The sequence below is a fragment of the Trichosurus vulpecula genome, chromosome X (genome assembly GCF_011100635.1).
Source record: "Trichosurus vulpecula isolate mTriVul1 chromosome X, mTriVul1.pri, whole genome shotgun sequence".
NCBI lineage: Eukaryota > Metazoa > Chordata > Mammalia > Diprotodontia > Phalangeridae > Trichosurus > Trichosurus vulpecula.
In genome coordinates this window covers 582,532-717,034 of record NC_050582.1, presented here as the reverse complement: position 1 = coordinate 717,034, position 134,503 = coordinate 582,532, and the positions used below count along the sequence as shown (strand labels likewise).

The 134,503-nt window shown below is 51.5% G+C and overlaps 12 protein-coding genes, 1 long non-coding RNA gene and 1 other non-coding gene across 31 annotated transcripts; 8 read left to right on the top strand and 6 right to left on the bottom strand.

Moving 5' to 3' along the window:
• Positions 1–1,968: 1,968 nt before the first annotated feature.
• On the top strand, positions 1,969–18,803 carry RBM10 (RNA binding motif protein 10). 2 transcript variants are annotated; one of them, XM_036739990.1, is made up of 23 exons: positions 1,969–2,095; positions 3,956–4,145; positions 4,665–4,862; positions 7,682–7,751; positions 9,013–9,086; positions 10,571–10,657; positions 11,604–11,664; positions 11,762–11,938; positions 12,029–12,189; positions 12,293–12,390; positions 12,467–12,554; positions 13,018–13,207; positions 13,288–13,442; positions 13,531–13,654; positions 13,797–13,888; positions 13,971–14,135; positions 14,251–14,400; positions 14,490–14,555; positions 14,639–14,824; positions 14,934–15,008; positions 15,106–15,209; positions 15,320–15,449; positions 15,543–18,803. In XM_036739990.1, the coding sequence occupies exons 1-23, from the start codon at positions 2,079–2,081 to the stop codon at positions 15,666–15,668; spliced, it is 2,784 nt and encodes a 927-aa protein (XP_036595885.1). In that variant the 5' UTR covers positions 1,969–2,078; the 3' UTR covers positions 15,669–18,803. The 2 variants fall into 2 exon arrangements, with proteins under 2 accessions (XP_036595885.1, XP_036595886.1); XM_036739991.1 differs by having other exon boundaries at positions 1,991–2,095; positions 12,029–12,186.
• Positions 18,804–35,197: 16,394 nt separating this feature from the next.
• On the bottom strand, positions 35,198–35,269 carry TRNAE-UUC. The gene has a single exon. It is a non-coding gene; the product is annotated as a tRNA-Glu (tRNA).
• A 2,360-nt stretch (positions 35,270–37,629) lies between these two features.
• Positions 37,630–39,639, bottom strand: LOC118832589 (coiled-coil domain-containing protein 115-like). The gene is made up of 3 exons (XM_036739879.1): positions 39,500–39,639; positions 38,954–39,051; positions 37,630–38,663 (listed from the first exon to the last, which is right to left on the bottom strand). Exons 1-3 carry the CDS (start codon positions 39,514–39,516, stop codon positions 38,464–38,466), a joined length of 315 nt encoding a protein of 104 aa, XP_036595774.1. The 5' UTR covers positions 39,517–39,639; the 3' UTR covers positions 37,630–38,463.
• Positions 39,640–39,951: 312 nt separating this feature from the next.
• On the top strand, positions 39,952–41,995 carry IMP4 (IMP U3 small nucleolar ribonucleoprotein 4). The gene is made up of 9 exons (XM_036739850.1): positions 39,952–40,012; positions 40,244–40,352; positions 40,457–40,540; positions 40,628–40,737; positions 40,825–40,957; positions 41,096–41,250; positions 41,383–41,477; positions 41,566–41,639; positions 41,764–41,995. Exons 1-9 carry the CDS (start codon positions 40,010–40,012, stop codon positions 41,871–41,873), a joined length of 873 nt encoding a protein of 290 aa, XP_036595745.1. The 5' UTR covers positions 39,952–40,009; the 3' UTR covers positions 41,874–41,995.
• Positions 41,996–43,265: 1,270 nt separating this feature from the next.
• Positions 43,266–44,927, bottom strand: LOC118832857 (tyrosine-protein phosphatase non-receptor type 18-like). Its single transcript, XM_036740232.1, has 5 exons — positions 44,876–44,927; positions 43,920–44,184; positions 43,806–43,833; positions 43,554–43,661; positions 43,266–43,461 (listed from the first exon to the last, which is right to left on the bottom strand). Exons 2-5 carry the CDS (start codon positions 44,154–44,156, stop codon positions 43,394–43,396), a joined length of 441 nt encoding a protein of 146 aa, XP_036596127.1. The 5' UTR covers positions 44,157–44,184; positions 44,876–44,927; the 3' UTR covers positions 43,266–43,393.
• Positions 44,928–51,663: 6,736 nt separating this feature from the next.
• On the top strand, positions 51,664–56,247 carry MON1B (MON1 homolog B, secretory trafficking associated). 3 transcript variants are annotated; one of them, XM_036739773.1, is made up of 6 exons: positions 51,664–51,743; positions 51,959–52,164; positions 52,392–52,466; positions 53,454–54,261; positions 54,391–54,538; positions 55,370–56,247. In XM_036739773.1, the coding sequence occupies exons 2-6, from the start codon at positions 51,969–51,971 to the stop codon at positions 55,574–55,576; spliced, it is 1,434 nt and encodes a 477-aa protein (XP_036595668.1). In that variant the 5' UTR covers positions 51,664–51,743; positions 51,959–51,968; the 3' UTR covers positions 55,577–56,247. The 3 variants fall into 3 exon arrangements, with proteins under 3 accessions (XP_036595668.1, XP_036595666.1, XP_036595669.1); XM_036739771.1 differs by having other exon boundaries at positions 52,392–52,718; XM_036739774.1 differs by lacking the exons at positions 51,664–51,743; positions 51,959–52,164; positions 52,392–52,466 and adding exons at positions 52,689–52,718; positions 52,902–53,009.
• A 4,355-nt stretch (positions 56,248–60,602) lies between these two features.
• Positions 60,603–75,293, top strand: LOC118832675 (synaptonemal complex central element protein 1-like). The gene is made up of 12 exons (XM_036740008.1): positions 60,603–60,652; positions 64,036–64,092; positions 64,716–64,790; positions 66,750–66,797; positions 66,943–66,997; positions 68,776–68,865; positions 69,612–69,675; positions 70,120–70,186; positions 70,419–70,554; positions 70,638–70,727; positions 74,956–75,049; positions 75,198–75,293. Exons 1-12 carry the CDS (start codon positions 60,643–60,645, stop codon positions 75,291–75,293), a joined length of 882 nt encoding a protein of 293 aa, XP_036595903.1. The 5' UTR covers positions 60,603–60,642.
• A 6,563-nt stretch (positions 75,294–81,856) lies between these two features.
• On the top strand, positions 81,857–88,784 carry CXXC1 (CXXC finger protein 1). 7 transcript variants are annotated; one of them, XM_036740266.1, is made up of 16 exons: positions 81,956–82,039; positions 82,597–82,677; positions 83,050–83,171; positions 83,588–83,688; positions 83,793–84,028; positions 84,239–84,397; positions 84,493–84,540; positions 84,915–85,070; positions 85,606–85,713; positions 85,793–85,977; positions 86,170–86,377; positions 86,469–86,579; positions 86,964–87,013; positions 87,121–87,217; positions 87,343–87,495; positions 88,262–88,784. In XM_036740266.1, the coding sequence occupies exons 3-16, from the start codon at positions 83,167–83,169 to the stop codon at positions 88,406–88,408; spliced, it is 1,764 nt and encodes a 587-aa protein (XP_036596161.1). In that variant the 5' UTR covers positions 81,956–82,039; positions 82,597–82,677; positions 83,050–83,166; the 3' UTR covers positions 88,409–88,784. The 7 variants fall into 7 exon arrangements, with proteins under 7 accessions (XP_036596155.1, XP_036596156.1, XP_036596159.1 ...); XM_036740260.1 differs by lacking the exon at positions 82,597–82,677 and having other exon boundaries at positions 81,857–82,039; XM_036740261.1 differs by lacking the exon at positions 82,597–82,677 and having other exon boundaries at positions 81,955–82,039; positions 84,242–84,397.
• Positions 88,785–89,619: 835 nt separating this feature from the next.
• LOC118832851 (methyl-CpG-binding domain protein 1-like) lies at positions 89,620–99,682 on the top strand. Of its 8 annotated transcripts, none has more exons than XM_036740222.1 (17): positions 89,630–89,716; positions 91,642–91,804; positions 92,286–92,400; positions 92,491–92,612; positions 92,815–92,897; positions 93,017–93,057; positions 93,162–93,311; positions 93,389–93,517; positions 93,889–93,981; positions 94,534–94,602; positions 96,271–96,336; positions 96,942–97,106; positions 97,187–97,351; positions 97,549–97,686; positions 97,993–98,127; positions 98,479–98,577; positions 98,665–99,682. In XM_036740222.1, the coding sequence occupies exons 2-17, from the start codon at positions 91,695–91,697 to the stop codon at positions 99,136–99,138; spliced, it is 2,154 nt and encodes a 717-aa protein (XP_036596117.1). In that variant the 5' UTR covers positions 89,630–89,716; positions 91,642–91,694; the 3' UTR covers positions 99,139–99,682. The 8 variants fall into 8 exon arrangements, with proteins under 8 accessions (XP_036596120.1, XP_036596117.1, XP_036596116.1 ...); XM_036740221.1 differs by having other exon boundaries at positions 97,546–97,686; XM_036740225.1 differs by lacking the exon at positions 94,534–94,602 and having other exon boundaries at positions 89,620–89,716.
• Positions 99,683–100,384: 702 nt separating this feature from the next.
• On the bottom strand, positions 100,385–101,875 carry LOC118832774 (activator of basal transcription 1-like). Its single transcript, XM_036740122.1, is given in 4 exon segments — positions 100,385–100,959; positions 101,042–101,232; positions 101,564–101,836; positions 101,839–101,875. Coding segments are annotated over 4 exon segments (870 nt in total). The 3' UTR covers positions 100,385–100,590.
• A 2,447-nt stretch (positions 101,876–104,322) lies between these two features.
• Positions 104,323–111,406, top strand: GRM6 (glutamate metabotropic receptor 6). Its single transcript, XM_036740007.1, has 11 exons — positions 104,323–104,410; positions 105,190–105,680; positions 105,801–106,017; positions 106,596–106,731; positions 107,008–107,162; positions 107,623–107,769; positions 107,849–108,049; positions 108,986–109,122; positions 109,639–110,262; positions 110,513–110,824; positions 111,207–111,406. Exons 1-11 carry the CDS (start codon positions 104,323–104,325, stop codon positions 111,396–111,398), a joined length of 2,700 nt encoding a protein of 899 aa, XP_036595902.1. The 3' UTR covers positions 111,399–111,406.
• LOC118832742 (ZW10 interactor-like) lies at positions 111,331–113,080 on the bottom strand. Of its 2 annotated transcripts, none has more exons than XM_036740079.1 (7): positions 113,012–113,080; positions 112,752–112,854; positions 112,469–112,577; positions 112,142–112,365; positions 111,938–112,059; positions 111,750–111,848; positions 111,331–111,413 (listed from the first exon to the last, which is right to left on the bottom strand). In XM_036740079.1, exons 1-6 carry the CDS (start codon positions 113,071–113,073, stop codon positions 111,770–111,772), a joined length of 699 nt encoding a protein of 232 aa, XP_036595974.1. In that variant the 5' UTR covers positions 113,074–113,080; the 3' UTR covers positions 111,331–111,413; positions 111,750–111,769. The 2 variants fall into 2 exon arrangements, with proteins under 2 accessions (XP_036595974.1, XP_036595975.1); XM_036740080.1 differs by having other exon boundaries at positions 112,752–112,836; positions 113,012–113,073.
• Positions 113,081–119,605: 6,525 nt separating this feature from the next.
• On the bottom strand, positions 119,606–122,757 carry LOC118832672. The gene is made up of 3 exons (XM_036740003.1): positions 122,749–122,757; positions 120,399–122,639; positions 119,606–120,070 (listed from the first exon to the last, which is right to left on the bottom strand). Exons 1-2 carry the CDS (start codon positions 122,755–122,757, stop codon positions 121,512–121,514), a joined length of 1,137 nt encoding a protein of 378 aa, XP_036595898.1. The 3' UTR covers positions 119,606–120,070; positions 120,399–121,511.
• Positions 122,758–131,081: 8,324 nt separating this feature from the next.
• Positions 131,082–133,024, top strand: LOC118832768. Its single transcript, XR_005009231.1, has 3 exons — positions 131,082–131,133; positions 131,518–131,928; positions 132,510–133,024. It is a non-coding gene; the product is annotated as an uncharacterized LOC118832768 (long non-coding RNA).
• The last annotated feature ends 1,479 nt before the right edge of the window (positions 133,025–134,503 follow it).

Below are 134,503 nucleotides of genomic sequence, written 5' to 3'. Positions count from 1 at the left end.
TAGAGGCCCAGGCGCCGAGCGGGCGCGGGCCCGAGCGGGCGTGCGCGCTCTGGGCGGCGGCGCGCTCCTCTCCCCCTCCCCGCCACCCTCTCCCTCCTGCCCCCTCCCCTCTCCCACTCTCCCCCCCCCCGTCCCCTCTCCCTCCCCCTCCCCCTCTCCCTCTCCCGTCTCTCCTCTCTCTCAGCCCTCTTCTCCCTCCCCAGAGGCTGCGGTAGGCCTGGGGAGGATCAGATGGATGAATGACAGGAGCAGGCGGCTGGACCTGGCCCAGATCGGGCAGGGCAGCTGGCACGGCCGCTCCTCCGGCCTCCTGGTCCCACCGGCCCCTCCATGTGTCAGGCCCTTGTAGTGAGCCCATCCCCTTTCCCCAAACCCTTGCAAGGGCAGCTGAGTACCTTGGCAGTCTGGCCAGGGCAGAGACCAGGCTGATGGGGGGGGGCACCTTCTGCCTGCCCATGAGAAGAGGCTCCTCACGCCCCCCCAAAGTGGGCTACTACTTGGCCCTGGATGCCCATGGCTGCCTTCTGCCCTCCCTGAACCTTGACTGGCCGGCTTTTGAAAAGGCCCTTTATTAGTCTCACCTGCTCAGGGTAGCAGCCGAGTAGAAGAGGATCCGGGCAGCAAGGCCTTCACTCTGGTCTCTGGGCCCCAGCATCACCTGGGAGCTGCTGCTGACCTGCCTGAATGAGCAGACCTCTCCAACCTTTGCAATCAGGGGACCTGACCCTAAACTTCAGCTTGGCCCTTCTAGCTGGCTGAGCCTTAGTGTTTTCAGAAAAATGGGGCTGATAATATTGTAAGAAAAGTACTTTGTAAACTTGCCAGCTGAGCTCTAGAAACCTGAGGTGTGAGGGCTATTCAGGACATGGGGATTTCCCTTCTCTGGGGACTGAAGGCACAAAGAAAGGCCTCTCCTACCGGCCCTGTTGGCCTTTGCTCACCCCTTTGGGCCACACCTGGCAGATTGAAGGGCCAGGCCTTGGCCCTGTCCTGATAAGAGTTCCTAGAACCCAGTTGGGCTCAGAGTCTAGGGCAGCCTGTTGCAGCTTACAGCCTTCTTAGAATTCTGTCTTTACACAGTAGGAGATGCTAAATTTCAGTTAGGGAAAATAACATGAGCCCCTGCCACCGCCCCCCATCTGGCCATGGAGCCCAAGTTAAAAACCCCTACTCCAGAGGGGACAGGTGCTAGAGTTTAGTGTGATCTGAAGGCTCCCTCCCCACCCCCAACCAGAGGCAGCAGTGATCCCAGTGCTCACTCCAGAACACCAAGAGAGGGGGCATAGGGACTAAGAGCAGAAAAGACAGTTTGGGGCAGACTCTGGGAGCTGAGGAGCTTGAATTCAGTCCGGAAACATTCCCAGGATGTTTGAGGGCTAGAGCTAAAACCAGGGAGGTAGCTGGGCTACTGCACTGGCCTGACGGGATGGCCTTGGAGAAGCACGAAGGAGCCCTGGCCTTGACCTTGGGCTTGGCACTGATGGGGGAGCCAGTCCAAGCTGCTCTTGGCAGCTGGCCCTTCTTCTCTGGCTGTGGAACTGAAAACGATAGATAGCCACCATTTCTCTGGCCATTAACAATTCATTCACATGGATCCATACTTTCTCCCCAGCAGCCTTCTGAGGTATTGAGTGCAAATAACTCTCATCTTCATCTTTTAGGAGAAGATACAGAGATACTTGGACATTCTCAGCCAGGACAGAGTAGCAACCCTGACTCTTCACTCCCCATCCCACTCTCTCTCTCTCCCGTCCATCTCCTTATTTTTTTCTCCTCTCCCTTCCCCCACTTCTCTCTCTCTCCCTCTCTCTCCTTCTCTCTCTCAACTTCCCCATGCTTGAGACAATCCAGATTGGCTGCCATTCTTCCTCTTTTTCTCCCCCGGTACCAAGAGTTGGGCAGCCAGCCCTGCCTGGATGGGCTCGGTCTGCCCCTGACCCCCTCTTTTTCCTTTGTCTCCCCCAGATCCCTCTTGGGAGTTCTCGTGCAGGCTGGCGGAGCATGGTGGCAGTAGCAGGGCTGGTGGCAGCTGGGAAGTAAGGCGGAGCCATCGGCCCAGGAGCAGGCCCCCCCCGGACATGGAGTATGAAAGACGGTGAGACTTGGGAGGGGGGGCTGTCCTGAAGTGAGGATCCTTTGGGACCTGGGTCTTTCCTGAGCTCCCACACAGGGTGGGTGCAGTATGCTGAGAAATGCAAGGTGGCACCCATGGCTGTCTTATATACAGTGAGTAACTCCTGCAGCCAAAGGAAAAGAGATTATTGTACTAGAGACCAGTCTGTACAGCAGAAACAAGGGACATCTTCTGATTTTCCCTAAGGTTGACTTGGTTTTTCGGCGGGGGGGGGGGGGTGGGGGGGTGGGAGGGGTCCAAAAGTGAATGAACGGGGATCATAATGTTTTTCTTGGAGAGAGCTTCAGAGCCCACGTGAGAAGTGAGGTCTGATCATGCCTGCTCCCCATTCCCGAGTCTTGGCCCTGGGCAGTAGCCATCCTTGCTAGAAAGCTGTCTGCACTTAGGCAGCCAGGTCTCTGCCCTGACAAGCAGCCTTGAGACAGTGCCACCATTCCCTTGGGATGCTAGGGCACAGATGGCAGGGCTCTAAGGAGCTGGACCAGGCCTTGAGAGAGAGAGAACAGAGTAGGGGGCAGTGTTACTGTGCGACAGCCTCTCTGGCTGTACCCAGGCTGAGAGGGCGACTTCCTCAGCTGCCTTTGGCCACATGGGCACATGATGGTTCTCTTTAGCGAAGTAGCCAGGAGGAGCAGAGAAGCTTCGATGAGCCCCGCTCAGGAGAGGAGCCGGGGTGGATCTCCTGGCCTGCCCAGGAGCCCAAGGCACTGCCAAGCTTGGGGGGAGGTTGCCAGGATACCTTCCTTGCCTGGGCAGGAAGTCTTGGAGCTGGCAAGGCCTCACACCTTTGCTCTGGGTGGCAGTGGTATTTTCATTCAACAATCCTTGTGCTCAGTAATCGAGAGGCACCAAGTGCAGGACACACAGTCGCACTCTCCCAGAGCTCCCAGTTCAGGACCCAAATGTTTGCCCATTTGTAACCAGGATGAACAGGGTTGAGCAGGCAGTCTGCTAAGGAAGTTGCTTCTAGTTGTCTTTGCTGTGTCTGGTGTCATCATTTGCTGCTCCTTAGCGGGCAGCTCACACAGACGTTGCACAGGGCTGGAGGCCTCTGAACTCTGCACACCAAGAGGGTGTTTCCTCCTCTGGGCTGCCTGGACTAGGCAAGTGCCAGCTGGGGGCCCCTTTCAGGTTTACCGGATGATCATCTCCATCTCATAGACAGTCCAAAGGTAGGGATTGCAGGGCCCACCCAGCTTTGAGGGTCCTCTAGAGGTAGGAGGCAGAGCTCGAACCCTGACCCTAAATCCAATGAGTGTTCTTCTCTCTTTGCTGGTTCCAGCCAGGACCTGGCTTGGAAGCTCTAGGACTGGGCAAGGCACCACCACTCTCTAAGCATTTCTTTTCTCATATGTAAGTTTGGGGTCATTAATACTTGACGTTATCTCTCACCCTCAAGGGGACCTTGTTAGGAAGGCATTTGTCAGTCCTCTGGCTCTGCTCATTTCGGCCCCTACTGAACCTCTAGTTCCACCCTGGCTGCTCCAGGGGCTGTACTGGGCTGCACGGAGTGCTTTAGCTTTCCAGGCTAAGGGCTCCCCCTCACTTCTCTGTCCTTTCCCCAGTGAGCATGCAGGACTGGCCAGCTAGCTGGCTGCCTCTGAGGAAATGTGCTTCCTGTCCCTCCCCTGACCCTTATTTAGGGCCGAGGTATGGGCCCTTGCAGGGATGGGAGCTTTTGTGCTAGAACTGGATTTGGACCTAGGTTTCTGAGCCTGCCTTTGGTCTTCCCTGCCAGTTCTGTTTTAGACATGGGAGATGAGGCCCAGGTCTCAGCCTGGGGGCTTCTTCTACTGACCTGGCACTGTGTTCCCTCTATAGAGGTGGCCGTGGAGACAGGACTGGCCGCTATGGTGCCACTGACCGTGGCCTCCAGGATGATGGGCTGGACAGCCGGAGTCAGAGGGACCATGATTACCGTGACATGGATTACCGCTCCTATCCTCGGGACTTCAGTAGCCAGGAACCCCGCCATGATTATGACGACTCATCTGAGGAGCAGAGCGCAGAGGTCAGTGCAGGGCCTAGCTGAATGACCACCCTCAAGGCCAATGAACTGTCTGCTGACCTCACCCTCTCACCAGAGAGAGTGGCTGGCCCGACCTGGCCTGCGCCACACCATGCCCTTTCTCACTGCCTCTGCCTCTTTTGCCATAGGCAAGGGGCAGCCCCTGAACACAGACACTCACTTCATCAACTTCTCTAACTCTGTCACTGCCCCCAGGGCAGGCAAGTCTGACCTGCCCACCCACCAAGCTAGTCTGACTCTTGAAGGAAATGCAGAGCCAAGTTAGGGTTCAGTACTTCTCCCAGGATGATAGAGTCTGGCATTTGTATGATCAGGAGTGTTGGCTGGGGCAGTTGGGGGGGGCGGTGCAGTGTGTCGTGCAGTGTGAGAGGCCCTGCCTGTCCAAGGCCTGGCTTCACTGAGTTTTCTGGCTTTCAAAGCCGCAGAGAGCAGCACAGCTGGACGGCAGGCCTACGGCAGGCTGACTGCTTGGTCTCTCTCTCATCCCCTTCTGTCACACAGGATTCCTACGAGGCTTCCTCAGGTTCTGAGACACAGCAGCGTAAGCGGGACAGCCCTACTGAGCCCCTGGGCTTCCCCGGAGATGGGGACTACCGGGACCAGGACTATCGGACCGAACAAGGGGAGGAAGAAGAGGAAGAGAAGGCCAGTCACATCATCATGCTGAGGATGCTGCCCCAGGCAGCTGCAGAGAACGACGTACGTGCCTTTGGGGCCATGCTCTGCCCCTCCCGGACCCTGGGTTGGGGGGTGCTCAGCCTAAGTTAAGAGTGAAGTGGCAGGGACAGCAGGCAACTGGCATGAACCTTGAGCCCTAGGCCTCCTGGGAGACAGGGATTCATTCCCATCCTTGGTGCCTCAGTACACTCGATGCCAGGGCCCAGGATCCTCCTAGGGAGCAAATGTTCCCTCATCCCAGCACCACAGAGAACTGAGTCGGACTTGTCTGTGGGCACCCGGCCGGCCCACCCCCACCCCGTGCCTTGGTCTTGCCAGCCCTTGCTGTAGTCCAGTGTCTCTCTTCCACCCTTCCCCCCAAGGCAGCTGTCCTGCTCGGGCCCTGGGCTCGAAGCTTGGGTCACTCCCAAAGGCCAATCAGTTATCACTCAGTGGCCTCATCATGCATGATCTGTCTTGTATCCACCACTCCCTCCCCTCCTCCTCCTCACTGGCTGCTGCCTTCTGCTGGATCTCCTGGCTTTGACTCTCTCCCCTCCAGTCTCCTCTGCCTAGCTAGGCCTGCGGGCATCTTCGCACAACTCAACTTTCAGTAGGTTCTGCCTCTTCCCCAGAGATGGGTCCAGTTAAAGCAGGGTTCCTTTACCTTTTATATGGCATGGCCCCCTTGGGCATCAGTCTGGTGAAGCCTGTGGACCCTTTCTCAGACTCATGTTTTAAAATGCATAAAATAAAATACAGAGAATTACCAAGAAGACCAAAGCGTAGTGAAAATCAAGATGTGATTGTTTTTCCCATCCATGTTCTTGGACCCCGTGGGGGTCCTTGGAGGCCAGGTTGAGAGCCTCTGAGTTGGCATGATAGAGCATCAGTTCCAGGATGAAGTCTCAGGTTCTCACACCTGGCACCCAAGGCCCTCTGGGGCTTACTCTGGCCTCCCCTGGTCTCCCACTGCTTCTCAGAATGACTTTTTTTAGGCCATCAGACTCTTTTCCATTTTCTCTTCTTCCTATATAATGCTGATTTCTTCTCCTTCCCACCCCCCAGCTGTTCCTTGGTTCTAGCAATGGCTCACCATTTTCATTGGCCCTCTGTCCCATGTGGATGCTTCTTGTTGGCCCATTAGAGCAGGAGCTATTGGGAGGCACCCACCCAGTGTAATGCGTGGGGCAGTCAGTAAAGACTCACGTCCCCATGTGCCAGCCCCACTAGCCCCCTCTCCCTCTGAGCCATTTCCTTTCATTTCTCTGTGCCCTGCCGTCTTCCATCCCTTTCTGCTCCCAGGTCATGACTCCCCTCCCAGGATCCTCCTCCAGAGGCTGGAGTATGACCTTTACTTCACCATCCCATCATCCACTTTAATTCTCAAACGATTTAGTGTGCGCTGTGAGTAAGGCCCTTAGAAAAGAATTCCAACATGGATCCCACTGTGAGCTTCCATTCTGTTGGGGGGGGCGGGTCTCCAGCACCTGCAGCTGTGTCACACCAAGGTCTGGGCCCTAGCACTTTGGGGGACAGGAGGCCTTCATGGAGGAGGTGGAGCTTAAAGGAACTTCAGACTAAGATGGGGCAGGGAAGAAGATGAGAGCTGAAGAGGAGACCAAGGCAGGACGAAACCAAAGCAGATACCCAAACAGCAGCTTGAAGGGGAATAGTTTGAGAAAGGACAGGACACGGGTTGGAGTCTGAATGTGGAGGGAATGAACGGGACCATGGAGGTGATCTCTGGGATCTCCCTCATTCTGTAGATGAAGGAAATGAGGCCCCAGAAGGATGAGGCCCAGAAACAGCTGGGGTAGAACTCCTGACTTCGAAAGCCAGTCCTCTCTACCTACTCCACATGCCCCTCACCTAAGAGTCGCAGAATGACTGCAAAGTTGGGAGCCAAGGAGAGAGGAGTAAGGGTGCTGGAAGCATCCTCAGAAGCAGGAAAGGGGGCATGTCTTGTGGGGAGACTGGCAAGAGCTTTTGGTGTTGCTAGGGCATCTGTGAGGAGAAGATCTGGATCTGGGGGTTCTCTGAATAGGGGCCCAGCAGCCCTTTGAGTCTGGGTTCCTGCTGAGACCCTGCTGGGGCAGCCAGCTTCTGGGTGCAGCCACCATCTGTTGCTGTGAGTGGTTTTCTGGGTCATTTGGCATGGAGAGAGTTGAGAAGATGGCATTTCCTGGCTAAGCATCCCAGTGCCCCCAGACTGAGGGTAGTGGGGAGCTCTCTAGGGCTTGGTGATGAGAGGGCCTGCCAGCAGCTAGCTGGGGGATGATTCGGCAAACCCAGGGGCTCCTCATGTAATTTTTTATGCTTTTGGCCCTTCTGGCACTCTCAGGCCACCTTCTCCAAACAATCATGTTTTTAAATGCTTAAGATGGCAGAGAAAACCACTTACATTGAAGTATTGCAATCAAACTACTCAAAGAACGAAGTTCATGGTTCCCAGGTTGAGAACCCCTAAGCCAACGTGTTTTTTAACTCCACTAGAAGGAAAAGGTGGGATGTGAACTGCCTTCTGTCATCCCCCTTTCCCCAGCAAAGCTGTGGCCAAGGAGGTCCTGTCTCAGTGACCTCTGGCTTCTGACCTTTTGTAGCATGAGGTCACCATAAGCCGTTGTTGGACAGTGTTTGGGTTATGGCCCAAGTGGGTCTCTGTAGGCCTTTGTTGGACTCCAGCATGGTCGTGGGCCCCTCCTTCTCTCTTGAGATGCTGTTATTAAGCAGTCACTTTTTATTCGTTGGGGTTTGCTGAGAATGGCCTCTTTCCTTCCCTTTCCCTCTCCATCTTTGTGGCCCAGAGGCCTGTGTCCCAGCTCACCTTCTAACACCTCTGTTCTGTGCCCTCCCCACAGATCCGAGCACAACTACAGTCCCACGGGATCCAGGCTCGGGAAGTGCGGCTGATGCGGAACAAGTCATCAGGTGAGCTTTTCGTTCCCCGTGGCCCTGCTCCTTGCTGCTCTTGGCCAATGCATCTCTTCCTTCCTGCCCCTTCCCCTTCCCTTCCCACCTGTCCATTGAAGCTGAGATCACCGGCTGCTTTTCTTCTTTCCTTCCCTCCTTCCCCGAAGCTCCAGCACTGGGGCATCCCGGAAGTTGGTGCTGGCCTGGTGGGGGAGGAGATGACTGGGGGGGCCGAGCTCAGCCTGGGGACTGACCCTAAGCATCTGAGATGGCGATTTTCTCCCCTCTTCCATGCCTACCGTGCCCACCATCCCCTTCCTCCACTGATAGCCTGTGTCTTGAAGTCCAGATGAGATGGCACCGCTTGCCCGTCCTGGGAAAGGCGTGGGGGAATGGGAGTGGCGTGCAGCTCCACTGAAGGGCTGTGCCTTGCTGGCCCCAGCCCTTTACTGCAGGCTGGAGGTTTGGATGAAAGATGTCAGGACCAGCGGCTGAGGCCCTGAGGCACCATGGGGATCGCTCAGCCTGGTGGTTCCTTTTTTCCTTTCTCGGCTTTTTCTCTCTTTCTCTCTGCCACCATCCCCCTTTCCTTCTCACCTGCTGGTTCTAGTCCTTCCTGAGACACAGCTCTCCCCATTGACCTTTTTTGAAGGGTGGGGAGCCTTATCAAGGCCTCTCTTCCCATGTCCCCTCCTTCAAGGCACGGAGCCATTGTCGGTCAGTTCACGCCTTAGCCTGGACAAATTGGGACGTGGGGAAGCTAAGTCCCCAGCTAACCCTTTCGCCTTCAATCGCACCCCTGGCCCTCACCTCACATGGACTTGGGTACTGGGGCTTCATCTGCCACTGATTCCCCCTCCTTGACTAGAGCCATCTTGGTTATTTCCATTCCCAATTCCCCTCCTCCTTCCCCCCCCCCAAGACCTGACCATAGCCTTCCTGGGAGCATCTGTTGGGGCTTTGAGGTGAAGTATTTGTTCCTTTGTTCTCTGGCCTCTGTTCTGAGCCACCCGGCAAAACTTGGCCCCCGGGGGTGGGGGATCTGGAAGCCAGGGGCCGGCTGCTTCCTCCACAGAGAGGATTGGTTTGCTTTGGCTCCCACTTTTCCCTTAGCCCGAGCTGGCAGTGCCCTGAGCCCCTGTGGGCAGTTCCAGCCGGTGCCCTGGCCCTGCCCCCTCCTCCCTCCCCTGCCCCGCCAGCCCCGCCCCTGGGAACGCCCGGCCCGTTGTCTCCAGCTGTTGACTAACCCACTGCGTCTGTATCTGAATGCTGTCTCCAGGTCAGAGCCGGGGCTTCGCCTTCGTCGAGTTTAGTCACTTGCAGGACGCTGCACGATGGATGGAAGCCAATCAGGTTGCTTTGCTGCACTTGGAACCCTGCCCCCCCCCCCACGCACACACCAGCACCACCTGGCGCACGCCCGAGGGCGCCGGCCGCCCACCCAGGGTTGGCCCCCTGCCTGCCCCCTCTCTTCCTGCCCTCCTCAGTCCCGGCTTCCCCTTTCCTCCAGAGGAATCCTCGCCCACCTCCCTGCCCCCACCTTCCCCAGTTGCTGAGTGGAAGGTGTGGCCAGGGATGTTTGGGAGTGAGGGTCGCCCTCTCCTTTGTCATTTCCCCACCCCCTCCTTGGAGCTGGGGCTGGGCTTACAGGAGCAGGGTCCCCTTCTCCCTTCGGCCCCTTCCATCCCAGCCAGGGATTAGCTGTGCCTGGTACTAGGAGGGTGGCTCCAAGGGACCACCTCCTTTCTGCTCAAGAGCCATGAGCCACTGGCCTGAGGTATCCTGCCCCCTCTTCTCCCAGTGGCCTTGGGGGTCTTCCAGAGGTTTTTGTTGGCAAGAGCTTGGTCTCCTTTCTGTGTGTGCACACAACTCAGGCAGATGAGGAAGGGCCCGGGGTTGGGGCCCCAGGAACCATTACCATGGCAAGATTGGTCTGTATAGGGCTGGGCACAGGTTCCTCGCGTGGCAGGCTGCTGCCAAAGGGACCCAGCTTAGGCAGGGCCAGGCTGACATGTGTCTCTCTTCTCCCCCACCCCAGTTTTTTCTACCTCAGGCCTAGGAGTTGCCCCTTTTCCCCCAGGAAAGTGTGAGGGACCCAGGGTCCCCTCCTAGCCCATTGAGTTGGCAGCCATTTGCCATATGGACAGGGTGCTGAGGAGAGGCTGGCATGGCAGGGTAGGACGAGTGTGGTGGAACGTGGCTCCTGGCAAGGGGCGTCCTTGTCTGGGCCTCGGTGGCAGGAGGTAGCTGTGGAGGCCGGGGCCTGTGGGGCCAGTAGGCTAGTGTGGTTGATGGGCCGTGGGGGTGAAGGCCTCTCGGCAGGAGGTGAAGTCTTGGATTGTGGCTGTTTTCTCTCTCTCTCTCTCTCTCTCTCTCTCTCTCTCTCTCTCTCTCTCTCTCTCTCTCTCTCTCTCTCTCTCTTCCTCTCCATGTTTCTGTTTCTCTCTATATCCTCCCCTCCCCCTCTTCCCCTCTCCCCCTCTCCCTCTCTCCCTCTCCTTCTCCCTCTCTCTCTCATATCCCTGAGTGTAGCTTGGGTAGCACAGGGCTCCCAGTGTGGCCTGTGTCAGGGCCCATCGGTGTTGGTTAGACAGTGCGTGCCTGCTGGTGTGTGTCCACGCGTGTGCGTGCGCGTGCTTGTGTCCGGAGAAGCTGCAGCAGTGCCCGGGGGCCACACCCTGCGGCCGTGGCCTCCCTCCCTCCCTCCCTCCACTCCCTGTTGTCCTTCATCCATTCAGCTGAAGGGCTGGCTCACTCTCTCTCCTCCTGTGCTGAGGTGTGTGCCAGGCGCTGGCCCCCTGGGCTTGGGCCTCACAGCCTTCTGCTTTTCCCTACAGCACTCCCTCAGCATCCTGGGCCAGAAGGTCTCCATGCACTACAGTGATCCCAAACCCAAAATTAATGAGGATTGGCTTTGCAACAAGGTGAGGAGGAAAGGAGGGGGTGAGTCAGGATGGGCCCCTGTGGGGCTGGCACGGAGTCATGCCCTTGTCCCTATACTGAAGCCGAGCAGCCCCCCTCCCCCCCCACCCAGAACGCCCAGGCCTTTATGTGGACACCTCTGGTGAAATGGCCTCATGGCCTCTTGAGGCACATCCAGTTCTCCAGGCCCACGCTGCTTGAAAGTGTTGGGTTACGCTGACCCCAAATCCTCCTTGCTGCTCCTGGCTTTGACCTCTGGGGCCTTCTTCCATCCAGCTTGCTTAGCTAGCAGGGTCCCCACTGGCACCCCACTTGTTCATTTGACACTCCTGAGACCAGCTCTGTTATTCCATAGGGCGAAAGAATCTAGGGTAAGGGCCCAGGAGGCTTCTGCTTTGGGACCCTGGGCAAATGATGCCCTTTCCCTAAGCTTGTTTCCTTCTCTGAAAAACAAGCTGATGCCACTGGACTGTTGGGATGACCACAGCAGAGGAAGTGCCAGAGTGCTTTTATTAGTGTCTGTGTGGCAGGTGAACCCCCAGCTGCCCTCAGCAGGGCAGAACGGAGACTTCCATGAAGGCCTTCTCAGGGAAGGGCTACCAGGGGCTGGGGTGGCCATCACAGAGAGATAACTTAAACCAGTCAAGATGCACAAATGTGAGCGACCAAGCGAGGGGTGGGCCAGGGCTTGGGCCGTGAGAGACCCTGGAGGGGCCTTGAATCCAGCCTGGTCTCAGTCAGGCTGCTCCCTCTCAGGAACTTTTGAAAGAAATGGGAACCAGGGAAGGACATGTTCAGGCTGAGCTTCTTTGGAGGAGAGGGAGGGGCACGAATAGGCTGAAGTGGGGTAGGCGGGAGCACAGAGAGTGAACAGTGAAACCTCAGGATTGGAGGCCTGATGTGCCTGTTTCCGCCTCATGCCTGGCCTGGCCTCTGCTTCCTTTGCAGTGTGGAGTCCAGAATTTCAAACGTCGAGAGAAGTGCTTCAAGTGTGGTGTGCCCAAGTCAGGTGAGCTGGGCCCAGGAAAGGTGGTCCTGGAGGTCGTGAGTGAGGCCTCTCTCAGTGGTCCCAGGGTCCATTGGCCTCTCCTCTTTTTCTCTTCTAGAGGCAGAACAGAAGCTGCCACTGGGCGCACGCCTGGACCCTCAGCTGATGCCTCTGGGTAGCCGGGAACTGAGCCAGGGCCTGCTTCCACTACCCCAGCCTTACCCAGCCCAGGGGCTCTTGGCCCCCCAGGCCCTGTCCCAGGGCTCTGAGCCCACTTCGGAGAACGCCAATGATAGTGAGTCCTGCCTGGGGCTCCAAGGAATGGTGGGTGATGGGAGAGTCATAGCTGACCTTCACCCTGATACCCTTCTTTGTTGTCTCAAAGCCATCATCCTGCGTAACCTGAACCCCCATAGCACTATGGACTCAATCCTGGGAGCCCTGGCCCCCTACGCTGTGCTGTCCTCCTCCAACGTCCGGGTCATCAAGGACAAACAGACCCAGCTGAATCGAGGCTTTGCCTTCATCCAGCTCTCCACCATCGTGGTGAGGGCGACAGAGGGGGGCCCCGGGGGCCCCCAGAACTGGCGGGAATGGGGCGACAGAACCCAGCCCTGGCCCATGGCCTGACTCTGCCTTTTCTCTGTAGGAGGCTGCTCAATTACTGCAGATTCTCCAAGCTCTCCACCCTCCCCTCACCATCGATGGCAAGACCATTAATGTGGAGTTTGCTAAGGGCTCCAAGAGGTGAGGACCACCCCCTCCAGTCCCTGCTCCTGCCCTCCTGGGCCTATGTGACCCCTGTTCGCCCCCTCTTCCACAGGGACATGGCTTCCAATGACGGCAACCGTATCAATGCTGCTTCTGTCGCCAGTACGGCGATCGCTGCTGCCCAGTGGGCCATCTCCCAGGTACTGTTCCCACCTCAGACCTAGGACTAGAAATCCAATGTCTCCATCTGCCCCCTTGTCTTGCTTCTCTGGGAATTCCAGAGGCCACTTTGCTGGGTACATAGGCAGATAGCTTTCTGAGCCCAACAGGGTTAATTACTAAAGGGAGGCCCATTTCCTTTCTCCACCTGAGAGTTCCTCTGGGGGAGCTATGGATTTGGCATCTGAGGCCCTGGGTTGAAATCCTAGCTTGTGTGACCTTAGGTAAAGCACTTGACCTCTAAACCTCCATTTTCTCTTCTGCCTACTTCATGAGGCGCCACTAAAGAAATGGGAGGTAGCATCACTGTTGTGGCTCTCTGAGTCTGCCATGCTTATCCCCCGATCTGCAGTGGCAGGTACTGGCCTCCCTTTTGTAGAGGCCTAGGGCTCTGCCTGGTGGCCAGCCCCTCACCCGATTATCCCCCACTTGATTATCTTACAGGCTTCCCAGGGTGGGGAGGGGAGCTGGGCAGCACCTGAAGAGCCAGCAGCAGACTACAACTACTACCACCAAGATGAGGCTTACTGTGGCCCAAGCAATGAGGCCACACTCTATGGCCACAGTGGCTACCTGAAAGGTGCCACCAAGGCCCTAGGTGTGGCTGGCAGCAAGGGAGACCCTGCTGGAGCAGGTGAGATCCTTGCATGAGTGTTGTCAAAGTTGGGGGCAGGGAGCAAGACTCAGCCCTAACCCTGTGTAACCCCTTGCCAGGCACTGAAACCACCTTGGAAACTTGTGTACCTGGTGTTGATGCTGTGCCCCTGATCCAGGCCTTTCCCCATGCCCAAGCCAGTGCCATGCCTGGCATCTATCAGCAGCCAGGGGCTGAGGGGGCCAATGCGCAGGGAATGGTGTCTAACACCCAGGTATGCCATTGTGGAGGGAGGGGTGGAGCATGACACTTTTAGGCACAGACGTGGAGCTGTCCTACCCTGTTTTCCCATCTCCCCCCAGGCCCAGCCCTACACAATTGTGTCCCCTGCGGTTTTGAAGGCTGAGCTTCTCAGCCCAGCCCAGCCCAGTTCCGCACCCCCACCTACTACCAGTCCAGCTGCCCAGGACTCCTATGGCCAGTACCGTGAGTACCTGCTGGGGCTGGGCTAGGATTTCCTTTGGGCTGCCTCCTCCCCGTGGGCCCTTCAACACCCGCTGCCCCCCCCCAGGCTCCAAACTCTCTAGGGAAAGCAGCCTGGCATGTTCCTCTCTCCCTTGTCCCACAGCGATCCCTGATGTCTCTACCTACCAATACGATGAGACATCAGGCTACTACTACGACCCGCAGACAGGCCTCTACTATGACCCAAACTCTCAGGTGAGTAATAGAAAAGGGCATGAAGGGCTGGCATGCGGCCTGGGGAGGTCACACCAACCCGGCCTCTCTCCTCCCATGTCAGTACTACTACAACTCCCAGAGCCAGCAGTACCTCTACTGGGATGGGGAGCGGCGCACCTACGTCCCTGCCCTGGAGCAGGTGACCGACGGGCACAAGGAGACAGGGGGGAGCTTGAAGGAGGGTAAAGAGAAGAAGGAGAAACACAAGACCAAGACGGCCCAGCAGGTATGAGGAGCTAGGCAGAGCAAGATCATGGATGGGTGGTCTGGCCTGAGGCCTCAGAACCAGGCAGGAACTAGAGCTTGACCTGGGGCCTGTTCGTTCTCTCCACTCCCTGCAGATAGCCAAGGACATGGAACGCTGGGCCCGAAGCCTCAACAAACAGAAGGAGAACTTCAAAAACAGTTTCCAGCCCATCAGCTCTCTGCGGGAGGATGAGCGGCGGGAGTCAGCCACAGCTGATGCAGGCTACGCCATCCTGGAGAAGAAGGTGCTCTTCTTCCCCTTCCCCAGCCCCCTTTGCGTGTTCCCAGTTCCCAGGCTGACAATGACCCCTATCTGTCCTGTCCCCTCTCTCAGGGGACACTGGCTGAGAGACAGCATACCGCCATGGACCTGCCGAAGCTGACAAGTGATGACCGCCTGGTGAGGAGGTCCCCGGTTGGGATGGGCATTTTCCTTGTTTGGGCCCCCTCAGTGGCACTGAGCTACCCCCTCTGCCTTCGCAGAGTCCGCCCCGGGGGCTGGTTGCTGCCTACAGTGGTGAGAGTGACAGCGAAGAGGAGCCTGAGCGAAGCGCTGAGAGGGAGGAGAGGCTGACCGACTGGCAGAAGCTGGCTTGCCTACTCTGCCGACGCCAATTCCCTAGCAAAGAAGCCCTGATCCGCCACCAGCAGCTTTCTGGGTTACACAAGGTATGAGCATCAGGAGGGCCTGGGATGAGGCCAGGACAGCTTGGGGAAGGGTGGGGGGTGGAGGGGTAGGAACCAAGACACCAGACTCATTCTGTTCCCCCTTCTCTAGCAAAACCTGGAGATTCACCGGCGAGCTCACTTGTCTGAAAATGAGCTGGAGGCCCTGGAGAAGAGCGACATGGAGGTGAGGCCTCTCTCCCGGCTGCCTTTCCATCATCCCTCCCTGCCCCCATTCCTGCCCTGCCCCCTGCCCTGACTGGGGGCTTTTCCCTCTGCCTCAGATGAAGTACAGGGACCGGGCAGCAGAGCGTCGGGAGAAGTATGGCATCCCAGAGCCCCCAGAGCCCAAGAAGAGGAAATCTGGGGCTGTGACAGCTGCCACTGTGTGAGTGCTCTGTTTAGGGCCAGGCATGGCTTGGGGGAGGGGGATGAGGGGAGCTCAAGCCTGTCGGAGCCACCTCTCCTCATTCTCTCCCCCTTTCCTCTTCCTTGCAGGGACTTTGAACAGCCCACCCGAGATGGGCTGGGCAGTGACAACATCGGCAGCCGCATGCTACAGGCCATGGGCTGGAAGGAGGGCAGCGGGCTAGGTCGGAAGAAGCAAGGCATTATCACTCCCATCGAGGTGCGCCTGCCCCCCCCCACTCCCTCCCTGCTGGCCAGGGCCCCAGAGCAGCTGGCCATGTCCCCCCTCACCACTGGCCCTCTGTCTTCTTAGGCCCAGACTCGTGTCCGTGGCTCAGGACTGGGGGCCCGGGGCAGCTCCTATGGCATCACCGCATCCGAGTCCTACAAGGAGAGCCTGCACAAGACCATGATGACTCGCTTCAACGAGGCAGAGTAAACCCTGGTCCGGGCCTCAGCCCCCATCTGGGACATCCCCTCCAGCCTCTTTGTTTCTTTTCTTGGGAAGCCATGGCCCCTGCCCACTTACCTGCCCCCTGGCCAACTCTCCTCTTCTTTTTTCTAATAAAACCAGAAAAGCCCCAGACTTTGAGCCTGTGGGGTTGGTGGGGTCAGGTCTTGTCCTGGGTGCCACTCATGTCGGCATCCTTGCCTCCAGGGCTCGGGAAATAGCTAGCCTGGGAGTGATGCCCATGACCTTCTGAAGCTCTTCCAACTCCAGCTGGGTAATCTGCTGGGGAGCATTTATCCCATGATGCCCATGGAACTAGCGTTGGCTTTAGACAAAAAGCACCTTAGGGGTCATTAAGTCCAAAAGGAGGAAATAGGTCCGAGGCCACCCGAGCGGTCAGCGCCTCAGCGCCCTGTGAGGTCCATGAGCAGGTGCCACACAAACAAAAGGAAGGCAGGACCAAAACGTCCCTGGCAGCATCCGATACTGTTGGACAAGTCTCTTAACCTGGGCCTCAGTTTCCTCTGTAGAATGTTGTCATCCCTTCTAGCGTCGGAGCCCCCAATCCCTCACGCTCACCATGGCTAGGAGGAGGGGATGGGGTAGGGTGAGAGAGAAGAGACAAGGCCAAGCAAGGCAAAAGCCAATCAGTTTGCAAGCATTTATTGAGCACTTACTGTGTGTGAGGCATTGTGCTTGCTGAGCACTGGGAATAAAAGGAAAGACCCAACCGAAATTCCAGGTTCAGTGATTCTGCTAGAACATGTTAGAGGCCCTCTAGAGTGGCAAACACCCATCCTGGGGTCAGCACTCACTCGGGACTCCTCACTCCATGAACATCAGCTTGATCTCTGAAGCATCTGTTCCCAAAATGTGGGAAAGGCCTATATAGCTCTCAACTGAGACTTCCAGGGCACAGGCTTTCTCTAGCACTTTGAAGGGTTCCAGAGCACTGAAGAGAGATTCATTGGATTCTAGCACCAGCCCTGGGAGGTGAGGAGCAGAGAACAAGAGCTGGAAGGGCTGCTTTAAGTCATGTTTTCGTATTTCAAAATGGCTGATGTCAATTATGGGCATTCCCTTGTTACATAGCCTGTCCACATTTATGAACCTCTCTGTAGCTTATTCAACCAATCCTGTTCTTTGCCCTCACCAAGCCGTCTGGTTGTTCCCTGCCTCAGTATTTAACCAGGCCATGAACCCTGCACTGGCTGCACTCTTCCCCCCTTCCCCATCTTGACCCCTCGGTCACTGTCCTCTTGAATCTCTTGCCACATTATCCCAGCCCTGAACTTGCTCTGCCAAGCCTCAGTCTTGGCCTGTTCTGCCCCTGCGCGCTTGCTGTTGAACCCAACCATACTGCACTATGAATCACTAACGCTGTCAGTCTCAATGGCAGTCTCGCCACGGTGAGGCAATCATTTTCTAGCTCTCTTCTTGATGCACTTCCAAACCTGCCACCCTATTAGCTGAGAGTCAGGGAGAGCTTCCTTTCCTCCCCCGCCTTACCTCACATCACTTATTCCTGTCACAGCCATCTCCTGGACCCCATTTCATGTGAAGAGCTGACCTGGCCAGGCCCTCTACATGAACGAGTGATCCCATTCCATCCTGGCTTCTCTGGCAGATCCCAATCCCTCTATCATCCCACTGTCACTGCTCTGCAGTCTCCTGTCTGCATTAGGGGAGATACACCCATGTCTCTCCTATCCTGAAAAAAACCCTCCCTTGATCTATCCTTGCTAATTCTTCTCCCATCTTTCCTCACTTCCGTGGCTAAACTATAAAAGACTGTATACGTGATGGACAGATGCTTCCACATCCTTCCTTGTGTCTCTTTCTGCAGTGTGGCCTTCTACTTCACTGAAATGGAATTACTCTCTCCCAAGTTAACAATGATCTCTTAATTGCCAGATCTGATGGCCTTTTTTCTCAGTCCCTGTTCTTCAGGATCTCTCTGCTGCCGTCGCCACTCTACATCAACTCCCTTTCCTTAGACCCCCCTCCTGTCTGTCTGCTCTAGCTCAATCTCCTTGGCTGGATCTTCATCTAGGTCACAGCCACTAAACATGAGTGGCCCCCAAGGCTCTGTCATCAACTCCCATGGTTCAGTTTTCATCTTTTTCACCAATTCCTGATGCAGGGCCAATCAGATCAGTCATGGCCAGTCATTTCCAGCGTGTCACAAGTTGGGTCAAGTTAGGCCCAGTTGCTGACACTGCTAACAAAACACTGGGCCACCCCTCTGAGTGGGCTCCCTTACTCCCACTATCACCTTAGCCTCAGTGACTTCCCATGTGGGGGTCACCTCTTCCCTTGGACTGGTCCCAGGCTGCTGAAGATTGCCAGATCTAACCAGTCCTAATGCTCGCCCTGCGGTCTCACATCTCCACCTGGATGTCCTGTAGACCAGTGATGTCAGACTCCAATAAAAACTGGTCCCTGTGGACTACCTTGACTTCAAAAACCACAAAATCCCATGACGTTGTCTTTTTATTTTGTTAAACGTTCCCCAGTTCTGTTCTGCTCTGCTTTGGGCTACACTTGGGAATTTGGCAGTATGGAGCTTAAACTTGATGTGTTCAGAACAGAGCTTCACCTCTCACCTCCCTTCCAGATTCCCCTGACACCATCGAGGTCAGGCTCAAAACCTAAGTGGCATCTTCACTCCCAGTAGCCAATCAGTGATCAGGTCTTATCCTGTTTGCCGTCTCCTTGACACCATTCCACGTGAAGAGCCAACCTGGCTGGTGATCCCATTCCATCCTGGCTTCTCTGACTCTGCTGCCACTCTCATCTGGGGACTGTTGTCATACCTGCCTCAAGTCACTTCTCATCCCATCTTCTACTCATCTGTCAAATTCTTCTTAAAGTACAAGTTGGCACATATTCCCCCCCCCCCATTCAGTCAATTCCAGTGACTCCCTAGTACCCCCAGGCTCAAATACCAAGTCCTCTGTTTGGCTTAGGAAGCTTCCTTCAACCTTACTCCCCCATCCCCACCGCAAACTCTCCATCTGACTGCACTGTTTCCCCCACTCCCTCCTCATCTGCACCACCTGGCCTTGGCTGTCCTCAACTCCTAGCCAGGGTTCCACCTTCTACAGGAAGCCTTGCCTGACCCCTTTCCATTCCCAGTGCCTTCCTTCTACTGAGCTTCCAACTGAGAGATAGTATGTGCACCTTGAGTTGGCATGTTGTTAGCCATACTTGACTGAGCTCTTTGAGAGCAGGGACTGGGTTGGCCTTCCTTTGTATCTCCACCCCTTAGGACAGTCCCTGGCACAGAGGAGGTGCTTTGAAAATGCTTCTTGACTGCCGTAAGCACCCAGAGGGCCTGCATGATACACTGGAAGCTGTCTGTACCCAGTCACTGCCTGGCGCTCAGTGTAGGATCCAATACTGATCCCCTAATCTTAGTCCTTTTTTCTGACCACATGTGGCAAGATCTCACAGTGTAGCCTCAAAGAGGGCTTGGAGATTATAATGCAGCCACACCATATTGCCGTTGATTAATCTTGAGTGCACATTCCACTAATACTCTACTCCTGCCCCCTCTCATTCTCGTGAAGATTTTTTGACACCCAAATGTACCACCTTTTTGTCCCTATTAAATTTCATTTTATTAGACTGAGCCTGTCAAGATCTTTGGGGGTCTCAGCTATTGTCCAGAACATTTGCTACCTTTTCCAGCTTGACGTCTGCTGATTGGATAAGCCTTCAGTCAGGCAACAAGCACGAGAGCAATTTGCTAAATGTCTGCAAGGTGTTGAGCTCTAGTGAGTGTGATAGATGGACAAAGAAGGAAAGAATCCAAAATCTTGAGGACCTTTTGCACTAATATCTATCTCAGTTGTACAGAAGAGGTTAATTTTTAATCCCTGAATAAATAGGGGAAAATGGTTGGAGACTAAATAGAGGGATTTTTATCAAATTAAGAAGGAGTTTCTGCATAATGAAAAGTAGTGCACCCCAAATTGAAAGAGAAGAATCCTTTTTAAATTATTTTTACTTTTCAACATTCGCTTCCATAAGATTTTGAGTTCCACATTTTCTCCCCTTCTCTCCCCTCTCCCCACCTCAAGACAGCATGTAATTTGATATGGGCTCTATATATACATTCATATTGAATCTATTTTCACATTAGTCATGTAAAGTTAGAACCAGTGGGAGAAACCATGAGAAAGAAGAAACAAACAAAAAAGAAAAAGAAGAGCAAATCGTCTGCTTCTCTCTGCGTTCAGACTCCATGGTTCCTCTTCTGGATATGGATGGCATTTTCCGTCATGAGTCCTTTGGAGTTGTCTTGGACCTTACCATTGCTAAGAAGAGACAAGTCTATCAAAGTTAGTTATTGCGCATTGTGGCTGTTCCTGTGTACAATGTTCTGGTTCTGCTCACTTCGCTCAGCATCAGTTCATTCAAGTCTTTCCAGGTTTTTCTGCAGTCTGCCTGCTCCTCATTTCTTATAGCACAGTAGTATTCCATTACATTCATATACCACGACTTATTCAGCCGCTCCCCAACTGATGGGCATCCCCTCGATTTTCAATTCTTTGCCACCACAAAAAGAGCTGCTATAAATATTTTTGTACCTGTGGGTCCTTTTCCCATTTGTATGATCTCTTTGGAATACAGACCTAGAAGTGGTATTACTGGGTCAAAGGGTATGCACAATTTTATAGCCATTTGGGCATAGTTCCAAATTGCTCTCCAAAATGGTTGGATTAGTTCACAACTCCACCAACAATGCATTAGTGTTGCAGTTTTCCCACATCTTCTCCAGCATTTATCATTTTCCTGTTTATTATGTTAGCCAATCTGACAGGAGAGATGTGGTATCTAAGAGTTGTTTTGATTTGCATTTCTCTGATCAATAGTGATTTAGAGCATTTTTTTCATATGACTATAGATAAGTTTAATTTCTTCCCCTGAAAACTGCCTGTTCATATTCTTTGACCATTTATCAGTTGGGGAATGACTCGTATTCTTATAAATCTTACTCAGTTCTCTGTATATTTTAGAAATGAGGCCTTTATCAGAGACACTGGTTGTAAAAATTCCCAGTTTTCTGCTTCCCTCCTAATCTTGGTTGCATTGGCTTTGTTTGTGCAAAAACTTTTCAATTTAATGTAATCAAAATTATCCATTTTGCATTTCATAATGTTCTCTATCTCTTGTTTGGTCATAAATTCTTCTGTTCTCCATAGATCTGGCAGGTAAACTGTTCCTTGCTCTCCCAGTTTGCTTATGGTATCACCCTTTATATCTAAATTGTGTACCCATTTTGATTATTTTGGTATACAGTGTAAGATGCTGGTCTATACCTAGTTTCTGCCATACTAGTTTCCAGTTTTCCCAGCAGTTTTTGTCAAATAGTGACTTCTTATCCCAGAAACTGGAGTCTTTGGGTTTATCAAACAGTAGATTACTGTATGTCATTGACTACTGTGTCTTGTGTACCTAACCTATTCCACTGATCCACGGCTCTGTTTCTTAGCCAGTACCAAGTAGTTTAATATCTGGCATGGCTAGGCCACTTTCCCTAGCATTTCTTTTCATTAATTCCCTTGATATTCTGGACCTTTTGTTCTGGGGAAGAATCTTTGTCATGTATTTTTGCTAAAAGGAAAAAAAAAGTGACATTCTCACACTATAAGAAATTGATCCAAGGAAGCAAAGTTGCTGAGAACCTGGCCCACTCCATACTCAAGCAAAGAAGCAAAGCCTCCTCGTGCTTTTTCCATGTGAAGAGATAGCTAGCTACAAATGATAACGGGGGTAGAGTGTTCTACTGGGGCCCAAAACTGCACACCAAGGAGCCATCCTCAAGCCTCCCAGCTCGTGTTGTCCCCAAGTGTGATCCCTTCTCCAACAACACCCCCAGTACCTCGGAGCTTATGGCTTCTAACCAGATGTTTCCGCTCCCTAACTGCCACTTAGAAACGTGAGGGACATAGAAAGTGATGTAGATGGAAGAAATGGAATCCCACTGGACACTGACTACAGGCAGAAAACATAACCCTTCAAAATGCACAGTACAAACACCAGAAGAGGATGCAAAGGCCAACAGGACATTTTGGTTATTGTTTTGTCCACACTTAGCCATCATTGGTCCAGAAGTGGACATGGGGCCTGCAAAGGCCAAGGGCCATGTAAACTGCTATTTTGGAATCACGGATGCGAGGGAACAGAGCAGGGAGAGCTCTAGCTCAGACACCCCAGTCATGCTGCATTGGTTCTTCAGGGCATGGGAAGTTTAAAGGCCACAAGAGAGTTAGGCCTTTCTCTTCTCTCAAGGTCAAACAATAACTGCCAAAAAGCAGAGCACATGCCCCATTAGGGGAGGGTGCAGCTGCCCCCATTCCTCTCAGGTGAAGTCTCCACCTCATCCTTATGAAGGTCATTCTTTTCCTCTTCCTCTTCTACTTGTCTGAGAAGTAGAGAAGAGAGAAGAAATGCCCTGGCTGGCATATGCTATGAGACTTGAACAATGGAACACCCACATGCTACAGCCTCTGGGTACCCTCAGGCACTGGAGAAGCCCTTCAGCCACATGGAGGCATATGGAGAGGACCTTTCTGTCATGGTTCCAGCTACAAGGGTGGGAGGAGTCTTCAGCTATAAGGGCACAGTAACCCTGTTGGAATGACTGCAGTCACTGTGGCGACTGAGCAGCTGTCTGAGAAACAGAACCAGCCCCCCCCCCCCCCACTGAACTACAGCTTTAAGGAAAAAAAAGACAAGCAAGAGAAAAGAGTCATTGGAAGAAATAGAAGTCAATTCTCAGCCCAGGACTTACGGAGCAGGCTAAGGTGATGCCCACATGTGAGGCTCAGCTCCAAGGTGACCAGTCACTGGGATGCTAGTAAGGGAGCCCACCTGGAGGGGTGGCCCAGCCTTTTGTTAGCAACATCAGCAACTGGACCTACCTTGATCTGCTTTGTGGCATGCCTGAAACGCCTGGCCTGATGGCCCAGTGCCAGGAATTGGTGAAAAACAAAGACACCTTGGCTGATGACTCCCGGAGAGACATTCCTCCAGGGTTCTAGTCTGAGATGGCAGTAAGATTCCAGGGGCTACCCTCTCTGAGTTCTAGGAGTGAGCCTTCAGGCCTCTAGCTTTCGAGTACTCTCTGTTCTTAGTGAAAGAGACTGACCTCTGCAAGGTTGTAGCTACCACAACAAAGGCAGATCTGCCCATTTTCTTTTTGTTGTCCTGATTTTGAAAATAAGAAACAGAGTGGAGACTTCAATCTCTATGCCAGTCAGTCCAGAAGCATCTTAAGGGCTCACTAGGTGCCAGGCACTCCATTCCAGTTAGAGAGAGAAATGTACAAATCACTATGTACTCCAAGAGACAGACTGTGTAAACAGAATGTAAATGAGGGGCAAATGGGGAGCACCAGTGTCTCTAACCAGATGAAAATTCTAGAATATAAAGGGCTAGTTAACAAACATCTACAAAAGGGGGCAGTGATTCCAAAGAGGTTTGGATGAGAACCGGTCCTCCAGGCTAGCACTAGATTGCTAAGTTACGGGGAACGCCTAAATCTGACACCATGAGTGTGACTCAGTGCATTTAGAACTAGTGGGATAGCCAAACCCAATGCAGGGGCCTCCTATCTGTGCTGGGCCTTGGCCTCTGTTCCCCCTTATAAATCCACGACTGTGTTATTGCTGGCCAACTTCCTACTGGGGAAGACGAGGGAGCTTTGGGCATCACTGGGAGCAATGGAAGTTACAAGATGCTGATTTCGGCTGGGGCTTAAGGCAAACTGGTTCATGATGTGGACTCTTGCAATTACTGGAGGGAGAATAGGTCAGGTGGCCTAGACCTGAACTTGGCCTGTTTCTTAGATCCAGATGTGCTCCTGTGTCAGGAACCAGGGCTTACTGTCTGCAGGGGTCTCACATGGGGAGCTGGTTGTGGATGTGCATTATGTGGAAGGGTCCCACACACTGTGAGAAATCAAGGGATTTATTTCACTTGACAGTTTCCAAACATCAAGATAATGGAGTATCTATGGTGGGCCTTAACCACTCTGTAACACTAAGCTAGTGGGGGCTCACTGATCCTGCAGGAATGTTCTGAATATGGCTGTTGCTGTGTGTTGTCTGTGTCTGTGTCTGTGTGTATGGATGGGGTGGGGGAGCTACTGGGCCTCCTGCTATCTCTCATTGCAGAATAGAGATCTGGGCCTTGCTACCTCTCCCCACCCGAGGACTAAGAATAGCCCCAGGCATCAATATGATGTCCATCTGCTATGTGAGCTCTGCCTCCTGGGTTCCCTGGCTTGAAGTCCTTCTATAGAAAGCCTTTTCTGATCCTCCTTAATGCTGGTGCCTGTCCTCTGAAACTTCCTGATTTATCTTGGCAGTAGCTTGTTTGTACATATCTGTTTGCATGTCATCTTCCCCATTACACTGAGAGCAGAGACTGCTTTTTGCCTCTTTGTATCCCCAGTCCTCAGCACAGTTCTTGGCACACAGTAGGCACTTAATAAATGCTTGTTGGTATGATAATGTCCCCCTCCCCCTGAGTCTCAATATGCTCCCACTCCCAGTCCTACCCAAATGATGTCTCTGGTCCGAATGCCACTCGCCAGCCTCCTGGCAGCCACATGGGCTACACAGAGTAAGGGTGTACTGCTCTTTTGGAATCACAGGATAAAAGACTTAGGCCTGGGATTATGATTATTAAAAATACTCTTGTCCATCTCCATCATCTGAAGAATGGAGAAAGTGAGGTAACATAAGGCAAAAATCCAGAGCCCTACAATGACTTTCCAGAAGGGTCCAGCCTCAACAGACTCTCTCTTCCTCTCCCTAAATCAATCAGTTGGTCAGTCAGTGACCAACAAGCACTTGGTAAGCCTTACTGTGTGCCAGGCACAGGGGATAGAAAGGCCAATGTCAGACCTGGCCCTTGAGGAGATATGTACAAGGGTGAGTTGGAGGTAATCTTGGATGATGGGGTAGGGGGGTGCGGCTGGAGTATGGGCCCTAGCTGTGTACTGAGCAAGGAACAAGTTCTGGGAAGCAAACAGCAGCTGTGGGACTCTGATCCCCAGAGTGAGCTCAGCATCCCAGACCAAAGGGGAGTCAGCAGTTCAATTGCTCTGAACCCACAGAGCCTCCCAGCCTCCCAGTGACTGAGTCCAGCAGCATTCTACAGAAACTCTCAACCACACACAGGCCAACAGATCCAAACCTGGGTCAGGCACTTGCAGAGTTCAGATGAGGAAGTCGGTGAACATGCCTCCCCACAGATCTCACCACTGTGGGAGCACTGAAAACTTGCAGTTCCCTAGCCAGAGCTGTGAAAGCAGCAGAAGGATGTAAGAGGACAGAAACTCAAGCCAGACATCCCCACTCCCCAACCCCCAAGAAGTATGGCAAGGCCTGGCACTAACATTAAGCTCAAAGTCAAGAAGTAGGTTGGAAGAATGAGCAAACAAAAGAAGGACTCTACCATAAAAAGTTATTATGGTGATGAGAAACTGAAACACACACACACACAAAGACAATGACTTGAAAACATCTATAAGCAAAGTCTCAAAGAAAAATGTGGATTGAACACAAGCCCAACCTGAATTTCTAAAAGAGTTAAGAGTTTTGTAAAAGGAGTAAAAAAATGTTTTAAACTACATGACAGCTATGGAAGAAAGCTATGAAAAGAGAATAAGCAGTTGGGGAAAAGAGGCCCAAAACCTTAATGAAGAAAATGACTCCTTGAAAATCATAATTGGCCAAATGGAAGCCAATGAAACAACAAATGATATGGAAAACAGATCTAGGAGGGATAAATTAAAAATCACTGGACTATCAGAAAGCCATAAGCAGAAAAAAAGGCCTAGGCATTCTTATTTCAAGAAGTCATAAAAGAAAACTGCCTAGAGCTCAAACCAGAGGACAAAGTAGAAATTGAAAGAATCTGCTGGTCACATCCTGAAAGAAACTCCAAGATGAAAACTCCCAGAAATCTAAAAGCCAAAACCAGAGCTCCCAGGTCAATGAAAAGAAATGTAAGCAGCCAGAATAGATATTTTTTGTACATACCATAGTTTTTTGCATGTTGTCTCTCCATTAAACTGTAAACTTGAAAAAGATGGAGGAAAGGAAGGCTATAAGCATGTGTGTGTGTGTAAAACTCTTACTGTGTGCCAGGCACTGAGCTAAGCACTTTACAAACACGATCCCACTGGATCCTCCCAATGAGTTTTTGAGGCAGATTTGACAGCTGAGGAAACTGAAGCCAACAGAGTTGAGATGACTTGACCAAGGTCCCACAGCCACTGGCTACCTTCTCTTGTGCTCATTCCTTCCCTCCTATCCCCCCACTTCCACATCACGGAGCATCCCTCTACCACCAGGCCTGAGTGACCTTTTCTCTTTGCTCGTCATCTGGTCATCTCCAATTTGGAATTGGCTTTCTTACTTAGATTCTAGTGTTTCTCCCATCCTCTGCCATTGTCCTCAGGAACTTCAACTGGACTACACAATTCTTCACTTTACTCAAAGAAAAAACCATAGAAACGATCAAGTGCATTAAAGAGAATGGAAACAAAGAGACAAAAATACCCAAATTTGGGGAGGGAGAGATACTTAGGGGAAAACCTATATCTCTGAGAACTTTCATCAGTAAAAGAGAAGTAACAAATGAATTGAGCACGTGACTAAAAAAACTTGAAAACAAAAAAAATGTGTAAAACCAACCAAAATAGAAATCCTGAAAATCAGAAGAGATTAACAAAATTGGAGGTAAAGCGAAACCAAACAAAACAGATAAGCCATTAGACCATTTGATTTTTCAGAAAGGAAGAGAACCAAATGACCTTGTGGCTGGGAGGCCCACCCTTTGATTGGCTGGGCAGCATCTTTACACAGTGGCTCTTTTTTCTGAGGCGCCTAAAAGGTAAAGCTCACCAATCCTTCCCACCAGCCCGCTAGTTTCTAGTTTGTGTCCCACCAGCCAAGTTTCAGCCCAGGGACCTTAGAGCCAGGATTCCAGGCAGGACCTGGCATTGGGCCAACAGGGCAAGGAAGCCCAGAGAAGCCAGTAAGCCTGAGACTCAGATACAGAGGAGGTTTTGGCCTTGGAACTTAGGGCTGGGCTCCAGAGGAGCCCAGGTAAACCTTAAACCTAATTCTCAGCCCCTCCCCAAGGACTGAGGTGGAACCAGGGGACAGGATTAAGCCCCACATGTTGGGAGAGGAAGTTTCCACATTTGTGATTACACTTTTGAAGCACATATTTCTTGTAAAAGTTCATCAGTGGGAGCTGGAGGCATTTGCAAAGAGCCCAGATACCCCCAAACTCCTTTAAAAGTACTGAAGAAACCTGGGGGAAAGGTGAGATATAACATATCTGGTCCTCAGGCAATGGGCCCAAGGTAGAGTGAGAGTGAGTGTCAGAGCCAGAGCCAGAGTGAGAAAGACAGATAGCAAGACAGAGAGAGGGGGAGAGAGAGACAGAGAGACAGATAGAAAGACAGAGAGAGACAGATAGAAAGACAGAGAGAGGGTGGTGGGGGGAGACAAGGGCAGACACAGAGACAAAACGGAGACAGAGAGACAGAGAAAGAGAGAGCTGGAGGTGGGGAGAACTTGAAAATCAAATCAAATCAAATTTCCAAAATAGTGGTTTACATTTATATGGAGCAAAGTGCTTTGGCCCTGAATTGTCTCATTTGACTGTCACATTATCTCTGCAAGGTAAATGCTATTTTCACCCTCATTCTACACTTAAATAAACTGAGGCCAAACAGCTTGCCTAGCATTGCACAGCTCCTGTAGCACTGCTGAGGGAAGATTTGAACCCAGGTCTCCTTGATTCTCTTCACTGGCAAGTATCCACCATGACCCCTATATCCAAACTTGGCCCCTTGATTTACCCGGTTCATGCATCATCGGAAGCAGCTATCAGGCCCTAAATGTTCTGCTCCCTGCCCCTAAATCCCTGCTCGGCCTCCCCTCTCCCTTCTCTTTCCAAGCTGCTGGAAGATGTTCCACACCCACTGCATGACAGGCTTCTGAGCCTTCTTTTTCTCTCCTATATCCTAGAGAGCCACCATTGTATGGCCAGTGCCTTGGGCTCTGACTCTGGGAATACTGAGATTCAAATCTGGTGTCTTCCAAATGGGAGCATCTTGGAGGCCATTGGGGCCAACCTGTGCCTGGACAAGGACCCTGTCTCCAACATGTCAGAAAGGGGAACCTCCTGACTCCTGGGGGGTGGCGCATTCCTGTTCCTGTCACGGCAAGCCCAACTACATCTGCCCACATCGTTCCTAGTTCCTCTCTGAGTCTAAGCAGAACAACATGATGTGTGTTCCCTGCGACAGGCCTGCTGCCATTTTTGCTTTGAAGACTATTTTCTCCAGACTAGAAGTAGTCCGTTCCCTTAATAGAACCTCCTATAGCCCTTTGCCCTCCTGGTCGTTCTTCTTTAGGGCTTAACAGCTTCTCAATTTCTTTCTGAAACTCTGAGGTCAGATGTGTGGCACGAGCAGGGCATGAAGCTCCCCCAGCTCTTCAGTCCAGCCCCAAAGCTTGCCAACAGGAAGGGGATAGAATGGCCAGAGACAGCAGAGCGATGCCTGAGCCTGACGGTGGCACCCTGGAGCCACAAAGTTGGCATTGGGGGTGAATAGGAAAGCCAATGACAAGGAAGAGCAGATGGCCTGAGGGGCATAAGGTGAGAATGCCAACCTCCTCGGCCTCAGCCACTAGACCACCTACCCACCTCCCAAATAATCTCCATCCCCGTCCACCTTCCTCAGTGACAGGCACGTGGATGGTCAGTGTTAGAACTCAAAGGAATCTTAGAAAGAAGAGGTCGGAGCACCTGCTTGGCCGCCCCCCCCCCCACTCAAGACCATGGGACCTTTACTTCCATCGGACTTGCGACCAGAACCTTCCCGGACTGTTGTCTCCCCCTAGAATGGGAGCTCCTCGAGGGCAGGGACCGGCTGACTCTTCTGTTTGGAGCCACAGGGCTTGGCACACAGTAAGTGCTTAATAAATGTTTCATCCATCTTTCTGAGGAGGCGAACTAGGTTTAATGGGGAAAGGTCAGGATTGGGAGTCTGTAGGTGCTTAATAAATGCTTCATTCATTCATTCATTCAAAAATGGATATTCAACTATCTGCTAAGGTGAGATATGGAGGGAAAATCCTCCCTTCCTCCCCACCCCCACCCCCTGTAGCCGATGGAGCTCAGCCCCAGCAGCCAAAGAGCGCTAAGGGGCTGCCCCTGACTGGCAAGCCTCCACTGCCGTCGCCTAGGCAACAGGCCAGCCCCCCCCCCCGGAGCCCCGCCCCTCGCCTTTCCTGCGCCGACGTCCATTGGTAGGAGGGCGTGTCCGTCAGGGCGCGGCTCCCTGCGGAAACGTCCCCAAGGCCTTTAGGCGAGACCCTCCCCCCCCCCCCGTGTTTGTTACTTCCCTTTGCACCCCAGAGAAATCGGGAGGAAGCCGGGGGGATGCCGGAGAGGGGAGCCTCACTGTCTCCAGAAGGGCCCGAGCAAAGCGGGGTCTTTTTGTGTTTGTGACGTTCTGGCCAGCCTCCGGGTGCAGAGGGAGAGAGGGGGGGGTCGGAGGCTGTCCGCGGAGACAGCCGAAGCTGTGGCCCCAGGAGGCGCCCCCCTCCTCCCCCTCCCTCTCTCCTCTCCATCCCTCTGTCCCTCCCTCCCTTTCTCCCCCCTCCCTCCCTCTCTCCTCTCCATCCCTCTGTCCCTCCCTCCCTTTCTCCCCCCTCCCTCCCTCTCTCCTCTCCATCCCTCTGTCCCTCCCTCCCTTTCTCCCCCCTCCCTCCCTCTCTCCTCTCCATCCCTCTGTCCCTCCCTCCCTTTCTCCCCCCTCCCTCCCTCTCTCCTCTCCATCCCTCTGTCCCTCCCTCCCTTTCTCCCCCCTCTCTCCCTCTCTCCCTCCATCCCTCTCTCCTCCTCCATCCTTTTCTCTCTCCCCCTGGGGAAAGACAGATTTATTGTTTCAGGGGCAGGGAAGAAGGTGATTTCACCAACTAGACAATGAACAGAGCCTCTCCGGTGAGGTCCAGAAGGGGAGGAAGTGGAGAGGGGACCAGGGGCTTGCAGTGGGAGCTGTTCTCTCCATCTTGTTTGAATTAGAGAGCAAATGGTTCCAAAATAAGTAAAACCTCATTTTAAGACCTTTGTGTTTTTCGGTGAACAACTCAATGGAATTTAATTGCTGAGGTAAATTAGAAGCAAAGTCACGTAAAGGAAATTAGAATAGATGGGCTATTTGCAAACTTAAAAAACCAAATTGGAAAAAAGGTTTTCCTGATGATATGAGAAGCTATCTATAAACCTCAAATTTTCCATTTTGACCAGGGAAAAGTCGAGGTTTTGCAGTCGATTGAAGCTGTATAATGAAACTTGACATAAGTCATGAGAAAAGCCAAAAATGGGAAGTATTGCAGAAAAGTTTACATGAAGTCATATATCTTATTTAGAATATTCGAGGTAAGTGAATAGGAAGATTTCCATGCCCTGAAAAATCATTCTATTTGGAGAAGTATTTGCTTCTTCCTCAGATAGTTAAAGTAAATTGTGAGATTTCTTATGATCTCCAAGCTTTGCTTCACCAATTTTTGGTTATTCTTGTTTGTGTATAAAAAGAAGCTGGAGTCATGTACCAAAATTTAAAATCAAGCAATTTACCATTTAGATTTACACTGGGCTTTGATAAATTCATGATGGAAAATGATCATTCACAGCACCATAGCTCTGTGTTTTGACACCACCCTTGTAACTAAGAGCGCTTCGGTTCTAATTCCTCTACGCTGGTCTCTGAATACAACTAGTATGCTGGGTAAAAGATGAAATGACTTTGGGAGCAAAGGCTCGAGCTTCCAAGCGTATCCATTTATTAAACAGTGCACACCAACTGCCCAACAGCAGGACCAGACCTCCTCAGCTTTGGCACTGGATCCCAAATACAGGGGAAGACAGACTTTTATGTATTGAAAGAAAACAATTAACAGGATATAAACCAGGATAGGGCAGCTAGGTGGCACAGTGTTCTTATCCAGCCTCAGATACTAGCTGTGTGATCCTGGGCCAATCACTTAACCTCCATTTGCCTTAATCCACTGGAAAAAGAAATGGGAAACCACTCTTTGCCAAGGAAATTCCAAACGGGATAACAGAGGACTGAAGACGACTGAACAATACAAGCAGGATACAAGATTAGGTAATTGGAGAAAAGATGAGGGGAGTTGGGAGGGGGAGAGCTAACAGAGAGAAGTGTCCCACTCCTCCTAGGTGTCAGGATTCAATCGAAGCAACAACGAAACAGAAAGGTTGACCAATATGGGGCCAGTTTTCAGAGAAGACACAGGGGTTGCTTGAGAAATAATTGTGAGAAAACTCCTTGCAGCAATCTTTGGATCTGGTCAGTGTAGCTGAGGCCCTTGGTTTAGGGTCTCCAAGCAATAGTTCGGGGTGGTCCACCTGCCCAGCCAGGCAGGGCCAGGTTTAAACAATGCAATAAGGTTTTCTCCCAGTTCCCATAATTGAATAAAGTTTTCTAACAAGACAGAAATCAGACTAGACCCATGATAAATAGAAAGGGAACAGTTGGATCTAGAGTTGAGTCACAAGATGGACTAGGTATGGCGTACTCAATTCCTACAATTCTCTCACTAGTAAAGAATGGTACAATTGAAAGATGGACGGAAATATATTCTAGGTAAGATTAGTTTAAAATGTTTTCAACTGAATCAATGTCATTCGGCTGGCAAGAATTTGTTTTCGTTTTCAGTGCATAATATTGTTTCTCTGCTATTATGCGATTTGGGGAAACTATCATAGAAAAAATGCTGTTAATTTGCCAAATGTTCCCAAAACCCCAGACCTTGTAGAGTCTCATCATCTATAAAGTTCTTTGAAGATTTGCCAGGTCCTCAGGATCATCAGCCTTGTTGAGGTCATTAAATCTTGTCAGGTCCATGAAAGAATGTGTGTGATGAATGAGAATCTCATCTTAGGATTTTGTTTTCTACCAGGATGTGTTTAAACTGGAAAAGAAAAGCAAGAAGTCTCATGAACTTGGATGTACGTGCTTAGTAAGTGCCGAGAACAAATGCTCGGTTTTCTCGGTATTTCTTGTTAACTGTTACTGCAGCCAAAAGTGATCGGAACCATGCCTTGTCCTGACACAGACTTCGGGAGGCAAAATCTCTTGGGACACAATCTTATTGGTTCTGAGTTTTGGATTCAAGCGTAACTGTTTTGAATGCAGTAGCCAATGGTGACCTGGTGAGCCACTCCAAGGGAGTTGGATCTGTATATGGCACAGGTAGATGTAGGTACCTGGGATGGTGCTTCTGGATGTCATGGCAGGATCCTCTCGATCGGATCACCTTTCTGAACAGGAATATTGCCTACCTGGTCAGTCCAAGTCTCTGTGAAGAATGTGGAACTCTTTTGTGTGACTGGCTGTTCCAAAAGGTTTTTCTGACTTCTGAAGTCAAACAGAGCTAAGGGAATTCTTGTCCTGGTCTATCTGTGACTTTAGGCGTAAGCCTGAGAAAACAGTGCTGGTAAGGCCTCCATAGTGGCCTTCCTGTTTTCTTGGCAAATTTCTCTGACCACGACAGAACCGTCAATGTTTTCTAATAGATCCAACTGTTACGATCACCAAGCATCTCTGAACTGCTGTAGAAAGGACACTCTTACTTCCCAATCATCCTCTTCTGGATTTGTGACCAGTACTTGTTTCAGCTTTCTGGCCTGGACAAGTAAGCCAAGTCGCTCTGAGGCTCCTTGGTTTACTAGTTTGTGAAGATTATTGCCACCCAGTATCATAGGGCAACTGAATGATGACAGAGATGGAAACGGCTCTTCAATGGTTAATGGATGAGGGAACTGCCCTTTGGGAAAAGCAACACTGGGAGACTTTCCATTCGAGAAGCAAGATGGGTTTTCAAACATTTTCCATTGGCTAAAATAATATACTTCAAGGATTTGAGAAAGTTGTAATCATATCAGCAGCCTTAGAGCTTTACCTGTCAGACAATTGGAAAAGGCCCTGGAAAGATAAGCAGCTGAAATGCCCGCTCCTCCATTTTTACTGGGGTTAATAGGTAACTACTTAATGCTGTTCAGGTACATTTGAATATCCACAGGCACCTATTCATAGAAATGACAGGTATTGACATGGGCTTTGGATATGTTTTAGTAGCCCTTTGTAGTGATTGGTTATAAGGCCTCGAGTTGGATTGAGGATTTCATGTATAGAATTGTTTTCATTGTCCAGGAACTGTTAAAGCATGATTTTGTAAAATGAGAAGAATTAAAGAAGAAATGAATGCTCCCCACCTCCTCCACAGAAAAATTGAAACTGCTGTTCCAGGACGTACACATTGTTTGGAAAAGGGAAGGGAACAATCAGGTCCTTGGGCTGACCAGAAAGCGAGGGCCTCCTCAAGAACGTTTCAGTGACAATTTTAAAGCATTAACTTGACACTCGGGAAAACAAAGGCTGGCTCTGTAAAATACCATCATTCTCTCTGAGGAATGGACTTTTAGAGTTTTACAAATCCAGGAGCGCACCTGTCCAAGGACAGCAGATTTCAATATTCCATTACTCAGTAGAAACCTCCCCTTTTGTACATGTGCTCCTAAGTGTTTTCTGAATTTGTTGAAGTCTGTAAATTAAATGGATGGGATGTTGAAAGCATTTCACTGTGTGCAAGATGATTCAATGTATATAAAAGTAAAAAGAATGTTATGTAAATATTATATTTATTTATAATATATGTATAATATTATGAATCATTATACTAATTCTAAGCTATGTATATAAAATAAATATATAATATGTGATTTATGAATATCAGAGGGAAAGATATAAAACAATAATATACAATACATATAGATATTTATTATAATATAATATATTTATAATAAAGATTATATAAATATGAAAATAAATGCTATATAAGATTAAAAGGCAGTGCGATCTAATTGTTTGGTTTAAAAGTCAGTTATCATATTAGGACAATACTGGAGAGTTATTACTTTTTGTGACTCTGGATTTTTTTGGGCAAAGATACTAGAGTGGTGTGTCATTTCCTTCTCCAGCCCATTTTACAGATGAGGAAACTGAGGCAAACAAGGTTAAGCGACTTGCCCAGGGTGACACAGCTAAGTACAGTTGGATTTGAACTCAGGTCTTCCTGACCCTAGAGCAGGCAATGCTCTCTGCCCTCTGCTTCAACTGGTCACCTCCCTGGCCTTTTCCAAGTCCTGCCTCACACTGCCCCCCATCCTCCTTCTCCAGTAGGTAGAGTGCCAGGCCTGGAGTCAGGAAGACTCTTCTCAGACCGTGAGAAAGTCACTTCACCCTGTTTGCCTCAGTTTCCTTATCTATGAAATGAGTTGCAGAAGGAAATGGCAAACCAGGCCAGCATCTGTGCCAAGAAAACCCTCAGACAGGACTGGACAACTTAGCTCGTTACTCATACTGCATCGCCAGTGAGCTCCCAGAGGCCAGGCCTGCCTTTGGCCTCTTTCAGCGCTTAGCAGGCTGCTTAATCAATGTGGATTGATCGATTGACTTTGCTCAGGCCACAGAGCGCTCTGAACTGGGGCTTCCTGAGGCCAGGCCTAGTGCACAGTGGCCTGGGGCACCTCCACTAGGGAGGCATGGGGTTGTGGGGGCCTGGGGGTGCGGAGGAGAGAGGCCGGAGGGCAGGGAGGCTTGGCTGAGGCTTGGCCTGCGGCTGCAGCTACGGCTCCGGCAGGAAGCGGTACTGAGCCCGGGCTAAGGCTCGGCCTACCATTACAACTCCAGTAGAAGGTGCTGCTGAGCCTGAGGTCTATGAGCTTTACACGGAGAGAGAGCCGAACAGGCCTTGGCTGAGTCTCCCATATGGTCTAGCAGTTAGGATTCCTGCTTTTCACCCAGGTGGCCCGGGTTCGACTCCTGGTATGGGAAGTAGGGAGTTTCTGCTTTTTCGCTGCTGGTGGGAGGGGAGGACCTTTGGAGGTTGAGGGGTGCCGAGTAGGGCAATGGGGGGGGGGGGGGAGACGGGACATCGAGGACTGTGCGCCTCCTTTCCGGCCGCCAACGCTTTCGAAGCTGGGTCGCAACGGTGGACCCGTTTTTTCCGCTCTTTACAACAACCCTAGGAGGAGGCTGCTCTCAACGGTGGCCCATTTTACAGATGAGGAAACTCGAAGGAGGTCTGCCTGACTGCAGCATTCTATGGCCTTGGTCACTTCTTCTTCCGCCTGGTTCAATTCCCAGCATAAGCCTAGCATGGTCTCCTCTTCCCGCCACCCCTTTTTTCTCCCCAGCCTGCAGTCCGGCTCCCAAAGGCAACGCAGTTAGTTCCCCTTCCTCCACGAAGTTCCCACCACACTTCACCTTTCCCTTCCTCCACGAAGTTCCCGCCACACTTCACCTTTTCGCTTGGCCGCAAGCGCCACTGAGCCTCCAGCACACCTTCAGCTATTGGGCCGAACTCTAGGCAAAATGGAAGACTTTCCCATACCGGGAGTCGAACCCGGGCCGCCTGGGTGAAAACCAGGAATCCTAACCGCTAGACCATATGGGAAACCTTCATAGAGCGGCCCCTGGAGTGTATGTAGGCTTTTCGGCAGCTTGTTGTAGCTCCGAACTCCCCCTAGTGACCCCTGGGTGCACTGCCGCTGAGTTCCTCCGCCTACACTGATTCTTCCCCCTCTCCCTCGGAAAGCCCAAGCCAAACCGCTGGGACCCAACTCTGGCCTTTGCCAGGAGCACCCACTGACAGATTCGCCAGGCCGCAATCTCCTGCCTTTCCAGCCGGGGCTCATCCCGAAACTGCTCTACGCTGCCCGAGGTAGGGAGACCTGACACCTAAATGAGGAAGCAGGTATGCATAAACACCTACTATGTGCTGAGCGTTTTACAAATGTGATCTCATTGACCGCTCACTGAACAACCCTGGGAGGTAGATGCTATGTTATTACCCGCATTTTACACATGAGGAAATTGAGGCGAACTCGCTTGCCCAGGGTGGCAGTTGGAATTGAGGTCTTCCTGACTCCAGGCCAGCAACTCTGTGTACTGTGGGGTCTCCTAGGCACCTCATGGAGGGAGAGGTGGGGAGATTCCATGCTGGGCTTGGAGTGACAAAGACCTGGGTGCAAATCCCTCTTCAGATTTGTCCTGTGACACTGGAGGAGCACCTGCTCCCTCCCTGCTTGGCTATCACCATGAGCTGTCCTTACCAGCTCTGACTAGATGATGCTGTAGCTCCTGGAGGTTGAGGTAGATTTCTTCTTTGGCTTTGAATCCACAGTGCACAGGCACACAGTAGGCATTTCACAAATGCTTACTGCACTTTTTCCTTCATGCATCGAACTTTGTGCATTCATCCACTCTTCTTTTCAATGATTGCCCTCCACCACCTGGCTCCAGCCTACCTTTGAGATTTATTCAGCCCCTGCACTCTCCAGGCAAGCTGGACCACAACTCCTTCTTCCTCCTGTTCAGTCTCCCATTCTCACCCTTCAACAGGGCACCGACAGTAGCAAGACAAAAGTCAAGATGGCCAGGGATGTCGCAGACCAGCTTGGCATCTTCCATGTCCCACTTAGCTCTAAGCGCTCCACAGCTCCTGCTTCAGCTGCCTTCGTGGCGGGTGGAACAAATTGTTCTCATCCACCCTTTCTACCAGGGGAAGTCTTCACATGCTTGGGGCAGGCATCCTCCTGACTTACCCATGGGTTTGACACCTGTCCCCTACCCTCAGCCTGGTTTGGCCCATCTAATTGGATAGTATACCAGGGTGTGGCTGCTGCACATGCTCCAGCTGCTTGGAGCCACAGGAGAGAGTTGGGACAGCACCAAAGGTGGATGAGCAACTCTGAAAAGGGCTGGGCAAGTTGTGACTTCAGAGGCGCCAGTCCCCCTGAAACATCCCATCTGCCACCTTCGGTCAGCAAGGTCTCCTGCCCCTCTGTGACTCCTAGGATCCAAATTTCTCACCTGATTCAGGTGGCAGTATCTTCCTCTTCCAGGGCGCTCCTTCCTTCCTCCCCAAAGACTCCCAATTTCATACTAGGGGTCTTCACCACACAAGCTGACCCACAATGCACCAGCTCCCCAATCCACTTTAGCCCAGAATTCAAGCCTCTCTGATCATACTCTTTCATTTTGTCAACCTTCTTAGTTATCTCATGTGGAACCCTCTCCAAACCATTTTGAACCCCCAAGACCTGAGAAAGGCCTAATACCCAGATTGGCCAATCAAGAGAGACATTTTGGCCCACTCTGAGCTTAACCCACCAGGTTCTGCGTGCTCTAGTATAACAGACATGCTTTGCTCTGCTGAGTGAACCCAAAATGCCCCTTCCTGTGTCAGCAACTACAAGACCAGACGAAGCCAACCGGGGCATTCTGTTTGTGACAGCCAAGGACAAGGCACCTGGAACCAGACATCATCTTGAATAATGGGACTTTTCTTATCTTGGTATTTTATGGACACATTATGTTATATTCTGTCATGTTAATGACAGAAGAAACACAGCCATCCTGAATGCATAATTTCAACTGACACTTTGACATTCTCTCATCATATTGTGTTTATAACCTAGCCACTTAAGAAATTCCTTTCTCATATCATGGTTAACACATCTGGAAACCATAATTTTGGCTGCCATAGGCATCCTTTGCCAGGAAGGGAGGTAGGGGGGAGGGGGACTTGCTCTGAAGATACCAAACCCCCTTTGTCTGTCCAGCCTTCGGTTCCTCAGCTGCGATGAGCTCCCATGTACGTCTCCATATGCAAGCTTTGAGAAAAATAAATACACGCAGCCTAATTTTGTCTTTCTTGGAATGAACTCAGTACCCTCAGACCCAAAGTCAATGGTAGCCAAGTTAAGTGTCTCCTTACTAGTTTAAATTCACTCCAAGCTTCACAACTTTCAATTCCCTGTTCCTGCCCAGATTTATTCAAACTGTAAATAGTTGAGGAGCATCTCCAGGTCGCCTCGGGGCCCTAAGGCCTAGGCCACTACCAGACACCAAAGGCTGAGAGTCTCGGCCAGCCCTAGGCCCAGTGCTCAAAGACCTCAGCTGGTTGGGATAAATTAGAGATGAGGCTGAAAATGGCTGTCTGGGCCAGAGGCCAAGAGAATCAAACCAAGAAGGGGACACAGATAAGAGTGAAGGACTTTCGGACAGGGAGAACTTTGGACCTTTCTTTCTATAGTACTCTATTTTACTTAAGAATTCTCTCCTTCAGTGACAATCTCAAAAGGCCCATTCAGCCTCTAAGGAGGCAATCTTTTGTTATTTAGGTCATAAAGTCATTCAGGGTTTCAAGGAGGCAAAGCCCACTGGTCTGAGCCCAATGCTACCAGTGTTTTCTAGTTCTCCCAACACTTTTTCTATTAGCTGGGGGCTCTTCCCTCACAACCCAACTTGGTGTTTTGTGGCTTAACACTGGAATATGTCTGTTTCCTTCAGGGATCTTGCTCTAGCAATCTATTGTTCATGTTACTTACAAGTAGTTTTCGTGACTTTTAGAAGCACGATGTTTCCTTGTGACAGAACTTTGCCACCCCTTTGGGCTATCGTTTCTCTTGAGGTCTTACACCTATTGCCACCCCCGCCCACCTTGTGATTTTGTCTGGTTCTATAACTACTGTGATTTCTTTTTTTTTGGCATAGCTTTGAATGTCAGAAAGAAGGAACGGAGCTTCATAACCTAGGCAATTCCCAAAGGTGGGGGGGGGGGACAGGATAAGGAACAGCCAAGGTCTAGGAAGGACCTAATGGCAGAGGCCAGAAAGGCATCAAACAAAAAACCAAATCATTGATTTGGACTCCCAATGTCAGAGAATGTGCTCCAGCCATCTTCAGCTGACCAGTTTGTTTCTCCGGGTGTACGGCTTGAATCTGGGCTCTTCCGGACTGGACTCGGCTCTGGAGCCCTGAAGTCTCCCCAGCCATCAGCAGAGCTAGACCGGGGGTTGGGGGGGTCGGTGGAAGGGAAAGAAGGATAGCTAGCAAGCAGCACTTCGTGATGCCTGATCCCAACACACGCCCTTAGAAACAAAGGAAAACTAAGCCGGGAGGCAAAAAAGTTGGAGAGCATATGGGAAACTCCGTGAGCCTTTCACACTCCACCACAGAGAAAGGTACCTAGCCCTAACCAAAGACAGATCTAGGAAAAAACGCTCCCCTTTTGGGCTCCCTCCAAATAAATAGACAATCTGTTAAGTTTGGGTGCTCCCTTAAGGGGGCTCACCTGCCCGGATACTTCCTTGGGCCTGTCGCAGACTCTGGGGCACCAAGATCCCAAACCAGGTCAGGGGATCCCGCTCGGGAGATGCCACGGGTGCACAGCTGCAAAGGGGTACCCTGAGGTTGTGGCCGCCACCGCAGCACTGGAGGAAACAAAGACTTGGCCCCTGACTCGGCAGAACCAATCACACCTAGAGCTTCCTTGGGTGGCAGGTCCCCCTGGGCCTGGGTCTAGTGAAATTCACTTGGAACTCGGGCCGCCCAGGTTCGGGCTCAGTGAAGGAGGAGCTTCAGGGTCGAGTCAGGCCCCGCCCTTGTCCCTCCGAGGGCGCCCCGACTTTCTCGGCTTACCTGGTGCAGACCCAGAGGAAGGGAGCTCACAGCGAGTCTCGAAAAAGGGGGCCGGGATCAGGGTTAGAGTTAGGGCCAAGGCCCACAGCGCCCCTCCTCTCCCCGCCCAGTTCCTGCCCCTCCCCTCCCTCCCGCCCCTTCTCTCCCTCCTCTCTCCGCTCCCCCCGCCTCGGTCTCTCTCTCGCGGCTTGCCCCGAACCTCTTCCACTCGGCCATTCCGTGCCGCCCGCTGTCCTTCCAGCTGCACGAGACGCGCGCATCGAGCTGGATGCCCAGGACCTTTGCCGGACCCCTGTAGGCGCCTTGGCTCCGGAAGCCGCCGAGACTTCCTCTGACCGCCCCGCCCCTTCCCCTAAAGCCAGCCAATCAGCGTGCGCCCGTCAGTCACCTCGCGACGACCTGGAGCGCCGTCTAGAATGAGGGCGTAAGAACCAAGCCGGCGGTCCCGGCCGCTCAGAGCGGAAGTCGGCGCAGGGGGGGCGGGCCGAAGCGACAGGAAGGGGGCCGGAACTCGCTGACTCTCGCGAGGCCTTCCCTCCTTCGGCCCGGCCTCCCACCGCTTGGCCAAGATGGGGGTGATTGGTCCTCTAGCGTACGGCCTGGCCACGCCCCCTGCCCGCGAAGGGAGGGCGGGGTCGCGCAAGCGCACTGGGCTTCGGTCGCTACACGAGGAGCTTCGCCTAAGTGGAAGCGGCGGCTGGCTGCAGGCATGGTCGGAGCTGGGGATAGGCGGGGTGGGCGCGGAGCCGGCGGCGCCTGGGGTTGGAGGGCACCCCTAGGCCGGAGAGCCTCTGGCTGCGGGGGGAAGGGGGGGAAGGAGAATGAAGGGAGGGATTAGGTAGACGGCGGCATGGAGAGAGGGGCCCGGGGAGGGGGGTGCCTCACTGGAGCTTGTCGGGCCCCTGAAGCCTCGATTTCCCCCCTCTCCTCAATCTCTTGGCAGCTCCGACGCGAGGCCCGCCTACGCCGGGAGTATTTGTATCGCAAGGCCCAGGAGCAAAAGCAGCATCTTCTGGAAGAAAAGAAACTGAGGCTGAAGAGAGCCCTCGATGGTAGGGCCAGGCCAGGGCCCGGCCCCCCCCCCCCCCCATCTTCCGCCTTTCCCTCCCCTTCAGGTCTTTCTTTTCTTCTCACTGGCTCTTTCTCTTTCCTCCAGACAATCAGCCGATCCCGACGGAGCTCCGAAGGGAAGCTCTGACTCTGCAGAGAGCATTGGAGTTTGATGATGCTGGAGGTGAAGGTGAGAGAAGGCTCCAGGAGCGGGGCCACCTTCTCCTAGGATCTCTAAGAAGCTATCCCTGATCACTTCTGTTGCTTCTTATCAAAGGTGTCTTGAGCCACCAGGATGATGAATACCGATGGGCAGGTGTAGAAGACCCCAGAATCATGATAACCACATCTCGAGACCCCAGCTCTCGGCTCAAGATGTTTGCCAAGGTTTGTGAGTCAGGGTAGGTGGCCAGGGAAATGTTATTTTGAGATCCATCTGAATTCCTTTCCTCTTGTCCTTGGCCATTCATACAGGAGCTGAAGCTGATATTCCCTGGTGCTCAGAGAATGAACCGGGGTCGACATGAACTGGGTGCACTTGTTCGTGCTTGTAAAGCTAACGGAGTCACAGATCTGCTGCTGGTGCATGAGCACCGAGGGACACCAGGTAAGCACAAGGGATGGGCCCAAGTGGCCGGTGGAGGGAGTGTGCCTGGCTTTTGGAGGCTAGGTGACTTTTTTTCCTTTTATTTTTTTGGTCCCTGAGTATATCCCATACTTACCATATCCTTGTCTTTCCCAACAGTCAGCCTCATTGTGAGTCACCTGCCCTTTGGGCCCACTGCATATTTCACACTGTGTAATGTGGTGATGAGGCACGATATTCCTGACCTTGGCACTGCCTCAGAGGCTTTTCCCCACCTTATCTTTCATGGTTTCTCTTCCCGCCTTGGACAGCGAGTAAGTTCTGGGGCTGGAGAACTGTTACCTCAAGAAACAGTTGATAGTCAAGGGGATGGTCTCTAGGGAAGAAGAGAAAACATACTGTTCTTCAGGTCAGGACACTTACTATAGCATGTTGTCCTTCCCCAGGTCTCAAATATCCTCCGATACCTTTTCCCAGTACCCAAGGATGATAGCCACCGAGTCATTACCTTTGCCAACCAGGATGACTACATTTCTTTTCGGTACATTTGAGCCTGTCTCTGGAGGGCAAAAGGGAGGTAGACATGCCCCCAAAGGCCAGAGTTATCTACATCTCTTCTGTCCTTCTAGGCATCATGTATACCGGAAACCAGATCACAGCACAGTGGAGTTGACGGAGGTGGGGCCCAGATTTGAGATGAAATGTGAGTACAAGGAGGACTGGGGAAAACATGCCAGGGAACTGACCCTTTGGGTCCAAAGTTGGGCAAGACGAAGCATGACTCGGCCTGGGGCCCAAGCACACGACTCTTCTCTCTGGTTTTGCAGTGTACATGATACGCCTGGGCACGCTAGAGCACGAAGCTACAGCAGATGTGGAGTGGCGTTGGCACCCATATACCCACACAGCCCGAAAGAGGACTTTCCTCAGTGTCTAGGAAAGGCTTTATGAAACTAGCACAAGAGCATGCACTGGACCACAGACCAAACCTGAGGAAACCTGCCTTGCCTGGGGAGAGGCCAACTCTATTGCTGTGATTAAAGTTGCTCATCTCCTGTACCTCTCTGTTTCTGGGACCTTATACTCATGGCACTATGGGGGTGAGCTTTACAGTTGGCTGGTGCCAAAGGCTTTTGGATTTACTGTGGTGGATGCTGAAAACTCTGGTGCACTCTGGTTGGGACACAGACAAGGCTTCTCTGAATTGAGAACAGAAGCCAGGGGACACTGGCTTTTGAGTCAGGGAGCCCCAAGGAACCATTCTTTGGGTCACACCCCAGTCCCCAAAGCTGTTCACAGGGTCAGGCTGGATGGAAACAAGGGAACCCAGGCTATGGAGCCATTGTCTGGTGTCTTCTGGGTCCAGGATCAATCTTGGGGAGCTGGGGCCCAAGTTGGGGAGCTCTGCCATGTTTTCTGGGGCAGTGATGAAAGCCTGCCATTGCTTGGGAGAGGGGAGAGTAGAGAGCTACCTGGCTTGGAGGGTTGTTTCTTTTTAGTATGGCCATTTAGTGTAACCCACGTTAGCTTGAGTCTCTCTAATAAGGGTTGTTACCCCGACTCTCCAAGGCACCCTATTCCACTTAGACTCTTTACCCTTAAGAAGACTTTTCTCCCATTAAACCTCAATTTGTGCTCTTCAGTGCTTCAGATTCATCTCTTCAAGGCCAAGCAGAAGAGATCTGGTTCTTCTGTAGCATTTCCTCCCAGTCTTCTTCTAGTTAAATATCCTCCCTTCAACTTCTTGGGAAGTTGAGTTGAGGCCTTCTCCAGCCTGCTTGCCTCCTGTGCACCCTCCCCACTTTAGCAAAGTCACTAGAACCAGCCTTGCAGCTGAATATAGTACTCTTGCCCCGACTTGACAAGGCCAGAGGGGCTCCTAAGGAGGAGGTCCTGGAAGCTCAGCCCAACATGAAGGGAGTACTCATGCAGACTCTTTCATCAGTTTTCAGACAAGCTGCTTATCTAAACCTGATTTTTTCCATTTTGTGCTAACTTGACAAACATGCCCTTTATTTTTTTTTGTCTAAGTCGGATATACTAGCTAGCCACAGGCCAAGCACAGACACCAGGAAATTGTTCTGGACCAAAGCCTTGGAGCTGTTGAATTGGGAGGTGGTGTGGAGGTTGGGACAGGCCTAGTGCCTAGGCAGGAGGAAGAGGAACAGCCCCTGCCAGAGCCACACACAATCAAAACTACATTTCCTTAGAGGTCAGGCCAGAATAGCATGGGGGTGACCCGGGATATGTCCACCCCACAAGGTTACCTCAAGGCACAAGCATTCGTGTATACCCCTAGGCCCAGGACCCAAAAGCAGCAGAAGGGCTATAAGAACACCTCATCCAGGATGGGGAAAACTTTATTGTAAAAAGCGAATTTGGTTGCCCACCTGCCACCCTCTGTTTGCCTTGATGGGCCTGCGCTGCAGGCAGAAAGGCAGGAATCTCACAGCTTTCCTACATTCGAGTCCATTCAGCTGGGGGATCTCGGGGACCTTTCGGTTTCCCAATTCGAATGTTGAAGCCTGTGGAAAGAGGGAATGGTTGAGACTGGAGAAAGGTTTGGGAGGGTGGGAGAAGTGGCAGAGGAAAACATGTGATCTGTGGTTGAACTCACCAAGAGTGCTGCTGGGCTGGAAGCCACTGGGGCCCAGGCCTGAACCTCCAATGTCTGTTACATCCTCATAGGCCTCTGGCCCAGGACAGTTCCTGGAGTGGATGCTAGCTGTTGGCAAGATCCCATGGAAGCCTAGTTCAAAACTCCGAGGCTCCTGGGGAACTGCCCACTCCCCAACACCCCCCCCACCCCAAATCAGGCTTCAATTGGTCTCCATCTCCAGCCAACTCCACGTTCTGGTCCCACACTTACCTTTCCTTGCAGTGCTGGGGGCCATGACCTAGGAAGAAGGGAGGCAGCTGTTTGGAGGGGACCTGGGAAACTGTCCTGCTCAGCATGACCCTGCCTCCCAGCTTTGCCACTTACCGGAGACAGTAAGGGTCTCCCAGAACCTGGCGAGGAACATGCTGGGCTTTCCAAGGCTGCTGAGCTGGGGAAGACCACTGGAGTGTATTCCATGGGGGGATGGGACCCACTCCGAAGGGCCCTGGGCTTGACAGTGCTATACACAGCCTTCTCAAGCTCTGCTTCTGCAGGCTCATGGGTTGCTGCTGGGCCTGGAGTGTGACCTCGCTTCTGCACCGAGGCATATGTTGCAGCCATGACCAATTTGGCTGGCACTGCTAAGTCCCTGAAAGAAAAGTTAAGAGTGGGGACCTGAAAGCACCCTCTTCTGTCCTCTGCCACTGGTGGAGAGGCAGGCAAAGGACCCCGACCCCTAGGGGAGGATCGGTGCTGAGAGCCAGGCAGATGGTTCTTCCCTTGTCTCCCACTGAGAGCTCAGACATCATCTAGCCAACTCTCCTTTGAGAGAGGGAAAGGATGCTAGTGAAAAGGGAAGGCATGTGCCCAGTGCCAAGCTGGCACCAGGCTTAGTCCTCTTGTCCTGTCTCAGGAATTGGGGGGGGGGAGAGTCAGGGAAACAGGACCTTCCTGCCTCAAAGTGTAAATGAAAGGGAACTGGGAAGTTGGGCCTCCCCAGGGACCCTAGGGTTGGGGATATAGAAGATGAAGCCCCTCTCTTCAGTACCTCCCAAGGGACCCTAGAAATGGGGGGGGGGGCAGAGTAGTAGTTTAGAGACATCTCCCTTGCCTCTGTGGAGCCAGGCCTGGGGGCTAAGCACTGAAGGAAATGAGGCCTCCCTCTCCCTCAGATCTAGTTGTAACCTTCAGGAGGAAGAGAAAGTGCCTGGTGCCATGGTAGGCAGAGAGGGCAGGGATTGGTGGGAGAAAAAGGTACTAAGTTCCCCCAGAAGCTGCTGTTTCCCACCTGTCACGATCTGAAACAGGACAGAAGGATAGCCAGGGAAGGGAAGCTGTACCTGGTAACACCGAGAAGCTGGGAGGGAGAGTGAGACTCCTGGGCCCCTGAGCTTCCTCTCAGGAAGTGGTGCCTAGCCAAGCCCAGCCCAGGGTATGACGTGAGGCTGGCCCACTGTGAGGAGGCCTCAGCATTCCTGCCTTTGCTGGGGCAGCTTCGCTACAGATGGCTGAGATCCTCAAAGTGGGACCATGAGGGGCCCAGGGGAAGGCCTGGCCTGGGAAAGTTGAGGACTTTGTTGAAGGAGGAACAAACCTTTATTCCGAGCCTCACTCTCTGCGCTTTACAAACGTCTTCCTAAACCACCATGGCCAAGACCTAGAACATGGCCTGGTCCAGTCAGATCCTGGAACTGAAGCCCATCCCCCAAGGCATGCACTCACGGGCCCAGATTAGGTTTCCCATACCGATGGATAGGACTCTCACCTTCCTAGCCTAAAACTTGACCACTAATGAGCTCCACCTGTTGGTAAGCTCCACCTCCCACCCTGAGCTCCCAGACCAGGGGCCCTTAATGGCCACCGTAAATGTCCAAACTAGAGATGGGGAACCTTCGCCTCAAGGCCACAGGTGGCCTTCTAGGTCCTCAAGTGTGGCCCTTTGAGTCAAGTTTTACAGAACGAAGCCTTTTATTAAGGAGATTTGTTCTGTGAAGTTTGGATTTAGTCAAGGGCCCACACCTGAGGACCTAGAAGGCCACCTGTGGCCTTGAGGTGAAGGTTCCCCATCTCTGGTCCAAACTATGGGGCCCAAAATGAGCAGCTCATTGGTAATTCCTTGTGGGAGGTTTTGTTCCTTATTTTATAGAGTTATAATAGGCAGCATGCGGTAGACAGAATTCTGGCCTGAGTGGCAGCAAGGTCAGACGTTTGGACACTTAGTAGACAGACAAATATAAGGTAACTTGGGAAGTGACAGAGTGCCAACGGCCTGGAAGGCTTCATGGAGGAGGTGGCATCTGAGCTAAGCCTTAAAGCAAGGGTCCACAAACTTGTTTTTTAGAAAATATTTTGACAGGCACTTCAATAGAATTGGTTTCTTTTGTAGTGCCACGGATGGGATTTTGTGCACTCGAAAATTTTTCTAACAAAAGGTCCATATGTTTCACCAGACTGCCAGAGGGGTTTGTGACACCAAAAAAGGTACAGAATGATTGGCTTAAACTGGAAGCCAGGGATTCCAGGAAGCAAATACATGGAGGCAAGAGATGAATTTCGAGTCTGGGGAACATTCTGTGGTCCAATTTAGATGGAACAGACATCGAAATAAATCTGAAAATGGTCAGAGGCAGTTTGCAAAGGAATGAATTCAAGCTGTCAGTTGCTATATAAACACGGTACAAATAACTAATAATTAGAAAAAGAAAAATGAAAGTAATTCTGAGGTTTCGTGTGACTCTAAATCAGCAAAGGTGAGAAAGAGGGAAAAGGCCAAGTGTCTGGAGCTGGAGGAAAACGGGCATGGAGGTTTTCTTTTGTTGGAGCTATGAATTAATCCAGCCATTCTAGCTGTGGTGCTTTGGTTGTTTTTAAAAGTCAGTTCATGATTTATTTAGTAGTTGGCACTTGAATTAGTTGCATTGTGGTACACATAGATATTTTTGTAAATTGAGAAAGGAATAGAATTTTCATATTAATCGATATGATGTGTGTAATGAATATACTACTAATTTCGTTTTCTCAAGAGCTGCCTTTTCTGGCTTGTGAGTAAGACTCAATCCAGCTTGAATTGATCAATCAAACCTTGACAAGGCTCACAATTGCTGGCATCCTTCTGCCTGTGTACCTGAAATGAAGCAAATCAAAGATTCTAGAACCTGTTCCGGTCACAGAACTCTGGTTCTGTACTTTAGAGGAGGTGGTCACAACCCCCAAAGACTTATGGGTTTCTCGTGGGAAACCACTAAGTGATTGTTTACTGTTTACATTTTACATTCCTACATGGGAAGATTATCATCTTGGAACTCCCAAGAATTTTATCATTACTAGGGCAGTTAGAAGGAGTATACATAGAGGGCATGAGCATGAGTTGACTATTAAAACATTTTAAATAAGAAGTAATGTCTAAATATGTTTAACATGATTGCACATGTATAACCTATGTCAGATTGCTTGCCATTTTGGGAGGGGGGAGGGAAGGCAGCAGAAAAATTTGGAACTCAAATTCTTATAAAAATGAATGTTGAAAATTATCTTTACGTGTAATTAGAAAAAATAAAATACTATTAAAAAAATTAAAAATCTAAAAACAAGGAGTGAGAAAAAAGGATGCACTGGGAAAACGGGGAAGAGAGAGGTAGAATGGGGGGGGAATTATCTCACACAAAAGAGGCCCAAAAGGAAGTGCTTTTCCAGTCAAGATGGGGGCATGGCAGGAAATGCTTGAATGCTCTCATTGGAATTGGCTCAACAAGGGGATGACACATGCACTCGGGTATAGACATCGATCTTACTCTACCAGCAGGTAGAAGGGAAAAGAAATAAGAGAAGAGGGGATGAAAGAAAAAAGGGTGGGTTGGAGGAGGCTGTGGTGAAAAGCAAAAGACTTTTGAGGAGGGACAGAGTGAAAGGAGAGAGAGAGAAGGATAAACAGGGGAAAAGTAGGATAGAGAGAAATACACCATTGATCATCATAACTGTGAATATGAATGGGATGAACTTACCCACAAAACAGAAGAGGACAGGAGAATGGATTACATCATTTAACATAAAGGGTAACACCATAAGCAAAGTTTACCTGTCACATGGATGGAAAAGGCAAGAATGTATGACTAAACAAGAGACAGAGACCATTAGGGAATAGAAAATTGATAATTGTGCTTATATTAAGTTAAAAAGGTTTTGCACAAACAAAACCAAAGATTAGAAGAAAATTGAGAAAAAAACTTTTACAGCAAGTGTCTCTGATAAAGGCCTCATTTCTCAAACATATAGAGAACTGAGTCAAATTCATAAGAATACCAGTCATTCCCCAAATTGATAAATGGTCAAAGGATATGAACAGGCAGTTTTCAGAGGAAGAAATGAAAGCTAACTATAGTCATAAGAGAAAATGCTCTTAATCGCTATTGATTAGAGAAATGCAAATTAAAACAACTCAGAGGTACCGAATCATACCTATGAGAATGGCTAACAAGACAAAATAGGAAAATGATAAATGTTGGAGAAGATGTGGGAAAATTGGGATACCAATGCACTGTGGGTGGAGCTGTGAACTGATGCAACCATTCTGGAGAGCAATTTGCAACTATGCCCAAAGGACTATAAAACTGTGCATATCCTTTGACCTAACAGTATCTCTACTAGGTCTGTATTCCAAAGAGATTTTTTAAAAAGGAAAAAGGGAAAGAACCTATGTGTACACAAATATTTATAGCAGCTCTTTTTGTGGTGGCAAAGAACTGGAAATTAAGGGGATGCCCATCAGATGGGGAATGGCTGAACAAGTTGTGGTATATGATTGTGATGGAATATTATTGTGCTTTAAGAAATGACAAGCAGGCTGGTTTCAGAAAAATCTGTACTTACATGAATTGATGCTGTGTGAAGTGAGCAGAACCAGGAGAACATTGGGTAGAGTAACAAATACTGTTTGATGATCAGCTGTCAATGACTTAGCTATTCCCAGCAATACAATGATCCAAGACAACTCTGAAGGATTTATGAAAATGCTATTCACCTCAAGAAAAAAAAATTGTTAGAGTCTGAATGCAGAGTCACCAATCAAAAGATTTTTTTCTGTTAAAAAGCATTATTTTCTATCCCACGTCAACCCCCCCTCCCAAAAAATATTTACAAGACAAATAATATCAAATGAGACAATATTTGCAAATATCATCCTATTTGAGACTCACAACAACCCTACAAGGTAAGGGCTATTCTGGAAGGCTGAAGACTGAGTGTGCTTCCTGGCAAGAAGGTGTTTGGAGCATAAGAGTAGTTTGGTGAGACCTGTGACTTTGGGAAATGTTTTGGTATCTATATGGAAATGGATAGGCTGCTAAGACTGAATTATGTGGCTAGTAAGGGTGACAAATAATGAGGCCCTGAACTAGGAGGGTGGCAAGCAAGGGATAGATCTGACAGATGATGTGCTAAATCTTGGCAACTGAATAAATTTTGTGGTGTTAGAGAGAGGGAAAAGCTGAGAACAATTCTGAAGTCTAGAATCTGGGAGACTGGAATTATGGTTGAAGAATTGTTTCCAGAAATTTGTCACTGTTGTAGTCACTTGACCCTGTTTGCCTCAGTTTCCTTTTATTTAAAATGAGTTGGAGAAGGAAATGGCAACCCACTTGAGGGTCTTTGCCAAAAACCCCAAATGGGGTCATGGAGTCATGTCAATCACGGGCATGACTGAAAAACAACTGGACCATAACAAAAGTAAGGATTTGGAGGGTTTTTTGGGGGGGGAGTTGGCTATGTTCTATTTTAGACATGTTGAATTGTAGATGGCACTGAAAGTGGATTTGGGGGAGAACATAATTTACTCCATTATGTCTTCTATTTGCCATTTTATTAGGTAATGCCTCTTCACATACCTCAGGGAAAGGTAAAGGAAGCAAGGTGGTGAAGTGGTTAGATCCTGGAGTCCTGAATACCTAATCTGACCTCAGATCTTACTAGCAGTGTGGCCCTGGACAAGTCACTTAACTTCTGTTTACCTATTTCATTGACTGTAAAATGAAGACAATAATAGCCCTTACCTTGTAGGGTTGTTGTGAGTCTCGAATGAGATGATATTTGCAAATAATTATCGTTTAATATTATTTGACTTGTAAATATGTTGTCATCTTTGGAACTGTGAGCCACACATGTCCATCACCCACTGGGGATGTGTGCCATATTCTGTAAATTTCCTTGTCTGTCCATATCCTGTGGTGGCTTATTTTGGACAGCAGCTAGTAAGGATCCTGAAAATTCTCCCACCACCAAGTAGAATGGAAAGTCTTGGAGTAGGGATCATTTGCTTTTTGGCTTCTGGAATATCAGCAGCAAACAATTCACTTCTCTCCTGATGCCTTCCCCCCTACCCCAAGTCCTGGTGTTTCTGGAGGACTCCTTGGGGGCTGGAGCTCTCCACTTCAGGCTCTTGCCTTCAGGCAGCCTGGTCTTTGCCTTTTCTAGGATCTTGGAAGGAAGGGCCCAGGTGTCCTGAAACAGGCTTGAGAAGAGCTAGAGCTCTGGGGCCATTCAGGGAGAGGACTGGAAAAATAAGGTGATGGAGAAAGAGCCAAAGACAGAGTGAGATCAAACGATCATGGGAGGCATTCAGCCAATCCCCAAGTATTTGTTCAGTGTTCACTATGTGCCACTTTGCTTGCTGCTGTTTGTCCTTCCTTCTCGAAGAGGACCCTGATGGGAGGAAGAGGATACCATCACGTGCAAATGAATTGGATTTCAGTGAGGTGGGCTGTGCAGAGACACCAGCCTCACTTTCTCCTCCAGAGCCAGAGGCCAGATATAGATCAGGATGAGGGGAGATAGCCCAGGATGCAGTGGGGGACCTTGGCCTTTTCAAGCTAAGGTCTTTAACAGGTCTCAGTTTGACTGAGGCAGCAGTCAAAACTTAATTAAGAATTGAGGCAGAGAATGGCATCTTTAAAAAAAAAAAAGATAGATTTGGGAGGGCTAGACCCTCAGGATTTCTGGCCAAAACAGAAACAGTTGCTATTTGCACTCGCTCTGAGCCACCAGGGCCCGAACAAGGACCAAGTGACACTTGGGCTGGGACCTGTGATTGGCCAATCAAGGAGAACCAGAGTGATTTGGGTTTAAGGCTGGTCTTTAAGAAGAAAAACAAAAACTTTCAGAGATTAAAATTTACATTCCCTTTGGGCAGAGAGCCCGAAGGTAAGTGTGGTAGCCTACGTGGGTCCCTGTGCGCCAGCACTCCCTTTGCTAAGGATGGGGGTTACAAAGAAAGGTCAAAGGTTCTGGGAGACGGAGCGAGGCAGACCGGCCCTCACGCAGGAGAGATAGGGCCGGAGACAACACACTGCAAGGAAGAACGCGAGGGATTGACTAGCAGGAAAGCGAAGGTGCCGGAAGGTGGCCGCGGAAGGGGCTCGGAAGTCCAACGGTTCCAAGTCGCGCACGCGCGCGCATGCGCGCGTGCACCGCCCAGCCGCGCCTCCCGGGTCGGACAGCCCAGAGAACGTCCTCAGGTCGGAGGCCAATGGTAGCCCGCGGCTCCAGGCCAGGCGGAGAGGACCCGCCCCTTGCGGCCCCAGTTCCTAGGAGCGGGAGAGGGAGGGGCTAGCGGATGCTGTCCTGGCGCTCGGAGCTCTCTCATTGGCCCGCGAGAGGTTTCTGGAAGGCAGACCCGAAGGGGGGCAGGATCGGCCTAGGCGGGCCCAGGAAATAGAAGACGGAACGGAACGGGCGTTCCCAGCCTGCCCATTGGCCCACGGTACTACGCGCCGGGCCGAGTGCCAGGCTGGCGAAGTAGGCCCAGGCAGCCCTGAGCGGGAGGGAGGTGGCTGGGCTGCGGAACCGAGGCCAGCTCTTTTTGTACCCGACAGGTCCTGTGGGCCACAGGAGGCGTCCGTCAGATCCCGGGGCGGGACGGACCGCAGTCCAGGCGCCGTATTGGCCGAAAGGACGTCTGGGGCACGTAATCCCACCCCCGGAGCTCGAGGATTGGAGACCGCGGATCTTCACCCCGGGGCTGGAGGAGGGAGGGGGGAGGGGCGGGGGGCGGGGGGCGGGGCTCGGAGCCTACGAACTCAGGCCCCGGCCCCGCCCTCAGCCCCGGCCCCGCCCTCGGCCCCGGCCCCGGCCCCGGCCCCGCCCTCGGCCCCGGCCGGGCCCGGGCCCAGGCGCCCTGCACCTGCCCTCTTCCCCCTGACAGCGGCCCTGAGGCCCAGGGTGAGTCCTGAGCGCCGAGGCCAGAGCCGGGACCGGGGCCAAGGCCAGGGTCCGGGCGGGGAGTGGGGAGGGCTGTGATGACGGGGGGTGGGTCGGGCGGGGAGTGGCCATTCCTGGCCCCATTTGTCTTCATCGGATCAGGGGGTCAGTGGAAGGCAGGCAGGCAGGCTGGAGGAACCTCCAAGCGCTTAAGCTTTGGGTTCTGCCCAAACCAGGGCTGCGGAGATGGAGGCCAGAGGAGGCGGTTGCAGCGGCTCCGCCCCGGAAGCCCCCAGCGAGCCAGCGAGGTCTTTCGAGTTTGCCAGTGACGAGGAGCCTTTGGGAGGCCCCGGCAGCCAGGAGTCTTGTGGACCTTCCAGGGCTGATGAGGAGGTTCAGGGGGCCCTCGCTGGGCCCGAGCAAGATGTCCCCGCCCACCTAGGTGAGCCTGGTCACCCACGCCAGCCGAAGCTGTGGGCCCCACGAAGAGGGCATTAGGTTTAGTTTGAGAGGGCTGGGTGCTAGCCCCAAACAGCTTAGGAGAACTTATCAGGGACTACAGCAAACCCAGAAAGGCTTCTTGGAGGAGGGGGGCTGAACCGATGCTCTGTGCCTGGAAAATGGACAAGGACAGTCAACAGGAGACTCACGGAAGGCCTTTTATTTCAGGTGTGCATGAGCTTTCAGGCCAGACCTCCTTGGACAGGAAGGATAACAAAGGAACCAGGGACTCAGGAAAGCCAGGTAAAATGCCTGGCAGTGGTGACACCAGCCAAAGAGGGGAATTGTCGACTCCTGGACCTCGAGATGAGGAGGATGTGACAGCCGAGGGCTGGCGCAGCAGGCGAAAGCATGTGTTCGTGCTGAGTGAGGCTGGAAAGCCCATCTATTCCCGATATGGCAATGAGGAGGCCCTGTCTGCCACCATGGGTGTGATGATGGCCCTGGTATCATTCATTCAAAGTGGGGACAATGCCATCCGTTCTATCTACTCAGGTAGGGACCACCTTATCCTGTTTCCCCAAACACAGTTACACACACACCTGTTACCTCACCCAAGCCCTTCCTATCTTCCTAGCAAAGCCCAGAGAGGCCCAAGGTGGTCTCATCCAGGGTTGTGGAATCATAACTGGAAGGGATTTGTAAAAAGTCCTTTGCTCTCACTCTTTCCTTCTGAAGCATAGATTTCAAGCTGGAAAGACATCATGGACCATCTAGGCCAAACCCTTCATTTGACTGATGAAAAAGACTCCAAGAAGTATGAAAGATGTGCCCCAGGTCACACAGGTAGTAAGCAGCTGAACTGGGGACAGATTTGAACCCCAATACACTGGCCTCCAGTCCAGTGCTTTTTCTATCATGCTAGGCTGTCTCCTAAAGCTACTCTGAATCCCATTTCCATAAGAGACTCATCTTAGAGCAGGATCTGAGCTCATAAGTATAGTAGAGACTTCCAACTCAGAAAACCATATATCAGACCCTAAATGCACTTAAAGATCATCCCCACATCTTTCCAACTAGGCAGCAGGCCCAGTGAGAAGAATGAACTTGCCCATGGTCACGCAGTGAGTCACTGACAGAGCCACCCCAATTTTTTCCCTTGGAGGTTTGAATGTCAGGAACTGGCACAGGGTAAACTTGCTGGGGAGAGAGTGAAGAGGCTTACATGTTTGCCCTGGTGAGAACCTATCCCCTCATCTTCTTCATTTGCTTCTCCTTCCTCCATGACAGATGATCGAACATTGGTCTTCTTGCAGCAGGGCCCACTAGTGCTGGTTGCAGTGTCCAGGACCCCACAATCAGCAGCACAGCTTCGGCGTGAGCTTCTAGGAGTGCATGCCCAGATTGTGAGTGTGCTAACCCGGGCTGGTGTGGCCCGAGTATTTGAGCGCCAGAGGAGCTATGACTTGCGAAGGCTACTGGCTGGCTCGGAGCGAATCCTTGACAGCCTGCTGGACGGGGCTGAGCGGGAACCAGGCTTCCTGCTGGGTGCTGTTCGATGCCTGCCCCTGCCTGCCCCATTCCGGGACAGCCTAGGTACCCTCCTGCAGCGGGCCACAGCACCCAGCCTGGCCTTCTCCATCTTGGCTGCCGGCCGCCACCTGGTCACCGCGGCACAAGAGAGGGCTGTCCTGGAAGACTGCCGCCTCGACCCAGCTGATCTCCACCTGCTCTTGAACTTGGTGGGAGCATCTTCTGCTTTCCGGGCTGGGGAGGTCTGGGCTCCCGTCTGCCTGCCCCGCTTCAACCCCGATGGCTTTTTTTATGCTTATGTCAGCTACCTGGGTGACAACACTGACTATGCTATCTGCCTTGTGCTCCTCTCGACTGACCGAGAGGCCTTCCATGCTCTGGCTGGCTGTAAGCGGATAGTTGAAGAGGGCCTGCAGGCCCTGGGGGCCTCCCGGGTTCTGGCTGGTGGAGGAGTAGGATTGCCCTCCTATGGGGTCAGTGCAGTTGGTGCCCCCGACCTACGGCACTTCCTCTACAAGCCTTTTGACATCCCTGACAACTATCGACAGCTGCCACAGTTCACCAGGTGACTGTCAGATCATCAGTTCTGGGAGGGCTTCCTGGAGGGAAGGAAGGAGGGAGGTGAGGGAGGGAAGAGGAAAAAGGGGAGAAGGATTCCTTTTGACTGTCCCTTCTAACCCCCATCTCCCTCCAGCCCAGAGATGGAGGGCCCATATGCCAGTGAGTGTGAACGCCAGAGGCTCTTCGACCTCTACTACCACCTGCACGGGCGGCTGCATTCCCCATCAAGGCCGCTTCGGCTCATTTACCACGTGGCTGAGAAGGAGACCCTGCTTGCTTGGGTGAGCCAGAATACTGACAAGTTTCAGAGCAAGTTTGGAAGAGCCAGAACCCCCTGAAAAGGAGGTTTCCCTAACCTCTGACTTTCTGGGGTTTACAGCATTCAAATTAAGCAAACACCAAGCTTTGATGGTATCCAGGGCCTTTTGCACAGACTGCTCTGGGGGAGGGAGATAGAAAGCATTCACCACACTATTACAGGCCTGTTGCTCAGGGCACTGGAGAGGGTTAGTTAGCCAATGATCTAGTAGGAGGACTCAGAGCTGGGAGGGTGTTTAGTAACAAGATACCATCCCTTCACTTTCTAATGTGAGTCACATTTTAAAGTCAAATTGAAAGTCCCCAAACTTTATGTCCAATGAAGTGCTCCATTTGCTGCCCAGGGAAAGCTCAGCCACTCAGAATAGCTGGTGTTAAAGAGGGGCAGGGCCTTAGCCAGGTCATTTAGTCAAGACTTACTAGATGAAGCTAGTGAGGCGAGCTGCTCAGGAAATGAGAGCTGACCAATCTGGGCCTTCGAAGAGAGCGAGATGGGGGTGGCGGCTGGGCTAACACAGAGTCCAGCTTCTTACCAGCAGGGGAGCCCAGAGGTGACAAAGGAAATAGGCCTGGAGCTGGAAGGAACATTTGAGGTCACTGAATCTGACCGAGGGCCAAGGTGAGGGGTCACACAGCTCCAGAGTATCTCAGTCTTCCTGGTTCCATACCAAAGTCACTCTGTCAAAGGGCTTCTCTCCAACAAGGTTGGGGCTAGATGATGGGGGAGCTTTTACCAGCAGCCCAGGAAGGGCATTCAGGACCATCACAATGTGATTCTTGATCTCTCCTCCCAGGTGACACCCAAATTCGAGCTCTACGCCTGCTTTAACCCACTGGTGACCAAGTCAGGCGCTATCCACGCTGTGACTAAGCTCCTTCGTTGGGTGAAGAAGGAGGAGGACCGCCTCTTCATCCGCTATCCTCCAAAGTACTCAACTGCCCCTGGCCCAGCCCGCCACGGGCCCAACAGGACCGACTCTGCCCTGGACAATGGCCTTTGAGACTCTGCTGAATGTCCGTGCCCCTATTTGCACCTTAGTCTGCTGGCCCAGGGAATGAGAAAGTGTGATCCCTTCCCTGGCTTGTTTTGTGGGGTGGCTACCAGGCACATGAGAAGGGCCCCATTCCCTGCCCAGGGTGTAGAGGAGGGAGGCTTCTCCCTTACTGTCGCTACCTGAAGGCCAAGTGGCCAGGTATCCTCAGGAAGCTGTGAGGGCTTGTCTGTTTATGTCCGTAAGAGGCAGTGGGGGGAGGGGGGTGTTTTTGTCCATGTGTCAGCGACTTTAAGTGTGTGTTGGGGAGGTGGGGGAGGATCAAGCTTTTTATGGGTTGCTATGAGGCTGTGGCTCTGGGAGTAGCCAGGAAAGTCCTTTGGTTGGCTATGCCGGGCTGTCTCTGGGTAGGCCCGTCTCTCAGCACGCTGTTCTATTTGACTGGATTTGTCTTCAGTTTGTGTGTGAGTCACTGAGAGGCATCATCTGCCTCTTTCCCCTTGGGCTCAGCCAGGAATGGCTTCCATGTTCTGAATAGTTCCTCTTGGCCTTGGGGTCCACCATTGGACCCTCCCCACCCCCAACCCCCCTCTGCCTAGCCTTTGACAAGGGGTATTCTCTTGGCCACCTTCAGGCACTGACTTTAACATGTGTGGAAATAATAAACGTTTTAAAAAGAAGACTGGCCCCTTCCTTCGCTCTGCCCCACCCTCCTTCCTGCTCTCCACACAGGACTGAGGAGTGAGAGATGCCCCGGAATTGTCACCCACTGGGAGAGATGAGGGCAGCCCTGGCCTCCAGCTACTCCCAGGCATCTCCCATTTTAGCAGGGAAGCAGTGACAAGTAGCCATGGCACTTTGATGGACTTGGGGGATGCCAGCCTTGGAAGGACTTGGGACTGGCAATCCAACAAATAAGATACAACATATACACAGGAAATAGAGGAAAGGCAAAGCAGCTGGATTGGGGTGCTAAGATCCCAGCTGTTCCTGGACAGTCTTGGAACACGGCCATCTCCCAGTTCACCTCCTACCAGCCTGTTGTTCATCCATGTCTCTCCCGCCGCCCTAGGCTTTTCCCCCAGAATCTGACCTGGGCCTTTGGGCACAACTCCCTCCCTCCTGTCTCTTGATGACTTTTGACAAACCTTGGGTTGGATAGGAGGCAGCTGGGGCAGAGAAAGTGTGGGATTCATGGTCAGAGTACCTGGGTTGGAATCCTGGCCTTCCTTCTCAACATTCATGGGGCTACTCAGGTGTTTGGGGCTGAGGCCTTGGCACTAAAAGACACAGATGTAGGCCATGGAACAATTAACAAAAAGGTGATTTCCTTAGCCTGGCAGCAGACTGTTCAGGCACTATGTGCACCAACACCGAATCCATTTGCCCCTGTTGGGCCTTCCTAGGGAGTCCTGCCTGTAGACTCTGTCTTCTCTCTAACAAGCCCTTTATGCCCAGGGCTTTCTCCAGTGTCCTAGGGGACATTTCTGGACCAGACCCACTTCCCACTGCCACCCAGGCCATACCTGTGACTGCTCAGAGGCAAGAATTTGAACTTCCTGAATGTATCTCCAGCCACAGATCCTTTGAACTCATTCCTCAAGGGGTTAGCAGCTTCTCCTCCACCTCATCTCCTCTCCCCATCCCAGTGAGTCTGAACCCCCAACCACAAACTCCCATTTTCCATCCCCAACTGTCTTTACTGCCCCTCAGTCCCTAACCCTCCCCCCACTCCATGTCCCATGTCAAATCTGCCCACATCTTCATAATGAACCTTTTCTCCCTCCTGCTTTTGGTTGCACTTTCCCTGACTCAAGAATTCCTGAGCTCCCCGTTGCCACATCCTGGCCTTCCCTCTGCCAACGTCACTCACCAGCCTCTCCTCCTTTAAGGTATACACAATTGAAATTGATCATGGAATCCAGATCTTCCTGCTCATTCTCCCTCCCCTCCTCCCCAAACATTCCACTTCCTCAAAGAGGTCAGGGTCAGACTCACTCTTCTTTCTCAACTCCTGCCCTCCTCCTTCTGGTTTGTTGGGTCATCCTAGTTGTGTCTGACATTTTGTGACCCCACTTGGGGTTTTCTTGGCAGAGATCCTGGACTAGTTTGCCATTTCCTTCTCCAGCTCATTTTACAGATGAGGAAACTGAGGCACACAGGGTCACACAGCTCAGAAGTGTCTGAGGCCAGATTTGAACTCGGGTCTTCCTGACTGATGGAGCACGGCTCTCTATCCACTTTGCCACCTCATACCCTCATACTACAGAATGCCCATTACACTCCGGCAAACACTAACTTCCATCTATATTGCATTTAGCACCTTGCAAATATCATCTCATTAGATCCTCATAACCCTGGGAGGTAGATCCTATTATGATTCCCCTTTTTACAACTCAAGAAACTGAGGCAGAGGTTAAGTGACTTACCCAAGGTCACACAGCTAGGACGTGTCTGAGTAAGATTTGAATCCAGAACTTGACTCTAGGTCCAGTACCTCTTCCCCCCCCACCCCACCCTTGCTGTCTGCTGGACAGCGCATCTACTGCCTCCGCACCCGTGGCCAGAATCTTTGACGCTCACCCTCTCGTCTTGGAACCCTCAATAGTCCGGCCTGTCCTGCTCTCCCTCCAGGGCTTGTGCTGCAGCATCGCCACCTACTCTAGAGTGGGAGGTCCAGCATGATCCCTTCTTCGAGCCCCTGGCACCCACCCATCGGGCAGGTAAGAGGCACTGGCGCAGGCAGAAGTTGAACCCAGCTCTAGGGCCGACCCTCTTACTATGCTTGTCTGCGGGGCATAAACAAGGAGCTCCATAAATGCTTAAATACTTGATGATTTAGAGGAGCAAGGGTAGAGAGAAATTGGGAGGGGGTGGGGCAAAGAGCAGAGGAGGGAAGGGAAGGGAGGGGAGGGGCTTGGCCACTCCGCCCCACGGGGCCCCGAGAGCGCATGCGCACCTTCGGCTGTGGCACTCCCGGCTTCTTCCTGCCAGGAGGCGGCGGGGGGGGGGGTGGGAGAAGCGGGCTCTGCCTAGCTCTGCCTCTGCGCATGCGTCCTCGGCCCGAGGAGAAAGGGCGGGAAAGAAGGCTTGTGAGGCCAGGTCCGAGAGCGCGCGAGGAGCGGAGCCACGGCTTCCGCAAGGCCAGTCGGGCCTTCGCTGTCACGGGCTCCAGCTCGGGTGAGCGCCCCGCGCCGCCCCCACGGAGGCCAGAGGGCCGGCCTGGCCGAATCCGCGCCCCTTCCTCCCTGCTTTGTTTTCCAAAGGTTTTCCCTTGGGGGGGTCCCTAAATATTCTTATTGATAACCTCTTAAAACCAGTTCTTGGGGTTCACCCCACTTCTTATTGCGTCACCAGGAGCCTCCCTTACGATTCTCCTGTCTTCCAGAAGCATCCCGAAGCATGCCTTAATCATTTATAGCCGCAGTTTCTAAATTGTTGTCTCTCCCTGACCCCATTTGGGGTTTTCTTGGCAGAGATGCTGGAGTGGTTCGCCATTTCCTTCTCCAGCTCATTTTACAGATGAGGAAACTGAGGCAGAAGGGGCAAAAAGACTTGCCCAGGGTCACACAGCTAGGCAGTGGCTGAGGCCAGATTGGAACTCAGGTCTCCCTGACTCCAGGCCCAGCACTCAAGCCACTGCTGCGCCACCTAGCTGCCCCTAGCAAGCGGTCCATGAACCACACTTTGCAGGATGCTGCAGGTTCAAAGAACCAAGGCAATGCCCACTGAGCTCACCTCCCAGGGCGCTGCCTCTGCTTCCCATTAAACCCCCAGGAGAAACCTTCTCCTAGACTCACAAAATGTGAGATCCAACTCCTTCATTGCACAGAGGAAGAAAAAGAGACTCAGAGAAAGGGGCTGTGACTTGTCCAAGGTCATACAGGGGAAGTGGATGAGCAGTTTTTTGGTTTATCCATGTTGGGTGTCCACCCGATTCACTCAGCTCTCGCCTGTGGCTCCTAGAAGCTGTAGCAGGCGCGGCAGCCACACGGGCTAGACCAGGTTGAGGGTAACAGGCAGACCTCCGATTCATTGGTGAGTTAGAAGGCTGTCTACCCCAAGCATGTGGAGACATCCGTCGGAAGAACAGGCGGATGAGAACGATCTGTTCCAACGTCCGCGAAGGCAGCCGAAGCAGGCGCCGTGGAGCGCTGAGAGCTTGGTCGGACTCTGAGGACGCCAAGGTCATCCCCTGCATCCCGAGCCATCCCCACTCCTCCCGATTCTGGTCCTGGACTTCAATGGCTTGGGAAGAGAGAGTGAAGCTGAAGATTTTGTGCAGCTCAGCCTCAGATCAACACATCACTTCTGATGTCATTGGCCCTCTTCTAAATGAAGGACGACAATGATGATGACATCATCCTGACTCTAGGCCTGGCACTATCTGCTAAGCCACCTAGCTGCCCCCAGTAGGCATTTAATAAATGCTTATTGACTTGGCCCTTAGGCATCACTAGCCCCCATCCCAATGTATATTTCCTTTCAAAGGTTTGTTGTTGAATTACGACTTGAATATCCCCCTCCAAGTCTCCATTACTCTGGTATATATTTTTTAAAATTCATTTTGTGGTTATTTTTAAAAGGAGTATGTGTTCAAAATACCAGTAAGATGGCTCTTATGTTCTTGAATCCTATTGATTGTACAGTGACTCGTTTCCATTCCCTTACATACCAGGTCCCTGAAAAACCCTCCTATGTCCCAGCACCACCAATTTCCCTTCCCTTGGACAGCCAACTGTGGTGGAGCTCAGGAAAATTTGTGACCGGATTCAAATCTACCTCCAAAGTTGTCCTTGACCTGAGGTTCATAAATCTTAACATGGAAGGAAACTACTTTCTTTGGGGCTCTGGGCCCCTAGATAGGGGTAGGTGGTTAAGAAACCCATTTGCAAGAGAAAAACAAATCTCTGCCCAGAATTTAAATTCTGCATCCTACCTGGCAGACCTTCTTCTAACTATGAGGGAATTGAGATTTGAGCCTCGCTTTTCCATAACTCTACTTTGTTTCTCCTTAGGAAGCACGACCCAAGCATTTGGTGATCACAGAAGACCTGCCCTGCCCAGTCAACAGGATGCAGACAGGTAATGTGTTCTTTCATTTGTTGTATAGCTTGGTCCCAGGCTGCTGACCCTGAGTGACCCCTCTCTGGGCCCCCCTTCCCTTGAGTCCAAGGCCAAGCTTGTTGAGCTTCAGGAACCTCACCGTCTTCCAAAGACTACTTGCTTTGACAAAGATTCCAACAGCCCTATTAAGGTACATGGGGGAGGAAGGGAAAGTTTGCAACTCAGGACCTTTCTAAAAAGGGAACGATCAGTGACAGATCTTGACATATGAGCCCTGAATGACCATCAAAGGGTTCACATCATGCGGGCTTCTAAGTCCAAAGGAACTATAGATCTTCAGGCTGTTAAAGGGGAAGCCTGGCCATAAGAGCAGTGGGAGCAGAGAACCTCAGTTAAGCAGGATGTGAGGCTGACTCCCTTTCTATATGAGGGGAGCATGATGGAAGTAGGGAGATTTCTAGACCTGAGTGACCTGGTTTCTATTACCTCAGATACCAGGCAGGAGTCATTTAGTTCCTCTGAATCTTCATTTCCTTGCCTATAAAAAGAGACTGATAATAAATAGAACCTGCTTTTTTGGGTGGGGGGCAAGGCAATCAGGGTTAAGTGACTTGCCCAGGGTCACACAGCTAGTCATGTCCAGTGTCTGAGGCCAGCTTCAAACTCAGGTCCTCCTGACTCCAGGGCTGGTGCTCTATGTACTGTACTACCTAGCTGCCACCCCCTTTTTTTAATTGAGGCAAGGATTGGGAATAAAGAGGAGATTTAACAGGGATAGTAACTAATTTTTTTTGGAGGGGGAAGGGGGAGGCAATCAGGGTTAAGTGACTTGCCCAAGGTCACGCAGCTAGTAAGTGTCAAGTGTCTTAGGCTGCATTTGAACTCAGGACTTCTTGACTCCAGGGCCAGCACTGTATTCACTCCACCACCTAGCAGTGCTAGTGGTTGTTGTGAGAATAAAATGAGATAATATATGGAAAGCTCTAGAATTAAAGGCAATATAAAAATGTGAACTACTATCATCAGCTGAAGGAAGCACAATTTTATAGGACTTCCGAGTTGTTGTTCACTTGTGTCCAACTCTTGGTGACCCCACGGACCCCAGCACAGCAGGCCCTTCTACCCTCCCCTGTCTCCCAAAGTCTGTCCAAGCTCATTGCTTCTGTGACACTCCCTTCAGCTTCGGTATTTGGCCTTCTAGCGAATAGTCTGAATTGATTTCTCTAAGTATTGACTGACTCGATCTCCTCGCTGTCCGAGGCACTCTCCAAAGTCCTCTCCAGCGCCACAATTCCAAAGCGTCAATTCTGTGGCTCAGCTTTCCTTAAAGTCCAGCTCTCGCAGCCGTACGTTGCTACTGGGAAAGCCGTAGCTTTGAACATATGGACCTTTGTGAGCAAGGTGAGGTCTCCGCCTTTTAGTCCGCTGGATTGGCCAGAGCTTTCCTTCCAAGGAGCAAGCGTCTCTTAATTCATGGCTGCAGTCACCGTCTGCCGTGATCTTTGAGCCCAAGAATATCAAATCTGCCACTGCTTCCATTTCTTCTCTCTCTCTTTGCCAGGAAGTGATGGGGCCAGTTGCCGTGATCTTCATTTTTTTGATGTTAAGTTTTAAGCCAGCTTTTACACTCTCCTGTTTCAGCCTCATCCAGAGGCTTCTTCATTCCTCTTCACTTTCTGCCTCAGAGTGGGATCATCTGCCTAGCTGAGATTATTGATGTTTCTCCTGGTAACCTTAATTCCAGCTTTTGATTCATCCAGCCTGGCATTTTGCATGATGTACTTTGCATTTAAATTAAATAAATAAGGTGACAACATACTGCTTTATCACACTCCTTTTCCAATCTTAAACCAATCAGTTGTTCCATGTTTGGTTCCAACTGTTGCGTCTTGACCTACATACAGGTTCCTCAGGAGACAAGTAAGATGTTAGAAATCCCTAAAGCCAACTTCCTCATTTTACAGGTAGGAAAACTGAGGCCTACAGGTATACTTATCAGAAAAAAATCCTCAAAAATTAACCCAAGAATGTTGAAAACTAAAAAGAAATAAATTAGTTATAAAAATTTTTTAAAAATCAACCCAAGCCCCTGAGGAATTAGTACTGTCTTGTGAGTGACCTTAAAGTTCCGAGGAGTTCTTCCTAAAATGGAGACTGATGTGCTCAAGGTCATAAGGAACCATAGGGTCTTACAGCTGAGTTGGACCCAAAAGAGCTTATGATCCAATCACTCCCATTTAACAGACAGAACCAGTATCAATTTCTGGGGGCAGGGGCTTACAGACTCCAAGGCTTTTAGAGCTCCAAGGGTCCAATGATGGTTTTCATTTTGCTCATGTTTATTTTACAAGGAAGGAAACCAACAAGTCCGTGGTGATTTTTGGATGGTCACAGGGAATGAGCAACTAGGTAGAGAGCAATGGATAGAGCGCTTGGGATCAGGAAGGCCTGAGTTCAAATGTGACCTCAGACATTTACTAGCTTTGTGACCCTGGGCAAATCACTTAACCTTGTTTGTCTCAGTTTCCTCATCTGTAAAATATACTGGAGAAGGAAATTGGAAACCCTTCCAGTATGTCTGCCAAGAAAACCCAAATTGGGTGACAAAGAGTTGGACACAATTGAAAAAAAATGACTAACAACAACAACAACAGGGAATCAAGAGGTTACAGCTCAGCAGTCCGAGGGTCCTTAACCTTCTTTGTGTCACAGACCCCTTTGGCAATCTGGTGAAACCTATGCACTGCTTCTCAGAAGGTTTTTAAATGCATAAAATCAAATATACAGAATGAAAAAGGGAACTGATGATATTGAAATAAAGCATTTAAAAGCCAAGTTCACAGACCCTCAGGTTAAGAACCTCTGATATACTCCAACACCTGTTTACTTGTGGGCCAGCCAGTGCTAGCTGCCCATGGACTGCATGTAACATCACTCTGTTATCATGGAGCTAACAAGAAACTAGGCAGATTGCATGGAAGCAGCAAAAGCATTTATTGGAACAAAAAGAGGGAAAGGGAAAAATCAAGGCATTCTTATCAGCCATTTGCCTAATGAATATGTCTTCACCATTCTTCAGTGACAGCTTCTGAGACCTAGGATTTAAGCCCAGGTCTTCTGACTCCAAGACCCATACACAACACTGATGAGCATTGGAGTTTGTTTATTTTTGATAGTATTGTCAGGAAAATTCATCTCCCTGAGATCAAATCAGGCCTATGGAACCCTAGGCAAATCACTTTACTTGTCCCTCCTCAGTTTCTGTAAAATGGCAGTTTTAAAAATAGCACCGATCTCCTAGGGTTGTTGTGAGGACCCATTGAGGTAGCAAACCCTAAGGCTCTACATACATGTTCACTGTGATTAACCCTAACGCTAACTTTTCTCTCCTCCCACAACAGAGAACCATAATCCCAGAACTGAAGAAATGGTCAGTGTAATTATTGAACTGCAACAAGGTGAGCTAAGGAGCAAGGAAGGTCCAAATCTTCAACCTTCAGGGAGCTCAGGCTGCCAAGTAGAACTATCAGTTCCCTGTAGAAGTGTGGTCCTCCACCCCGATATTCTTTCTACCCTGCCTCCTCTCTCTTCTGTCAGAGGAGATTGAAATCTGGTCAGTCTAGGATAGCTGAGGAAAACGTCCCAGGGGAGATCACACTGGAGCTGGGCCTTAAAGGGTGGCCGAAGAGGACGGAAGAGAAGGCACTCTAGGGCCTATGAAAACATTTTTTTTTGTTTCTTTTGGGGGCAGGGCAGGGCAATCGGGGTTAAGTGATTTGCCCAAGGTCACATAGCTAGTCCATGTGTCAAGTGTCTGAGGCCACATTTGAACTCAGGTCCTCCTGACTCCAGGGCCGGTGCTCTACTCACTGCACCACCTAGCTGCCCCTGAAAACATTTCTTAACCTTAGCTCTTGCAGTACTCATTTGCTCGGTGATCTTGAGAAGGTCCCTTCCTCTTACTGAGTCTTGATGGCCTCCTCTGTAAAATGAGTGGTCTTAGCATCCCCCAACCATTTGAGGGCAGTCTAGGCTAGGACCTCCACTCATAAATCTCTTCCTTGGTCTCTGTTTTCTCTAGCCCACAAAATTGCAAATGAGCAGCTTCAGAAAAGCCAGGCTGAAAGGGAAGCATTGAAGAAAGAACTAGACAAATGTAGGTCTTCCCCTTCTGTGGTCCCAGAATTGCCCCATCTCCAGAGGCATTTGAAGCTCTCCACCATTCCTGTTGGCAGGACCAGTGAAACGCTGAGAATTATCATATACTTCAAAGAACTGAGCTCAGCAAAAAGGGATAGTATGTCTTCTCTGCTCTATGCTAGGTAGTGTTAATCCTGAAAGTTGGGTTAAAGGAGACAAAAAGAGTAAGTGATAGAAAAATTTCTATTACTTAGGCATTTATGCATTTATTCCTTTAAGCTTAGCAGACAGACATACATGCATGGGATTGAGCCAGACAGAGTCTGACTGCCTGAACAAAGAAATGAGAAAACTTATATATATATTTTTCCTAGTCCCAACACAGCAGTCTGCATTACATCACTTGTGTGACCCCCATGTATGTTTAACCATGATACAAGACAAGGATTTTCCTTAATGGAATAGGTTGTAAATACAATAAATCAAGATAGTTGACGAAGTGTCAATTGGAAATTACAACCCAGGATCTCTGTGTTTAATTTGCCATTAACATTCCATAACATAGTATATGCCCATAGAATATTAAGCGAGGTAGTTTGTCGGGATTAGGGTCTCATCTTTTAATGGTTAACAGGCGAAAGAATATTCTTAGGTCAGCCCGATATGGCCTTGTTGATAGAGCAAACTTCAGAAAACAAAGAAACCCAGGTCCAGGCTCTTCTTCCAGTTGATCATTAATTCAGGCTCTGGGTCTTATTGAAATTACAAAAATTATATAAAATGGTATTAAATGATCCACATTAGTGTGGCAAATGATTTCATCGAAGCCCTATTTTATTCCGATCAGTATTATTCAGTTCAGTGGGATTCCATAGGGATAGTGATTATTTCTCTTATACCTGTCTATTAATGTACATTTAGTCATGTACATTTGGCCCATTGGCCAAGTGCCAAAGCCGTTTCCCCAAGTTGGGCAGTAGAGAGGGATGATGAAGGCCAGACAAAAAGAAACTGGGGGACTTTCCATGTTGTTAGGCCATCTCAGCCATGCCAGGCTTGGTCACTTACTCATCAAGCCTTTAAAAAGGGGTAGATGTCCTCTAGTTGGCTTCCTGAGGTTAAGCAATTGAATTTACAACTCACAGTTCAAAGCTCTGAGACCTAATATAACCAGAACTTTAAACTATGGTTTACAAGCCCACTTCTTTCTTATAAAAAAGAATCTGTCTAACCTTATCTAATTATCCCTAAATATGTAAAATATGTACTAATATTAATTGACTAAATGTATAATAGGCAAGTGTACCAGCAATAATCACTACCCTTATGGAATCACACTAAACTGAATAATAGTGATTGGAATAAAATAGGGTTTAAATGAAGCATTTGACATGGTGGTGAGGCGAGGTGGCCCACAAATCACCATAATAGAATCACAGAGTAGTGAAGCTGGAAAGGCTTTTTAATTCAATCCTGTGCCCATCAGGTGGTGAATCACCCTCTCCACTATGAAATCTAGCTTAGAACAAGAATTAAAGAAAGAAAACTTTGGAAGTGTAATCCCTATTCATTTACCTTTTTCTCTTCATAGACCCAGAGAATGTCAGAGCTAGAAGAGCCTTTGGAGATCATCTAGTATAACTTTTTTTCTTCCTTATTTTTTTTTAATTAATGGGGGAAACTGAAATCCAGAGAAGGTTTGGGACCTACTTAAGGTCCCAAAGGTCCAAACCCAAAGGTCCCTACACTGCAAGGCAATGCTAGAGTTGTAAACTAGAACTCCTCTTTACAATGCATGGCACATAGTAGGTGCTTAATAAATGTTTATTGACTGAAACTACCTCAGGCAACTACTCCCTTTTCCCTTTCTGGCTCTCAATTTCCCCTATAAATTGAAGAGCTCACTGCCACCTCATAGAATGTAGGCTGTACAAAATGGAGGTCAGGAAGACAGTCAAATTTCTGCCCCTTGCAGTAAACACGGAAAAGACTCATCTGGAGGAAATCTTAAGCATGAAGCAGGGTAAGTCTCCCGTGATGGGGAACTTCTTCCCTTGTAGGGGAGCTGTTTTCATTGTCTGGAAGCTCTGTTGAGGCTGAGCCATATCATACAGGTGCCTTTTTGAATGTTGCCTTAGCCTCCCATTGACCTCTGTCTCTCATCATAGAAACCCTGAACACCCTTCAACAGCACTACAAAGAACAGGAAAACAAAATCCAGAGGTAAGAGGTTTGTGTTCTTTCAGAAAGAGCCAAGAAGCAAGGATTAGTTCTGGCTTCTGGTGAGGTGGTGCTAAGTCATGGGGCCTCCCACTGTCCTCCACTGGACCCGACATTCTCCATTAGCCATTTTATGGACGTTAAATCCTAGAAGAGGGCTTTTGAGTTTTTTAACTAAATTTTTTAAATACGTTGATAAAAATCTGTTTTTTGTCACTCTCACATCCCCTGTTGAAAAATAAAGAAAAACAAAACCCTCATTATAAATATGTTTGGTCAAGTAAAACAAATGTCTCCATTGGCCATATAAAAAATATGTCTCAATCTGGACTTGAGTCTCTGTCAGGAGATGGGGAATGGGCTTCATCATCACACCTCTGGAATCGTGGTTGGTCACTGCATGGATCATTCCAAGTCCTTTGCCTCTACAGTGCTGTTACTATCTACATTGTTCTCCTGGTTCTCCTGAGTTCTCTCTGAATCAGTTCATATGTGTCTTCCCAGAATTCTCTGAAAGCATTCCCTTCATCATTTCCTATACCATTGCCTGTTCAGCCATTCCCCAGTTGATGGGCATTGCCTCAGTTTCTGATTCTTTGCCAATGCAAATGGAGCTGCTTGAAATATTTTTGTACATGTGGGATCTTTTGCTCTGTCTTTGATCTCATTGGGGCATAACCCTAGCAGCAGTACTGTTGGCTTAGGGGATGCAGGTTAAGAGCTTTTTGGCATCGTTCCAAATTGCTTCCAGAATAGCTGGACTAGAGAATAGGGGTTCTTAATCCAGACCCCATGGATAGATTCCAGGGGTCTGTGAACTTGAATGGGGAAAAGTGATATCTTTACTTTCACTAACTTCTAACTGAGATGTAACATTAGAATTTAATTATTTTAAAACATTCTGAGGTATCCATAGGCTTCATCTGACAGCTCAAGGGGTACATGAGTAAAAACAATGAAGAATTCCAGTTCTAAAAATCCCATCATGTCCCTTGAGGGGGTCACAGTGTGTGGGAGCCAGCGGGTTACTTCAGAGGCATCACCTCCAATCCCCTGGTTGGGTGATGAATTCTCCCTCTCATATATGACAGAATCTGGAGCGGGACTCAAGACATAAACTCCTAAATATAAGTGTTCCTTTCTACTTCTGCTTACTGACCTGCAACAGCTCACAATCAGGCAGGCAGTAAGCATTTGTTAAGCACCTACTATGTGCCACTCACTGTGATAAGCACTGGGGATTCAAAAAGAGATGAAAGAGACAGTCCTCTCCCTCAGGAAGCTTACAATCTAATGAGGGAGACAACATGGAAATATATATGTGCAAACAAGTTATAGACAGGCTGAACAGAAATAACTGAAAGAGAGAAGGCACTAGAATTAAGAAGGTTTGGGGAAGGCTTCCTTTAGAAGGTAGGATTTCTGTAGAACATGGAATTCACAGATTCCTGGAGTCTTGAGGCCGAAATGGGGCTTAGAGAACGTTGAACCCTGAATGTCCAATAGCAGAGGAATTCTCTTCTCTAATACGAGGCACAATTCAGAACAAGTTTGACAGGGACACAAAATCCCTCTGGAAATTTAGAGGCTCACAGCAGGTTAGAGCTGGAAGGGGTGGGATGGGGTGTGTGTTTGTTTGTACGTGTGTGTGTGTGTGTGTGTGTGTGTATGTATGTATGTATGTATGTGTGTGCGTAAAAATACATCTCAGGCTAAGCCCAAGAGGCGAAGTCTGGGTTGAATTGTCTTCTCCCCACCTGCCCCCTTCTTTCTCCTCCAAGACAACAGGCTATGTCTCAGGACTGCATCCAGAGGATAACCGATCTGAATTCTAAGATTCAGGAAGAGAAACTGAGAAGGAGGAAGCAGAGGTAAGCCCTCCTATTTCAGTTTTGTACTGGCATTCAATACCCTCTGAATTCAGTTGCAAATTGGATTTGAAACCCCAGAATCTTAGAGCTAGAAGGGTGTCCATGCCACCAAATAGGCAATCAAGTCCAGCCCCCTAACCAACAGGTCCTGCATAACCTTACATGAGTCCCCGCATGGAATGAGAAATAGCCAAATCTGCCCCTTCTCTCTGAGGGATCTGGAGCTAGAAGGGATCTCAGAGTTCATCTGCCCCAGACTCCTTATTTTCTATTTGAGGAGTCTGAGCTGTTGGGAAGGGAAGGAATGAGAGGGGAGGGACTCACATAAGGTTACACTGACTCCAGGGCACTCCCCACTGTACTATGTGGCCACTCATCTTGAATAGTTCACACCAAGGCTCAGAGTGCTATAGACATTGCACAGAGGGACTGAAGATGCAAGAGACCTGAGGTCTTGTCCTGGTTCTGCCACTGACTCATGAAGCCTTAAGAGAATCCTTTCCCTTTGCTTTCCTGGACTTCAGTTTCCCTAACTATAAATTAACAGGGTTGAACAATTGCTGGCTAAGTACTCTTTCAGTCCTAAAATTTAGTGACACAGTAAATGATCAATTGTGAATTCAGTATATGGTAAGGATCTGAGAAGAGGTGGGGTTTAGAACTGGGCCTCAGAAGGCCACAAAGACTGTTGGGAAAAGTAGGTTTGGAGGGTGACCTGGGCAAATTCTCTGCTTTTCTCTTCCCAGAATGGAGTTTGAACAGCAGCTAGAGGAACTGATAGAGAAGCACAAGGCTCTATGGGAATTACACGTGAGGGAGATTCAAGGGTTGAAAGCAGCAGACAATGGGGTGGAAAGCATTCCAGGTCATGGTGGGTATGGGAACATGAGAGCAAAGGTACAGAGGCAGAAACCAAGGTGATTGGGGAGGGGCAGGGGTGGCTAGGAAGGCCTACTCCAGCTGGAGCAGCAGATGAATGGGCACAGGAGAAAGAGATCACATGGAGTCACTAAGTGAAGCAGGTAGCCCATCCAATGAAGCCATAGCCTAGATGCATTTCTGATAAGGAAATATGCCTCTTTTACTGGAAGTTATGAAGTGGAGACTGGTTTGCAGAAGGGATTCTTATTTAGGTATTGGTAGAATAAGATGGCATCTGAGTTCCCTTCCAATTCTGAGATTCTATAATCTGAGTTGGTGGAAATTTCAGAGGAAGAAGGTAACCTTAGACCCAGCTGCCCTCTCTTCCACTAGACACCAGAGACGCTGGCTCAAGAAATCAACAGTATGGCCAGTAGCAAGGAGCAGCTCCTGAAGGAGGGTAAGGGGCCTTGGGTGAGAGGACAGAGGGAGTGAACCAGGAATGGGTGAATGGAGTCCCCTTGTGAATTAGGGAGCTCCTTATCCCTGGGGACATTCAAGCCTGAGGTTGGGTGGCCACCTATTCAGAGAGACTAAGAGGGGAAGCTGGCTGTTAGCCAAAGATCAAATGGAGAGAGGGGGATCCTTGAAATCTGTGAGGAGATACCTGAAATTCATTTCCTGGTAAACAGAAAACCTAATTCAGGAGAAATTGGATGCCATCGAGAAACAACTGCTTGGGCTGCCTCACCCCAGGGCTAGGGCCCAGGCTCTGGCTGTCAACAGCGTGGGTGCCTTCCTTCGAAGTGAGGAAGCTGCTGCTGCTATGTGAGGCCGGGGCAAGATTGATTGGGGCTGGGCAAGTCAGGAAAGGTCCAGGATGGTGCTGAGGGTAGGGCCACCTTTCCCAGGCACCTGTTTGAGGAGGAAAACAAGAAGGCCATGCAGTTCCTGGAGGCAGCCTCTCAGCATTACCACCAGCTGCAGCAGAGTTTGGACAAGTCCCCTAGGCAGCCTGAGAGGTCTGTCTTTTGCCTTCTCTCCCTCTTCCTCTCTCTATTGCCCTCTGCTTCTTTTGTCTTTTGGGGGGTTGCATTTTCTCTCTGCTGCTGTTTTTTTAGTCATTTTCTTTGTTTCTCTATGTTCCTCTCTATTTCTCTCTGTCTGTCTGTGTCTGTCTGTCTGTCTCTGTCTGTCTCTGACTCCCTGTCTTTGTTTCTCTGTCTCTCTCTGTTTTGCTCTCTTGCTCTCTGTAAGTCTCTGTCTCCCTCTTCCTCTTCTGTGTGTCTCCGTCTCTAGGTTTGAGTCCCCTCCATATGTGTGATTCTCTATCCCTTAGTGTCTGTGTGTGCGTCTCCTCCATTAATCCTGCGTTTGTGTCTCCAGCTATGTTTCTTTAGCTGATCCTATGTGTGTGACTCTCCCTCTAAACCTTTCTCTCTTCCTGTGTGATTGACTCTCTGGATTCAGGTTCCTCTCCCCAGCCCTCTGTGACTCTCAGTGTGTGTTTTCCTATCTAAACCTGTCTGACTGAGTGTTCTCTCTTGAACCCTGTTCCTCTATTTGTCTGTCTGTGGATATTTTTCCTTGTGTGGATGTTTGTCTCTCTCGATCTGTATGGCTTGCTTTATGTAACTGTCTCTTTCTTCTACACATCGTTATCAAAGGCACCCTGCTTTTGTGTGCTTCCTTCTAAATTTTCTTTGGCTCTTTGCTATGCACTGTTTATTTTTTTCTCCCTCCCTCCCCACTCTGCCTTAGAAAATGCTACCATTAGACACGTAACACCATGTTATGTGTACTTCCATTTATCAGTTCTTTCTCTGGAGGTAGATAGCATCTTCCTTCATAGGCCTTTGTAGTTGATTGGAGTATCTCTGATACTCAAAATGACTTAGTCACTTACAGTCATTCTTGGAACAACACTGCTGTCACTGTGTACAGCGTCGTCCTGGTTCTGCTCACTGCACTCTGCATTATTTCATGTGAGTCTTTCCATGGTTTTCTAAAATCAACCGGCTCAATATTTCTTTTTTTTCTTTTAAATAATATTTTATTTTTTCCAATTACATTTATTTTTTAATAAAATTTTGATTTCCAAATTTCCTCCCTCCCTCACTTCTTAGACAGTAAGCAATTTGATATAGGTTACATATGTGCGATCATGTAAAATATATTTCCATATTAGTCATATTGTATAAGAAGAAACAGATCAAAAGAAAAGAACCACGAAAAAAAAAAGTGAACATAATCTGCTTTGATCTGCATTCGGACTCCATCAGTTCTTTCTCTGGGGATGGATAGCGTTTTCCGTCATAAATAAGTCTTTTGGAATTGTCTTGGATCGTTGTATTGCCTAGAAGGGCTAAGTCAATCATAGTCTATCATCTCACAATGTCGGCTCATTATTTCTTATAGCACAGTAGTATTTCATTACAATCATATACCATACCTTGTCTGGCCATTCCCCAATCAATGGGCATCCCCTCAATTTCCATTTATTTGTCGTCACAAAGAAAGCTGCTATCAATATCTTAGAACATATAGGTTCTTTTCTTTCTCACCTTGGAAAAACAGGCCTAATAGTGGTATTGCTGGGTCAAAGGGTATAGACAGTTTTATAACTCTTTGGGCATAATTCCAGATTGCTCTCCAAAATGGTCGGACTAGTTCACAGTTCCACCAGCAGTGAATTAGTGTCCCAATTTTTCCACATCCCCTCCAACATTTTTGCTTTCTCCTTCTATCATTTTAGCCCGTCCAATAGGTATAAAATATCTCAAGGTTTTTAACTTGCATTTCTCTGATCAATAATGATTTTAAAGCATTTTTCATATTACTATACACAGTTTTAATTTCTTCAACAAAAAACTGCCCGTTTCAATTTGTTGTTGTATCTGTCCTTCGTTTTTGAAGAGGACCATGACATCACATGACTTGCAGTTGACTTTCATGTGAGTGAGGGAGGGCAGTGGATAGGCCTCTTTAACAAGTGAGTCAAGGAATGGCCCCTTTAATTAGGAAAAAAAAGAGAAAAAAATCAAGCTGGGAGGGGAAAACCCTGAGGGTTGCTGGTCCAAGGAGAAACAGTTACCATTGACATTCACTCTAAGGCAGGAGGGTCCAAAGAACAGCCATTAAAGGGAGCTTGGGCAGGGACCTATTGTGGTCCAATAATCTAGCCAGTAAACCCCGAGTTAAGTGGGCAGGTTCTGGCCATCAATATTTACCTTCCTCCAGTTTTCCTGATGAATATCTGGTCACTGGATCCAGATGACTCTGGAGGAGAAAGTGAGGCTGGTGACCTTGAACAGCCCTCCCTCACTCAGATCAAAGTCATCTCCAAGTCATGTCATCATTTCCCTGATGTCATGGTCCTCTTTGAAAACGAAAGACAAACACAACCTGCGAGTAGACTGAGCTGCCTGAAAGGGGACCGAGCTAGTTGGGTAACTCAGCTCATCCTCTCTCCCTCTCTCTCCGTCTCCTTCTCCTTCTCCTCTTCAAAGGAAGGTAAATTCTGTTTCAATTTAGAACTATGACCAAAGGGCTATAAAACTGTGCATACCCTTTGACCCACCCACAGCACTATTAGGTCTGTATCCCAAATAGATCATAAAAAAGGAAAAAGGACCCACATGTGCAAAAATTTTTATAGCAGCTCTTTTTGTGGTGACAAAGAATTGGAAATTGAGGGGATGCCTATCACTTGAGGAATGGCTGAACAAGCTGTGGTATATGAATGTAATGGAATACTGTTGTTCCATAAGAAATGATGAGCAGGGAGACTTCAGAAAAACCTGGAAAGACTTACATGAACTGATACAGTAAAGTGAGCAGAACCAGGAGAACACTGTACACAGTAACACCAACATTGTGTGATGATCAACTTTGACAGACTTAGCTCTTCTCAGCAATACAATGATTCAAGACAATTCCAAAAGATTCATGATGGAAAATGCCATCCACATCCAGAGAAAGAACTATGGAGTCTGAATGCAGATCGAAGCTATTTGCCGTCTTTTCTCTTGTGGTTCTTCCCATTGGTTCTAATTTTTTCTTACATTATGACTAATGTGAAAATGTTTAATATGAATATGTATATGTATGGCCTATATCAGATTGCATGCTGTCTTGGGGAAGGAGGAGGGGAGAGAAGGGGAGAAAATTTAGAACTCAAAATCTTATGGAAGTAAATGTTGAAAACTAAAAATAAATTAATTTTAAAAAAAGAAAAGAAAAACTGCTTGTTCACATTCTTTGACCATTTATTAATTAGGTAATGATTCATGTTCTTATAAATTTGACAAAATATTTGAGATATGAGACTTTTATCTGAGAAACTGTCTATAAACATTTTCCCCTAATTTTTTGCTTTTGTTCTGACCTTGGCTACATTGGTTTTGTTTGTACAAAACCTTTTTAATTTAATTAAAAATATCCATTTTATAGATCACAATGCTCTCTATCCCTTGTTTATTCATAAATTGTTCTCCTATCCATAAGTCTGATAGGTAATGTGTTCCATGTTCTTCTAATTTTCTTATGACATCTCCCTTTATGTCTAGGTCATATATTCATTTTGACCTTATCTTGGTAAATGATGTAAATCTGTAAGATATTGGTCTATGCCCAATTTCTGCCAGACTGCTTTCCAGCTTTCCCAATAATTTTTGCTAAATAATGAATTCTTATCCTGAAAACTTAAGTCTTTACACTTGTCAAATACTGGGTTACTATATTCGCTTGCTGCTGTAGATTGTATGTCTTCTCTGTTCCACTGATCTTTCTATTTCTTAGCCAGGACAGAGAGTTTGGATAATTATTGCCTTATGATACAGTTTCAGATCCAGTACTGCTAAGCCTCCTTCCTTTACGTTATTTTCATTAGTCCCTTTGATATTCTGACATGTGTTTTGCTTGGGCGCCTCTCCCCCTCCCAGTGTCTGGCTTTCTTCTTTACGTTGGTGCATATCTCTCTTTTGGGGTCTGTGTATCTCTTCATTTTGGCATGTGCTCGTCTTTGTCTCTCTTATTCTCAGAGTTGGTCTCTGTTTTCCTGTCTTTCTCTGGGTCAGCTTCTGTGCCTGTGTATATCTTTCTGTGTTAGTGTGTATGTGTGCATGTGCATGTGTGCATGTGCACGTGTGTGCTTGGGTCTGTCTCTGGCCCAGCCTCCTGAGGTCCCTCCCACCCTGACCTAGACCCTTCTAACATCTCCCCTGCCAGGCTGAAGATGGAACTGGAAGCTGGTGGTCAAGGTGATATCAGAGGGCCCAAGGGGAGCATTGCAGAGGCAGCTGCTGAGGGGGCCCTAGCAGAGGTAAGGACCCCAGAGAAGCCAGGATTGGGGGATTTTCTTCCCGGGCTACTCTGAGGATCAGAAAAGAGAAAGGAAGGGTGACAGCAGTGGGCAGGGCTATTACTAGAAGGTTGTTCCAAGGGGGTCCTTATTCAGTTTTTGTTTTTAGCCTGTTGTAGAGCCCCCAAAGGCCTGGGAGAAGGAGCCGAATATTGACAGCAGCACAGGGAAACATCCTACTGGGCAAGCCTCAGCTTCATCCTAGAGCTTCACAGGGAGTTCACCCATTTGGCCAGGAGGGAGCTGCAGCCTTGTCTGAACCAGCCTGGAAAGACAGTGTTTGGCCCTTTGGCCCCATCTCAACCATTGGGGACCCTCTGGTATGCTCTTTTGAATAAAGAACTCTGTTCTCTTCCCCTGCTCTGGCTGGATTTCTACACTCCACTCCCCAGCTTGTCCTAATGACTTTCTTTTCTTCTTAGGTAGGGTCTGACCCCTCTCTGGGCCCCCACATCCCAGGCTTATAGATTTATAAGTTTATAGCTTATAGTTCCTGGAGCCTCCTTGGTCCATGCCTCCTATATAGCAGGTCTGAACTCATCTTATTTCACAGTGCCTGTTTTAACAATCTGGCTAGCAGCTTCTGTGGGGGTATAAGATTCACCCACAGCCAGCACCCAGAAAGCTGCCAACAGCACAGGTTCTTCTGATGAAGGTGAAGGGGTTGACAAGCTTACTTTTAATTCAGCATTCAAATATCATTCAGTTAGTTCAGGGGGAAAAGCCAGCACCCTGAACTTCAAAACAAAATGCAAACAAATTACAAACATCAACAGACTTTGTCTGATTCAAATCCCAACACATGGTTACCAGAGTTCAACAAAGTCTCAGCATCCAGGTTTACAAGCTGGAGGGCTCCTTGGCTACAGCTGCCCAGAGCCTCCTCATCAACACCATCTCCAGAGCCCTGCACAAATGGCTCTGTCCTCCCTTCTTTTAGGGCTTCAGACATCATCAAACATCATCTAAATCACCAGAGCTCAGGCTCTGGTGATTGGTTCTTGAGTTGGCCCCTCCCCTTAGGACCCTGGGATGTTCACATCCACATGGATTACGTTAACACCTAATGGGGTTTGGGCCTGGGGCTTAGCACCTAGTAAAGCTCACTGAGATAAATTGAGTCACTCAAAGAAAACAAAGGCCATTCTGGTTACAGTGCCTCACACTAGGACCCTGATCTCTGGTCTAGGACTCTCACCCCTTCCCTCCTGTACTGTGGCTCTGGCCTCTTCTTGTGGAGTTTGTCAAGGAAGGCCTCTTTTTGCCTGTAGATTGAAGAAACAGTTCTTGGAGCTATCTCTTAATCTGGCTCACCTTGTTCTAACCCAGGGTCTACTATGTGAAAACCAGCATCTGATTTGTGCCTTCATCCAGGGTTTTCCACAGGAATAATAGAACTTCTGCTCCCATGTAAGCACTCGGGGTAACAGGACACTGAATATAGGATAGTTTCTACTAAATCTGAGAAAAATGAAAAGGATTTGAATTGGTGGCCATAAATGAACAAGACAACTAAATCTCCTTCAATCACCTGAGCCTGTACATTCCTCTAGACTTACAGTGTAAACCTCGGTCCTACTCCCAAAGGGGAAAGGCCTCAAGATTGCTTGAGAATCAGGCAGCCCTACCCTTTTAAAGTAGGGCTCACTTTTCCGGTTCCATGTGCAACCTCAGTGATCTCCAACTGTGAATTTCTATTTTGTGATAAGCTCTGGTCTTTCCATCTATCCTTCTGCTTCATTCCTCCTCTATGTATATTAATTCTCACCACACATCCAGTGCCTCTGTTCTCCCAGTCCATCACCCTTGCTCTAGCCTCATTTAGTTCTCTTCTCTGTTTTGATCTTATAGTTCACCAGTTTGAATCCCACATTCTCTGGTAGTTCCAACTGTCTGCTTTCCACTCCCAAACTTCTAGGCATAACTAGAGAAGGTCATGAAAATGTGAAAACTGGGTCCACTCTAAAACCATGCCAACAGAACTGGACTGGGCCATCTCCAATGGATGGAAAGCCTTTTTTTTCTTGGATTAATTCCCTGTTATCTGCCCTAGAGAAACTGTTTCAAATCACTTCTTTGCTCAAGTCTTCAATGCCATTCCTATCCAATTATACATTCTCTTCTACTCTCAAATTTCTTACCCACTTGATCAGTCACAATCTACCAACCCCAGCCCTGGATTATGCCTACCACCTGCCTCCTTCATTGCTACTCACATGCTGCTGAATGGAGCTGGAGAAAATCCCAACACCACGCTTACTGGCCACACTGCAGCAAGATGGTCCTTTGACCCTCTCTAATTGATTTGCTATCCCACTAAGCACAGAGTTTTCATTTTGGAGTTTCTTTCAGGAGATGACCAGTGGATTCTTTCTGTCTCCTCCTTTGATTCTAAGGGGTCAAGGCAGTTTTATGATTTCTTGAATTATGTCTAGGCTTTCTTTTGGTCATGGCTTTCAGGTAGTCAAGTGATTGTGTAAGAACAATGCTGCTAGCAGCTGCTGTGGGGGTGTAAGACCAATAACACCAGCAGAAGGGCTGCCAGCACAGATTCTTTGATCTGCTTTACTAAGGAAAGCAACTTTAAGGGGTTAACAATCTTACTTTAATCAAACATACATGTATCATTCACTTAGTTCAGGAGGAAAGCCAGCACCCTGAACTTCAGAGGCAATACAAACTGAAATTACAAATAGAGACAATATAAACAGAGCAAACCCATGAAGTTATCAATGGACAGGCCTCTAGCTGTCTGACCAAAGAATTACATAGTTACCAGAGAGAGAGGCACCAACATCTGGGTTTTCAAAACCGGGGGCCTCCAGCAACTACTCAGAGTCTCGTCTGGTCAAATCACATGACACTATTCCAGTGAGTGAGAGCCTGAAACAAAACACTAACCTCTGAGTTTATATACCCTGTTCAGGGTCAAAGGGCATCACGACCACACAACTAAAAACCATGTGATGCTTCTTCAGGTGTCACAACCATGTACTCAAACCTAGGCTTTCTTGTTTCTTAAGCAGGTCAAAGGCTCAAAGGATCAAAGAAACAAAAGCCAGACTCATCAAAGGCATTTGATTACTTCAGCGCTCCAAAAGGGAAAACAGTAAAAAAAAAAAGTCCTACCCTAATTACCACTACAGATTGTTTAATAATCTCTCCTTGATCTGTTTTCTAGGTCACTTGTTTTTGCTAGACTTCACAGAACTCACTCAAAAGGCCACACTTGAGGACCTAGAGGACCACATGGGGCCTGGAGGCCACAGATTCCCCACCCGTGCATCAGAAAATGATACCTGAATTGAAAACTCAAAACAATATCAGTTATAGAACCAAGAGCTTTTATCTCAAATAGCCAATTTACTAATCACAACTTAAGGCTAGAGACAATTATTTTGACTTTCAAGGAGTTGCAATAAGCAATAAAAGTTTACCAAGACTTACACACACATAAGAGATTTCACTCAACATTCTTCACTTCTTCTTCTTCTTCTCCTTCACTTCTTCTCCTCCTCCTCCTCCTTCTCCTTCTTCTTCTTCTTAACTTTAAACTCATCCTGGTGGAAAGCTCAAGCATTAGACATCACTTCTATATTATAAGCAAACATGTCAATCCCTAGTAATCCCAGTCCTTGTCTCCTAGGCCTGATGACTTTGCCCACACAGATGGTTTCCAGGGACCTGGCAAGTTAACAGAATAAGGGGAGTCTTTTTGTACCTTTTCCTCACACAGTAATTACCATTTTTTTTCTTTTTTCCCCATCACTCTTCCAGTTCTTACAGAGTCTCATCACCATGGACTTAACTGGGAGGATTTTTCCCTAAGCTATTGCAGCCGTCTATCTTGGAATTCTCAGCAGGGTTCAGGGCTTGCCCCCCCCCCCCCCCCCCCCCCCCCCCGCCTCGTTGGAAAGTAAACAGTTGGGAAACTTTTGAAAGAAAAAGTTGGCTATCACTTGAAAGCTCTAGCAGCAAAGGGCCCATGTAACCTCTTCCTCCTCAGTTGTCTGACTCCTGCCCCCCTCACTGTTTCTGGACTGAGAGCCCCTGAAGCTGCTGCTGCTATGCCGCATGTGGCAGTGTCACAAACTTCTTTTCAGTTTTCTTAGGCTGAAGAAGATCTCACCTCGACCTTTTGTTGGCTCTGCCACTCCCAAATTTGATTTGAGGCATTATTTTAAAGTTGTTTGGAGGGGAATGTTGGGAGAGTTCAGCTGGGTTGCTGCTTGTACTCCTCCATCTTGGCTCCATCCCCCTATTCTTTCCCAAGGTGATTTACTAAAGTGAAAGTTTGTGTGTTTACTCTCTCCCACCCACCTAATAAACTCCAATGGGTCCCTATGGCCTCCAATATGAAATCTAAATCCTTCAGAGTCTTTCAGACATTCCAGTCTTCACTCATTTTACTCCCCTCCATACATTTGCCTATTTGCTGTTCCTCCCATATTCCATTCCTGTGGACTTGATGGCCTTCATGCTTGAGATGCCCTCTCACCTTCATCTCTTGGTTTCCCTGGCTTCCTTCAAAATTCACCTCAAATCCCACCTTCTGCCCGAGGCCTTTCTCTTCACTACTCCCACCATGTGTTCCCATACAGATTACTTGCCATCTACTCTGTATACGCAGCTCATAGTAAGAGTTTAATAAACTGAGGGAGTGTATGTAACACATGGTCTACACACCAAAGTAATTCACTTAGTGAGAATACTTGATCACCTCATCCTGACCAATGCCTGGGATCACTCTTGTTAAATAGCAGAATGCAGCTATCTAGTCAACCATCCCAACATCAGCACCTCTAACATGATCCCCAAAGGTTCTGCTAAGTGTGTCTCCTCCGAGTGTGAGCGTGGGAAACTGCCCTGTCCTAGGCCTGATCCAGGCAGTGCTGGCACCTGGGGGGGGTGGGGGATGGGGTTAGGGTCCTGGCTAAGGGTGTTCACAAGTGAGACCCAAGTTCTGATTGGCCATATTTCCTCACCTCATTAGTAAGTGTTTATCAGTGGTTTAAGGACACACAGGTCATCACCAAACTCTACTCAATCTTTTTATTGGGAAACAACTTACATAACAACTGCTTAATCAGAACAGGGCCTAAGACCAAAAGGAGTCTCTCCAAAGTTGCCATTCTCATTTGCACCATTATAGGAATGCATTGAATATGCATTGAAACTCCAATCCCATGATCTTTTCTCTGGCAGGTAGGGGGTGCCACAGTGCCCCAGGCCTAGTGGCATTAGTGATTCCTCAACGTTTAGAGAACAAAACACAAACTTTCTGATTTTGGCTCGAGTCTCTTCTATCACCCTTGTGCATTTCCTGACATCCCGATGGGGACTCTTCTCTATCCTATTTCTGTCTCAGCCTTGCCTCCCAATGTACTTTTGCTCTTTGTCCCTCCATGCCTGGAGTAGAACTTTTATAACAATTCTTGTAAAAATGGAACCCAATGCTTTGGGTACTGGTGGCTGCTCTTTCCTTGGATCCTCTTAGAGCCTGGTAGTGGAAGGGATTTTTGTTCATGTATGGGCTGATCAAGAAGTTATCAGTGTGGCAGCTACAGGGTGCCGCAGGTGGACCTGGAGTCAGAAAGACCTGACTTCAAATGTGGCCTTGGCCACTTCCTAGCTATGTGACCCTGGGCAAGTCACTTTGAAGAGGTAAAAGGTTGAGGGGTGATCGACACCCCGAAATATTGACGCACCGGGTCCTGCCGAAAGAATTCGACTCAAGCCTTCTTAGTCAAAGAAAAGAGACCAGCTTTTATTAGAGACCAGCTACAGTGGCCAGATCCTCCAGCAGCCCCGCCATAGGCTAGACTCCTAAAGAATCTGAGCGCCTTTTGCAAGCCCGATGGGATTTAAATACAGATTGATTGAGGGGTCTTCTGGGGTGACTAGAGGAGGGGTTTAGGGAGGGTCTTCAGGAGGAGTCCAAGGAGGGCAAGGTGAGGTAATGGGATTAAGGGTGGGAAGTAGCCGAAGGCATGAATATGGATAGTATCAAGGGTGGGAAGGTTTCGGTAGAGATTTGGGCCTAATGATAATGCGAGGCTATAGCCTTAGACCAAAACCGAATCAAACTGGGAAGAGTCAAGGAGAGTTCAAGGTAGAGGTTTCTTCCAGGGCCTAAAGACAAATGGGCCTTTTAGGGTTTAGGAAAAAGGTCTCCGTTTGGGGCCTGTACCCCATCAACTTCACCCTGTTTGCCTCAGTTTCCTCATCTGTAAAATGAGCTGGAGAAGGAAATGGTAAACCACTCCAGCATCTGCCAAGAAAACCTCCAATGGGATCACGGAGCGCAGGACACGACTGAACCACAAAAACAACAGCATGGGTTGAGCAGGAGGGCCATGAAGGCTGTTTGGACTGACTGTGTGGATGAATTCCTGCCCTTCCTTCCCACTTCCCCATCATTTCGGTCTCGAGGCCCTCTCCTTCATGAAGCCCCACGGAATGTCTTTCACTTTCGCGGCCCACTTTCCCGGAAGATACTGATTGGGCGCGCTTTGGCCTCAAGGACCTCGTGTGCCCGGGAAGGGACTGGACTCGGAGGTGGCAGGAGCACGATGGGAGGTGGGATCATGGGCCCTAGAGCAGGAAAGGCTTCGAGAAGTCAAAAAGCCGAGCCAAGCTTCCGGCCCCGCCCCCGGGGCCCCGCGGCGGCCAATGCGCCTGCGCCCCTGCGCGACCGCCGCCCGGCTCCCAGTCCGCCCCAGAACCCGGAACCCTGGCTCAGTCCCGCCTCCCGCCTCGTTCCTAAGCAGTGCGCCTGCGCGCCGCCAGGGCCGCCGAGGTGAGGCCTCATTGAGTCTGCGCACGCACGGCTACCGAGGGCCTGGGAGGCCTGGAAGGAACCGGAAGCGGAAGTGAGTTCGAGGACAACTCTCGTTCGGAGAGGCTCCCGTTGTTGTCTCGAAGGAGTCTCGAGATCCCGGCGCCGCCATGGTGAGAACGAGGGGCGGAGCCGGCCCGGGGCAATCCCGGGGGGCGGCCCGGGGGAGGAGGCTGAGCGGGTCCGGGACGAGCCCGGGGGCCTTCCTACAGGACGAGGTGGCTGGGGGGCCCCACTTGGGTGGCTTTGGGCGCCGTCCGGGGAGGAGGGGTACCCGGGGGAGGAGGGAGGGGGAGGGGGCGCCACCCGGAGGGGGGCGGGGCGGCGCGAGGGCCAGGCCGGGCCGGGGGTAGGGAAGGACAGGGGGGTGGGCGTGGAGGGCGCTGCCGCCATCGCCATTGCAAGCGCCGCCGCCATCGCCGCCGCCGCCCGCAGCAGCAGCAGCAGCAGCAGCCGCAGCCGCAGCAGCCCCGGCCCCGCGATCGCCGCCGCCGCTCCCCCCACCCCCCCCAGCAGAGAGGCTAGGAGAGGCCCCCAGCGGAAGGTCGTAGAGTTTAGGAGCGAAGGCCCCAGGGGAGGCGGGCCTGGAGGCCTCCCTGGAGGAGGAGGAAGGAAGAGGCAGTGACTGAGAGAAGCCTAGGGACAGGACACCCTATCGGGCTTCCCGCAGGAAGAAGAGGTTGGGGGGCAGCAGTTAAAGTCATCCCGAAGGGTTTCCCATCGGTAGAAGAGGAAGAAGCTGAAGGGGAAGGTCTGAGGTCATCCCTGGGGGACTCCCGGGAGGAGGTGGCTGGATTGCTGGGAGGTTTCTCTCAGGGAGCCGCTTAGAGGAGGCAGGGGCGGGGAAGAGATTTCCGGAGGAAAATGGTAGACCTGGGGAGGTTTGAGGTAGGAACCGGTTCAGACTGGGGAGGAGGAGTCCTAGAGGAAAAGAGAACCCAGGAGGGAACACTGAGTCAGGGCCGAGCCTGGGGGTGGGGGAGGCATTTCCTGGAGGAAGGAATAAGGCTGGGGTATGGAGTAAGGTTCATTGGAAGACTTTGAGGAGAAGGAAGAAGGGAAGGGGTCTGGGAAATGGGGGGAGAAGAGTTGAGTGATTCCCTCTACTTTCACGACCTTACAGGAGAGTGAGTTTTCAGACCCAGAGCCTGGGGCTGCTGGAGGGGAAGAATCCAAGTCTGAAAACGGGGAGAATGCACCCATTTACTGTGTTTGCCGCAAGCCTGATATCAACTGCTTCATGATGTGAGAACAGATGGATGTGGGTGGGTGAGAGGGAGCTTAGTTGGGCTGAGTCTGGGCTATCAGGTGTTCTCTGGAGGAAGAGCCAGGTTTTATTAGAGCTGAGGTCCTGGAGTCATCAAGAACGGAGATGGGGCTCAGAATGGGTCCGGGCTCCTCAAAAGAAGATGGCTGACTCAGAGCTGGAGTTCTGGGCTTGTCTTATTGGGCTGGGGGTGGGGTGAGGAGGAGAAGCACTCAGGCAGATCTTCCTTTGGGGAGCAGGTCTTGGGTTCCCATGTATTCTTCCAAGGAGGAAAGGGGACAGAACCAGACTTACCTTCAGGAGAAGTCTTGAAGCTGAATGCACTGGAAAGGGGGCTCCCTGCTTTCCAAGCCTCAAACATCTCAGCCTCAGTTTCCTTCTGTCCCTTGTGCAGCGGCTGTGACAATTGCAATGAGTGGTTCCATGGTGACTGCATCAAGATCACGGAGAAGATGGCGAAGGCCATCCGCGAGTGGTACTGCCTGCAGTGCCGGGGTGGGTCTTGGGGGGTTGGAGCCTGGGGGTGATGGGGGCCAATTTAGGGGTGATCTTGGCTGGCACCAGAGAGGTCCCTCAATCTGTGCCCATTTCCTGGACAGAAAAGGACCCAAAGCTGGAGATTCGATACCGACACAAAAAACCATGCCGAGAGCGTGATGGGGAGCATGAGGCTGAGCCCAGGGACGATGCGGCCACCCCACGTAGGAAGGTTGCCTCAGATCTCCTTGTAGAGCCTGTGGGAAGTGGGCCCATGACCATTCCCAAGGGCTTCACCTCTCCCCACAAGGCCCCACCTCCTTCAGCACCCGGGCCTGTCCGAGAGGTGTCCAACCAGGTGAGACCCAGAGAGAAGCTTGGCACTCATAAATAGAGCTAGGGTTTGTACCAGGAGGAGGGCACTTTGAGTTGAAAAATAATGTCAGGGCCCAGGGTATTTTCTTCTTTCTGGGGTATGTGTGATGATAAAGAGCTTCTTTGAACATTGCTAATCCTAGGAGTATCTCTCCCCCATCTTCTGTCCTCCCCTACTCCATCCCCGCAATAGCAGATCAAACGGTCAGCTCGGATGTGTGGGGAGTGTGAGGCCTGCCGACGGACTGAGGATTGTGGCCATTGTGACTTCTGCCGTGACATGAAGAAATTTGGGGGCCCCAACAAAATCCGCCAGAAGTGCCGTCTGCGACAGTGCCAGCTCCGAGCCCGGGTGAGAGAGTATGAGGTAGCTCTGGAATGTGTTGGCCTGGCTGGCCCCCACCTATCCCTTTACCTCCTGTACTCTTCTGTTTTTTCTGTCTCTAGGAATCCTATAAGTATTTCCCTTCTTCGGTGAGTCTGGCATCAGCTGTGGTGAGTGTTGGGGTTAGGACTGGAACACATTCAGCTTCTTTAGGGTACTGCCCTTATGATAGCCCCAAGTCCTGGAAACGTGATGGGGGAGGGGCACCTTGGCCAGTGGGGGGGGGTGGGGCAGTTGCTCAAATGGAGATACTATTGCTAATTCCTCCGAACCAGTCTCTTGTCCCCTGTTTGCTTCCCTCTCCCCCACAGTTTGTTGGAAGGACCCCTGGGAGAATATCACAGGAACTTCAGGTTTTTCACAGTGTGGTCTGTGACCAGGCCTTTCCCCTGCCTCCTGTTAAGGGTGTTGATCCTAGGGATTGTCTCCTGCTTCTGTGATCCATTGTTCTGTTCACCTGCTGTACCCGTTACTTCCTCCACAGCAGAAACTTCTTCGGGCACGGGAAGAACATTTCCAGATGCTAAAGGAGCCACCAGAGGCTGTGGCCACACCTGAGGCGCTCTCTGATGAGGATCTGCCTCTGGACCCTGAGCTTTATCAGGACTTCTGTGCTGGAGCCTTTGATGACCATACCTTGGTGAGGGACCAGCTCCCTGTTCCTTCTTATGCTGGGTGAGATTGTACTGGGCCTCTGGAAAGCCTCCTTGGGCCTCGTGGTTCCCAGTTAGGTCCTTTATTTGCTTTCTCTGCTCTGAGCCCTTGACTGTCTTCTCTAGTATGAGTGCTGGGGAGAAGAGGTGGCATGAGCCCATGAATGGCGCTAGGTTCGGGGTCGAAGGATATGGGTCAGAATCTGGGCTACGCTGCTCACCACCTGGGGGTCTTTGGGCAAGTTATTTCACCTGCGTGTATTGCCTCCCCCCCCCAAATGATAAGGTTGGATCTATACAGCCTCGAAGGTCTTTTCCAACTCTAAATCTAGAATTTTATACATTCAAGGGGAGAAGAAGAGGATGCTCTTTTTCGTGGCTTAGAGCCTATAGTAGTTAAGACAGTCTTAATGTCAGTGGTGGGAAGGGGCAGGCAGTGTCTTTCTACTGGTTCCTCCTTCTTGACCTGGTTGGAACAGAGGGGTGATGGGGGCTCAGTGGCCTCTGCCTTCCTGCTCCCAGCCATGGTTGAGTGACCCTGAAGATGCACCTTTCCTGGACCCAGTACTTCGGAAACGTGCAGTGAAAGTGAAACATGTCAAGCGGCGGGAGAAGAAGTCAGAGAAGAAGGTGAGTAGCAGGACAGGTGGTAGTGCTGGGCAGTGGGGAGCTGGCCCCAAGGCTCACTGGCTTCCCCCTCCCGCCCCAGAAGGAAGAGAAGTACAAGCGTCACCGGCAGAAGCAGAGGCACAAGGATAAGTGGAAACACATTGAACGGCCAGATGCCAAAGACCCGGCCTCCTTGCCCCAGTGCCTGGGCCCCAGCTGTGTCCAGGCTGCCCAGCCAGGCTCCAAGTACTGCTCTGATGACTGTGGCATGAAGCTGGCTGCTAAGTGAGGATGCCATCTACCCCGCCCCCCACCCCGCCCCCCATCTCTTGCCCACATCCTTCCACCATTTTGTCCCACTCCTGCTCTTCCACTGGAAGAAAGCTATAGCTGGTGTGGCCCCCTGGGAGGGAGTCCAGAAACCGAATGCCATCTGGGGTCCCTTGCCATGCGCATCTTGCCCTCTTACCCTGGCAGTCGCATCTATGAGATCCTACCCCAGCGAATCCAGCAGTGGCAGCAAAGCCCATGTATTGCGGAAGAACATGGGAAGAAGCTTCTGGAGCGGATCCGAAGGGAGCAGCAGGGGGCTCGGATGCGCCTGCAGGATATGGAACGTCGCTTTCATGAGCTGGAGGCTGTCATCCTCAGGGCCAAGCAACAGGTGGTGCGGGAAGATGAGGAGGTGAGAGAAAGCCAGCCAGTGGGGGACCCTGGGAAGGGGGGGTGGGGTTTCTTGGTCTCACTGTGGGACAACTCTGGCTCCTTGTTCATAGAGCAATGAGGGAGACAGCGAGGACACGGACCTGCAGATCTTCTGTGTCTCCTGCGGCCATCCTATCAACCCCAAGGTGGCATTGAGACACATGGAGCGTTGCTATGCCAAGGTGCCTGGCCCCTCAGCAATTTGGGGATGTGCTGGGGAAGATGGGTGGCAGTCCTTCTTGGCCTTAGGAGTGCAGGCATCAGCTGGGAGTGGGGCAGGAGAGAAGGGGTGATCCTTGGGGACTCAACTGTCTTCTATCCTTTGGAGGGCAAGGTCCACATTGGTTTGGCTTGAGGAACCAGGGAGCAACTGACCTGTATTACCCATGGGCTGTGGGGGGTGGATAATTGCTGCCCTCAGAACAATGGGGATTGGACAGACTGTCCTTGGCAAAGTGGGTGCCAGCTAAAGAGACTGTCGGGGAACAAGTACCTGCTGACGAGGGCCCTGGCTCTGTGAAAGGCGCATCCAGGCCACTGTGGGCTCTTAACTTTGTTTTCCACAGTATGAGAGCCAGACATCCTTCGGGTCGATGTACCCTACCAGAATCGAAGGGTGAGAGAGGGCACTTTGGGGTAGGGGAGGCCAGGGGAGAGCTGAACCATCTTTTCAGATTTCTGATAATCATACGGTTCCCTTGCTCCTCACCCTCACCCCACCAGGGCCACTCGACTCTTCTGTGACGTCTACAACCCACAAAGCAAAACATACTGCAAGCGCCTGCAGGTTCTGTGTCCTGAGCATTCCAGAGACCCCAAGGTGAGTAAATAGGCTGGTGACACTGTGGTGTTGGAAGTAAGTCCTGGGGACGTGATGTTTGCCATCATTTCTTGTGCATCTCTGATGGCTCATTTGGCTTGTGTGCCTGTTTGGGGGAGGGGCAGGTGCCAGCGGATGAAGTGTGTGGCTGCCCTCTTGTACGAGATGTGTTTGAGCTGACTGGAGACTTCTGTCGCCTGCCCAAACGACAGTGCAATCGGCACTATTGCTGGGAGAAGCTGCGGAGGGCTGAGGTGGATCTGGAGCGTGTGCGAGTGGTAAGGCTTGTCGCCTTTGCCCATGTGGACTTCAGACAGAAAGGAGGCTCCATTCAGCCAGCTCTAGGGGTGCCCTGTCACTTGCCATGGATAAGGGTTAGGAGCCCAGGCAGCGGGAAAAGGAATGAAATGAGGTTGGGCTAGTGAGGCGGCCTGCCCTCGGAGATGGGGGAAAGGCTGGATTTGGTTCCTAGGGAATGGGGAGGTCACCAGACTAGATGCTCAGACTGAGATCAGTCACCAAGCACCCATTATGTGGCTGGCACTGAGCTGAGCTCTGGGAATACAGAGAAAGCCCAAGACACCCTATCCTTCAGGAGCTTGAAGCCCCGTGGGTGACACAGCATGCAAACAGCTCCGTGCAGATAACTAGGCAGGATCCGTTGGGTGCATCTCTGAGGAAGGGTGCTAAGGGGATCAGGAAAAAGGGTTCCTGCACAAGGTAGGCCTTTAGCTGAGACTTGAAAGGAGCCATGGAACCAAGCAGGTGGAGCTGCAGAGGGAGAGTGTGCCAGGCATGAGGGACAGCCAAACACTCCAAAAGAGGAGACCATTTTTCTGGGGGACAGAATTGGGACTGAGGCCAGGTAATGCATGGGTGGGTGAAAGATGGTGGGAGGGAGGAACAGTATGCAGATTTTCTATACAAATTCCTCCCACCGCCATAGCAACCAGACCAAACTTCTCAGAGAGAGCCAGCAGGGTTGTGGGAGCTGGGCCTGCCCCCACTCAGCTGCGTGGCCTAACTTGCCCTCTGTTCTCACAGTGGTACAAGTTGGATGAGCTGTTTGAGCAGGAGAGGAACGTTCGCACGGCCATGACTAATCGGGCTGGCTTGTTGGCCCTAATGCTGCACCAGACCATCCAGCATGACCCCCTTACCACAGACCTGCGCACCAATGCAGACCGCTGAGCCAGCGCCTGAGGAGACGGCCCTTGTGGCTCCACCCCTCACTCTGGCCTCCATCTCTCCAAGTGTGGCCAGATCCCTTTCTTTGCCTGTGGCGGACTTGCCATTCTATTCCCCATCTCCCCATGTCCTTGTTTGCTTCCTTTCTGTGTCTGCCCCGGCCCTCCCTCCTCCCTGACCCTTTGGGTCAAGTGGAGGCCTGTCCACTTTAGCCACCCCTTCCTAACATCAGGAGGCCACACTGCTCTCATGGGGAGATGAAGGCCTCAAAGGAGAATCAAGGGAGAATTGGTGTGTGTGTGGGGGGGTGAGGAATGGGGGTTGAGACTGCAGACCTGAAGTTTGTTCACAATAAACTTTGGAAGAAATAGGCTAGTGACTTTCTCTTGCCTCAGCTGTTGTGTTTGACTCTGATCCCCACAGCGGGTGGGGTGGGGTAGAGTTGGGGTTTAACATGGCACACATCCTGGGGTGGCCAATGAGAGGTCACTGCAGTCTAAGGAGGGGAGGGCTCTAAACTGCCTTGCTTTGCTGCTGCTTCCTCTGAGTCCGGGACCTAGCAGGGGTCTTACGTTGGCAGCTCCCTTGCTCTCAGTTCTCACTATCACCCTGGCATGGAGCTGCTGCTGTTGCCTCCCATTTTGCAGAGGAGGAAGCTGCCTGAAGGAGGATAGGGCCACATTGTCAGTGACCGAGTTAGGATTTGACCTTAGAAGTGGGCAAGAAAACCCCAAATGGGATCCTGAAGAAGTAGGCCTGAGCCCAAGGCCTCTGAGCATCTAGGGTTAGGGCTAGCTTGCGATGAAGGCTGGGAGGTGCTTGGTGGTCTTTATGGAGACTGGGAGGCAGAGGAAAGGCCAGGACCCCAGGTCTTCGCGGGCTAATACCCCTGAACGCAGGCTTCATCCCCATGCGCAGGGACCACTGCCAAGGGCCTGGCATAGGCCACCTGGGGCAGCTCGATCCATGGACTGGCATGGAGGCTGTCTCCCACCCTCCTTTCCAGGGAGTCGCGGGACGTGCAGGGCAAGGGACACCTCCCAGGGCCAAGCCACTCTACTGGGGCCGAGGGCTTGAGCCTGAGGCTGGGGGGCCTTGGTATACCTCCTGGCCCCGCCCCTCGGTTGGCAGGCCCCGCCCCTCGCCCAGCAGGCCTGGCTTGCTTTTGCTTCCCCGGAGCTGGGACTGCATTCGAGTGGGGGCGGGGCGGGGCCGGATTTCCGGTTCCGGGTTCAACGGACAGTGGGCTAGAAGCCGGGGCGGACAAGCATTCTAGAACTGGGGACGGGTAGGGCGGAGGGAGCCGAGCAGGTAGGAGGGAGGTGGGACTCGGGATGAGCACTGGGTGAGCTGGAGGGGCCGGGGCGTGGGCACGGGGGACGGAGGAAGCTGGGGATTCCTCCAGGGAGGAGGGGGACGGACCTCTCCCCCCAGGCCACTGCGGGCAAAGGCACGGAGGCGGGCGAAAGAGCGAGTGTTAGAAAAAGGCCTGCCTGGGTGCCGGGCTGATGGCGATGGGGCAGGGGAAGGGAGGGAAAGGGCTAGTTCCCGGGCTCCGGAGGGGGAGCAGGCCTGGAGCGACCCAGCGTGCCCTGGGGCCCGCCTCCTCCTCCTCCCCCTCCCCCCTCCTCCTCCCCCTTCTCCCCCTTCTCCTCCTTCCCCTTCTCCCCCTTCTCCTCCTTCCCCCCTCCTTTCCCTTCTCCTTCCCCCCTCCTCTCCCTCTCTCTCCCTCCTCCCTCCCCCCTTCCCTCCCTCCTCCTCCTCCTTCTCCCCCTCCCCCCCTCCACTCCTCCTCTCTCCCCCCTCTCCTCCTTCCCCCCTCCTTTCCCTTCTCCTTCCCCCCTCCTCTCCCTCTCTCTCCCTCCTCCCTTCCCTCCCTCCTCCTCCTCCTTCTCCCCCTCCCCCCCTCCACTCCTCCTCTCTCCCCCCTCTCCTTCTTCCCCCCTCCTCTCCCTCTCTCTCCCTCCTCCTTCCCCCTCACCCTCCCAGAGGTGACTTCAGGCTGGCCAAGACAGCCAGCTTCAAGTGGTGGGTTAACCTCGTTCTGCCTCATTAGCAGTAATGGGCACCATTCACCAAGGGGCAGCTTTCATCTGGCTCTGAGGAAAAAGAGCTGAGAAATCCAAGCTGGGCAAAGAGGGAGATAGTTGGGGCTCCCTGGAGATGGCAGCAGACATCACTGGTTAAGTCCTTCAGTCATTTGGGGCCTCAGTCCTCTTCGCTTCAGTTGTCTAGGACTTGATGAGCAGACGGAAGAAGGGGGACACTGAGGAGGAAGGGGCGGGAGGAGGGGCGCTGTTCCCATGGGGCCTTTGCTTCCTCTGACCAGCAGGCAGGGAGGGTTTGGCACCTGTTGGGCCATGAACCAGTTTTGGGTTCAAGGGTCACACAGGAAGGGGGAGCTCATATCTCCACTGTTACCTCCTCTGGTTGGGCACAGCTCCTGCTGTGCTCTTGGCCAGTCACGTCTGACTAACCTTTGCTGGATCTAAAGTGTTGACCATCAGGGATGAGAAGTTCCAGAGCAGGGGCTTAGCTGCAGGTGAAGACAAGGAGGGAGGGGAGGAGACCTTCCCCCAGGTGGCCCAGAGGCAGATCCACATTAGAAGGTCCGAGCTTGCTGGGCACCCCCTGTGCCAGCCCCCAACTGCCAGGGCCCACTAAGCTCAAGGGGTGTCAGTGGTGGCAGCAGCGTCTTCTCACCCCTGAGCAAGATTGGGCTGGACCCGGCACCTCTTGGACCTCCTTTCCTCTCTCCATCAGCCTGCCATCCTGGCACTTTTTTGTTTGGCTGCAAGGCAGCCATTTTACCTCTGGTTCCAAAGAGTAGCAGCCCCCATCTTAGGTCTCCTCTCCTGGACCAAGTGCCCTTGGGACAATCACCCCCATTCTCTATTGAGCACTTGGTGTTGTGGCTTGAGAGTCACACGTAGGTTTTCTCCAACTTCTGGACTATGTTCTTTAATCTCCAGCTACTCCCTTCCCCTCCTTTGGCCTCAGTTTCTCCACTCATATGTAACTCTGACTAAGATTGTGACTCTAGGCAAGATGCATTTGCCTTCCATCCATCAGGTCCTTCTCCTAGGAAGGTCCCAGTCTTTACTTCAGGGCTGGGCTGAGGACCTGAGGGGTTGGGCAGGTTTGCCCCTTTCCCTTCTGAGCTGGAGCCTTGGCCTGCCGTCCTGCCCTTCTTGGGCTCCTTGAATCCACTGACCTGCCCCCCCCCCCCCCCACAGGCGGCCACCTCTGGTGCCCACCACTCTCTCCCCTCCCCTGACCCTGGTCCTCCATGGCGGAAGACTGGCTGGATTGCCCCGTGTTGGGCCCTGGCTGGAAGCGCCGGGAATCTTTCCGAAAGTCTGGAGCCACTTGTGGTCGTTCGGATACCTACTACCAGAGGTAGGCAGGACCCAAGGTCTTGATGGGGAGGTGGAGGAAGGGATTGAGAGCTTTGAGCTTCAGATAGTTGTGGGGAGGTGTGAATGGAGCAGTACCCTGGGTGGGGTGGGAATGACTGGGTCTGGCCTTGCAGCCCTCCCCGAAACTCTCATGGAAAGTGGAAGGGGAGGAAAGGGAGGAGGGAATCAACATGTGCCTCTGCCAAGCACTTTACACATAATTTTCCCTGGGAGGTAGATGTCATTGTGATCCTCATGTTACGGCGGGGGGAAGTGGCTCACCTGGGGCCACACAGCCAGTAAGTGTCTGAGGCAAAGTTGGAGCCAAGGGAGGGGGCAGATGTGGCCACAGTGGGCCTTGCAGTGGGGGTGGGGCTTGGGAGGAGCTGCTGAGTTCTCTGCCCTTCCCTTCTGGGCCTGGGCCAGGAACGTTCAAGGAATCGACACCCCCCACCCCCCCCACCCCCGTCTTCCCACCACAGCCCTACTGGAGAGAGGATCCGGAGTAAGGTCGAGCTCACTCGCTTCTTGGGGCCTGACTGTGATCTCACTTGTTTCGATTTTAAACGGGGTGTTCTCCAACATTTGCCGACCAAGGTAGCTTTTACTGCTGGGGTGAGGGAAGAGGCCAGAAAGACTGTCTGGGACACTTAGGGCCCTTCTGGAGTCCTCCTCTTGTACCTCCAGGCACCGTCCTCTCAAAAGAAGAAGAAACGAGTTTGGCCCAGGAAGGCAGTGCCTTCCATCAAAGAGGAGCAGCCTCCGGAGCCCCAACTTGGCTCACCTGCCCCCCAGCACCCTCTGGCTATGTGAGTGGGAGGCCTGCTGGCCACTCTGGGGGCTCAGCTCAGGCTCCGAACTGTCCTCCTGGTCTTTGGGGCTGTTGACAGCACCCTTGGGAGGGGAAGGGGGGAGATTCGGGAGTGAATCAGTCATTGGTGTCCTTCTTAGCCCCCAAACTCGGTGACTTGCCCCAGGGGGTTCACTGGCTAGGCTCCCCTTCTTCCTCAGATGGTGTGAAAACTGTGGTGCCAACATCTTGGGGGACAGCGCTGGGCGTCAGCGACTGCGGTCTCTATGTAAAACCTGCCGAGGTAGGTCTGGGCCAAGCCCCTGGCTGTGGCTTCTCTTTAGGAATTTTAGCATTGGGGCTGGAATGTGGAGAAGGGGCTGTTCTCAGCTCTTCGGACAGCCTCATCCTTTTCTCCTTCAGCCCAGAGAAATGCCTTCAACCGGGAACAAAGAACATTCAAGGTACTTGTTACTTACTGTTCGAGCTCCCCATTTGGGGCTGATGGTCAGTCTAGGGGAGACTGTGGGATGTGACCTAGGCCTTGGGATCTCCTGTTTCCTGGCAGCGAGTGGGCTGTGGTGACTGCGCAGCCTGCCAGATGACTGAGGACTGTGGCATCTGCACCGCCTGTGTTGTGCAGCTTCCCCAGCCTGGCACTCCCCGGCTCCCCCAAAGCCAGTGTGCCCAGCGCCGCTGCCTCAAGATCATTAATAAGGTGAGTGGGGTTCTTGGGGCCAGGCTGGGCTTGGGGCTGGGCCCTCATGGTGTTAATTAGTATCCCCTGCTCCCCAGAGCTTCAGCTGTGGTCTCTGTTCTGGCTGTCAAACCAAGGAGGATTGTGGGGCCTGCCGGATTTGTGAGCGCAAAGGGAAACCGGGCCTCAAAAGGCACTGGAAATGCCTTCAGCGGCGCTGTCTCAAGGTCAGTGACCCCAGTGGATCCAATTGGCACCTTATGCCATGGGCAGGTCAGTGAGCTGGAGGTAACAGAATGGACCTGGGCTCATCAAGGCTGGCCTCACCTCCTTTTTTAAAAAATCATTTCTTTTTTAATGATAAAACCTAGTTTTCTTTATTGTTGCAAAAATCCAGCTTTCTCATGTGAGACATGAGGAAAGTGAGGCGCAGGCTTCCACAGCTTCTTTCCCACAAAATGGCCCCACTGAGCCTAAGGCCAGGGAGCTATCAGACTGCCCTAGTGTTCTTCCTCTCCGCCGCTTCCCTCTCTCCACTTGAGCCCCTAGTATTCTGGTCTGGCACTTCCCCGGGGCTCACAGTCCCCTTGTCTCCCAGAAGCGGATAATGAAGAGACCTCGAGGGTTGGCTGCTCAGAAGATCCCAGGCAGGTGGCCAGCTCAAGTCGTCGGCCCTTCCGGCACTGCCAAGGTGGGGAATGTGGCAGCGTGGGTGCTTGGATGAGTGTGGGAAGAGCCACGTCCTTGTTGATCCTCCTCCACCCCTTCCTTTCTGTCCTCCCCCTCACTTCCCTCTGCTGTCCAGGCCAAGGGAGCTACTTGGCTGCTTCCTGGGGGCTTCTGGGGCCTTCTTTGTTGCAGAAGGATTGGGCATCTTGAGCCCTGCTTTGGTTACTGAGGGCTTGGAACCTTGGGAACCTGGGAGGGGGGTTACGGGCGCCCTGAGGTCTGGACTCTAGCTTTTCTCCCATTGTCCTGGGGGTGGGGGCGTGGGGCACAGCACCCACCAGCTTCTTGCTTGTTCTCTCCTCCCTCCCCAAGGGGGCTTGCTCACTCTTCCCAACCTGCCATCACTCCCTGATGCCATGCCTCTGCCTGCCCCTGCACGTCTCTAGGGTCTCACCAATGTTACCCCAAAATGCATGGAGCTCTTGGGGGTCCTGCTCCTCCACAGGCTCAGTCTCTGCCTTTGCTCTCTTGTTTTTTCCATCAATCCCCTTGGGCCCCCTCCTGCCCTGCTCAGGACAGGCCACCTTCAAAGCTACCCAGGAGCCAGGTTCGATGTCTGATGAGGCTCCCCACAGTGGTGACAGTGAGTGGGACCTCAGGGTGAGGGTATGCATGGTGCATGTGGGGATAGGACCGAGCCAGTCAGTGTGACTCAGCTGCTTCCTTCTTCCTACCCACCCCTGGGTCTGGGCTACCCTACTGAGCTTATAGCTCCATCTTCCCCTAATCCAGGTCTGTCTGTCTGTCTGCCCTAGTGGGTGGGAGGCCTTTAAAGCCTAGGAGTGGGCCCTCTGCCTGTTGAGGCCTGCCTACCTACCCACCTGCCCGCCCGCCTGCCTGCCCGCCCACCTGCCTGCCTGCCCAGCCTGCCAACCCCAGGTTCCAAGCCCCAATGGGAGCCTTGTGATGCCATCACTTTGTGGTTGGATATGGCCTGATTTCAAGGAAGGGAATGGAGGGCTGAGGGGAGGAGGAGAGAAGGCAGGAAGGCCTCTAGAAGTTCATCTCTTTCCCTGCTTTTCCTCATCATCCTTCCTCTCCCTTCCTTGCCTCCCTCCCCCCTTCCCAATCTGATATGATCCTCTGTCCCCTCCCTCCCCTGGCCTGGCCTGGCTGCCTGGAGGCCACTCCTTCGAAGGCATGGGGGTGGCAGAGGAGCCACTGTGGCAGCTACAGCAGTGAGTGGATTTTAAACTCAATGTCTGCTTTGAAAGCTGGGGGCAGTGTCCTCCTGGCCCAAGGGGGGGCCCTGCCCTGCCCCATCCCGTCCTGCCTCCCCACACGTAAGTGAATCCTCCTCTTGTATTTCTTGAAGACCAATCCCATCTCCTCCTTCGTTCGGGGCCACAGAGAGAGCGCACGGGCGCTCGTGTGTGTGTGTGTGTGTGTGTGTGTGTGTGTGTGTGTACCTTCACTTCCTTTGTTCTGACTTTTGCTGGCTGTGTGGTTTGTCCATCCTGTGTTTGCAATCACCCCACCACCACCACTTTTGGGGGAAAGCATGCATTTGTTCCCTTTGAAGGAGTGGGGGGGGGAGTGGACACCACAGTGGGAAGGCTTTGGGCTCTGAATGGAAGATCCTTGGCCCTGCTCCCCACTTTGGCTTGTATCCCCAGTGGGGTGGGGGGCTGGGATGCCTTGCCTTCTCCCTGTTTCTGACAAATGAAGACGCAAACCCCAGCTCTGGGAAGGGGAAAGAAGAGAACAGGCCCTCACTCAGCTCCTTTGGGCGCTTTTTCCTACACCTGCCTGCCAGTCTCTAGTTCCTTCTGCTCTTTCTGTCTCTCCCCACCATTGATGTGAGCATTTTAGGGTTAATGCCTCTGACTTACCCTAAATGCTAGCTCGTATGGGGGCGTGTGCACATGCACACATGCATGCTCGCATGTTATGTCCCAGATGGGGAAGGGAAACATTTGGACTCCTTGGGAATAGTTCATCAGACTAGCTTCTAGGAGGTTCATGGGATTGGAAGTGGGTTTCTGGGCAGATCTTGCCCTCCAGGGGTCCCCAGCAGAGAGCCCAGTCCGAGCCAAGATTTCCCAACTTCCTACCCATGGGCCCCATCCCCAGAGCTAGGACCTTGATTCTTCCTGCCCCCCACCCCCGAAATGGAAGTTGCCTCTGGGGCCTGGCAGGTGTTCATACCCATGCATGTCAGGCCGTCCCATCACTTTGCAGGGAGAGGGAGGGTGTGGAATTGGAATTGCCTCGTTCACCAGCTTGTTCCCCCCTCCCCCCATCCTTGCAGCGCAACATTGGTTGTAAGACCAAAGAGCCAAAGTGGGGCCAGGGCTCCCCCGCACCTTCCAAACTGGTAAGGCCCTGGCTAGGCCATGGGGGTACTGGGTAGGCTGGGCCTTGTTTGGAATTGGGGATTCCCTGTAAATGCAGAGGGATGATGTGAGAGCAAAGGCTTGGAGCATCAGAGCTGGGCTGCCAGGGAACCCTCCCCTTCCTCTATGTCCCTACTGCATGTTTACTTGCAATTGGCTATGGTCCCTGCTCTCTTCTCCAAGGACTTTCTGTATTACTGTGTAGGCTCTAATGGCCACCGTGAGCCCCACTGGCTATTCAGCTGCTCCCAGGCTGCAAGTTTCCCCTCAGCTGTCACCCTCCTGGTGCTAGCTTGCCGGCCCTCCCCCTTCCTACCAGGCCCCCTGCCCAGTGTGTGTGGTAGAGACAGGAAGAGTTCCATGCCCAGAGGTTTTCCTGGAGACTCCTGGGGGCCAGTAGAAGTTTGAGAGGCTGGCCAGGGACATGTGCTCAAGGCAGCTTCCTGTCGGAGAGATGGCCAAGGTAGTTAAGGAATGGCTTTGCACATGTTGGTGTGAAGAGTAGTTAGAAGGCCCCACTGCCCCGGTGCTCCCGGCTGGAGTGCTGGCAGCCCAGGTGACCTTGTCTCTCTCACCTGCTGCCCAGCGCTACTCCAGCCGCCGGCAGAGCCGCAGATGTGGGGCCTGTGCAGCGTGCCAGCGCTGTGTGGACTGTGGCCAGTGCGACTTCTGCCAGGACAAGCCCAAATTTGGGGGCTGTAACCAGAAGCGCCAGAAGTGCCGGTGGAGGCAGTGCCTGCATTTTGCCATGGTGGGTGTGGCGGCTGGCTCTGGGGAGGTTCTGGGTAGGCAGTGGCTCGTTAAGGTGCTCAGCCAAGTGTCTGCCTACAGAAACGTCTGCTGCCTACAGCCAGGTGGGACAGCCCTGCTGTAGAGGGGGCAGCTCTGCCTCGGTACCGGTCACGCCGTAGGAAGGGGGCCTTGGTTAAGCAGGCCAAATCTGGGGGCCTCCAGGGCCAGAGGCTGGTCACTGAGGCACTCAGCAGTGGGCTTGAGGTAACCCTAACTCCCTATGGCTCCCCTCCCTCCCTCCCCTCCCCAGGATTCTGAGCTGGACCCACCCCCCGCATGGCGGCTTTGGCAGTGTCGCCACCTTCCTCTCATTTCCTGGGTACCCTGGGCCCTTGGAGGCCAGTCTAGCCATTCCCTGTTGTACTTGCTTATGCTGACCCCAGCCCATCCTTCCTTAGCAGAAGGGGCTCCCTGTACTGACGGAGGAGCTTGGTCCTGGTTTTATGCTGCCCCCGGAGACTGACCTGGTCATCCTGCAGGAGCAGGAGGGGGGTGAGGGCATCCCTGTGCTCCGTGCCCCAGCCTGCATCCTCCTCCAGGTGAGCAATGGTTGCTGGGCCCAGGTTCCCCAGCTTCCCTTTCCTTGCCTCCCTGCTGTTTAACTTGCTGAAGGGGTGATAGGCCAAAGTTGGCCTGACTTAGAATAGGGGCCATTCAACTCCTAATGGTAATCTTGGGGAAGTGTGGCATAGGAGCTAGGCCTTGGAGGGGCCCACTAGGCCTTTTGCTCTGGGAATGCAGGCCCAGTTGGGTGGTGTGGGAGGAAAGCCAGAGTGGCCTTGTGCTGGCCTCTTGGCCAGGTGACTAGAGTCTGCTGTGACCTTTCTCTTGGGCCATCCCTGCAGGAGTATGAGTGTCCAGGCCTTGGGGTGTTTATCGCATCCCCCTCAGTGAAGCAGGAGGTTGAGAGTTATGGGGACCAAACTCCTGGAGCTGCCTCCCCACTCCCTGCAGGCTTCTCCTCTGGCCTGTGCAACAAGGTAACCCGGTGATGGGGCTGGGGGGATGGGCACCTCTGCCACCATGCAGGCCTGGCTCCCATGTACAAGGCTACTTGATGTTCTTGCTGCTTCTTGGATCCAAGTTTGAATTCTGGCTCCTTGGGCAAGGAAACCTTTACTTTGCCGCCTTTCCAGGGCTGGCTCACTTTGTGTGTAAGACACAGGATTCTGACCTGGCCTGGCTCTCAGAGCGTGTTGTTCATATCCCCAGACTGCTCCCTGAGACCTCAGTCTCCTCCAGTCCCAGCCAGCCCACTCAACTTGATGCTGCTTTTTCACTTGTGATGGGTTCTTTTTTATTGTTGGCTTTGGTTTTGTTTTTTTCTTTAGGGAGCTAATAGGGGCCAGCTACAGAATCCTGTGAAACAAGAGGAAAGCTTTGGAAATGGGGAGGAGGAAGAGGAGGCAGCCAAGGCAACCACTCCTGTGGTGAGTGACTGAGGGCCGGGCCTTGGGCACCTGGGAGGGAGGGATTGAACTGCAGCTGGGGAGTAGCAATTGGACTTTTCCCTCCAGATCATGGAGATTTACAGTCTGAGCGGTGCCACCCCAACACCAGTGGGGCCCTATGTAGGCCTGGACAGCGTCCTCCAAGAGTTTCTGGCGGAGCTGAATGAGCTGCCACTGCCAGCCCACTGGGAGGTCCTGCCACCGAGGGGGCCTGACCTGTGCATCATCCAACGTTCCCCCTTGTCCACCATGGCTGCTGCAGTCATCCACATCCAGCCAGGCCTCTATTTCCATGTGGTGGTGCAAGATGTCCCTGTCCCACCCAGCCACGAGCTCTACTTGGCCCACCCATTGCGACTCACCACTGTGGATGAGGTGGTGGAACTCATCTGCAACCTGGAGGCTTACCATCTGTGCCCTGGCTGGCCTGGCCGCTGGGAGCAGGGCTCACGTTCTCCAGACTGTGACGTCCTAGTGTATGAGGGGCGCTGCCAGGCCTGCTGCCTAGAGCCTTACCCCTCAGGGAGCAGCAGTAACTGAACACCTCCCTTTTCCCTGGGTCCCTGTGCACTGAGCTGGCCAGTGGGGTCCCTTTCCCCCAGTTTTCCCTACTACACTGTGTACAAGTCAGTCGACACTGGAAAGGCTGAGGGCAGGATGGATGTCCTCTCCCCCTGCCTCCACACAAAAGCCAGCATTTACCCACCTCCCACCATGGACTACTCCCACTTTTCTGGCCTGCCCTGGCCCTCCATGTAGTTTTCAAGAGAACTGTCACAATCCATGTCTCCATCATACCCCTGTCCCCCAAGGCACACACACACTCACCCTGACCTCAAGGACACGGGCTGGGCCCATGTAGAGGAGAGGAGGGGCATGGGAGCCACTAGGGAGGGGCATCTGCAGGGCCAAAAGGCTAGCCTTCCTGTGCTGTGCCCCCTACACTCCCTTCCCCCCAGAAAAGCAAAAGAAAATCTATTGTTTTTATGTGCTCTAGTGGCCTGCTTAGCTGGCCAGCCAGGCCCTGGTCTTTCTTTGCCTTTACCTTTATTTTTCTAAATAAACTATGGTGACAGTGCTCTGACTGAGGGAGATGGATCCTCTTGGGCACACACTAATGCTAGCCTGTTCATACACAAAGGTCTTTAGGCCTGGGATGGGGCTATTATACTCCTATCCCAGAAAGATTCTCTACTTGCTATAAGCACCCTTCAGTGCCACTGAAGGGTGCTGGAAATGTGGTAGGGACCCACCCAACTCCAGGAACTTCTAGTCTTGATGGTTTCATCCGTTAGTGACTTAATTCTTCAGGGTTTCGTCAGAAAATAAGGACTTGAAGGCACAAAGCACAGGGAGCATCCTGAAAGGTCAAAGTGTGGTCTCCCTTAGCGTGCTCACCAGCATTTCTAGGGAGTCTCCTATCTGGACAGAAGCTGAGTTCTTCAGACTCAATCCTCCCTGTTTCTGATCCCACCAGCAACAGAGCTAGTGTGCACTGCCCTGTAGCCTTTCTGGCCACGGGACGATCCCAATGGCACACACTGCCCCTTGGATCCAGCTTGGTTCTAGTCAGATTCATCTCTACACCTTATCCCTTTTCCCCCAGTTCTGGAATGCTCTCCCTGTCTCCCCCAGGAAACCTTATATGATCACTCCTCTTCAGAGATGGAGCAGGGAGATATGAAAACTGATGCTGCCCAGGGTTGGGCCCAAAGGCCCATACACATCCAGACACATTTTTGGCAATACGTTCTTTAAATCATAGGATTGCAAAGAAAAAAGGCAGTCCCTACTGTAACACTTTATTGTTACTTGAAAGTTAAGGCCGTATCCTGAATTTATCAAGCCAAACCCGTTGCTGGGAAGCTTTGATTGGGCTTCCAATCCAATGAATCCAGAACAGAACAAGATTTCCACATCCCTGTCAGGCCCTTCTGCACAATGCTGGCCATGCTGAGATGCTGAGGTCATTAAAGTCAGTTTCACAGACACTTAGGCCCCAGGGTGGAAAATTTTGGTCAGCAAAGGCTCATTTGGCTGGGCCTTCTCAGCAAACTCGTGCATCTGGGCTTGTAGTTCCTTGCCCTGGCTGGCCTGAATCTCTTTGTGCTTTCTGATCTCCAGCTCTGTGGGGTGCTGGAAGAAGCCCCAGCTCTTCTCTTGGACTACTGATCCCTCCCCACAAGCAGCCAACGCAGCTTCTGCCTTCTTCAGGAAATGTTTGCTTTTCTCCACACTCTGCAGATAAAAGTCTGTTTCCCGCTTGGCCTGAGAGATCTCTGCCCAAACACGCTGCTGCCGGACCTGCCTTTCATAGGCCAGGCGCTCGCTCAGATGGCACCACTTGAATCGGTGCAGGTACTGGGAAGGAAGGCCACCAGCAGGTCAGCGACGCTGCCCAGCCCGGCCCTCTCTGTCCTGCCCACCATGTGCCCGGCCTCACCTTCAGGTTCCAGAGGTCATAGCGGAAGGGGCTTCGGCGCTGGGAGCCCATGGGGGTGTTGTGCAGGCTGGCCACCACCAGCTTGGCCACCCGCTTGTCCCGGAACTCTACCCAGCCCTCGGTGTAGCCCTGCCCCTGGCGGCGGCGGCCCCCCGACCTGGCCGTCGTCTTCTTCCATCGGCCCAATCGATCTGGGGTGCCGGAGGAGGGCCGGCCAAACAGACAAACGGAAGGGTCAGGGTCAAGGCCCAGGCCTGGGGGAGGGGGAGAACCCCCACCTCTGCCCACCACTAGTGTGTGGCCTGCGGGAGAGTCTAACTTACTTTGCAGGGGTAGAAACTGAAGGACGGAAGGTCCCACCCACAGCCTTTTTAAGGCTTTCCTCCAGGCTTGGGGGGCGGGGCGGGAGGGGCTAGGAGCCTAGACCCCGCCTCCTCGTTCCTCTCTTCCCGGTGCCCCCACCCGCCGCGCCTGCGCGCTAGCCGCCCTCCCTGCCCGCCACGTGTGTGTGCTGAGGCTCACCCTCTGGCTGGAAGTAGACACGGCCGATGTCGCCGTGGCCGCTGAGCAGGTTCCGCACGTGCAGGGGCTGGAAGCACGGCGGGATATGCCCTAGGTAGATGACGCCGGGCACCACCCGCCTTCCGCTCGTCCCGAGTTCCCCTGCCGGCTCCGACGACTCCGACCACGCCGACCCGAACTCCGGCGGAGAGCTCGCACCGAACCCCTCGGAGTCCGGCTCTAGCCTCGCCGCCCTCATCGCCATCCGGGACACCTCGAGCGCCGACAGCAGCTACGCCCAATGAGGAACCCCGCCGGCTGGGCCCGACCCATCAGTGCTACCCCCCCCCCCCTCCCGCTCGCTCTGTCCCTGAAGCCCGGGGCGGGGCAGCGAGACGCCGGCCAGGGTGACCAATCGGGCGAGGCCGGACGGGCGGGGCGGGGCCGGGAGAGCCGCGAGAGCGCAGGCGCAAGCCCCAGGGGGCCGCCCAGGTTGCTCAATGACTTCCGGCCGGTTGTGCAGGCTCGCGCCCGGGGACGTACGCACGCAGCACGTGCGGAGTGCGCGCGCAAGGGCGGGTCTACAAACGCACGCACGCCCTCACGCCGCGAGCCAGCCCTCTCTAGCTCCCCCCCCCCCCCCCGCCCCGGCGCCGCGGGGGGCTACTCCATGCCCCTTCCCTCTACGCTTTTCGGCCTGGGCTAGCTGTACCCTCTTCCCCAGGGTCGCCTGGGCTTCAGCGGAGACCCAGGATGGGCTCAGCTCGGGCCCGTCGGGGCTTCCACCGCTCACGGCCCCCGTGCTCTTGCCCAGCTGCCCCGACATGGGCTTGGCGTTGTTCGGCTGCGGAAAGCGGCCGACGATCGGGCAAGGAAGGGCCCGTGCCCTTGTAGCGCCGGCCAAAGCTGGAAGGCGAGTAACCCTAAATGCCTCTGTGCTGCCCAGGAGGGCCGGCGGCTTGGAAGTGCCCGGCAAGCTTTGCAGGAGTTTTCGCGGAAGAAAATGAGAAAAGTGGGCGAAATAACATGACAGTGACTACCACAGAGGGACAGCTAGGTGGCGCCCTGGCCCTGTAGTCAGGAGGACCTGAGTTCAAATGCGGCCTCAGACACTTGACACTCACTACCTGTGTGACCCTGGGCAAGTCACGCCCCACCCCCCAACCAAACCAAAACAGGACTATCACAAAGTAGTAAAAACTGGATGTTGCCAGATTACAGGGATTAAGCTTGGTTTTAGCACAGTGCCTGGCATATGGTACGGGCTTAATGTGTGTGGGTTGATTGATCCCAAAGAAGAGATGGGGGTGGGGAGGGTGGCACAGCGGGGAGACAACTCACACTCCTTTTCAGAGGTGGGAGGTCAGCAGGTGTGGAACTTTGCAAATAACGTCGGGGTTGGGGTTTGGTTGGTTTTTATGCATTCATTAATCAATATTGCTGAACTCTGTTGCCCCTTTCTACTTTTTCTTTTTGAAAAAGTTTATTTTAAGAGATGGCTCTCTTGGAAGTGGCAGGTGGAGGGATAAAACTAGACCACATGAAATGAAAAGAAACCTCGCGTGTACCCCTTGGCTGGCCTTCAGCCCCTCCCCTTTAATCTGGGCTAATGGTTGCTAGATCATACCCCCCCCCCCTTAATCCTAGGCCTCTATCCTCCCCCAGCCTTGCCTCTCCCTGACAAGATAATCCCTTAAAGATCCAACATAATCATCTCATTGAAAGCTCCAGCTGGGTCGGTTGGAGCTCTGAAACAGGCTGGGGGACCAGTCTCTGATTACACTCAGCTTTGAATCTTGCAATGGACCCAAGAACTTTTGAGGGACCGACCTTCCCTTTTCTAAGACACTGAATGGCAAATGCTAGAACAGTGGTGTGTCCAGATCCACTAGGCCCCTAGACCCAGGGAACCACAGGCTCAGAGAGGGAAAAGGATTGTCCCATTGGAATGGAAGGTCCTTGAGGATTTTCACTGTTGTCTGCGTTTGGCACATTTCCTGGCATATGGTGGGCATTTCATAAACACTTGTCAGTGATTGTTAGAGTGTGGGGTAGAGATCCAATTCCCAACATGCCCAATCTAACCTCCTTATTTCACAGCCAAGGGAACTGAGCTTCCAGGAAGGGTGGGGACTTGCCAGGGATCACATCACAGGTCAGAATGTCAGAAGCTGTGGTTTCTAATTAGAAAAAGTCCTTAAGCTAAGAGAAGGCTCAGAGATCCTCTAGCTCACTGTCTTTTATTTGTTAAAGGGAGAAACAGGGCCCAAGGAGGAACTCATCTGAAGGCAGGGCAAAGTTAGGAGTCCAAGACGTCTGCGAGAGACTTTCTCCACTGGAACTTGGCCATGGCCAAGGAAATATAAGGGAAAGGGCTCAGAGATCTAGTGCCCAAAGACTTGGGGGGAGGGAGGGGCTAGAGTCCTTCTATTCTAGTCTCCAATCTCTCTGCCTGCAAAATGAGCAGTGTGTTTGGGGGCTGTCCGAGGGATTTGCTGGTTTTAACCCTAAACGCATCACCTTCTATTCCTTGACATCTGGCACTCAGGCCTGGGGCCAGGGAAGAACCCTCCCCATTCCCTCCCCATCCAGGTGGCCAGGGAATGCCTGGTTCCCCTGATAGGCAGCTCAGTCTGTTGTGAGGAAGCTCATAGGACAGGGATCCAAGGGGTGCCAGGCTTCAGAGAGTGAAATAGAGTGGCAGAGCTGTCCAGGAAGAAGAAAAGCTGGAGCCTTGAAAGATATAACTGGTTGGATTTGTAAGCAGTGAAGGGGAGGAAATGAACCCAGCAGGGCTTAGGGAAGCCAGGTGCCGAAGCATCAGCCAGAAAAGGTTTCCCTCAGGAGGCAGCAGGAATTTCCAGGAAGGTAAGGATGGTCGCAGAGTGTCATGGAGAGAAAGAAAAGCCAAAAATGGAGGGTGGGGTGTTGGGACCCTGAAATTCAAGGGCAAGTGAGGCAGGTCCTGCCTCGAATGAATTAGATCCAAGGCTTCTTTCAGCCAAAGACAAGGTGTATTAGAACACTGGTCGGTCAGTCAGGTGGTGCATGAGGTTTTAAGAATCTGCCCTATTGTGACACTTGTATTGAAAAGCAGGCCAGACTGAATCTGAGCCATTGGCGGGACTCTTAAGGAGTCTGAGCATTTTAATGGGAGGCAGCAGAAAAACGGAAAGATCTAGAAGTGGCCAAGTATTCTAGGCTAACTGCGAGGTAACAGGGAAGGACCTGCAAGGGCCAAGGGCCTGGCGCCATGTGGAATTAAGAAGAGGTCTAGGGTGGGGCCAACACTGGGAAGGGCCGGGCACCCCCTGCCAACACCAGGGACCTGGGCCACATGGCAAAAGTCCAGGGCTTTTCCTTTCTGGCCTCCAGATCCCAAAGACATGGTCTTTTCCTTTTGGGGCTTCAGGGGGATCAGGAGGCAATGTTAAAAACAAGCTGGGGAGGGGTTGCCTCGGGGAGAGGTTCTACACCTGTTCCACAGATAGGGTGAAGTGAGGCCCAAGGAAGGAAGGAGCTTGAGAATAAGACAAAGGACAAACAGAGGAAGAGCGAGCTGGCAATAGTGAGTGAGCCAGGCTGGCAGCTGTTGGGCAGCTCAGGGTCGGGCTGGGCATTGTGGATCTCACTGTCTCCTCCCTCAGGACTCTGCTGCTTCTGTGTCCCCTGCCGGCTGCCACTGCTGCTACTGCTGCTGGGACCCCTGGCCTGCATTGGGGTGCAGTGTGCCGTTGGGGAAGCAGTGAGGCTCCCAGGGGATGTGATGCTTGGTGGCCTGTTCCCTGTGCATGCTCGGGGAGCAGCGGGAGCTGCTTGTGGGCCAGTGAAGAAGGAGCAGGGTGTGCACCGTCTGGAGGCCATGCTCTACGCCCTGGACCGCATCAATGAGGACCCAGGCCTGCTGCCTGGAGTGCGTCTAGGCGCTCGTCTGTTGGACACGTGCTCCCGGGACACACATGCCTTGGAGCAGGCCCTCACCTTCGTTCAGGCACTACTTCGGCCTGCCTCTGGGGCCCGCTGCCCAGGGGGTGGCCAGCCCATAGGGGCCCTGCCAGAGCAGCGTGTGGCAGCTGTCGTGGGCGCCTCGGCCAGCTCTGTTTCCATCATGGTGGCCAACGTGCTTCGACTCTTCGCTGTGTGTGATCAGGGGTGGGAGTGGAAGGAGGGTTGGAGTGTCAGTGTGTGTGTATGTGTGTGTTGGGGGTGGGGAGGAATGCTCCCAACCCATTGACGGAGACTGAGCTGTTCCCCTCAGATCCCTCAGATCAGCTACGCATCCACAGCCCCGGAGCTCAGCGACAATGCCCGCTATGACTTTTTCTCTCGGGTGGTGCCACCAGATTCCTACCAAGCTCAAGCCATGGTGGATGTTGTGCGGGCTCTGGGCTGGAACTATGTGTCCACTCTCGCTTCTGAGGGCAACTATGGGGAGAGCGGGGTTGAGGCCTTTGTGCAGATCTCCCGAGAAGCCGGTGAGCACAGCAGAGGAGTGAGGGGGAGGGAGAATCTGCGTGGGGAACTGAAGCCACTGGAGAGGTCAGCTAGGCCTAGCCCTCCCCACCACTCTGCCTCCTGCCCATTTGACAGAGGATAAAACAAAGGCAGCCCAGAGAGGACATGCAGATAGTACCCAGCAGAGGTCTGATTTTAAGCCACATCCTTCAACTGACTTTTGCCACTGCACCACAAAGAAAAGGTGACAAGAAAACAATGCTTGATCCCTCCAGGCAGTGTTCTCTAGTTCCCAAGAGGATCTTCCAGGTCCCTCCCATAGACTAGATAGAGCTTATCAGCTACAGGACCACAGAGGGCAAGTAGCTGGACCCTGGTGTCCTGCCAGGGTACTTCCTGAGGCTAGGGAGACCTCCCCCACCCCTTCCTCACCCATGACATTGAGGGTGCTCTCCCCAGGCTAAGGTCTCAGAGTGTGCTTCTCCTTGGGAAACTAATGGATGCAGCAGAAAGTGGCCAATGGGCAGGGTGGGGGAGGTAGGTCTGGGCTGGGTATGAAATGTGATGGGCCACATCTCTTGTCTGGGGTGGGCCCCAGGAGGTGTCTGCATTGCTCAGTCCATCAAAATCCCCCGAGAACCAAAGCCTGGAGAATTTGATAAGGTCATCAAAAGGCTCATGGAGACTCCCAATGCCCGAGGAATCATCATCTTTGCCATTGAGGACGACATCAAGTAAGGAGATGGGGCTGCTATGATAGAGAGGGACCCTTGGCCCAAGAATAATGAAGAGGCCAGACCCTTCTCTCTTCTCATTGGCCCACGAGGACTCATGGGTTATTTCCTCTATTGATGCAATTCAGCTCTGTCTACTTGGGGTGAAGGGCATGTACTGGAAGGAGGGAGGGGGGAGAGTGATCCACCTGACAGCTCTAAGATTCCCAGACCTCAGGCTTTCCCCAATTACACGCCCGCCCCACCTCATCTTCCTTTTGACCCCCACCTCCCTAGGCGGGTCCTGGAAGCTGCACAACAGGCCAACCTGACAGGTCACTTCCTGTGGGTTGGCTCAGACAGTTGGGGGGCCAAGACCTCTCCCATTCTGAACGTTGAGGATGTGGCAGTGGGTGCCATCACCATTCTTCCCAAACGGGCTTCCATTGATGGTGAGTAGCTTCTTTGAACACTCGAACGTAAAAGGCAATTCTCAAAAAAGAGGTAGCGTTTGATGTGAACATAGGAGGTGGTGCTGGGAAAACAGAGAGGGCTCTTTGAAGGTGAGGTTGGAAAAGGGAGCTACAAGGGATCAGAAAGTACCTTCACCTGGCAGCTTCTTCAGTCATAAGCCTTCAAAATGGTAAGTTCCATAACTACCGAACCAGATCTAAAGGTGACCCCCAAGTGAGCATGTGATTTGGTACCTTCCCTAATTGTACCCATTTTCAATACTAGCTTAGTCATGAGATGGTGCATCCCCTTCATTTATTCCTATCTGTCTCTCTCTAGCCAGAGAGGCATTGCCCTGCAACCCTGATAAGAGTCAGGAGGGCAGTGAACTAACCTGACCCTGACACCTGATAGTGCCTCCAGGGCATGGATCCATGCATCTTTCCTTCTGCCAACTAGGGTTTGACCAGTATTTCACCACCCGCTCCTTAGAGAACAACCGGAGGAACATCTGGTTTGCTGAATTCTGGGAAGACAATTTTAACTGCAAGCTGACAACAGGCTTTGGTGTCCAATCTGATGATGCTGCCACCCGAAAGTGCACAGGTGAGGGGCAGGCACAAGAGAGGGGCATGGGGCTGGGCCATGGACACTGGACCCAAATCTTGTTCTTCTCTGGGCACAGGTGAAGAGAGGATTGGCCGAGACTCGGCCTACAAGCAGGAGGGCAAGGTGCAGTTTGTGATCGACGCTGTCTACGCCATCGCCCATGCCCTCCACAGCATGCATCAGGCTCTGTGTCCAGGCTACACTGGCCTTTGTCCCGCCATGAGTCCCACTGATGGGCGAACGCTCCTGCACTACATCCGAGCGGTTCACTTCAATGGTAAGAGGGGCCAACCAGCCAGATGGGCAGAGCCCCAGGGGAATGCAGATTGGCCCAGGTCGCCAAGAAAGGATGAGCATTTGCAATTAGAAGCTTCACAAACCTAGAACCTTCTATGAAGAGCATAGAGCTGGTCATTAGGAGACTTAGGTTCAAGTCTTGGCTCTAAAAGTCCCTTGGTTTGGGAACCTTTTCTCCTGTGGGCCTTACTCTCTGCTTTTGTAAGATGAGGTAGTTGGAATGTCTGCTCTTGAAGGGCTGACATTCTAGACTTCACACCTGCCTTTTCCCACTGTTAGGAAGAATAAGGGATCCTTCTAGCAGAGCGGGGCTTTCATCCCAGGAAGCCTTAGCACAGTAGGCCTTTACGTTGGCAGAGCTGACTGCTCTGCTTGAACTGAGTCTGTGCTGGAGTTAGGGGAACACTGGCATCATGTAGGCCTGGGATGCATGGCTTTTCCAATTATTTGTTTAAATATGTACACACATAAATCTCCCCATCAAAACAGTGAGACTTATAGATACACATGTATATGGCTCTTTGCAGTTTGCAAAACACTATACAAATGTTGTTATCTCAGTGGAGCCTCCTGGCATTCTGATCTCCAGTTTACAGTTGAGGAAACTGAGGCAGAAGCAAAGTGACTTGCCCAGGCCCGCACAGCTACTTGAGTGTCTGAATTTAGATCTTTCTTACTCCCGGTCCAGGCCACCTAGTTGTTTCTCGTGTTTATAAAAAAGATTGTCTTTCTATGTGTTAGGAGTCAAATGTGACCATCACCCTGTGAGGACCCACCTAGGCCTTGGACTGTTTTCCTGGTTCAGAGGGCATCAGAGATGGAGTCTTCTCTTTGGACTCACGATTGGGCGGGCTGCTCCGACAGTGGCAGTAGGAAAACAGAGCAGGGAGACTTAGGGCAATTCCTCCCTCTCCAGGCAGTGCAGGGACCCCTGTGATGTTCAATGAGAATGGTGACGCTCCTGGACGCTATGACATCTTCCAGTACCAAGTGACAAACGGCAGCGGAGGCTACCGTGCCGTGGGCCAGTGGACTGAATCCTTGAAGCTCAATGTGAGTGGGGTTTGCGGCTGAGGGAGCAGGGAAGGGTGGGCAGGGCACAGGACTGAGAAACGAGCGGGTGATTGCAGAGTCCTCATGGTCTCTCTAGGAATGTCAGATTCCAAGGCAGCTCCAGGGGGACACCCCTGACATGGCAGGTTTGGTGCCTTCATGGACCTCTGGGGCTTTCTTTAGCAAGAGAACCGATGGTGGCATCTTCCTTGTGGAACCAGCAGGAGTGGGGTGGAGGTGGGGGGTTGGAAGCTAAAAAGAGAAGCAAGAAAGGGAGACCCAGTGAGGGTCAGGGAGGAGGGCCTGAGAAGATGCAACGCTGGGCTCCATGGATAGGCTTCAGAGGGGTCCAGGCACTTCAATGGGAAAAACACTGCATCCTGATTTCCCCTCATGTGTAATTCTAATTTGGCACTTCCTTCAGTTATTTCAAAAGATGATCCTAGAAGGGGTCTGTGAGGCCCTCCAAAGGTGAAGAAAGTGTTTGAGGTGATTCCCTGTGGCCTCTGCCCTCAGGTAGAAGAATTGGAATGGTCAGGCAGTCCCTTGCTGCCCCCGACTTCCCTGTGCAGCCTCCCATGTGGGCCTGGGGAGCGAAAGAAGATGGTGAAAGGCGTCCCCTGCTGTTGGCATTGTGAACCTTGTGATGGCTACCGCTACCAGGTGGATGACTTTACCTGTGAGGCCTGCCCACTAGGAGCCAGGCCCACATTGAATCACACCGGCTGCCGGCCCACACCTGTCATCCGCCTCGACTGGGCCTCTCCCTGGGCCATCTTGCCCCTCCTGCTGGCTGTGGCAGGCATTGTAGCCACTGCCACTGTACTGGTCACCTTTATAAGGCACCACAATACCCCCATTGTCCGGGCCTCGGGCCGTGAGCTCAGCTACATCCTCCTCACGGGCATCTTCCTTATCTATGTCATCACCTTCCTCATGGTGGCTGAGCCAGGCACTACCATCTGCGCTGCCCGACGCCTCCTTCTTGGGCTAGGCACTGCCTTGAGCTACTCTGCCCTGCTCACCAAGACTAACCGCATCTACCGCATCTTTGAGCGAGGCAAGAGGTCCGTCACCCCACCACCCTTCATCAGCCCCACCTCCCAGCTCGTCATCACCTTCAGCCTGACTTCCGTACAGGTTTGTTTTCTGTGCCTGCACTGTTGTGGCAAGGCCAAAGTTCATGGAGATCAGGGAAGGGGGTGGAGGGCTTTTTCAGAAAGACAAAGAACCCATTTTGGTAAACTCAGTTCCCAAGAAGGGTCTTATTTAAAAAATGATGAAGGCACTAGAAAGTGAAGAATCCCTTCCAGTAAAGTAGCTCAGCAGCCTTAATTGGGTTCCTTTTAAAGTGGCTTTTGGGGAAAACTGATTTTTCAGGTTTTTTCAGGTCATAGGTGTAGTAGCCTGGTTGGGTTTCCAGCCACCGCACAGTGTCATCGACTATGAAGAACAGCGGACACCAGACCCAGAACAAGCTCGGGGTGTCCTCAAGTGTGATATGTCAGATCTCTCTCTGATTGGCTGCCTTGGCTATAGCCTGGTACTCATGGTAACCTGCACTGTCTACGCAGTCAAAGCTCGTGGGGTTCCAGAGACGTTCAATGAGGCGAAGCCCATTGGCTTCACCATGTACACCACCTGTATCGTGTGGCTTGCTTTCGTACCCATCTTCTTTGGTACAGCCCAGTCTGCTGAGAAGGTAAGGATCCAGCCCTGCAGTGCTGCCTGACTGCCTGCCCATTTAGCATTCTTGTGAAGAATCTAGAATTCAGTCACTTCTACATCTGAATATTCATCAATTAATTTCATCATGCATTTGTTCATCTCGTTAGCCTGTTCATACATGTTGCCAATCATTCATTTCACCCTGTGTTCACCTGTGGATTTTATTCATTCATCCTTTTCCTTCTCCTCCACCCTGCCCATAGTAGGCCCTTTCCAACCCCTCAAATGCCATCCAGCCTTTTGGTGGGGCCCCACCCAGGGAGTGATCTCTTGTCCTTTGGCCACTGAGGGCCATCCCCAGATCCCTGGTACAGGGCAGGGAAGGGCCAGGCCAACTCCCCTTTCCTTTGGATCAGATATACATCCAGACCACAACACTGACTGTGTCCATGAGCCTCAGTGCCTCGGTCTCCCTGGGGATGCTCTATGTGCCCAAGGTGTATGTCATCATCTTCCGTCCTGAGCAGAATGTTCAAAAGCGCAAGCGGAGCTTCAAGGCAACTTCTACTCTGGTAGCCCCCAGTGAGGAGGGCAGTACTACAAAGTAGCTGGAGGAGGGCTGCCTGGAGGAAGAAGGCTGGGTCTCAGAAGGTGTGAGTGCTCTGAGGCAACTATAGGCTGGGCATTGGGCTGTTCTTTTGAGTGTAGCCCAGGGTCTGGTTGTGGGGCTGGGGGAAAACAGAGGAGGAAGAGGAAATTCACAGAGGATGGGAAGGCTTGAAGCCAGGGGGGCCTTTGGGGAGGCTAAAGTCTTTGTTCTGAGTGGTCTGTTCCCGGTGGTCTTCGAGGAGTGCCTTGGAGGGGTGGGGGTGGGGGGCGGTGGGGGCGGGGTGGATGGTCCCCACACCCTCATTAATCTTGGCAAAGCAAAAAAGGGCTGCCAGCTGTATTGGCCATGCCTTTGAGGAGGTGGGAGGGGTTACTGCAGGAGGCTTGCTGGAGTTCCATCCCCCTCAGCACCATGCAGCATCTCCAGAAGTCCTAGGAAGGTGCCAAGCCTGTGGGAACAGAGGCTGATGCTCAGCACCCTGTCCTCCTCCAGCCCCCCGCCCCCTTCCTCTTTCATGCCTGTCCTGTTGGGCCCCACCTCTGCGCACTCTCCTGCTCTTCGGACTGGAGAGTCAGCACTTGCACCCGGTGTTTGTTGGCATTCTCCAGGTGTTCCTTCTGGGCCTGGGCTCCAGCCACTAAGCGCTGCCTTTGCTTTTCCTATGAAGACAGAAGCAAGACTGCTGCCATCTTGCTGCTGCCCTGGGAGAACCCTTCCTCAGCTGCCCTCCCATTCCCTCACCTGCTCTTGCCTCCGCTGGGCCTGGGCCATGTTCCTCCCCTCCTCCAAAGCCTGCCTTTTGGCCTGAGCCTGCCTCAGAGCAGTCCCCAATAAAGCCTGCTTCCTCTTGCTGGCCTCCAGTTGCTCTAGGGCCTTCGGCAAGGCAGCCTCAATAGCTTCCACCTGCTTCTGGTGCTCAGCCTTCAGGTCCTTCCAGAGCTGTTGGGCCGCACTGGCTTCTGCCCCTGGATCAGGGAAGAGGGAAATGGGAGTCCAGTTCTCTCTGATGCCTCTCCCTGCTTATCCCTCCAGACAGGGCCCCCCCCCAAGGGGTTCAGGAGCTCTCACGGATTTCTTCTTCAGTGTTCACAGTCATGTCCACGTGCTGTAGGAACCCCTGAAGGGCATCTACCATCTGCAGCTGGCTCCACAGCAACTTCTCCTTCTTCCTTGAGTCCTGGAGGGGAGGGTTCAGGAATACATTTCAAAACACCTTCTCAGATAGAAACTACACATGCCCTTAAAGTCAGAATCTCAAAGGGTAGGGAACGGTTCTCTTTGAGCTCTGGATGTCACTGGGAAAAAGGGGCGTCCCAAAGCGCTCTCTAGGAATGGCTCTCCAAGTGCTCACCTTCAAGAACTCTGCCAGCAGAGCGGATGAAGCGTCCTCCTGAACGCCGGGGCCCGCCAAGGCAGCTGAGGCGGCAGCCAGAGCCCTGGGGGGGCAGAGGGGGCTAGGTGGGAAGAGGAAATGAGCCCCAGACCTGGCCACCACGTCCATCTAGAGCCTCGTCTTCCACCCCCCCCACCCCATTCCGATCCCCGGTCCCTGACACCGACTCAGCCCCAGACTACCCACCCCCCACTTTGATTCCCCCCAAGCCCGCTTACTCGCCCGCCGCTATCGCTGCAGCAGCCACAGCCACACCTTCCCCGGTATCCTCAGCCGCCATCGCTTTGAAACAGTCGCAGTCCGGAGCGCGGAAAGTCGGAGGGGGCAGCTGCCGAGTGCTGATTGGCTGAGGCGGGAAGCTGCGCCCTCCCAATGGCTACTGCGACGGTCCTCGAGCGCTCATTGGCCGCGCTTGAACTCGCTCCCTCCTTTGATTTGGCCGTGCCTCCGGCCGCCTGGGGACAAACCTTCTGGGCCCGCCCCCTCGGCCAACGGTGGCCTCCTATTGGCTCCGAGGAACACGCCGAGCGGCTACTGGCCAACGGGGCGCTCCAGAGCCTCCCAGGGAACGCCCCTTCCCGGCTCCGCGCTCTCTGGGAAGGCGGGGCTGCGCTTCTCAGGCCGACTCCCCGGAATGTGGGGCGCACGTTCTGGCCCCCCCCAGCTCGGGCCGGGGTTTGGGGAAGCCCTTGGCACTTCGTGGTGAGCTCCTCGCCAGCTTTCCCCGGCTTGCCTTTACTTTACGCAGGCTCGCTCCTTGCCGGTGGGGGAGAGGGGCCCACCGGTTCCCCCCCCCCCCCACTCCCACTCTGGCTCGCTCTTTGTTTCCTTACAAGATTTCTCTTCTTCCTATTAGTCATTTTCTTGTATTCTCAACACTTAGCACAGCGCCTGGCACATAGTAGGCATTTGATGGGTGAGAGAGAAAACCGAGAAAGAGCTTCAGTCTATACTGATCTGGTCCCATTTGCCCCCAATAGAGCAGAATTCGAAACAATAGCGGAAGGGTGCAAGAAAGCCCACGTAGACTTGAGGTCAAGAAAGGCTGGCCAATCATCCCATGGCACTGGAGACCTTTAACCAAAGGCTGACCACCCTCGGGGACACTGTGATGGTGAATCCTGGCCAGTTAAATCCCATGGAACTCAGAAATTCCGGGATTTTTCCTCTCCTCTCACTGCTTCCAGGTTGTCTCTCCACTCAGCTGCCACGGGGTGGGGGTGGCCCAGGAGGATCCCAGCAGCTCCAAAAGCTCTAGTCCTGGAAAGGTGACAGAGAAAATTTAATACCATTTTATATGATTTTTGTAATTTCAATAAGACCCAGAGCCTGAACTAATTAAATAGAGGAAGAGTCTGGACCTAATAGCTTCTTTGTTCTCTGAGTGACCCAGAAAATGCCTCTTCTTCTTATGTCAACATGCCCAGATGGAGCATTCCTTGCTCTGTCCATGGCCATTAAGGGTGAGAACCTTGACCCCAGACACTATCTTGAATTATGTGACTTTTCCTTATCTTAATATTTTATGGGCATGTACTATGTTATGGAACGTTAATGGCAAATTAAACACAGAGATCCTGGGTTGTAATTTCCAATTGACACTTTGTCAACTATCCTGACTTACTGTGTTTACAACCTATTCCATTAAGGAAAATCCTTGTCTTGTATCATGGTTAAACATACATGGGGATCATAAAAGTAATGTAATACAGACATGCTGAGTCTGTTAAAGAAAAATGTATATAAGCTTTTTCATCTCTTTGTTCATCAGTCAGATTCTGGTCTGACACCGTGCATGGATGTCCGCTATGCTTAAGGGAGTAAGTAAATAAGTAATATGAATTTTTCTATCACCTAGCTCTGTTCGCCTCCTTTAACCAGACTTCTCAGGTCAACACACTTTACCCACAGTAGCCATGGCCTGTGTCAAGGAAAAAATGACTGGGAGTGTATTCTGTACCTCATGTACAAGCCCACCCCACATTTTCAAAAATTAATCTTTCTTCCATTTAAACTGAAATTCTATCCTATTCTGAAGTGACATTACTAAGAATCTTGAACAAGGTGAATTTCCTAAGGACAAATTAAGCACAGTGGACTTTAGGTTAGGAAGGTCTGAGTTCCAATACTTCAGAGCTATGTGACTTTGGGTAAGTCATGTGACCTCACTCAGCAAAATGGAGAAAGTAAGAGCCCCTGCCTCACAACAGGGCTCTTAGGAAGACTTTTTTTTTTTTTTGCAAAGCACTTCGCAAAGATTATCTCATTCCCACCCCCCACCCCCCCCATAGCAACCCTGAGAGGGAGGTGCTATTATTAACCCCTTTTGCAGATGAAGGAACAGACAAATAGAGGTTGACTCCCTGTGCAACCTTGGCCAAGTCTCTTTCCTTCTCTAGGCCTCAACCTTTCTTTCTGTAAAATAGAGATCCACTAGACAATTTCTAGTGTTCGTTCCTATACAAAATCCCAGAAACTTACTTGGGAACCAGGCCAACTAGACCTGCCTGACCTGGGACAGTTCTTTCCAAATGTTCTTTCCCTAGCTCAGTGGAATGGTTCTCAGCAAGTGGGAAAAAAATCGAATTCAACTAAAGCACACTAAGGGGAAAACTGCTTGTCCTCAATCTGAGGCCTTGTGACCAAATGGAGTTCAAACAAACTCTGGCGGCTCAGGGAAGCTGGGTCTCTGTTCTGCCTGGGAGATCTTGGCCTAATCACTTTGCTCCCTCAGTTCCCTTCATCTGTAAAACAAAGGGCCGGAACTCGAAGGTCGGGCGTCCCAGACCGATCAGGTCTGTTCTTTCTTCTCTATCCAGTTAGTGCTCTCTGAGCACCTTAAGGCCTGATCTAGCCCGAGTTTCACCACCTGCTGTCGGGAGAACTACCTCCACTTTGGACCGATTCAGGCTCCTGCACTTTGGGCCTTCGATAGGAAGCACTTGGTCATTTGGGCCCAAAGCTCCGGTGAAAGCCCAGCTGCTCAATTAATACTGAAAGGACTCTGCAGAAATATCAGAAACCTGGGCACATTTTGAAGTCGCAGACCTGGCATTTTTGAGGCAACACTGACACCTAGTGGCTATTTTAATCGCTCTTGAGCTTTTCTGGAATCTCGCTTGGATCAGATTCGATAGACTTAGTATATTCTTCTTGGACTTGAGAGGCTGATTGACCCTTTAGCCTATACAATTTCATTTCTTTATGTCCGGCCCAGGGTTCTTGCTTGCGCACAACTCTGAGCTCCCGAGCCTGTTCCGATCCTCCACGTCAGCTCTCTGAGTCGTCTCCAAAATTGGTACAGCCCTTTTGAGTCCTTAATTCAGGGCACCGAGAAAAAACTGTTAAACATATGGAAACACTTCCCTGAACTGATGCAAAGGGAAGCCAGACAAATGCTACGCTCCAGGACTCCAACAATATCCGTAGAAAGAGCCGTGGCTCCTCCCCCTCCCCCTCCCAATGGCAAATGAGTGCCGCTGTTGCAAAGAAAGTCTGGGAAAAGTCCCTTCCCCCCACTTCTGGGCTGAGGTGGCACCCACGGGTGACGAGCAGGTCGGGAGAAGTCAGTTTTTCATGTATTGATTGGTTTTGCTGAGTGGGGTTTTTTTTCCTCTTTATTTTTCTTTACAAAAATGCTTCGTAATAAGGGATGGCTGTCCTGGGAGGGGGCAGGATACAAGTGACGTTCAGGGCATGATGTAAGGGCAAATGTATGCTCTAAAATGTGTTGAATGGCACAGGAGCAGTCCAGATCCTGGGCCTTGCCCCCAGATGCTGACAGCAAACCTTAAGGTCTGGCCTTTCCCACATCGCTCCAGCTTGACCATGAGAGCAAGAAAGCCTTGGTTGCCGTTTCGCCAAGATTCTTTCGGCATAGAGGTGGGGAGCTATGGGGTGCGGGATGCCGATCTTGCCTAACCCAAAAGGCGGGGGCCCTATCTCTAAATGCCCATTCGGCTGCATCTGGAAATGATGGTGCTGGGGCTTGAAGAGAGCCAGGAGGAAGGAGGATGAGGCAGGAGCCCGGGCCGCTGCCTGGAGGGGAGCGGAGCTGAGCCGGGGCAGAGCTGGGCGCTGACTCTTTGGCGGGTGGCTGGGTCGGCCGAGAAGACCTCGGAAGTCGCTCGCACCTTTTAAGATTGTGGGGACCGTGGGCGGGGGCGGGGTCAGTTGGATTGGAACTCATTTTCGAGCGGCACTTAGCCATGCGACCACTAGGTGACGCTATCGGCCAAAAAATCAGATAAGGACACCGCCTCGCCGCGCCCCCACCCTTTTTGTGCCTGCTAGAGGCCACGGGACGCGCAGGCGCAGGCTCCCTCCGGGCCAGGCAGAAAGGGTGGGGCTAGGGAGGGACTGAGCGGCCGGCCGGGACCGCGGCTCGGAGGACCGTCCCCGCAGCCAACTTCCCCGCTGGTGCGGTCCGGGCCCAGGTAAAACAGGGGCTTAGTATGAAGCTTAGGTCCCCCCCTCATCGTCACTCCCGCCCCACGCAAAAGGCTGGGTTTCTTAGCGGGACGGGTCCGCAGCCTCCCCGTGTCTCCAGGGCTCTCCGGTCCTGCCCCGGCCGCCCCAGGCCTGGTGGGGGGCATGGGGGAGGGCGGGCCACGTGGGGCAGGGGGATCGGGGGCCCGTGGGCTCCGGGGGTGGGGGCAGGGGGATCGGGGGCCCGTGGGCTCCGGGCGTGGGGGCAGGGGGATCGGGGGCCCGTGGGCTCCGGGGGTGGGGGCAGGGGGATCGGGGGCCCGTGGGCTCCGGGGGTGGGGGCAGGGGGATCGGGGGCCCGTGGGCTCCGGGGGTGGGGGCAGGGGGATCGGGGGCCCGTGGGCTCCGGGGGTGGGGGCAGGGGGATCGGGGGCCCGTGGGCTCCGGGGGTGGGGGCAGGGGGATCGGGGGCCCGTGGGCTCCGGGGGTGGGGGCAGGGGGATCGGGGGCCCGTGGGCTCCGGGGGTGGGGGCAGGGGGATCGGGGGCCCGTGGGCTCCGGGCGTGGGGGCAGGGGGATCGGGGGCCCGTGGGCTCCGGGCGTGGGGGCAGGGGGATGGGGGCCCGTGGGTCTCCCAAGCCTCGTAGCCCACCGCCCTGTGGTGGCTCTGGCAGGTCAGTTACCTTGGATGTTAGCACTGGGCTGGGCCTCTGTTTCATTTTCCCCTTCGGGCTTCCTCTAGCTTTCTTATTTTTGCTTCCTGGCTTAATGCGAATGCCAGTGTACACAATGGATTACTTTTGCTTTTTGCTCCCTTTGTGAAGCTAAGTGCAATTTGCCATTTGCCAGAGGGCTTGCTTTGTATCTCCTCACGAATAGTGATGTCCACACACTGCACCGGCCCATGTGAAGGCAGGGTGAGATGTGATTCTCAAAGAGAGTGATGGGGGAGCAGGACCTGGTTTTGATTTCACATTTCCCTGGAAAAAGCAATGTGCCCCTAGACTGGATGCTGCTACTTTAAACTGGCATTGAATTCCTGTTCCTTTGGTTGGAGAATGACCCCACCCCCCACCCCCCATTCCACCTTCCTCTTCACAACTGCAGAAATCTTCAGCCAAAGCCAGACATGGAGACGGGTCTGTGGACGGGACAGAGGTTAGCAGAACAGTCTGGGGGCTGCCTCCTCATGACCGTAAGTAAAGAGGATGATGCCTCACTTTATTTCCATAGGTATGAGGGGAAGGGAAAGAAAAACTACGATAAAAGGTTTTGTGCAGCAGGAGGGACTGATTTCTCACCTGCTGGACAGACTGATGGTTAACAGCAAGGAGAACACATTCTTGTTTCAGTGTGTTTAGGAATGAGAGGGCCCATGTAAGCTTGTCTTTGCTCACTATAGTAGGCATGGTGAGGGCGTTAAGGAGGCAGTGTGATGTCACAGCAAAATGTGCCGGATTTACTTGGAATAAGGAGACTTGGACATTTGAACCCTGGCTTCGCTACCTATGGGGAACTGTGCGGGGGAACCTTGGTTTTGTGGAAGGTGGGACTTGTGGTGCCTTGAAAACAATAGGCAGATATGGGGAAGCAAGAAAACATTCCATGTTTAAGAAGAAGTATGTGCCAAAGTAGGGAACCCAAGTATAAGCAGAAATTGAAACACTGAGCATTCAGTCTCCATGTGTCCTAAGGCTCAGCAAACTGAAGACAAGTCCTGAGGTCCTGCTTAGCTAGCTCTGCTACTAGAACTGCGTGTGGGGAAATCGCACTCTGGGATACCTCTGTTAGAAATAGTAAGCTGCAGCTCAAAATTTAGACAGCCCTAGGCTTTGGGAACCTGTAACGGAGGAGATTTCTCAACTGGGCCAGGTGTGTTTGTGACAGGTCTGTCCAACACATGTAGGATGGATAGAGACCAGCGCGTGTGTGTGTGCGCGCGCGCGCGTGCACGTGCACAATGATATGTGATAAAGATTAGTGAGGGAACTCCCTTTGCCGAAAAGTTGGCACCTTCTCTGCAACTTACAGACTCAGGGAGCTGCCTAGAGTACAGAGAGGGAAAGTCACCTGCTCAGGATCCCACAGTAGGTATGTATCAGAGGTGAAACTTGAACCCAGGTCTTCCTCGATCATAGGCCAGCTTTTTGCTACCTTTCCAACCCATGACGAGGGAGGCTGTGATGCTCTTCTAATTGGCAAACACAATGTGATAGCAGTAGACATTGGGTTGGGGGTGGGTAGGCCAAACCTGAGCCATTTGGGTGCTGCTGTGGCAATGTAAACCAGTCCATTCTCTTGGTAGGCAAGTGTTTATGTAGGCCAGCTTGGTGGTCTGCTTGGACCCTTGCACTGGTAAGGTGATGAAAAATCAAGACAAGAACTTTCTACTGCATCATTGAGGTTTATTGCTGAACTACTGCAGTGTTTGATGAAAACCAGAAACAATGAGTTGGACAACACAAGTGAATTCTGTTCAACATGCACCTCTTAGACACATACTGAGTGCCTTCTTCTGGAGGTACAAAGACAAAATTGAAAGGCTGATCTCTCCAGGAGCTTCTATTCTACAGGAAAGACCGTGGAACATCACTGTAATAGATTCCTTCTACTGCCAGAAAGAACAACACATTTGTGGAATAATAAGAGAGAGCCTGAATTTTACAAAAGCAGAACTTGATGTGGCCAGAGGTTCTCAGGGCAGTCATGCCCTCCAATAGCCAGGCCTTCTTGTCATGTGCTGCGGGCTGGAGCTCTTTTCTATGCAGGTTCTATGGGAAGCTGTCTTCTGGGTCTTTTAATGATCCATGAGGGCCATTGTGGCCTGCAGGCTTTACAAACTTTTGTTTCTTAAAAAAAAAAAGAAAAGAAAAAGTGAGTGAGTGATTTCAGGTACTGAAAGGAGATTATAGTTGCCAGGTTTTCTTTCTAATGTTGGGGCAGCCGAGTGTCAAGTTTAACATTCATGGATTTTGATCAGATAATGGGTATAAGATTTAGAGCTACAAGAAACCTTTGTGATCACCTAGCCAATGAATGCCCCCATTTTACAGATGAAGAAACCAAGACTCAGAGATCGTGAGGAACTTGCCCATGTAATACTCTGGGGCCAGGATTGAAAGCCAGTAATTCTGCCACACAAACCAAAAGATAAAGAAATGAAGATGGAAATAGAACCTTCAGATCAGTATGTATCTGTCCTTCAGTGGCTCCTTCTCCAAAGGGACGCATTTCAACCTCATCTTGGGGGAGTCTGCTCCATGCTGGCCCTTCAACAAGGTAAAGCACATGTAGTTCCGATTTACATAAACTTCATTCTTACTATCTGATTCAGCCTCACAAGGACAGCACCCAGATGCCATGATACAAAAGTTCTATTTGGTAGCAGGAAATTGGTCCTTTTCAGCAGGTTTGAAATCGTTATAAACTAATGAAAGAAGTCCCAGGTGGTAGCCATGAGTTACAGTGACATAAACTGTCAACTCCCAGATCTAGGGCCCAGGGAAAGCAAGCCTTTACTGATGATTTGGCTTTGTTTACACAGTTACTTCTATATCACAAAAAGTGAGACGCACGTTGGAGTCAAAATATGTGTATGTGAATCTCAGCTCTGCCCCTTACTGCTGGCATGATTGAGCAAATCTTTTCTCTGGATCTACTTCCTCACTTGTATAATGAGGACGGGGGGACTAGATGGCCTACAGGATTCCTTCCACATCTGTTTTCTCATAAAAGGTAACATAGTCAGACCTTCCTCAGGTCCCCTCTAGGACATGGTGTTCAGTTCTCATTCAGCACTGCATTTTGGGAAAAGCTGTCAAGCTAGTCCTTCCGGAGGAGCTGGGAATGTTTAGCCACAAGGCGAGAAGGCTTGAGGGAGACATGACTCCTGTCTTCAAGAGATGGAGGCAGAGGCTGCCAAAAGAAAAAAAAAAACAGTGAGGCAAGAGGTAGAGGCCACAAAAAGACACAAAAGACATCAGGCAAAGGCTATATATAAATTACCCTCCCTCCTTTCCTCCCAAAAAACAACAAAAAGGAGAGATGACAGAAGCTGTAAACAAGATTGGAGGCAAAGGCTGTGTCTCCTTCTCCAAAGCAAAGGTACAGGCGGTATTTCCCAAAAGCCCAGACGGAGGCACAGGCGGCATTTCCCAAAAACCAAAACGGTGGCACAGACGGTATTTCCCAAAAGCCCAGATGGTGGCACAGACGGTATTTCCCAAAAGCCCGGACGGTGGCACAGACGGTATTTCCCAAAAGCCCAGACAGAGGCACAGATGGTATTTCCTAAAAACCAAAATGGTGGCACAGGTAGTGTTTCCCAAAAGCCCAGATGGTAGCCCAGACGATGGCACAGGTGCTATTTCCCAAACCCAGACGGAGGCACAGGCGGTATTTCCCAAAAACCAAAACGCTGGCACAGGCGGTATTTCCCACAAGCCCAGACGGTATTTCCCAAAAGCCATAGTGGAGGCACAGGCGGTATTTCCCAAAAACCAAAACGGTGGCACAGGCGGTATTTCCCACAAGCCCAGACGGTATTTCCCAAAAGCCATAGTGGAGGCACAGGCGGTATTTCCCAAAAACCAAAACGGTGGCACAGGCGGTATTTCCCACAAGCCCAGACGGTATTTCCCAAAAGCCATAGTGGAGGCACAGGCAGTATTTCCCAAAAACCAAAACGGTGGCACAGGCCGTATTTCCCACAAGCCCAGACGGAGGCACAGACGGTATTTCCCAAAAGCCATAATGGAGGCACAGGCAGCATTTCCCAAAAGCCCAGACAGAGGCACAGATGGTATTTCCTAAAAACCAAAATGGTGGCACAGGTGGTGTTTCCCAAAGGCCCAGATGAAGGCATGGGCAATATTTACTAAAAACCCAGATGGTGGCACAGGTGGTATTTCCCAAAAGCCGAGACGGTGGCACAGGCAGGATTTCCCAAAAGCCCGGACGGAGGCATAGGTGGTGATTCCCAAAAGGAGATGGGGAGGCATAGGCTGTATCCCCACAAAGACAGAGGTACAGGGTGTCCCTCCCTAAAATGTGGTGTGAGCATAGGTGGTATTTCCGAAAAGAATCCAGAGGAACAGGCTGTTTCTCCCCAAAGATAGGACTCGGGCTGTGCCTCTGCAAAGATGGCTCCAGTTGGAGGCACAGGCTGTACTTTCCCCAAAACAGGCTCCCTAACAGGCTATAGCTCCCTAAAGGTGTCTCCAGAGAGACACAGACAATACTTCTCCAGAAGGAGACAGAGGCAGAGGCTGAAACTCCGCAAAGATAGATAGCTCCAGATAGAAGAACAAGTTGTAATTCCCAAAGGCCAGGTTGGTAGCTTGGATGATAATTCCCAAAGAGCGATTGTAGCCACAGGTGGAAATTCCCAAAGGGTGATGCATCCGTGGATGGAAATTCCTAAAAGGAAATATAGGCACAGATTGGAAGTTTGAAAAGGAGAAAGAGGTACAGCTGTACCTCTCCATAGGGAGAAATCCTACTTGTACCTCCCTTGGGGGAGAAGCACCTGGTGCATCTTTCCAAAGATGGAGGCTCAGTCTGGAGCCCCCCAAAAGAAGCTGGCACAGGTTGTACTCCCCACCACCATGGGAAGTACAGCTTGTACCTCTCCTCAAAGTAGGAGGCTCAGGCTTTAGCCTCCCCAAAGGAGACTGTGGCATAGGCGATAATTGCTCAAAGGCAAGGAGACTCTGGCTATACCTATACCCTTCCCTGCGCCGCGCCCCCGCCCCCCCGCCGCCACCCCAAAGATGACTCCACATACAGGTACAGGTAGTAATTCCCAAAAGAAGATGGTGGCACAGGTGGTAATACCCAAAAGGCAACAAACATACAACCTGTATCTCTACATAATGGCATGTTATAAATGCACTCCTCCCAAACCAAAATGGAGGCTGAGTTGGTAATCCCCAAGAGCTGAAGGTGGTCATCTCCAAACGGATGTGTAGGCACAGGGGATTAATTTCCAAAAGCCAAAACGGAGGCACAGGCAGTAATTCCCAGCAGGTCACAGAGGCACAGACAGCGGATTCCTCCAAGATGGAGGCATGGATAGGTGACTCAGAATGAGGTACAGGCACGAATGGTATTTCTCCACATGGGGCAGGGGCACAAGGAGTGTACTTCCCCAAATTAAAGATGGAATGACGAGTGGCAATTCCCCAAATGAAGTAAAGGCACATGTGACAATTTCCCAAATGAAAAATGGCTCTGACTAGAGCTCCCAAAAGCTGGCTCCAGGTGAAGGCTGGCTCTAATTTCCAGATGTTAGAGGGACAGGCTGTAGCTCCCCAAAGATGGTTCCAGATGCAGGCACCAGTGGTAATTCCCAAAAGGAGGTAGTAATTCTCAAAGGAAGCTCCAGATGCTAGAGGCACTTGCTGTAAACTCTCCAAATATGACTGCAGTTGGAGACCCAGGCCATAGACCTCCCTCCTCTCAAAGGCCACATGAGGCCCAACTGTAGCTCCCCCACCCACCAAGGACCAATATATAGGCTGTAACTCCCTGTAAAATGGAGGCACAGGCTGAAGCTCCCAAAAGATGGTTCCAGATGCAGGGACAGGTGGTAATTCCCAAAAGATGGCTCTAGGTGCTGGATGCTAGCTCCCCAAATGATTCCAGATAAACTCAGGCCATAAACCTCCCTGTCCCCAAAGGCAACAGGGGCACACTATAGCTCCCCTCCCCCCAAGGACCAATGCACAGACTGTGGCTCCCCAAAGATGGCTCCAGATGTAGGCACAAGTGGTAATAACCAGAAGGCAATGCAGGCACAGGTGGTAGTTCCCAAAAGGAGCCAGTGTGGCTAATTCCCTGAAGGCAACCAGACAGCCTCTATCTCCACATAATGGGAGGCACAGGCTGTAGCTCCCCCAAACCAAGATGGAGGCAAAGGTGGAAATTTCCAGAAGGACATGTAGGCACAGGTAGCAATTCCCAAAAGGTCATTGAGGCACAGATTGTAATTTCCAAAAGGAGACATTAGCATGGACAGTGATTCCCAAATGAAAAAGGGAAGCACAGATAGGTGATTCCTCAACCAAAAGATGGAGGCATGGCTAGGTGACTCTCAAAATGAAGTGAAAAAGCACAAATGGTATTTCTCCACATGGGGCAGGGGCACAAGGAGTGTACTTCCCCAAATTAAAGATGGAATGACAAGTGGCAATTCCCCAAATGAAGCAAAGGCACATGTGACAATTTCCCAAATGAAAAATGGCTCTGACTAGAGCTCCCAAAAGCTGGCTCCAGGTGAAGGCTGGCTCTAATTTCCAGATGTTAGAGGGACAGGCTGTAGCTCCCCAAAGATGGTTCCAGATGCAGGCACCAGTGGTAATTCCCAAAAGGAGGTAGTAATTCTCAAAGGAAGCTCCAGATGCTAGAGGCACTTGCTGTAAACTCTCCAAATATGACTGCAGTTGGAGACCCAGGCCATAGACCTCCCTCCTCTCAAAGGCCACATGAGGCCCAACTGTAGCTCCCCCACCCACCAAGGACCAATATATAGGCTGTAACTCCCTGTAAAATGGAGGCACAGGCTGAAGCTCCCAAAAGATGGTTCCAGATGCAGGGACAGGTGGTAATTCCCAAAAGATGGCTCTAGGTGCTGGATGCTAGCTCCCCAAATGATTCCAGATAAACTCAGGCCATAAACCTCCCTGTCCCCAAAGGCAACAGGGGCACACTATAGCTCCCCTCCCCCCAAGGACCAATGCACAGACTGTGGCTCCCCAAAGATGGCTCCAGATGTAGGCACAAGTGGTAATAACCAGAAGGCAATGCAGGCACAGGTGGTAGTTCCCAAAAGGAGCCAGTGTGGCTAATTCCCTGAAGGCAACCAGACAGCCTCTATCTCCACATAATGGGAGGCACAGGCTGTAGCTCCCCCAAACCAAGATGGAGGCAAAGGTGGAAATTTCCAGAAGGACATGTAGGCACAGGTAGCAATTCCCAAAAGGTCATTGAGGCACAGATTGTAATTTCCAAAAGGAGACATTAGCATGGACAGTGATTCCCAAATGAAAAAGGGAAGCACAGATAGGTGATTCCTCAACCAAAAGATGGAGGCATGGCTAGGTGACTCTCAAAATGAAGTGAAAAAGCACAAATGGTATTTCTCCACATGGGGCAGGGGCACAAGGAGTGTACTTCCCCAAATTAAAGATGGAATGACAAGTGGCAATTCCCCAAATGAAGCAAAGGCACATGTGACAATTTCCCAAATGAAAAATGGCTCTGACTAGAGCTCCCAAAAGCTGGCTCCAGGTGAAGGCTGGCTCTAATTTCCAGATGTTAGAGGCACAGGCTGTAGCTCCCCAAAGATGGCTCCAGATGGAGACCCAGACCATATAGGTTTCCTTGCCCTCAAAGGCCAGAGGCTCAGACTGTAGCTCCCCTCCCCCCAAGGACCAATGCACAGACCGTAGCCCCCTCTGAAAAGATGGAGGCACAGGCTGGAACTCCCCAAAGATGGCTCCACATGGAGGTACAGGTGGTAATTTCCAGAAGGTGTTGCAGGCACAGGTGGTAATTCCCAAAAGCAGGTGATGGCAGAGGTGGTAATTCCCAAAAGGCAATGCAGGTACAGGTGCTAATTCCCAAAAGGAGACAGAAGCATGGAGTTTGATTCCAAAAATGAGAAACAGAGGCACAGACAGCGGATTCCTCCAAGATGGAGGCATGGATAGGTGACTCAGAATGAGGTACAGGCACGAATGGTATTTCTCCACATGGGGCAGGGGCACAAGGAGTGTACTTCCCCAAATTAAAGATGGAATGACGAGTGGCAATTCCCCAAATGAAGCAAAGGCACATGTGACAATTTCCCAAATGAAAAATGGCTCTGACTAGAGCTCCCAAAAGCTGGCTCCAGGTGAAGGCTGGCTCTAATTTCCAGATGTTAGAGGCACAGGCTGTAGCTCCCCAAAGATGGCTCCAGATGGAGACCCAGACCATATAGGTTTCCTTGCCCTCAAAGGCCACAGAGGCTCAGACTGTAGCTCCCCTCCCCCCAAGGACCAATGCACAGACCGTAGCCCCCTCTGAAAAGATGGAGGCACAGGCTGGAACTCCCCAAAGATGGCTCCACATGGAGGTACAGGTGGTAATTTCCAGAAGGTGTTGCAGGCACAGGTGGTAATTCCCAAAAGCAGGTGATGGCAGAGGTGGTAATTCCCAAAAGGCAATGCAGGTACAGGTGCTAATTCCCAAAAGGAGACAGAAGCATGGAGTTTGATTCCAAAAATGAGAAACAGAGGCACAGACAGCGGATTCCTCCAAGATGGAGGCATGGATAGGTGACTCAGAATGAGGTACAGGCACGAATGGTATTTCTCCACATGGGGCAGGGGCACAAGGAGTGTACTTCCCCAAATTAAAGATGGAATGACGAGTGGCAATTCCCCAAATGAAGTAAAGGCACATGTGACAATTTCCCAAATGAAAAATGGCTCTGACTAGAGCTCCCAAAAGCTGGCTCCAGGTGAAGGCTGGCTCTAATTTCCAGATGTTAGAGGCACAGGCTGTAGCTCCCCAAAGATGGCTCCAGATGGAGACCCAGACCATATAGGTTTCCTTGCCCTCAAAGGCCACAGAGGCTCAGACTGTAGCTCCCCTCCCCCCAAGGACCAATGCACAGACCGTAGCCCCCTCTGAAAAGATGGAGGCACAGGCTGGAACTCCCCAAAGGTGGCTCCACATGGAGGTACAGGTGGTAATTTCCAGAAGGTGTTGCAGGCACAGGTGGTAATTCCCAAAAGCAGGTGATGGCAGAGGTGGTAATTCCCAAAAGGCAATGCAGGTACAGGTGCTAATTCCCAAAAGGAGACAGAAGCATGGAGTTTGATTCCAAAAATGAGAAACAGAGGCACAGACAGCGGATTCCTCCAAGATGGAGGCATGGATAGGTGACTCAGAATGAGGTACAGGCACGAATGGTATTTCTCCACATGGGGCAGGGGCACAAGGAGTGTACTTCCCCAAATTAAAGATGGAATGATGAGTGGCAATTCCCCAAATGAAGCAAAGGCACATGTGACAATTTCCCAAATGAAAAATGGCTCTGACTAGAGCTCCCAAAAGCTGGCTCCAGGTGAAGGCTGGCTCTAATTTCCAGATGTTAGAGGCACAGGCTGTAGCTCCCCAAAGATGGCTCCAGATGGAGACCCAGACCATATAGGTTTCCTTGCCCTCAAAGGCCACAGAGGCTCAGACTGTAGCTCCCCTCCCCCAAGGACCAATGCACAGACCGTAGCCCCCTCTGAAAAGATGGAGGCACAGGCTGGAACTCCCCAAAGGTGGCTCCACATGGAGGTACAGGTGGTAATTTCCAGAAGGTGTTGCAGGCACAGGTGGTAATTCCCAAAAGCAGGTGATGGCAGAGGTGGTAATTCCCAAAAGGCAATGCAGGTACAGGTGCTAATTCCCAAAAGGAGACAGAAGCATGGAGTTTGATTCCAAAAATGAGAAACAGAGGCACAGACAGCGGATTCCTCCAAGATGGAGGCATGGATAGGTGACTCAGAATGAGGTACAGGCACGAATGGTATTTCTCCACATGGGGCAGGGGCACAAGGAGTGTACTTCCCCAAATTAAAGATGGAATGATGAGTGGCAATTCCCCAAATGAAGCAAAGGCACATGTGACAATTTCCCAAATGAAAAATGGCTCTGACTAGAGCTCCCAAAAGCTGGCTCCAGGTGAAGGCTGGCTCTAATTTCCAGATGTTAGAGGCACAGGCTGTAGCTCCCCAAAGATGGCTCCAGATGGAGACCCAGACCATATAGGTTTCCTTGCCCTCAAAGGCCACAGAGGCTCAGACTGTAGCTCCCCTCCCCCCAAGGACCAATGCACAGACCGTAGCCCCCTCTGAAAAGATGGAGGCACAGGCTGGAACTCCCCAAAGGTGGCTCCACATGGAGGTACAGGTGGTAATTTCCAGAAGGTGTTGCAGGCACAGGTGGTAATTCCCAAAAGCAGGTGATGGCAGAGGTGGTAATTCCCAAAAGGCAATGCAGGTACAGGTGCTAATTCCCAAAAGGAGACAGAAGCATGGAGTTTGATTCCAAAAATGAGAAACAGAGGCACAGACAGCGGATTCCTCCAAGATGGAGGCATGGATAGGTGACTCAGAATGAGGTACAGGCACGAATGGTATTTCTCCACATGGGGCAGGGGCACAAGGAGTGTACTTCCCCAAATTAAAGATGGAATGATGAGTGGCAATTCCCCAAATGAAGCAAAGGCACATGTGACAATTTCCCAAATGAAAAATGGCTCTGACTAGAGCTCCCAAAAGCTGGCTCCAGGTGAAGGCTGGCTCTAATTTCCAGATGTTAGAGGCACAGGCTGTAGCTCCCCAAAGATGGCTCCAGATGGAGACCCAGACCATATAGGTTTCCTTGCCCTCAAAGGCCACAGAGGCTCAGACTGTAGCTCCCCTCCCCCCAAGGACCAATGCACAGACCGTAGCCCCCTCTGAAAAGATGGAGGCACAGGCTGGAACTCCCCAAAGATGGCTCCACATGGAGGCACAGGTGGTAATTTCCAAAACATGATGCAGGCCAGGTATTAATTCCCAGAAGGTGACACAGGCACCAGCAGTAATTCCGAAAAGGTAGCTCCGGGGTAGGCACAGGAGGCAATTCCCAGAAGGCAGTGGACATACCCCATATATCTCTGCATAATGAGAAGCACAGGCTGTGATTCCCCCAAATCAAGATGCAGGCCCAGGTGGTGATTCCCAAAAGGTTATGGAGGCATGGGCTGTAACTTCCAAAAGGAGACAGAAACACAGGCAGTGATTTCCCTAAGTAAAAGATGGGGACTCATGGAGAAATGAGTCTCCAAATGAGGTGAAGGCATAAATTTTAATTCCCCAAAGGAGGTACATGCACCAGGAAATGTGTACTTCCCCAAATAAAAGACGTAATGATGCGTGGTGATTCCCCAAATGAAAAGATGGAGTCGTGGATAGTGATTCCCCAAATGTAGCAGAGGCATAGGTGGTCATTTCCTCAGATGAAGGCTGGCTCTAATTTCTAGATGTTAGAGGCACAGACTGGAGCTCCCCAAACATGGCCCCAGATGGAGACCCAGGCCACAAACCTCCCTGCCCTCAATGGCCCTGGGTAGACTTCCCCCCAGTAGCCCCTGATAGTGGCATAGGCTTTCCAAACAAAAAGTAGGTCCAGATAGAGGTGAAGACTGTACCTCCCAAACGTGAAGACAGAAGAAAACAGCAGATGAGGAGGAGCTGGACCTTTGGCTCACTGGCTTCCAGTGCGGGGAGACTAAATGCACTGAGGCCTCCTGTGGAGGGAGAGGGGCGCTCTTACGGCATGGCTGCAGTGTGCCATTCTGGTTTTTCATCTGGTTCCTTGTTCAGGTTACACAGCTAGATGAACATAGTATTTCTTTTGCTCTTTTAACTGTTAAACACACAATTTTGAGTAAGAAAAAGCTGTAGAAACTCAGCATCAACAATAAGAAGTCTACTACAGGGGTGGGGAACCTGTGGCCTCATGGCCTCCTGTAAAGGGGTCCCGGAGCTTCAGTCCAATGGGGCTTTGTGCAGGATGACAGGAAGCACTGAGGCAGCTCTCCCTGGACCTGTCTGGGTTTGGGGACATGTGGGCCAGGCCCTCTCACCTCAGTGGCCAGCAGTGTCTTCCTCTCTGCAAAGAAACATGGCCTTCAAACTCCCAGCTTTTCATTTTCTAACTACTTTTGCCCAAAACATACTGAAGATATTTGGGGATGTCTTTTGTGTTCACATCAGTCATTTCACAGTCCCCCCTCCAGTCTATAAACACCCAAGGCAGAACCATTCCTCTCCCCCTGCTTTGAGGGAGATCCTGGGTATAAGGTTTCCCACCTTTTGTGAGTTCAGACTCCTCTAGCCAAGCTTGGCATTTTTACTGCAGGTGAAACTCTGGGTGGTGCTTTACTGGGGCTGGTTATTAAACTGTTTGAACCGTTGTTCCTGACTGTATCTGCACCTTTGGGGTCACTGTCATTGCTTCTTGCTGCAAAGTAATCTTTCATTGCCTACAGGTGCCAAGGCTGAACCAGCTAATCCTTTGGCAGTGGGTACCCTTTTTGTTTCTGACTGTGCTACCTCTAAGAGTATTGTTACGAAGGTCTGGGTACTTGTGTTTTGTCTTTGGCTGCCATGGGTGACAAGCAGCAGAGTGAGAGCTGGGCCACCCACTATGGCCAGCCAACTTCACTTTTTCTGGCAGAATTCTAAAGCGCCATCTAGAATGGAAGGGCCATTTTAGAACTCCACCAACAGTGCATCCATGTGCCTGTCTTAAATGTTGTGCCCTTTGTTTTTTTCCAATGTCTAGTGTGATGCGAAACCTCAGAGTTGTCTTTCCACATGTTTCCTATGCCAGCACACACTTAAGTTTAGGAGCGGAGTAGCTTTTGATGTGGCCATTTATACTTTACAATTCTTCTTTAAAAAAGTGCTCATCCTTTGACCTCACATCTGTTCGGGAGTGTTTCTTGTGGTAGATTAGTTCCTTTTGAATCCAATGACTGCACAGTGTGACTAGTCTGGCTGTGATGTATCACTGTGGCGTGGGGCCTACTCAGTCAGAAAGGCTTTTGATCTGAACTGGATCCTGTGGCTTGTTATTCCCACCCACCCCCACTGACCTCCATGCACTTTCAGGCCATCTCAGTTGATGACAATCTTGTTCATGTATGTGGAGGGCCCCCTTCCAGTGATTGAACCCTTCTCTAGATAGCAAAGAAATGCACAGTTATAGTTTAAATTTTTGGTGTGTCCCCCCCCACCTTCCTCTCCCACCCCAGGCCTGTGACTTTAGCTCAGAGACTCTGGACCTGCTGCCGTCACACTTCCCAGGCAGATAAAGGCAGGTAATGATCTGAAAAACTTACACCAGACTCGCTTTCACACGAACCTTGTAGGGTTTAGCGCCCGATGATTCCCTTGTAAGAAAAAAACCAGCTTTGTCAGACCATGTGACTTGCACATTCTTTCGGGTGAGGGAGGGGGGCAGGAGGAGTGAGGGAGGAACACATGCTGTCTGGGGAGGGAGGGGTGCGGGAAGATTGATGGGGTGGGAGGAGCAAATGAGATATGAAGAGGGAGGTGTGGTCTGGCTCAGGGCCCACCCACGGAGGCAGGCAGAAGGGAGGGGGAGGGAGAGGCAGAAGGAGCATGCGCATAAATGCCTGCTTCTCTCTGAACCACCACACGGGGTGGCAATGCAGCAGTCAATGCGGTTGTTTTTTTTCTAGAATGATCTGGCCCTTGGCTTGCCGGCGCCATTTTGGGGTGTTGTCCACCCGCTCAGTCCCACAATGAAAAGGACCTCCACCCGTTCCTTTGGAGCCTTGCCTTGCCCGGTACCCAGTCCGGGACCAGGACCAGGTCCGGGCTTAGCGTTAACAGCCAGGAAAGCTCCCCGCTTAGCTCGTCCCCTTCCCCTGCCACTTTTCCTCCCTCCCGATCTGGCTTCTTGTACCGCCCCCCACCCCCAGCCTCCCGGCCATTCGCCTCCTCCCTATCTGACCTCTTCCTCGTAGCCTTCTCTGCGACAGGCCGTACAACGCCTTTGCAAGTGAAGCCGGGAGCACCCAGTGTCCCGGGAGTGGGCACGCGGAGGATGCGTCATTGATCGGCGATGCCCAGCCGGCCAGACCTGGAGGGTGAGTGGGGGGAGGATGGTGCAGCATTACGCAGTGGGGGTGGGGGGGTGGCGGCGGCGGCGGATCGGCGGATCGGCGAATCATCGGTGGCTCGGGATCTTCCAGGGCCACCGATCATGCTCCTTAGATGGTTGGTCGCTGCCGTGGAGGCCTGGTGAGTGGACCGTTGGGGATGGGGGAACGATGGCCTATGCGGCATTGCGGAACTCCGCAGCTAGCCGCCAAACCACCATTCTCCCCGAGTGCTCGCTGCCCACTGCAGCAGACCCAACCCGTTTAGAACTGACGTGTGCTTTGGTGACGTTACTGAGCCCAGGGCGGGCTGGCGGGCAGGCTGGCGCTAGAGGCATGCGCAGAACGGGGATAGAAAATTCCAGCTGCCCCTCCACCCGCCTGCCTGTCCCCTCCCACACAGCCCCCTCCCCTCTGCTTTTGCACTTACTTCTCTAGGCCACCAGGGACCAGTGGTTGTATACCAATCGAGCTGGCTAGCCATCCTTGGGCTCTCTTGGCTTGATCTGAAACCCCCAATGGCTCATTTCTTTTCTTTTTTAAATGTTTATTAATTTTTGCTTTAATAGCCCCAGATGCAGATATGCTACACGTCCACCGTCTCCCTAACAATCAACACACCAAATGGTTTTTACTCTTCACAAAAACAAAGATTCACACCGGCACCAGAATAATCCAGGAATTAAAAGGAGAAAACCAATTTAGCCATAGCTTAAGCTGGCAAAATGCTCCCAAGCTAGGCAAATGAGAAAAGATCATCGAGTCAAGGTAGCAACCATTCATCAAGTGCCTACTGTGTGTACCAAGTACTGGGGATAGAAAGAAAGGCAAAAGACAAGTCCTGACTTCAAGGAGCTCCGAGTCTGATGGGGACAAATATGCAAATGACTACGTCAAGCCAATCTGTACAGACAAAAGCAACTGGAGATAGTCACTGAGAGAAGGTACTGGCATCAATGGAAATGGAGTGTCACTGCATTGCCGAGTCTGGGGGCAAGTAAGGAAAAGTAGGAGAGATCCAGATGGCCAGAAGCTTTTACTTGTGATCCTTGAGGTGATAGGAAGTCACACTGAAGTTTATTGAATTGGGGGGATGACATGGTCACACTTTAGAAAGATAAATTTGACAGTTGAAAAGAGGATGGGGGGGTGCACATAAGGAAGCACTGAATGTATACAAACATTGAGCCATTTCAGGGAGATAGGATGAAGAAAGGCCTCCTGTCAGAAGTATCACCTAAGCTGTCTTTTAAAGGAAACTAGGGATTCTGCTAGGCAGAGGTGAGCAGGGAGATGGGCTTAGGGGGTACCCTATGCCAAGGTTTGCAAGTGGAACGCAAATATTTCTGGGGACTAGCAAGTTAAGCCAATTTAGCCCAAGCACAGAATGAATGATGGGGACTACCAAGTAGGTATGAGGTGGCCAAGGGATGCCACAGTGCACGGAGCAGTGGGCCCAGAGTCAAGAAGACTTGAGTTCAAATGCATCATCAGACACTCAATTAGCTGTGTGAGCCTGAGCAACTCACTTAACTTCTGTTTGCCTCAGTTTCTTCAACTGTAAAACTGGGGTAATAGTAGCACCTACTTCCAGGTTTGTTAGAACCAAATGATGTCATGTTTGCAAAGCACTTAGCACAGTGCCTGGCACATAGTAGGCACTATATAAATATTCCCCTCTCCTTCCCCTACTGTGTGTCATTCTGAAAAGATAGGTTGGAACCAGATTTTGGAGCCACGTAAAGAAGTGCCATGCCCAGCATATGTGTGTAGCTTATTCATGCTGTACCCAAAGGAAAGCTCTTGTGCAAGATTGAATTTTTGTCTCTAGGAGACGGTAAGAACATGAACAATACTCTACTGCTGACTAACCATTTTACCCAAAATGCCTAAGCTAAAAAGGACCCATAGCACTAGACCTAGACACCCAAGGAACTAAAGACCTAGAAGTAGAGACCTAGTGAATTAGACAACTATTTTAAGTGACATAAAGCCCTAAAAACCTAGGCTAGTTATCCTACTGACCTAGACACGGGGTGTCCTTAGAAATGTGCAAACCTAGAAATAGATTTAGAGCCTGAGATCTGGTAACTGGAAACATTCAAGATGTAATAGTAGCCCATGTACTGAACCTTATAGATCAAGATACTTAGAATACTAGAGCCTTAAAGAACCTAGACCCACAGATGTGGAGCTTCAAACTGAGAGATTTTGAGCATTAAATCAAAAGACTTTGAGTCTTCAGCCTTGATTCCTGCTCCCTGGAGACCTAGAGTACTAGTCACTTAGAACTAGAGGTCTAGAAAAAGTAAGATCTATCCATTGAAACTTAGCAGCCTTAAATTTGAGGTCTATTCCACGTCTCTTACTGGACCCAGACTTTGAGTAACTTTGAGACCTGATACTCTAGAGAACACTTAAAGAGACCCAGAGCTCTATGGACCAAGGCTGAGAGTGTTAGAGACATAGAAGCTTGGAGAACCCTAGATGATTATAACCTGAGACTGGGAGGGAAACCTGGAGATCTAATGAGCCTTAGAGCTACAGAGACTTAAGAGGGGTG

Coding starts and splice junctions, on each gene's coding strand:
- IMP4 (XM_036739850.1), top strand. Junction 41,478..41,565: donor GATGACTACATTTCTTTTCG/GTACATTTGAGC, acceptor CTGTCCTTCTAG/GCATCATGTATACCGGAAAC. Junction 41,640..41,763: donor GCCCAGATTTGAGATGAAAT/GTGAGTACAAGG, acceptor CTGGTTTTGCAG/TGTACATGATACGCCTGGGC.
- LOC118832742 (XM_036740079.1), bottom strand. CDS start 113,073: ATGGCGGCTGAGGATACCGGGGAAGGTGTGGCTGTGGCTGCTGCAGCG. Junction 112,366..112,468: donor GAACACTGAAGAAGAAATCC/GTGAGAGCTCCT, acceptor TCCCTGATCCAG/GGGCAGAAGCCAGTGCGGCC. Junction 112,060..112,141: donor CCCAGCGGAGGCAAGAGCAG/GTGAGGGAATGG, acceptor CTGTCTTCATAG/GAAAAGCAAAGGCAGCGCTT.
- GRM6 (XM_036740007.1), top strand. CDS start 104,323: ATGAACCCAGCAGGGCTTAGGGAAGCCAGGTGCCGAAGCATCAGCCAG. Junction 106,732..107,007: donor GCCATTGAGGACGACATCAA/GTAAGGAGATGG, acceptor CCACCTCCCTAG/GCGGGTCCTGGAAGCTGCAC. Junction 110,263..110,512: donor TCAGCCTGACTTCCGTACAG/GTTTGTTTTCTG, acceptor AGGTTTTTTCAG/GTCATAGGTGTAGTAGCCTG.
- LOC118832675 (XM_036740008.1), top strand. Junction 66,998..68,775: donor CAGGAAAACAAAATCCAGAG/GTAAGAGGTTTG, acceptor TTCTCCTCCAAG/ACAACAGGCTATGTCTCAGG. Junction 70,728..74,955: donor CTGCAGCAGAGTTTGGACAA/GTCCCCTAGGCA, acceptor CTCCCCTGCCAG/GCTGAAGATGGAACTGGAAG.
- MON1B (XM_036739771.1), top strand. CDS start 51,969: ATGGAGGCCAGAGGAGGCGGTTGCAGCGGCTCCGCCCCGGAAGCCCCC. Junction 52,165..52,391: donor AGATGTCCCCGCCCACCTAG/GTGAGCCTGGTC, acceptor CTTTTATTTCAG/GTGTGCATGAGCTTTCAGGC. Junction 52,719..53,453: donor CATCCGTTCTATCTACTCAG/GTAGGGACCACC, acceptor CCTCCATGACAG/ATGATCGAACATTGGTCTTC.
- LOC118832589 (XM_036739879.1), bottom strand. Junction 38,664..38,953: donor CCAAGGAAGTATCCGGGCAG/GTGAGCCCCCTT, acceptor CCCCCGGTCTAG/CTCTGCTGATGGCTGGGGAG.
- LOC118832851 (XM_036740221.1), top strand. CDS start 91,695: ATGGCGGAAGACTGGCTGGATTGCCCCGTGTTGGGCCCTGGCTGGAAG. Junction 92,401..92,490: donor TCCAACATTTGCCGACCAAG/GTAGCTTTTACT, acceptor TTGTACCTCCAG/GCACCGTCCTCTCAAAAGAA. Junction 93,312..93,388: donor GCCTCAAGATCATTAATAAG/GTGAGTGGGGTT, acceptor CCTGCTCCCCAG/AGCTTCAGCTGTGGTCTCTG.
- CXXC1 (XM_036740259.1), top strand. CDS start 82,037: ATGGTGAGAACGAGGGGCGGAGCCGGCCCGGGGCAATCCCGGGGGGCG. Junction 84,398..84,492: donor AGTGCCAGCTCCGAGCCCGG/GTGAGAGAGTAT, acceptor TTCTGTCTCTAG/GAATCCTATAAGTATTTCCC. Junction 84,541..84,917: donor TGAGTCTGGCATCAGCTGTG/GTGAGTGTTGGG, acceptor CCTCCACAGCAG/AAACTTCTTCGGGCACGGGA.
- RBM10 (XM_036739990.1), top strand. Junction 12,391..12,466: donor TTTGCTAAGGGCTCCAAGAG/GTGAGGACCACC, acceptor CCTCTTCCACAG/GGACATGGCTTCCAATGACG. Junction 14,401..14,489: donor ACGCCATCCTGGAGAAGAAG/GTGCTCTTCTTC, acceptor CCCCTCTCTCAG/GGGACACTGGCTGAGAGACA.
- LOC118832857 (XM_036740232.1), bottom strand. CDS start 44,156: ATGGCTGCAACATATGCCTCGGTGCAGAAGCGAGGTCACACTCCAGGC. Junction 43,834..43,919: donor GGAGACCCTTACTGTCTCCG/GTAAGTGGCAAA, acceptor CCTTCTTCCTAG/GTCATGGCCCCCAGCACTGC. Junction 43,462..43,553: donor CCAGCCCAGCAGCACTCTTG/GTGAGTTCAACC, acceptor CTCTTTCCACAG/GCTTCAACATTCGAATTGGG.